Below are 144,179 nucleotides of genomic sequence, written 5' to 3'. Positions count from 1 at the left end.
TCTTGGTAGGTATTGGTGACAGCCTTTCTCAGATTTTATTGGTTGTTATAATAATGAGTTATATTTATTCATATCTTTACAACCAACCACATCTAGATTTTTCATTGGTTGCTGCCTCATTTCCAGTGGTGCTATTGGTTTTTATATACAAGGGGATATGATGATCTCTAATGGATGACAAAATTGCCATGATCAACTACCTTTGAAGATTTTTTTGGAACATAGTATGAATATTTCTAGATTAACAACTATTTGCATGCAGACTTCATGCAATGCTTGATAATGATTACAATCAATTTTATGAGTGATTAGTGACTTACGATTCTTTTACAGGATACTGGAAAGAACATGGTTTGTAATTCACTATACTGATTGGTGGTTTGCATGTGTTTAATGCTCTGATGGGCTTATACATGTAATGGTTAAATTGGATTCTAAGTATGATGTACGAGTTATGATTGGTTCAGATTTAAACATTTTTATTGGACAATTAACTACAATTAGTAATTTATGATTGGTTATGATATTAGGGGGTTTGCCTACTGATAACTTTTTATTTGTTGCAAATTTTTAAACAGTTTGATTAATGGCTCTGAGGATGTATAAGGAAGAAAGCAGTGAGTTGCATTTTTTAAAGTTATAATAAAGTATCTTTGTGGGTTTTGGACATTCTGGCCATTCTTTTACACATTATTTATTTTATGTATATACCAGTTCCATGGTGTCATGTGGTTCATTTTAGATTTACTATCTATGCCCCCAATGCCCAGGATAAAAGGTGGGTGCTGCCACCAGAACACTCCAAAGCCAGCTACTCTAAGGCTCTTACAAGGCTACCCAATTATTCTGAGTAAAATTAATACTAATACAAATAGTAATGTTTGACCAATGCAGCAATGCTTTCAGAAGCAACCACAGTGTCACCAAATAAATATAAGTACTCTCAAAGGTTAAAATATTCTCAAAGACCAGCCACAATGAAAAGTTTAAATATATTTAATAATAAATAATAAAAGAACATGAAAATATTAAATATCTATTTACAGTAAACACCAGAGTTTCAGCCACAGGAAATATTAAAAATAGCACTGATGGAAACATTCACACAGATACAGAAAAACAATACTTAACTAATCGCACTATATTTTCCTGACTGAGCTAAAGAATTACTGTCCCCTGGTTACTCACTAAAGCAAGGCAAGATGAAGTGGGTGAGTGATCTTGTCAGTTCCAGACTACCCTGAGACTTCTGTCTCATCTAGTATCAAATCATCATTTCTGTGCTGGATTACAGAATGACATGACATATATCCAGTAATCTGACTCTGGTTCCCATACTATCTCGTTTGCTAGAAACTGAACCAGAATTTAGCACATATGTGTTACCATACACACAGGGCTTTGCTGAGATATGTTATAGCATCTGGAAGCAATAAACCATTTCAAAACGTCAACCCTTCTAAGGTACCAATTAGTTCATTATGTTAGCTATGCTGGTATATGTTACACATGAACTACCCTACTTCTCTTGGCATAGCTGGTAATACTTCACATCATCTCAGATGCATGTTAGACTGGTGGAAATGGATGCAGACCTTGATTCTACTATTTCTCATCAATGGGGAACTTTTAAAGATTTCCTAATATCCTGTGTAGATACCTCCTGTAGTCAAATAACTACTAAACATTACCCCTGCTATATGTACAAAGGCTGTTGGTGGAAAGGTCTTTTTTCTGGAGACTCTGGAGCTACATCCACCTGGAAAAAGCAGATTTCTACTTTACTAAACCATAAAATATATCTATCCAGAGCTTTCCTATATAAAAATGTTTTAATAACTTCCCAAAGGCCCATATGTTTCTAGCATTACACCTTAGACAATAAGTAAACTATAGGTTGATCACCAAGTTAAGACAGATAAACATATGGGAAATGTTACTACATTTCACTCTGATTTACTGAAGCAGTTTGTGGCATATTTTCCAAACTGTGTGTTCGTAGATCACATGATTTGTCAACTCAACAGAAACCATGAATTTTCTGCCTGTCACTCTGCTACTGTTTCAGTTGTGCAGCATAGTCATTTAATGCAGCAGATAATTCAAACAGAAGTTAAGCAAGAACTTTCTAAGTTGTCCTGTAAGACACCAGGCTCTGATGGCATACCCATGAAAATTTACAAATGAGCTGGACAATTTTTCACTGATTTCATTGTTAGCTAATTCAGTCTTCCTACACAATACTCTTCTTCACCTTACTTGGCATTAAGCTATTGTGTCACTAATACTGAAGCCTCACAAAGAACCACAGTATCCATATTCTTATAGACCAGTCTCTGTATTGAATCATGACTAAACTGTTCTTGTTTATTATGGCTACTAGGCTATGGACTTGTCCACCAGCCTTGATTCACTCAGTCCATACAGGTTTTGTCTCTGATCACACCATATCTGATAATCCTCTTAATAACATGTTACAGAGAAAATAACAATTCCTTTTTTGGTGGCTAGCCTAGATATGGAAAACGATTTTAACCAAGTTAGTTTTTTGTTATTGAAACACATGGCTTTCTCTCCTGCGCATATAGAAATGATTCAAATATATACTCTTTTTCCCAGTTTATACTCAGTAGGGAACTAGGTAGGACTGTCCCTTGTTGCTTTTTCTTTTTATATTTTATCTAGAGTTGTTAGCTATTAGGATCTGACAGGTACATATATCCATGATCACAAAATTTCATTACATGCAGATGACCTTTTTCTGAATTGGTAGTCCCAGGAAGAGACTTGACTAAGTTTTCAGGATACTGGAAGGATATAGCGAGTTTTTGGGCTATAAAATTAACTTTCAGAAAACCAAAGCTTTTAAAATACAGTTTCCTCCCTCATATGAGCTAATATAAGAGTATCCACTTTTGAGAAGAGATTCCCTAGTTAAATATCTGGGATTACTGCTTTCCCCATCTCTATATGGTTTGGTAGAAGGTAATAACCAAGCATTGATTCATAGCATAAAATACTTATTTCAGTTTTTGAAGTTGCCCTGTTTGGATATGCCAGAAGGAATTCAAACAATTAATGGGTTTATCATTCAGTCACAAGGCTTCCCACATTCTATACAGGTTAAATGTTTACATAAGGTTAAATGTCAAATTTTAAATTTTGTGTAGGCAGATTTTATATTTCCCAGCAATGATTGGGGGATTAGTCCTCTCTGATCTTGATAACTATATAGCGGCAGAACATTACCCTGCAATCCTATACATCAGTTTGGAAATCATGAATTCTTAAGTTTCCTAGATGGAACTTCAAATATGTATGAATGTTTAAAGAAGGGCAGCCAGTGGTTGATAAAGTCTCTTTTTAAATTGTTATTATGAGAAGAAGGGATCTCATTCCAATTCCCCATTCTTGTTTTGTTTTCATGTCAACTGGCCTTGCCAAGGTACATATTAATGACAACTTATACAGACATCTTTTACTAAATGGAAATGTTACTTCTTGGCCAGTATTCTCTCAGCACAAAGCCTTGGGTGAGATGGAGAAGGTGATTTAGAATAATTTAATAAGAGAGGCACAAAAACGTTCACCTTCATAACACTTCTCTCAGAAATTATCCACGACTGATCACTTGGAATGTAATAAATATGGATCATGATCACCTGCAATGGGGCAGATCAGTAGGTCATATAAGTTATCAGTGAGCACAACTGGCAGTTCATGGACAAATATAGAATCTAGTGGGTGAGGAAGCTAAACACTATTATTTCTAATGAGACATGGGCCCAAAATTGTATTCCTAAGTCTAGAAAATCTATATTCTTTGGTTGGCAATGTTTGCACAAGTTTTTTATACCCAAGACTGGCTTGCCAAGCTGTTTTCTCACTCTATTGCTTCATGTTGGAGATGCAACAGCCAAGAGGCAGCAGATTGTACTCACATATTTTGAAGTTGCCCTTGGTTGTATTTGCTTAAGAGATGCAAACTAGCCAAGTTGGATGAGATCTGGAAGATTTATACTAGCATTATACCATAATTGTTCCTGCTAGGTATAACTGACATCAAAAGACTTACCAAAGTTGAATTAGCAGCTGTTCATCTAGTGATACTTTTAGCAAAGAAATGGGTTACAAGAGAATGGAAGCAGCAGACCAGTCCCATGTTTCAAGATGTGTTGGTGCTGTTTATAGAGACCAAATGTCTCGAAGTGATGCAGATTAAATCTCTACCTGACTCACTGGCATTTCAGAAATCACAACTGTTTTCCAGGTGGCTAACTTAGTGCCAGATTAGGATTTTTTCTCATTATTTTATTTACCCGATGTCCAGTATAAAGCATAATTGGTCAGGCAGCATGGATTAAAAGAGTGAGCTTATATTTGGTTTCTTTTATTTCTTATGCATTCATACATTAGACTCTTATGTATTTCGTTTTCCTAGTATCACATTGAGCTGTTATTATATCATTTGCTGGGTTCTGCCCCCAATGTTAGTATACTGCAATATCACTTGATTAATAAATATTGATGTTAACAGCCTGCTGTACTCCGGGTGTTCTTGGGTGCATTAGCATTTTCTTCATCCACTTCCTAAATACCTTGTGCTCTCTTCAAAGTTTAAAACACACAGTGCTCAGTAACTTCACTTGCACTGGAAACACAATCAACCGCACCTCTACTGCCTTTAGTCAACTAATTTAAACAACAAAGTATGTGCTTGTTTGCTGTGCTGTAATTTAAACTACAGAAACTATCACCACAGTTTTAGTTTAGGAACTGTACATGTCTAAAGCATTGTAATCTTTGTTGGAGACTGTTCTCACTCATAACTCCAAGAATGACTGCTGCTAAGGCCACTTACCCATATCCAAGCTTTTTTCTGCTTCCTTTTTCCTTCTAACTAGATGTATTTTAGCTGAACGCATTGCATTCTAGTTATTTTGTTTAATTATATACTACATAGCTGTCACTAGCCATACTTCTTATCTGATTGTTTTTTTTTCACTCCACTCGCATGTAAACTCCTTGGCTCAGCCCACAGCCAATCATTTCCCTCCCATGCATTGCTACCCCTCCCTCTATCTTCCATGACCAGTCCCATTGAATCATAGCTTTTAAAAGGGGCTGGTACCATTTTTAGAATTCCTCTTAGCGGACTGCTGTACTCCTGGTATTCTCAGATGCATTAGCATTGTAAGGACATTTTGACTGTATTTTTCACTGATTGTTCTACTGGCTTTATCAGCTTTCTCCCTAATTGAAACTACTGTCTGCATATTACAGCATATTACAGCAGTTACAGTGCACGGTAACTGCAATGCATTATTATTCTCATCAATGGAGTTTTAACTTGCTGTTGAGTAGTGAAAGGGCATAGCTATACTGTACCAATTAGTAGTTTTTCCTTGCTGCTCTTTCCTTATGATTTGATAATACATGGCTACTGAATTTTACTGGCCCATCTATTCTGTCGGATATGCACTTACAGCATCAGATGTACCACTCCTTAGTCTGCTATTTGAAATATGTACCATTTGCGTTATGAAATATATTAACTGCTTGGATTTGTAACCTTACATGTACTAACTACTGAACTTTGTTTATACTGGGTAAATATGCTATATGATATGCTGTAATTTGTATACTGTCTCGGTGTAGATTATTATATTGCTTGACCATAAACTGTATATCTTGCTGCCCCATACTCATCTCTTGTACCTTTTCCCTCCAGATCTTCTTCCGCTTCCTGAATACTTTGTGCTCTCTTCAAAGTATAAAATGCATGGTGGTCAGTAACTTCCCTTGCACTGGATGCTTCACTTGCACTACGTGCTTGTTTGCTCTGCTGTAATTTAAACTAGAGATACTATCACCACAGGAACTGTACATGCCTAAAGCATTGCAATCTTTGTTGCTAAGGCCACTTACCCATATCCAAGCTTTTTTCTGCTTCCTTTTCCCTTACTAGATGTATTTTAGCTGAACGCATTGCATTCTAGTTATTTTTGTTTAATTCTATACTCCATAGCTGTCGCTAGCCATACTTCTTACCTGATTTTTTTTTCACTCCACTCGCATGTAAACTCCTCCTGCTCAGCCTGTTCCATTCGCCCTTCGCTTCGCTTGAGCTCACTCCGCTCCCCTACCCTACTCCCCAATCACATTTATTTTTCTGTAAGCTCTACCCCACTGCCATTAACCAATCACATAACATTCGTACTACCCTACTACAAAGCCCAACCTCTTCTGACATCATGCCCACTCTCCCAGTCTAACTCATCTTGCACTTCCTAATCTGTGTCTTAGCTCCACCTACAGTTTCCTACCTATACTAGACTTAATCACAGTCCAACTATGTCTTTCTATCCCACTATCACAGTATACCTTCCACTCTCACTCTTCCTATCTATTCTATTAAACCTAATGTCACCTCACATCTCTAACTTAAATCCCAAGGTTTCACCAGCCACTGACACACTCCCCTACCCTCAACTCATACTCTGATATATCCTCGAGCCTTTTTAAAATCAATTTACTCCTACTCTCCAAACCAATAATCTACCCTCATAAACATAATACTCTCAACCTAATACCTATTAAAAACCAACTTATTACTATACCGAAGCAATTACCATCAATACTACTCCATTCCAGAAATGTTCTATCCACTTTGTGGAGATATCCACCCCAACTTGGGACCCAGCCCTTCCACTCTTAACCATCCCAACTCTAACAGATCATTACATTTTACCACTATCAACCTCCAAAGTGTCAGAAATAAAATTCCTGAATTTCACACCTGGATATCTCAAGCTAAACCAGATTTACTTGCCACAACTGAAACCTGGCTAAAACCATACATAAGGAATTCAGAATTCCTTCAACCTGGTTACTCCTGCCTAAGGGCAGACAGACCTTGCAAAAAAGGTGGAGTTGCCCTCCTCTACCCTCATAACTTTACTATTTTTTCCTATTTATATTGTATTCCAAAATTCTCCCAACACTGAATTATTAATCGCTTTCCTAAAAATGAATCACTGTAAAAATCTATGTATAATAACCTTGTACCTTCCACCAGGCAATAACATTCCCCTTCTTGAAGAAATCTTGACCTGGATTTCCAAAAATTATAACAATGAAACAATTATACTGGACAATGTCAACATAAACAGGCTTGATTAATCAAACCACACTTCACCTCCCAGCATTAACCTCTACAGTTTTACCCAATTAATCATAGATATAACTAGACCAACTAAAAATAATAATGGTGGCTCAATTATACAATTAGTTTCTGACCCCAGTAATTTTTCTGAAGCAGACACCCTTCCCTATAACATCACCGACCACCAACCCACCTGTGCCATACACAAAACCTCCCCTTTACCCAATCAACATCAATACAAACTAATTTGAAATCTAACTTATGTCAACCTAACTATTTTCAATAAGCACCTAAAGTCTATTAATTGGAATGTACTGAAGACTTTCCCACTAGATGAAGCTGTTGAATTATTTAATTCAACATTCCTAAAAATTGTAAATAACTTGGCCCATCTCTGCCAAAAGAGAGTATAATCCAAACATACCACCTGGCTATCAAGAAACACCAAACAGCTCAAGACCATTAGGGATAAAACCTTGGAAACACGACAAAGAACTAAAACCCTTCTGACCTCCAGCAGTACAAGTAGTTTCATAACCAAGTAAAGTGTTTAGTCATTAATGACAAAAAAAAAATCATTATATTGAACTACAGCAAAACTTCAAACAAAATCCAAAGAGATTTTGCAGCTCTGTTTCTTTTCTGCTAAACCCTGGTACAAAGGCCAACCCCTGTCTACATCCTGATAAAACACCACTAGAAATTTCCATTGTATTTAACTCATACTTCACAGAAACATCATTCTAACCACTGCCCTCCCCACAACCCCCCAGCAAACTCTCCCTCATCAACTTTTTCTTTCTCCCCTATACCTACTTGCATCATAACTAAACTTCTCTTCAAGCTTAAACCAGGTAGCTGCACCCCTGATAACTTATCCCCAAAAATACCTTCAGTTGTTGGCTACAACTATCACCTATCCAATTAGTATACTCTTAAATAGATCAATTCAGGAATCCTATATACCCATCATCTAGAAAAAAGCATATACTCTCGCCTACACAAAGGTGGCACTAGGATAGATATCTTCAACTTTTGTCCTATCGCTATACTTTCCCCTATCTCAAAAATCCTAGAAAAATGTATTCACACCCAGCTTCAACATTACATACTTAATAATCAACTACTATCTCCTGTTCAACGTGGTTTTTGCCCAGCCCACAGTACCACTACTGCTCTCTTATCATTTCTAAATACAGTTAACCAAGCTCGCAACCAAGGCAAGCTAGTTTCCTCCCTTTTCCTTAATCTCTCTAAGTCTTTTGACACTATCTCTAACTCCCTTCTTCTCTCAAAGCTTTCCACATGGGGTATATCCCCTCCAGCTCTGCTCTAGTTTACTAACTATATGTCCAATAGACAACAATCCACTAAATGGCAAAACTCCTTCTCACCATTCCTAGATACTCCTACAGGTGTTCCTCAAGGCTCCATACTAGGGCATCTACTCTTCAGCATTTTTATTAATGACTTCCATTCCTGTGTTAACAACAACTCGATTATTCAGTATGCAGACAACTCAACAATAATTGCATCACCAATATCATACCCAAATTATTAACACTTACCCAGCAGGCCTTCTCATCCACAGAAATATGGATGATTAACAACTATCTTGCCCTCAATCCCAACAAAACTAAACTTCTTCATTTCACCCCTAGGAAAACTACCCCACTAAATAAACCAGACTTAACCATCTATTCACTAAACAAAACTATCCTAGAGGTAGTCCACTACATAAAATTACTAGGTGTTACCATAGATAAAATCTTAACCTTTGACCAACACATTCACAATAATGTCAAAAAGACCTACCAAAAACTTGGCACCCTCTATAGACATAAACACTTCCTAAACCCTTCCACTAAGCAAACTCTCGGATATACCTTCCTACAATGATCTCTATTATGTGGCACCCCACTCCTCACCAATATACAATTCTCTCTAAAAACTAAAATGGAGTCCTGTTATAATAAAATCACCAAATTTGCAAATAATGCTACATATTCCTCCCATCACTGTTCCTCGCTACATATACTGAATTGGCTCAAACTACCACAGTACCTTACCTACCAACAACTAACTACAGCTCACAAAATAATCTATAAACCTTTTGACTGCCCATCACTCTGTTCCATTCTAACACTATGCCATCCAAATAGACCCCCTAGATCTGAAAATCAAACGTTGCTGCTTGTACAAAAACCAAAACTTTCTGCTGGCCAAATGCTTTACTCATTCTGCATAACCAAATTTTGGAACTCTCCCATTACCACTTAGATCCACTAACGATGCTAGTTCCATTAGAAAGGCCCTTCACCTACATCTATCTACTCACTGGCACTTTTCATGCTCCAGATCCCAAACTCACATAACCTGACCATTCTCATACCACCACTTCTCGCCTAAACTATTCTTTCCTCATATAATCACGCTTAAATAACTGTTTACTATCAACCTAAGATTCTCAACTCTGTCAATTATTTCATTTTATTTCATTCTTTTTCTTTTTTATCTAAAATATCTATAGCTCACTGTATATATTTCATTTTGAGTGTATGCTGCAAATTCTTACTGTTTATCTAGTTACTGTATATTGCTATTGTTTCTAACACAAAGTACTTGTCTATATTATTATGTCTGTGAAACCTCCTTAATTATTTTATTTTTTGCCATCTTTATTTCCTGCATTGTCAATTCTATTTGTGTATTTAATTCATTTCTGCAATGTCATGCTTATTGGAGCTTTTCTAAACAGGCCTCCACTGAAAATGGACTCATTCTGGCCCAGTGGACTTTCCAGGTGAATAAATGTAAACAAATAAATAAATAAATAAAAATAGGACTCTGATTAAATGTGCAGGTACTTTCCCTGCCAGAGTTTACCTGTTTTACTTTTATGTCTCTTATCCTTCATGGCAGAACAATTAACATATCCCTGTATATTATTACTTTCCTTCTAAGCTAGGTTGCTTACCAATATTTTCCCTTGAGGTGGTGGTGCTGCGGTAGCGTTGTCACCTCACAGTTAGACGTTGCCCGTTCGATTCTCAGTTAGAGCGTCTTCTGTGTGGCGACATGCGTGAACGGGCGTTCCTTCGTTGAAGGTTGTGCGTTAGGCCCGGCAAGCCAGCATGTCAAAATCTACTGCCAATCATTAGCGGACCGGAGTTCCGCTGTGGCGACCCTTAACCGGGAAAAGCCGAAAGAAACAAACAAACAAATTGGACAGATGCTATACTTCCCTTGAAGACATATACATATAAATTCTAAGCTGTTGTTACTTTTTTGCTTTTTGCTTTATATTGTACAAGTCTATGCCATCTATCACCAGCATCATTAATGCTTGCCAGACTTGCTCTTATTAAATCACTTTCTTACTTCAGTGTGATAAACTGATCCATTTTCAATGAATGAAGCATTTTATCATATTTATTAACTGTAATGCATTTGAACACCACTGGGCATTTGTGTTAACTTAACATTATTTAATCAGTTAAGGCTGTTATGATCCATTGCTGCAGTATGTGTTCCTACACAAGACCGCATGAGCATGAGCTTTGGTACATTTATATCCATTTCACTAAACAAAATGTTCGTTACCAGTCTTATCAGAAAAAGAAAAAAATTCAAGTATTGTTATCAGAAGCTTGCAAAGAAGCCAGACTGGCTTCACAGAGGTTAGCAGTGGAGGTATTTAAGACTTTAACACCACTAAGGAAGTAGACATATCATAGAAACCAAGGTAACCTCTCTATTTTTACACAACTTACTGAATTCTGCCTTGTTTTATATATGAAAATATTCTCATATGTTGTTTTGAACCAGCCTCAAAGTTATGAGTCCTTGTAAGCCTTTTTTGATAACTGACGGGGTTGTTCATTCTACATGCGCTTGATGATGGTGGAAAGAGAGTGTTTAATGAATATATCTTTCCTTTTGGAGTCTCTGAAGGGACCTTCACATATAAGGCCCTGTTTCAATTGTTCTTGCAGTCCAGAGGATATTACCATTGGTTCTAAGTTTATAGGTGGCTTCTTGAAGAAGGTTCTATGCCCTTCTTCAGTCAGATTTTTTTCTTTGTGTAGTAGTGTGCCCCACATGAATGTAAGTAACCATAGAGAATTATATTAGAGAAATCATTACTGACTAACTTACATAGCAAAAAACACTATCATGCCAGATGTAGAGTCAAATTATGCTTTCAGTTGCTGCAAAACTTTGTTTTAAACGTACACCATTATTTCATGTTGCATGCTTTTTCCAAAATGTTTAACATACTACATATGCATCTGTTTCATACAATATGACTGCATTTGGTTAAAAAAGAGATGATGTTTAACCCAGAATCTCTGGTAGTTCTGTTTTATTATACTTCTGAGATGATTTCCAGCTTTTGATTAGTTTATAAGAATATGCATGACATGTAAAAATTGCAGAAGTGACTAAACAGTCAACTGACTGAACTTCAGCAAGTCAGGAAATCTGGAAAATGCAACAGTTCACAACTTCCTATAAATGATTTACCTATGACACACAAAGCCATAAAGACATAAAAAATATTTAGTCACTCCTCCATGATTATACCTGCTCCATGGTAATATTTGTATAATGAACCACAATATATTTTAGGAGCTATGTAATTACACAGCATACAAAATTGTAACCTTCTGTGCAATAAAGTACATGATTATGAGCAATAAGCAGTTATGTCCTGGTTGTACCCTGCAGTTTACTTTCCCTTGTTGCAAAGTACAGTTAGAAGGAAAGTCTGATTACCATAAAATAAATTATTACAACTGAACAATATTATGTTTTATAAAGTATGTTTTATAAAGTATCTTTGGTATTATGTTTTATGTTTCCTGTCTTAAAAAAAAGCAAGTATTGAAGCATGATTTATTTAACAGAGGTAACAAATTTAATCAAGCTAACAAAAGCAAATACTCTAGATTTTTAAATTTAGGATGCAGTTAAATGGAATGGTGAGAACAAACACTTTGCATTTGCTGTCTGGTAAGCATTGTCGAGCGTATTCAGTCTGAAACTATGAATTTGTGATGATCTAGTTCTGAAACAGGTAAATATTAAATACAACTGGAACAGAATGGGGGTGCTGGGGCATGTTGGAGGTGTGATTGGGAGGAAACAAACTATCTGCACATGTTTTGGGGATACCAGGTAACAAAAAAATTTATGAGTAAGTATACACTCTTCTGTTGCCCCATCAGACTATATTCCAATCTGGACACTGAGGTTTGGGTGCTACGTTGTAATAAAGATAAGCGGTAACAATGGAAAGGCTTTGTATCCTGGCTCAAGTTAACTAGGTTTAGTGCATCGCTCTGTGACATTTAGCGCTGGACGAAAATGACTGTTGGGGAAGGACATATCTTGGCTGCGCCAGACTGAAAGAGGTTAAAGGAAACAGATCCTCAATGTGAAAGAATTTCAGGGAGCAATTGCTCTGGAGCATTTTTAGGGGCCACAATTGCTGGTGACACTGAACGTGCTCATTATCATTCCTTGTGATCTGTGTTTGATTAAAAGTTTATTAATATCTGTCTGCTTGTCTGTCCATATTGTTTAGGTTTGTGATTCATGTTTTGCATGTCAATTTATGTTTTGTAATTTTTGATCAATGAAGTGCAAACTTAAAAAAAATCATAATGAAGATATATATATATATATATATATATATATATATATATATATATATATATATATGTGTGTGTGTGTGTGTGTGTGTGTGTCTGTGTCTGTGTGTGTGTGTGTGTGTGTGTGTGTGTGTGTGTGTATAGGGACTTCCACGGTGGTGCAGCTGTAGCGTTGTTGCCTTACAGCAAGAGGTTCTCCCGTTCGATTCTCGGCTGGAGTGCAGGGAGTGCCTTCTGTGTAGAGTCTGCATGTCTCCCCTGTGGTTGGGTGGGCGTTCGAAAGACATGCATAAATGGGCATGCCTTCATTGAAGGTTGAACGTCGAGCTGGCACCTTGCATTCGTGAAAATCTACTGCCAATCATTAGCAGACCGGTGTTCCGCTGTGGCGACCCCTAACTGGGAAAAGCCGAAAGACAACAACATATGTATATGTATATATATATATATATATATATATATATATATACACACACACACACACACACACACACACACACATACATACACACACACTTTATAACAGTTTTCTGTGCACCTGAGAAGCAATCATATGAGACAGTTTATCATTGATTTGTTATTTTATATTGTTGAATTTTATGGTGTAATAAAAGTGCCACCTTTAAAAAAATGCATCCATCCATCCACAACCACTTTTTTCCCATTTTTTGCACATGGAATTGGGGTGTCACATCAGCTGTGACAATCATATAGAGACAATGTTCATACTGCTGGGCAGTTAACTAAGTAATATTCTACAAAAAAAAAAAATAATAAGATAGCTCCCCAACAAATAGGACACACTAAATAAACTCTTTTACAGCCTTCTACACTGATTGTAGGTGGTCATTTGAGCTAAAAGATTGCAAACATGTGAGTCAGTTGTTGTTGTTGTTGTATCTTTCGGCTTTTCCCAGTTAGGGGTCGCCACAGCGGAACTCTGGTCCACTAATGATTGGCAGTAGATTTTTACGTACCGAGTTGCCAGCTCTGACGCACAACCTTCAACGAAGGTACGCCCATTCACGCATGTCTCCACACAGAAGATGCTTTAGCTGAGAATCGAACAGGACAACGTCTTACTGTGAGGCGACAATGCTACCGTAGCACCACCACCGCAGTCAGTAATAATATCTAATGGCTGTACACTGGGACATCATGGGTGTACTGAGTTTGCTCCATGCAGTTTTGACTATGTGACTTAAAAAGATGCAAACGGGTACAATTTTCCTGGGTATTTTAACCTGACTAAATAACGTAATCCTCAAAATGATATGCATTTGTGTCAAATCTATATTCCTTGTGAATACAGAGTATTGTTATGTGATAGTTTGATCTTGTTCAGCCTTGTCTCACATCAGGAGATAGACAAATAGGGACAATGAGCAAACAGAGATATTACATAATGTGAGGCTGGATGAACTGAATTGTATCAGTGATAATAAGTCTGAAGACATGAAGACATACTTGTCCAGAGAAAGATGGACTCTCAAACAATAAGAAATGAGCCAGCGCTGCTATTCATTCTAAAGGGAATATCACTGACAAATTAAAATCTGTTTGGCATTGTTTACTTCAGAACAGTTTTAAATTGAATTTGCCTTACCATGAAGTAGTTGTATATTTATTTATTTATTGATATTTGATTACTGAGAAAGTCCGACTGAGTATAAGCCCATTTTCAGAGGAGGCCCAAACAGAAAAGCTCCACACTTTTTCATTTCATAATTGCTGAGGTGTAAATATAACTAAGGAAGCCAACAGTCAAAATTCTTCTGAAATGATCTCTTACAGTGTGGCTTTTTAAGAAAAGACCAGCACGTACAGTCTACTGATGAAAATCCTATTCTTGAAACATATGACTACAGCTGTGTAAAATGTCTAGACCTTATAAGGAAGTACAAAGTCCTTAAAGCACATAATATGGTAACTACAATATGTATGCAAGAAGAGTCAGGGAAGTTATGTCAATAAACCTTATCTTTGTAACAGGGAATTAGATGATACCATTGATTACCCCATCAGTGTAGCATTATCGCAAAGCAATGCTGTTACATCAGACATCATTGAAAACGAAAAGTAGCCACCATAGCCCAGCTTTTGAGAGTGTATTACATTTATTAACTGGTTAAAACACACTTGGCATACAGTCTTTTTTCAGGGCCAACCTGGGAAAAATTTCTAGTTAAATCTCGTGCTCAGAGTCACACAGTAAGTAAGTAGAGGCTGTAAGAATCAAACACAAGACAGATGGTCCTGTTCAAACCAAATAAAGTCTTAAACCTCTCCACCAAACTGCCAACTGTTAATCAAAGAAGGGACAAGATGCTGTAAATCTTCTTTAAGTTTAATACAAAGTAAACAAAAAACAGAAATGACATAAAGCTGTTAGTGAAGGTATGGCCCTAACTCTAATTCTGTTGAAACTGTAACAACTTCGGACATTTAACGAAGGGTTTCACCTAACATAAACGCTGGCATGAATTCAAGGAAGAAGATTAAGGGGCTGCTCACCAGATACTGATAAGGGCTCTTGGTCATGTGCTTCCCAAAACTAATATAAAACAAGTGATTGACTGCCTCTGGTCCTAAAGACTGCAAAACTGGGGACATTGCGAAAAGATTAGATAAGCTAAAGCTGTCTGTAAAGAAATAGTTTGTGTTTTGCTGATGGCTATTAATGAACTAGCACATAAACCACTTAGTGAGATGTAACAACAAACAGGAGACAAGATTAAACATGCTAAATATCACACATTGTCCTCTGTTTTACAGAAATTCAGTGAACAGCTAGATTCAACAGATGAGGCTACAAAACAGTGCAATTACCAGCAAAGACTCAGACTAACTGAGGCCAGATCTATCAATCTCTTAGCACATGAAATCTGGACAAAGCCAGCAATAGTGGAGAGGCAAAATCCCAAAAATAGGGAGAAATTTTAAACATTGCTCCTGTAAACTTAGAAAGTTGCTTGAATAACAAGTTTTGCATTTTCTGAAGGATATGAAGTCTGAAACTTAAATGTCTATAATTTTTAATGACTTCAATCTTCAGTGAATTGTAAACACAGATTTTATGTGGATCAGACCAAAAATATGAGGCAAAAATATGAACATTTTATGAAAATAAGGACAGCTGAGAGGCATGAATCAAGGATGGGCTGTGTTATACCTTGGAAAATGATGGTACTATGCAGGATTTATTTTTAACCAGCATATCCCGTAGTTCATCCATAGTGCTGACAAATATATTGTCATAAAATGGCCATTTTAGGAAATTCGATTTTGGCCCTAATAACACTACTAATGGCTAGATATTTTGTATGGCATGCAAGTTAGTCAAATCATAACAGGAAACAAAATACTAAATACAAATCTGTACATATGCAGGCATTACTTTCTGTTTAAGATGAAACATAACTTCCAGAATAAGTATCTGATAGAAAATGCCACAGTTTTGGAATGGATAACCTGCTGTAGATATTTTATAAATTTATGTTATTCAAATTGCCAACAATATTAATTCATAACTCTGATGATATCAATGTATTTATCAGCTAATGTAAGTTAGATGAAAGGCTCCATCATGTTTGTGATTTTTATTACAGCATAAATATAAGTGTTTGAGAATCTTGCTTTTCTGCAAGGTAAAAATCATTACTATGTGCTTATGAGTCTTACATTTCCTGAAAACTGACTAGTAAATGTATTATTTTACCAGATCAGTTGAATTTGAGTTCCTTGAACAACTAATGATTACATCTAAGTGCAGGGGTTATACATGGTCAAACTATATTGGTGCTAGTTCATGCTTTTTTACCTCCAGTACTAGTTGTACGTAAAGAGGAATGGTTTTAATGAACTGTACACATGTTTGTCATGCACTGCTTTTTATCTAGGAGATACAGGAAGACAGTTGTGCCTGACCATTTGTGCTCAATAAGGAGGAAGGGACAATAGAAAAGAGATTTTCTTTTTTTGTGTTTTTGGGCAAACTATGGAAGCATATTAATTGTACTAATGTAGAATTGGTGAAAGACAATAAGAAAGGTTATGAACAGTTGACATTGGTCTGGACTTAATTAAACCATTAGTATTAAATTGACTTTAAAGCCTACAAAGTTAAAATGAGGATTTGTATTGTCATTTCAATTATTGATCATTTAATGACTTGGATTGGCCACGCTGTATTGTTTTTTTTTTTTAAGTTTTCCTTATTGTGACTTGAATACACATATTGGGACAGACAGAACAGGATATAAAAACTGCCTGGGTTCACATGGGTGGGGCAAAAAGAATAAAGAAAGAAAGGCCATTCTATTCTTCTGTCTGGCAAATGGATTGATAATAACCAACAAAAAGAAGAAGGAGTACATGAAAAAGTGGGAGATAGAAAAGACGGATGAGGCTAGGAAGGAATACTTGTTGGCTAACAAAGAGGCTTGTTTTTTTATATATTTATATATGTATATATACATTTCTTCATGTTGGAATGTTATGGGTTGTGGTTCTATGAAGGTTGTAGAATCACTTAATTGCTTATTTAATTATTTAATTGTATTAATTAATATGTGAATAAATGGACTGCATGGTGTTTGAAATGTTATTCTTCTGAAGGCATTTAGCTAAGGTACCAGAATGCCATTACATTTTTCTGCAGTATTTGTGGCTCCATTTGTTTGTTATTTTTTCTGTTTTTCTTCAGTGGTTTTGAGATGTCTTTCGGAGGAGCTGCAGCGTTTCCTGAATTGTTGCATACTCAGCTGGACTGTAATGGATATTTGCTAGCCGACTTGGTGAAAGAAAGAGAGGAAAAGTTTGCTAACTTTGACCCATGGTCATCCATTGATAATGATATGTACAATAAGAGATTTGACAAATTAAAAAGACTTATGGTAAAGGAGGAGACCCTATATTATGACATGCGTCTTCTGTAGAAATATGTAAGTCTTTCCATCACTCCAAGGGGGCTGAGGGTTGAGAACTTACCTGCCTTTGACTTTTTGGCGGATGAGGCTGATTTCTTAGAAGAGTGGAAACAGATTGCTTTACAGTGTATGTTGGCTGGCTTAAAGTTCTTATTAAACATAACACCAGAACACATGTTAAAATCCAACAGCAGATTGCTTCGTTATAGGATATTTTATTGAAAGACACATCTTTGAACATTTTGTCATGTAAAATGAAAGACATCAAGAGTGAACTATCTAAGGCTGAAAATGAGGTGATTGAGCGTAAGAAGAAGAAGAAGCTCAATTGTGATGTTAATGATTGTATGATGTTAAAAGCCAAATTTTAGGTAAATTTGGCCTCCCAGGCCAAGGACAACCACAAAGCATTCTTTAGTTATGTCCACAGCCTCAAAAGCCATACACAATTGTGTGCAGAGCTTATTGTAAATGGAGCCACCTACACTCAGCCAGAAGATATAGCAAACCTCCTGGCTGATAAATTCAGCTCCAACTTTACTCCTCTTTTCCTCTCAACCTTCTCCCTGGAAATATCATCAAATATAACTCCCCCTACTATCACTAGGGAACAGGAGCTTAATGCTCTCTTTAAGACCAAGAACATTGCATCAATGGGCCCAGACAGTATCCCAGGATGCCTTCTAAATAGCATGAAACATGACATATCAGGGCCTCTGGAATTACTGTTTAACTGTAGCCTCCAGACAGGCATCGTGCCTCATGAATGGAGAAAGGCAACAGTCATCCCTCTGCACAAAGGTGGGCCATCCACAGACCCTGGAAACTACAGACCCATAAGTTCACTAGTCTTATATGTAAAGCCATGGAAAGAATTATCATGGAGATAATCAATAAAGATATAGTAAACCTCCAGACACTGGACCCAACCCAGTTTGGTTTCATAAAAGGCAGATCATGCCTATGCAATCTGGTGGACTTCTCTGAGAAGGTCACCAAAGCAATGGATGAGGGCAAAATTGTTCACACTGCCTACCTTGACCTGGCCAAGGCATTTGACACAATACCCCACTCAGGCATTGTTGACAAACTCAAGAGGTTAGGTATAAACCCATATGCCACCTGGTGAATAGCCAACTGTCTCACAGATGGGACCCAGGAAGTTTGAACTGGGGAGTCCACTTCTACAATGAGGCCAGTCACAAGTGATGTCCCACAGGAATCACTCCTTGGACCGCTCCTTTTTGGCATTTACATCTCAGAAGTCAAGGCCAATGTCAGTGGTCTCTGACTGACTAAATTTGCAGATGATTGCAAATTAGGAGCTGTCATTGAATCTCACACTTACATAAATGTTCTTCAGGAGGGGCTGACACAGACAAACTGCTGGTGTCAGAGTCATGGACTAAAACAAAATGGCAAGAAATGCATAACAGTATCCTTTAGGAAGTCATCCATCCTGGTAACTATCATATTGACAACACACTCCTTAGAGTTGACCCAGCAGTCATGGACATAGGGACACACACAGATAGTAATCTAGCCTTTGACCATCACGTGTCTACAGTGGTGAGGAAATCATTCTATGTTGCACAACTAATAAACAATGGTATGGCATCTAGGTCCAAGGAAGTCATTGTTCCACTGTATTTGGCATTCATCAGATCTATCATTGTGTACAATCCCCCCTTTTGTATGTACCTAACCAGGCATATCCAACAACTGGAATGTCTACAGAGGTTCCTCACTAAAAGAATACAGGGCATAAGTAATATGTCCCATGCAGACCACCTGAAGGCCCTATCCCTGTATTCTGTCTCCTATAGGCTTTTGAGGGGAGATCTATGCCTGGCATACAGGGCATTGTCAGACCTCACTCTGATGGAACTCCTGCATATCCACAAAACAAACAGCACCAGAATTACCTGTTCTAAAGACTTAAACCTTCCCTGTGATATAAATAGGACCTGCTGGAGATATAGGTATGTATCCCAGAAACTACCGCATCTATGAAACAGGCTCCCCATCTATATGATGCAGAGTTCCTCCCTAACCCAATTCAAGTGCAACTTGGACAATTGGATGGGAAAGCAGAAATTCATCCCTGGTTTGTCAGCTATGTCTCTAATAGACACAGGTAACCTGTAAATGGTTCATCTGCCAGGCCTATGCTTACACTTGTCAAGGGTCTCAAAAATTGTCAGAGGTTTGGGATGCATGACTAGGCTTAAAAAGGCCCTTGTGGTCATTAGCCTAGTAAACACCTATGACCCTATGAGAATAACTGTGTTTTTTCTTGGCAAAGAAAGCCGAGAGGTGGTAGATCCCAGGCTAAGAATATGGAAGTGAGGTCATGAGATGTACATGACTCTTCTGTTTCATCAACTGAAACTGTTGCCAGTAAAAAAGTGTGTCTTTTGAGAGTGTGGAAATGAATGAGGAGCCAGCAAAATGTATGGAAGGTGAGCAACAACTGCAGGGTGATTTGCAACAGAACAGAAGATGTGGTGGAAAACCTAAAGGTCGGAATAGATGGAATTGAATATAGGGTGAATCCAGCTGAACAGACTGTATGTAATGTAGTTCTGTATAAATGGACTGGTAATTTTGCCTCTGATTTAAATATTGTTAATTTACGTATTATAAAGCTTTGTGATTTTAATGTGACATCTCTCATTGAGAATATTTTTTTGCCAGGTATCAAGTTTGTTTCCTGCAAATTTTCCTTCCCTAGCTGATGTACTGTTTGATGTGAGGCAGTTTTGCCGCAAGTTATACCTTCGGGTGTTTTTTCATTTTCAAGAAGAACAGAAATGTACGTTTAGTGAAACTAGTTTAAATGATTCATTACTGGATATGTCTATTTATGATAATGAATTTTGCAATTTTGATGATGTGAATTATCATACGTTTGATTTTGATAATGATATGAATGTAGTAAATGCCAATGTTCATGATGCTTATTAGACTAATAAATGTTTTTATTCTGGGTATGGTAAGTTGGTTCTACCTAACTTGTCACGCTCCAGCAGCTTCATCCCTCCTAAGAAGTCCTCTGTACTTATTCATTTTGAAAATGTTTTGTGTAAAAAAAATGAGCATGAGTATTTTAAATTCATGAGAACAGATAGAATGTATAACTTAGACAAACAGGAATGGTTAACTTTAAAACAACTGAGAAATGAGGGTGGAGATTATATATTTTTACAAGCAAATAAAGGAGGTAATTGGGCTATTATGTTTAAATCACAGTACCACAAAATGGTATATGATTTATCTAATGAGGACGTATATGTAAAATGGACCAATAATCCTGTAACACGGTTTAATGAGATGTTATTGGAGTTATTAGAAAGGGGTGAGAGGTTAGTTTTTTGTCCCTGAAGGATGTCAAGAGGTTATCTATACCATTTCCAAGGGATCCCACCTTCTATGCCCTCCGTAAAATTCATAAACGTTTGGTTGAGCCTCTGGGAAAACCTATTGTTTCAAGCTGTGGTTCTTTTTGGAACATGTTGGGATTTTGTTGGATAGTTATTTGAAAAAATATTTAATGAAAATTCCTTCTCATATAAAAAATACAGATGAGTTTTGTAGAATGGTAAAAGGTATGAAGTGGGAGGACAATTTCTACTGGACCACTGTTGATATTAAGTCTTTGTATACTAATATTAGGACTAGGTGGGGTTTGGAGGCAGTTGGGAGGCTGTTGGGTGAAGGACCACACACTACCTTTCTGGTACAATTACTGGTGTTTGCATTGACACATAATTACTTCACTTTTCAGAATGTGGTTTTCCTGCAGAGGGAAGGTACAGCCATGGCGGCAGATTTTGCCCCCGTAAATGTTATAATTTTTATGTCCCATTTTGGGAATGTTTGCATGTATTTTATAGACTTTTCTGTTAGATGTGCTGTTAAATATCAGCGTTACATTGATGATCTGATTTTTATCTGCAAGTGTAACGTGGGTTTCAAGGGTTTATTCTTTTGCTGAATAAGAATCCTTTTGAGTTGGAATTTACTTTCTGTGTGAATAGACACGTTATCCAATATTTGGATATTGAATTATATGTGGACACTGAAAGCAAGGTTCAATTTAAGCCCTATAGGAAGAATACAGCTACTAATAACGTCTAGCATAGTAGTTCTCATCCCCCACAGTTACTTGAATCCCTGCCCTGTGGAGAATTTAAGCAAATTTTTGGGCATACCTCTGAGAGTCACTTGCTGGAACAGGAATTCATGCAAGTGAAGGTGAGGTTGTTACATAGAGGATATTCGGAAGCCTCTATTGAGAAAGCAAAGAATAGAGTGAAACATAGTCAGAATGGCTTAACTGTTGTGGTTGGGAATGAATTTCATAGGCCATTTTATGATGAAAAGATGAATGATGGGGAAAGATTATTTTTGTTACTAAATTTTCCCCTTTTTCATCTGTTATGAAGAATTTGGTGGATAGTTTATGGCCCATTGTATGTTTTGATGATGAATTAGGAAGTCTAAGAAGGTCATGTTTTCCTATGGAAGATATAATAATTTAAAGGAAATACTTAATATCAAGAACAGAAGGCCAGTGAAGGATCATATGGAGATATATAAATGTGGGGAATGTAAATTATGTGTGAGGGTGAAAAACATTTCTGGTATTAGAATTAATGGTATAAGGTATATGGCTAATGATAAGTTTGATTATCACTCTTGCGGGGTTGTTTATATCGTGGGCTGTGGGTGATCACCCCCCCCAATGGTAAATTGGTCATACCAAGCGAATGGTTAAAGTTCGCATTTTGGGACACTTGAAGGATGTTAGAAATAAGAAGTTAGATAGCCCAATTGCAGATCATTTTCATAAGATACATGGAGGACATGATGAAACTTTATTTTTTAGTGTGTTGGCTAAACCTCAATATGAGAGTGGGAGCAACTTTGTACAAAAGGTATTAGAATTGGAAAGTAGCTTTATTTTAAATTATAGGACACTTGCACCCACCTAGAGGCTTAAATATGGATATTAATTTGAACATTTAATTGTGTGTGTGTGTGTGTGTGTGTGTGTGTGTGTGTGTGTGTGTGTGTATATATATATATATATATATATATATTTATATATATATATATATATATATATATATATATATATATATATATATATATATATATAGGTCTGCTGGTCTGCTGTAAAAGACCGAAAAGCCACTTGTTCGAAAACGAACAGTGGATTCTCTGTTACGCAAAAGTGCACTTAAGGGAAAGTGCACTTGCGCGAAAAATGGTTCAATGAACCATTAAGGAAAACAGGTGCCGAAGGGGGAAAGGGAATTTACGTGTTTCCCCACTGTGGTGCAATCTTGGAGTTGGTATATTTAAGTAGGGGGGTGTGGGGGGCACAGCCCCCCACATGGGGGTGCAGGGGGGCAAAAACAATGTGTCTGTGTTCTTTATCAGTTCGTTGAACCGATGTTCACAGAAGTGCACTTTCGCTTAAGTGCACTTTCATGTAACCGTGGGTCTACTGCTTATTTTCGAAAAAGTGTGTTTTCGATCATATACAGTAGACCCATAAATATATATATATATATATATATATATATATATATATATATATATATATATATATATATATATATATATATATATATATATATATATTTCTTTGTGTTGTATGGTTATGGGTTGTGGTTCTTTAAAGGTTGTGGAATCATTTAATTGTATTAATTAATATGTGTATAAATGGAATGCATGGCATTTGAAATGTTATTCTTCTGAAGGCATTTAGCTGAGGCACCAGAACACCATTACATTTTTCTGCAGTATTTGTAACTCCGTTTCTTTGTTGCTTTGGTTAACAAAGAGGCTAAGAAAAGAACAAGGCATCAGAGGTACTCTACCAGCTTTTGGAAAGTGACTCAATAGAAGGCTCAAAGAGACTATATCAGGTTGCAAGGTAAAGACAGGAAGATAAAGAAGATAGTCAGACACCCTTCATATGGGATGCCAGCAACAACCTGCTCACAAGTCCATAGGGCATCAAAGACAGATGAAAGGGTACTTTCAGCAGAAGAGGTGATGGAGATGAAGTGCCTGAGATGAGTGGTAGGATGCACACTGTGAGACAGACAAAGAAATGAGGGCATAAGAGCAGCAGCCCAATTCACTCCAATTACAGAAAAGGTCAAAGAGAACAGATTGCAGAAGTTCAACAACATGTGTATAAAAGCAGAAAACAATCTGGTGAAGAAAATTTGGGACAGACAGGAAGAAGACAAAATGAAACAAGGGCAACCAGAAATAGGTGAATGGATTGTGTGAGGGTGGCCTAATGGTTAAGGTGTTTGCCTTACAAACACAAGGTACAGGGTTTGAATCTCACAGGGGATAACTGACTTGGCTTAAAATGGCTCACAAGGGCAGTTAGCCTAGTACTAACCTATGAACCTATGACATTCAAGCATGAGTGTTAAAGAAGGCAGGAGAGTGGCATTGAACAGAGAGAGAGAGATAGCAACAGTTGAGATGACACCCTGAACCCCCCCTTGTAGAATATGGGAAAAAGGGGGTTGTTGATGATGATGATGATTTTCATGCAGTGTGCTGAGTTGAAATGGATGTGCTTTTTTTTTTTATAGGTTCATAGGTGTTTACTAGGCTAATGACCACAAGGGCCTTTTTAAGCCTAGCCATGCATCCCAAAACTCAGACAAATTCTGATACCTTTAATAAGTGCAAGCAGGGGCCTGGGAGATGAACTATTTACAGGTTGTCTGTGTCCATTAGAGACATATATGCCAAACCAGGGATGAATTTCCAATTTCCCATCCAATTGCCCAAGTTGCACTTGAATTAGGTTAGGGAGGAACTCTGCTTCACATGGATGGGGAGCTTCTTCCAGAGAAGGGGTAATCTGTAAGATACATACCTGTCTGTCCAGCAGGTCCTATTTATACCACAGGCAAGGTTTAAGTCTTTAGAATGGGTAATTATGGTGCTGTTTGTTTTATGGATATGCAGGAGTTCCATCAGAGTGAGGTCTAACTATGCCCTGTATGCCAGGCATAGATCTTCCCTCAAAAGCCTGTAGGAGAGAGAATACAGGGATAGGGTCTTGAGGCAGTCTGCATAGGACATTTTACTTATGTCTTGTATTCTTTTAGAGAAGAACCTTGGTGGATGTTCCAGTTGTTGGCTGCGTCTAGTTAGGTACATACCAAAGGGACATTATACCCAATGACAGGTCTGATAAATGCAGAAGACAGTGGAACAATGACTTCCTTGGACTTACATGCCATACCTTTGTTTATTTATTTAATTCATTCATTATAACTGAGAACATTAGGGTAAGTAAGCTACTAGATGTAGTCAGGTTCTCTAATAAATTAAGCTATAATTATCACAGTACTTCTCCAGAGCTGGGGATCTCAGATCATCCTTATGTTATTTTTGAAATTATGGATTTTTATTTATGAAGGGTTAAGGAAAGAAAGCAGGTAAAAATTCTATAGATCAAATTTTGCAGCTATTAATACTGAAATCTTAACAGTAGTTCTACAAATATGAAATGAAAGGAAAAGATATATGGGAAAAAACTGGGATATTTTTTGCAGGTATATTGACAGTTTGATTTGCCATTTTATTCAACAGGTATATCTCCAAGAATGAAGAACTTTAGATTTACCTGGTAGAATAGACACTTTATGGCTCATTCAACCATGGCAAACAGGTGTGCTTATAATAAATTCAAGAAATACTTCTTAAATTTAGTTAATGAATATAGCACTGCTTATGAAATAAAGTTGGCTTGTAATATAGTGCATAAGAAAAACACCTTGTTTAAACACTTGTGAGGCTACGGTTAGGTTAATGCCCCCAGTCTGATATTAAATTCTTCTTCTTTCAGCTTTTCCCGGTTAGGGGTCGCCACAATGGATCACCTGTCTGCTCATGATTGGCAGTGGAGTTTTACAGTGTCAAGTTGCCAGCCTGGCACCCAACCTTCCACAGAAGGCACATACATGCACACACTCATGCCGAGGGGCAATTTAGAGTGTTCAATCCAAGTACAGAATGTCTTTGGGAGGAAACTGGAGCACCCGGAGGAAACCCACGTGACCACAGGAAGGACAATCACACTCTGCACAGAAGGCACCCCCAGCCGAGGATCAAACGAGAGAACCTCTTGCTGTGAGGTGGCAATACTAACCGCTTCATCACCGCGGCCACCCTTCAGTTTGATATTAAATGATGGCTGTAAATATATAACTGACTTTAAGATTTTGGTTAACTTGTTTGTTGATGTTTTTTTCAAATAATCATCTTTATTTCCTACCAAATCTAGTTGACAGTTGTCCACCTGTAATGGAAAAACATATAAAATTATCTTTAGATAGTTTAACAAAGAACTCAATGGCTGAGCCAGATGGGATGAATGACTATTTTTGAGAGGTATAAATAACTGGTTCCACTCTAGTTTAGTTTATTTAAAAAAAAAATAATAATTGAAGGCTCAATACTGATAATATGGAAGGAGTCCATTGTTATTCCTGTGCATAAACATCACCCTGATTATACCATCAGTAATTATTCACCAAACAGTTTAATATGCATTATTGGGAAGTCTTTTGCACAGGCATTAAGTCTGTCCATTAAGCATGTTTAACTTTTTGATGGAAATTTACCAACCTGGATTTATACAATGGAAATCTAACCTATCAAATTTGGTTAATTTTTATGAATGTATAGTAAATGCATTGCATGAAAGGCTGAGCTATAGATGTGGCCTGTTTGGGTCTGGCTAATGCCTTTGATTCTGTCCCACATTCTTTTATATTGATATTGTAAGTAGATCCATTATGAATGTGTATTCAATGAGATGGGTTAAAAACTGGTCTGTAGGTCAGAAAAACACAGTTAAAATTAAGAGCAAATACTCAAAATATGTTTCTCCCCGTGGTCGAGTGGCATTCAAAAGACATGCATGAATGGGAGTGCCTTAGTTGAAGGTTGAGCATCGGGCTGGCACCTCAGCACCGTAAAAATCTACTGGCAATCATTGGCAGACCGGAGTTCCGCTGTGGTGACCCCTAACCGGGAAAAGCCGAAAGAAGAACAAGAACTCAAAATATGTTTCTGTTAAGTGCAGTGTTCCCCAAGGTCTGGTATTTGGATCTTTGTGATTTGGTCTACTCATGAGTGATTGTCCATTATCAAGACAGATTTGTTTGAGTAAATTTCCTTACAACAACATAAGGTTAGCATAATGACAACAAACATAACAGACCATCAGCATTTGTGAAACTATTTAGATAAGTTAACTACATGGGTACAGTAAAATGATATAAAACTTTATAATAAATGTTCAGTTATTTATTTTGGTGTTAATATTTATAGTTATCTGTATGCATTGGATAACACTATTAGCCTCTCAGTTAACCAGGTTAAGGAACTGAGTGCAATTGTTAACTCTTCTCTTTCCTGTGACCCTCGTGAATAGTGCTGTTAGGAAATGTTATGGTTTAATAAAGAATATTCTTAGGACTTTCACATCTAGGGATAGAATTGTTATGGTCAAGCTATTTTCTGTTTGCATTTGACCTATGACAGAATATTATGTTTTTTTCTGTGTGTTGAGGATTTCACAGTTGACTATGCTTGAGCAAATTCAAAGAACATTTACCAAACAAAAAAATTGGATGTGATGTTTTACCATTTGTAATGTATCTGAAAAATGTATCATTGCATTCAATAGTTTAAAGATTATTAAGGACTGATCTAATTCTACTGTATGACTACACAAAGGATGAAGTGTTTTCTCTTTTGTTGGGCATTGGTTTATCACCCACAGATTAAAAACTAGAAAACAACTTACTAGTTAATTTACCAAGTGCAATTCTATGTCCTTGTTCTTCCATTTTAGGGCTGGCAGATTATGGAACACGTTACCAACAGATATTATATGTGCAAACAACTTATTAACATTCAAGGCTTTATTAGATCAGTTGTTTAATAATTTGTTATATGCAATGGGGTCTAAATTAAATCAAACCCTTAACTGGCCTTTATACACTCTAGTCTTGAAACACATTTCACTGAATCACTGGATCATTTATAGCATGATGATACTATTATGACATTTGTTTTTTTTTTTTTTCACTTTCATATATGGACACTAATACTGAGGTTGCAAATCACTGAAACAAAATGATCACAAATGCAAACATCACCATTACATTTGTGACCATAAGTAATAGACAGTAATGGCTCTACAGCCCAAACCTTAACAGGTATAGAGTTAGCACATATGAGTAAGAATGTGCAGAAGGGCTTCGAACCCCTCTCTGCACTACCTTAATCATTTGTGCTATACCTAACATTAACCTTGCCGCTGCCCCTAACCCCAAACACACTTTACCTTATGAAAAGCCTTTTCCCCTAACAAACCAGTATACAAGACAATAAGGCGCACTTCCATATACATTAGCACATAGGCACAACAGTATGATTACCCCATATCAAGCCTTGTCTTTACTCTAACATAACCTATAAACACTTGGGCAGACACTCCTACCACTAATAACAAAACTCCTAATACATTACCACACATGCACAACACTAAAACTCTCCCCTTACATATCATTTAATGTACCCCTAACCCACAACCACTTGCACCACATTCTCACCCCTAGTGATGAAACCTTTGGCACTAACACAAACACCCATTTACCATAAAGAAATGGACATACCCTTGCACAAATACTCATATTTCCATTTAATAAAAGTGGCATTTGACAACTCTTCCCTTTTGCTAAAAACAAAGACCATGTAACTCTGGTGAAAAAGTATAAAAGTGGTCATTCTTTTTATCGAGTAGTCCCTTCATCAAAGTGTGAGAAGAGTGAGAAAGCCGGTGCAGCTGATTGAAAATCAACTTGCCAAACCTCACCAGCTTTCTCACTTTGAGATCCCAGTACAGTGGGGACCACGGAATTTGCCTTTTCCCCCCACTGAAGTATGATTTCAGAGTTAGTATATATAATTACCTGGGGACATGCACCCCCCACATTCTGGAGTGTAGAGGGGCTGCAGTGGTTTGCATTAGATGAGGTTTTTTGTGATCCTTTGTGGAATAATGTTTTGCGGTTTGCTGTCAACAATTTACTGTATTGGCAATTAAGTATGTATATATATATGTATATATATATATATATATATATATATATATATATATATATATATATTTATATATATATAGACACATGTTGGGTGCTTCCTGCTGTAATATAGACAAACACCACACATATACACATACATGCATGCAGGTCAAGACATGGAACTGTGTGTGTGTGTGTGTGTGTGTGTGTGTGTGTGTGTGTGTGTGTGTGTGTGTGTGTGTGTGTGTGTGTGTGCGTGCGTGCGTGCATGTGTGTGTGTGTGTGTGTGTGTGTGTGTGTGTGTGTGTGTGTGTGTGTGTGTGTGCGCGCGCGTATGTGCAAAAGCCCCTTGGGTACGTGGATGTTGGGCAGTCTTATAGTACTGTTCCATGGCCACATGGTGTTCCATTGATATTGATGTGAAATATATGTAGTTTCTAGCCACATGCCACATTATAGTTAGGAACTTGGTCAGGGCGTGGGAGGCTTCGTCTGGTATACCCCTGCTTACATGGCACTGGATCATCCCAGTTGTAGACATGTCCAGCGATAGGCTTTTCTTTGTAGTGGGATATGGTTCCTCTTCTCACTGCATGGACTCATATCTGATGCACACAAATCATACACAGACAGCACCAACTATCTGTCCATTCTGTACCTGTTAATAACTTCCTGGTCAGAAATAAGGCCCAACAGGAGCCAATGGCAATGCCCACTAAGGTGCTTCCTTGCTAATACCATCAGCATATTCATCTCCAGGACAATTGCTACAGAAAGGGAAGCCTTTTGCTTAATAACTGTAAGGAGTGAGCCACCACTTTTTGCATCTACATTATATTGGTGCTGAATGTGGTCAGAGCTTCACAGAATCATGAGTAGTCCCCAAAGTATCACAGTATGCTAGCCTCTTTCTTCATTTGCATACTTCATGGTTAGTGGTTCTTTTGTAATCTCCAATATGCAAATCCACAACTTTTCAGTTGCACCTTCCGCCAAGCTGATCCTTGCTCTTTATTCTTTAGTACTTATAGGAAGTGCAGAGGCAACTCCCCACTTTCCAATTAACCACACCTCATTAATAGTTACTTTTCTAAATATGTAACAAAGCATTACAGCTTAGATGACAATTTGTACCTTTTGAGGATCACCCTTTCTGAATTATTTACAAACTTTTCCCCTATGTTTTATTTTTGAATCTTCCCCCCCAAATTAATGATTTTGAATAACTGTGCTGTGTTTTTTTGGGCAACACTTTTTTCAGGTAATATTTGTATTAATGTGCTTATGATACAAACCCAGCATTTAATATGAATTTTTTGTCTCCATATTTATTGTTGGAAAATTGCAATAACATCATTGCGGAAATGATTTGCTACAAAATACGAAGTATACTCCCAATTTTGGCTTCTGAAAGGCTGAGCATCATTACAAGCTGAATAGCTATACAATAGTGTAGAACATCAGTGGGCTAGGGTTGTAAAACATCTGTGTGCTAGGGCTGTAAAACAGTGTAAAACATCTGTGGACTAGGCTTGTAATGTTAAATGATATACTTGGGCTTCAAAATGCGTAGCTGCTAAAACCTCATTCGTGTGTCAGAAGTTCTCATTTGTATTATGCCAGGAATGAAGTACCTGCCAAGTTACTTAAGCAGCAGATGACCTTGTCCTAACGGACTGACCATGTTATTGCTATGATTCACAAAAAGCCATGACTTTTTGCAGGCAAATTGTATTTGTCTAAGCTATTAATGGGCTATAATTTATCTAATCTGAGTGTTTATGCCTCACTCTGGTTCTCCAGAATAAAATGGAAGACCCTTTGCTATGCAGATGGCAGAAAACTAAGCTCATACAATTGACAATCATAGTCGAGATACAAGTAACATTTTGGGATCACAATGACATAGACTGGAAGTATTAGAAGTCACTTGTGAGAAAGATGAGATGTAAATATGAGGTGGGAGTTGAGTTGACAGAAAAAGGATCAGATTAAGCAGATGTTCTTAACAATTTTCAGGCCTGTTTGACAGGTTATTTTTTTCTACTTGCTAGATGTTTGTTTTTCTCATGCAAAAATGTAAATATGTCTCCCTTAGGCAGCAGTCTGGTACAGAATTTGAAACCCTGTTCTGGAATTAATTTTAGGTAAGAGTGTTTTTTTTTAACCGTAGGGACTCACCTCTGCATCACCAGGATTATCACATCTATTCACTGGTTTGAGCATCTTGTGACCTTTAATGTCAGTATTGTGTGGGGGAATGAATCATTATAAACATCAATGTGCTTCCTTAAAGGAAGACTGAGAGGAATCTCTCAGCCTCCCTTTCAGAGACAAATAATCGGGAGGTTCCCTGTATGAATGCACTAAGATTCAAAAATGGCAAATTCTACATTTTGAACTGAAGCTAGAGTACGGCCAGCTCAGATCTTTGCTGACATTTTAGAGAACCGAATGCTATATATCTTCACATGATTTGGGATTGTTTATGGTCTAAATGTTGTAGACAACTGAGGTATCATTTAGAGTGCATCTGCCTCCTCTGACAGATCTGAAATTGTGGATATTTGAAGTAGTCAGCTCAGACCAATACCCTGTCTAAGAAATTTCAATGTTACATAGGCAGGTTTCACTGTTATCAAATTTAAGTACTGGAAGTCGCTTCAGACTAAGATGTCTACAGTTTTCTACGTTAATGAGACAAAATTGTGTTTCATTTCTAAATTTCAGTCCACTCGTGTTAGGTCATCTAATTCTTCTTGGAAGTTTTGTGATAATCCCTCATCATTGAGGTTGTTGTTAAGAGTCTTGACATGGACTATGTTATGAATCTGTATGCGTACTTGCATTCATTAAAAGAAGTAATGCTTGTGTGAAAATGTATGTACCTCTTTCTTATAACACAGTAAATGTCAAGTATTCATAAAAAGGCTGTGACATTTCTTTTTGCTTATATGTTGTCCTCGTTCCCCTATTTAGGCAAACTATAGGAAGCTGTGCCAGTTTCTTATAACCAGTTGTTTTTTTTCCATTTTGATAGCCCATTCAAAAGGGAAAGTAGCAGTCTGAGTCACTGTACACTGAAGCTGCTTTTATGGCATGGTAGGCCTTTTCTGTCATGTTCACGTATTTGTTCACTTGTCTTTGTGTTAGTACTGACTAATCCTATTTAACTGGCAACAACCAGAGGCACAGCTGGAAAAGCTGAGCAGGCAGTTTTCTTCAGGTTTAAGCTCTGAACGTTTTCATGTCAGATTGGCTCAGGCTATTTGAAGTACTCATCAGTAGCAGTATCAATATACTGAGCTGTATGCATAAGGAGTACAACACAGATATAACCTAATACTCTTCCTTCAAAGCTGCACTCTAGATCCTGTCCAGCACTCAACATGCTAGCCATCTTGGCATGTTACAAATCCCAAATCAGCCAGGTTTATACACTGTATACTGCAGCAAACTACAAAAAAAAAAAAAACACAAGACAAGAAGACAACTCAGCATCTCAATGCCCAAAATATCAAACAAGTAGAAAGAGAAGTGAGGGCAAAGGTGGTAGTGGATCTTAAAGCAATAAATAACATCTTCTGCATGACCTGAGTACAAGCAGTGAGAGCACAGGAGTGAGGGGGTGCCCTGGCTGTTGTAGTCCTGTTTGATGGACAGGAAGACTGGATTAAAATATAGTGCCAAATAGCCACAGAGGAAAGGCTAGAGAAAGAAATATACACAGAGACAGTAACTAACGTCTGTGGCAATTCACTTTCCACACTGTAAAAATGTGTTGCTACACATACCTTTGGACAGTACAGTTTCACTGTCAGCTCACTTTTTGAGAGTACTAATTAGTGTTGCGTTGCTATTTTTGCAATATTATCCGATTTACTGCAGCAAGACTAGCATGAGTCCCTTCTTCTCAAATATGTGTCCTTTTTCCTGTGATCCACCAAGGGACTCTGTCTCATGGAATCTACCTGGGGACACTGTGTCATAGGTTCCACATATGTACCTTGTGTCGTGAGATTCATCTAGGGACCCTGTGTCATCAAATCCACCTAAGGACCTTGTGTCATGAGGACTATCTATGGACCCTTTCTCATGGAATTTGCCTAGGGACCGTGTGTCATGGGATCTATTTAAGGACCACATATAATGGTATCCACTTAAGGACCCTGTGTCATGGAATCCACTTAAGCACCTTGTGTCATGGGATCTACCTAGGGATGGTGGGTAATATAGCTGGCCATTTACAACTATATGCCAATGTCACAGCCACTCATCTGTGCCTCTTTTTTTGTTGTTGATTTCTTGATGAAACAGCATTTTATAAACACAGACATTCAAGTCAATTATCTGATTATGTTTTTAAGGTGAAAATATAAAAAAAAACTTGACCAGTATATCTCATATATTTTGAATGACAGGAAAAGGACACTGACAGCTATAGCCTACTATGGAAAGAGGCAACATAAGTTGAATTATAAGGCAAGATGATGTGAGACCCCTGCAATTGTGTTGTAGACATACTTCCATTGTTCTCTTTGTTATACTCCCACTGCAGACAAAAAAGTACATTTCCTAAGAGTACTGAGAAAGACTTTATACTTGTGGTGGAGCTAATATCATTAGTTCTTACCATAATAAGAGATTACTTCATAATTGATAAGTGGAACTGATATGTGTGAGTCTGTAGTAACATCAGAACTATAAATGTTAACTACATGGTGCACAAATGCACTAGCATTACATTGAACCTGATGTTTAATAGTTTATCTAAAATTACAGTTTCTGTACTTGAGATTTTTATCAAGCAATTACTTCCCTCACAGTTTCAATTAAATGTTATAGGATGTAAAGCACAGTTTGTCAGATGCTATAGCACACCACTTAAAATAATGTATCATTTATTTTATTCCAAGAGACTTAAGAATGCAGGACACATTATTTAATACATTTCTGCAATTTATTTCTTGTCGGGATAACCCTTGTGGAATACAACATTTTGAAATGGTTTATATGACACTCATCTATTGTGGTCAGGTTGAATGACTGTAAGTAATAAAAGATTACACACTCACACTGGCTTGTTTGAATAAGTTTTGTTCTCTCTGTAGCATATAGCTGTAAACTTCATTGTGGGCTCAGGATTTCAGTCATTAAGGACACTTACTAAATATATCCCACCTATACCTCTCAACATCTTAGAGCAAGAAATCTGAACGAAGCCTTATCTAAAAGTGGGACAAAGGCCCCAAAATAGGGACAATTTTTAAATATTGCTCTTATAAACTTAGAAGGTTGATCAAATAATAGGTTTTGCATTAGAAGGAATTTTCTGAAGGGTATGAAGTCTAAAACTCAAATCTATGTCATTATTTTTTAACTTCAGTCTTTATTGATTTGCCACTAATTTGCTACAAAATCGCAACTTTATGAAAAATGGACCAAAAATATGAGGCAAAAATCTGGACAGTCTGCGAAAAATGTACAGTTGAGAGGTATGATCCCACCCTGTTATGAATATAATACAGCATTTTCTCTGCAAATTGCACTGCAGTACATTCTGCTTGAAAAATCTAGTTAGACGGTATTCCTGTTTGAAACTCTGCACTTAACATTTTCCTAAAAAATATTTCTGTAGTTCATACTTCCTTTGGCTGTCTTTTAGATCCGTTTGATTCGTACTTTTGATGGTGTTTGTATTTTCATAATGACATATTTTAATTGAGTTTGTATGTGTACCTAAGGATCTAGGATCTATCTGAATGTAAAAAGTGAGACTCAAGGATAAAAACTGGCTGTTAAATAGGATGCTAAAAAGTAGTGATTTTAGTTACAGCTTCTCTGGCTAAGTAACAATGACGTAACTATGTAAACATTACTGAAATGACAACATATCATCTGGCAACGATGCACTTATTTCATGATCACTTTTTGGTATTCCATGTGCAGATTTCACTGAGAGGTGACATTGCTGGATGAAACTTATTTGTACTGCTACATTCAAACATACTTCCAAGTACATTTAAAACAGCATATAATTACTGATTTGTTTTTGAAAAAATGTTAATTTCACATCAGGCAATATTTCTGTGCTTCATAGATGAGATGACACTGAATTCCTGCCCTGTTTGTTTTGATATACAACATCCTCACCTGACTCATGACAAATTGCCAGTAGAATTATGTGTAATCAATATGTGCTTGACATGTCAGTACAAAGTGATTTATCATACATTCCCAGTATAGAAAAGGAGATAATGTATGCTATAGTTCCTCGTGTTCATGTTGCAGTTAAATAGAAGTGGTCTGTAGAGACAATGATTTGCCAATAAACTGTGCCAATTTTCCAATGAAAACAAATTAGTTATTTCATCTGCTAAACACAAGATGAAATGAAACCTAGTGTCAACATTCAATATGCTATTTAATGTAACATCCTACCCTGTTGTTTTGAGGAATAAAAACTACTTAGATTAACCTGCATTTGTAATCTGGCAGAGGTCAAGGTATTTACAAATCCCAGTTGTGTGCTTCTTATACCAGTAAGCCATTAACTAGACTATATTTAAAAATAAATTCTTCTAATGACAGCTTGATTTATTTGGCCATATGACCATATGTAGGGACTTCCCCTTTGGCTGTTTTCTATGTTCTGAAATGAGGCAAAGAGTTTTGTGGGTCTCAAATGACTTATTGTAATAAATGTGTGTTTTTCCTTTCAACAAAGTTTTAAAAAACTTTGCAGAGGATATCAAACTTCCCCGGATTTTAGGATGCCCTGGTTTACTAGTGCCCCCACTGCATCTATGGCAATAGTGCCAGTTAAAACACAGCCATTAATAACCAGTACCATTTGGCTAAGTATTGTTAATTTCTAAAAGCTCTTCAGGACTTTATCTCTCCAGGCATTGTTCTAATTGGTTATTAGTTGTTGAATGTTGTTTTTTGAGTGTGGTGTGTACAGCATGTTGCTAATTTTTATGTCTGCTGCATACAGTCTGTTGGCTTAGTCTTTATAGACTTCAACTGTGTATCGTTAACTTGAGGCAATCCACAGTTCTGACAGTTCTGTGCTGCATATAGTCACAGACTTCAATTTGATGTAAATTACATCTTTATGTTGTATGTCATGCGTGTGTATACATATAGGCATTTTTTATTGTTTGCTGCTATTTTAATTTGTTTGCCAAGTCTTTGGTGCAAATCCATGGATACCCAGTCACAAAAGTAGCTTTTAGACGTCATTAAGTTACCATTTCTTAGAATATCTAAATAATTTATATTATAAAACATACTAAAAAAAAAAAACATCTCACAGGGGGAGATATTAGCCCTGCTTGACTTAACATGGTCATTTCAAATACACCACAAATACATATTTGATGTTATTGGTACTGGGAAAGTCCATTCTCAGGGGCCTATATACCACTGGAGCTGTACTGAAAATGAAAAACAGAAACAAAACGAATACGAGGAAGAAGACAGGAAAAAAGAGAAGGAGACAGCTTGCATAAGCCCTCATCTCATTAAGAACACTCATCTTTTCTGACCAAATTATTTCTTCAAATGCAAACACCACGGTTCTCTGCTGGTCTGTTCATTTGTTGTATATTCAGCTTAAATAAATAATGGTATAACTAGATCAAGCATTCACTGTATCAAAGAAACATTTAAACACCCAGCAACATAATGGGTTGGGTTTACCTTTGGTCCTTTTAGCTTGTTTAAAGAATCAAAGGTACACCCTTATGTGATAAGATTGATTGCAAACTGGCTAAAAGACAGGGCATAATTCAGATGACAATGCCACTTCGAAAGTTAAGAAAGTAAACAGACCTTAATACTGAACCCTTCCTTTTTGGTAAATACTTTTTGGGGTCATCATGCCACAAAATCTGACCTGGTTAACCAGATTTACAATGGCTGTAACCTGGGCGTCACCATCTCTTCTCCCACTGATATAGAACCACATCAGCAAGAACTAGTCCTTACAGAGAAAGAGTCAAATTCTGCACAGTGTACAGAGATAGAACTCAAACTAAGTACAAAAAGTTCAGCATGTCACCTTTGGGAAACACCCTTCATCTACAACTTACAGCATAATCAGTAGCCCCGGACCATACATGCACAGTAGTCGGGGGTCTTGGCACCTGGATAAACAGTTCCCTCACCTTTAACCACCACTTTTCAACAGTGGTTAGGAAATCCTGTTACCTAGCACAACTGACTTCCAAAGGAATCTCCTCTAGGTCAAAGGATGCAGAACTGTAGCTAGGTTGTTTGGTATCCTGTGCAATTTCCCCAGATGGTGCATCCTTAATTCAAAGGTGAAGAGCATTGAAAAAAAAGTTGAGGACCAAAAGCTCTTTTGCAGTCCTGTAAGTGTAACAAGCCACATGCTGCAGTTATTTTCACATGCTGACACAATGAGCACTTCAGCCATGCCTGCAAACAATAGCATCGATATTCATTTATGAAGCCATGATATACTTATGGCTTCATAAACAAATACCAATACTCCTCTCCTGCACCATCAGCACTTACGAGTCATGCCCCTGACAGCCTGTGCCCTGAGCAAATGGCACTTTCACCCCTCCCTACTTACTGCTCTGAAAGGATGCCATCTGTATGTACTCTGCCCTAATTAGACCAATATTTTGTACAATGCCCCTTTTAGTGTATACCTAGACAGACATATCATGCAGCTAGAAAGGCCACAAAGATACCTGATTAAAAGGATTACTGGTCTCAAACTCTTAGCTACCAAGACAGACTAGAAGCCCTATCCCTATAGTCTGTCTCTTATACATCCCTGCATGGAAATCTATGCCTTACACTCTGTGCTGCCAAAGGGGCTGTTTTATAAGCTGCTTTATACCTTCACAGGATTAATGGCTACACAAAAACTCAGACCAAGGATGGAAGCTTCTACCAATATATATACATAAAACACATTAGACGGAACTGATTCATTACCCAGTGGTTGCTGCATCTCTGGAACAAATTGCCTTTGAGTGGTAATCAAAGTGACATCCTTGCATCTTTCAAGCTAAACTTTGACCATTGGATGTATATCCACAAGTTCATCCCCAACCTGAGATGTTTTTCCCTCCTGGAAGGTGGGGTTACATGTTAAATGTATCAATTGGCAAGGCACACATTGTCTTTAGACTTACTTGGCTTGTAGTTCTTATGCTCCAAGAATGTTTTCACAGTATGATCTTATTCATATGAAGATGTAAGGTCATGCCATACAGAGTAGACACCTCTGTTTCCACAGCAAATCACCTCTGTTGATATGAACAGCGATTACAGTGTACTTTCTTGAACAAGAGATTGTCACTTCTTTCAGTTACTTTTAGTGCAACATAGACAGCTATTATAATTAGAAAACAGTAACAGCAAATTATTTAGGTTGGTGAAAAGCAACCTGAACTGCATTGCCTTATTCCTTAGTACATTTATAGCTATGATTGTTTTATAAATTTAGAGATAAATACGAGGCTAGCTGCTCTTATGAGTCATTTTATGTCTAATTTGCTTGGTGAGAGTCAAACCTTGTACATCTTATCTGTGAGATAAGCACCTTAACTATTATGCCACTCTCTAACGTTTTGTTTCAAACATTAGAAATACTCAAGTTCATAGGTAAGTGCTAGGCTAGTTGCCCTTGCAGGACAATTTTAAGCCTTGCCAATTTCCCTTTTAAAGGTGAGGATCAAACCCTGTACCTTGTGTTTGTGAGGTACACAGCTTAACCATTAGGGTTTGAGTAACATTCATCTTTAAACCAGCTGGGTGGTCTTTTACGAAGTCACTTGAACTAGTGCTTGACACATTGGCAGATACTGAAGTAGCACCATGATTCTCCTCTGTAAGTGGTTAACGTCTGTGGTCAACTTTACAAAATGTGAAGCATTCCAAGTTCACCTGCCAGCTGGTTGATAACTGACAGCCCGTTCATTTTTTTTACAAGTTGAATATTATTAGGGACTTTTTATTGTCCTTTATTTACAACAGAAGGAATCCTTAGCCAAACCAAATCACGTGCATCAAAATTTATATATGACATCTACATATATTGTCATCTTATTTTGTTTTGCGTGGACCCTTTCTTTTACATCCATATCTGTAGGGCTAACTTCAAGTATGACCTACACCATTAGATTTGTTTTCATTCTGAACATTAGTTGAAATGAAAGAGTTCCTAATAGCCCTTTAGTTTTGCAATAATTCAAGAATGAATTGTTTCCAATGTATCTCTGTGGTAAGATTTCATTGGTTCCGTCAGCAATTTATTATATCTTTACATTACACAAGTTGTTCTGCTATTAATTAATATGAACATGTCTGACATCTCTGTGACATCTCTCACTCTTTTAATAAATAACTGAATGCAAATGAAAGAAACTGAGGTCAATTCTCACTTGCAGTCTGCTATAGACTCCCCTTCTGGTTGAAGATATGCTTTTGGAAAGTGATAAAATTATTCACTGTCACAGAGGTGTTGAAAGCTATTAAAAACTGGGCGGGGGGGTGGAGAGTGACAGGGGCACTTAGTGATCTAAAAAGGGCAATTTTTTAACACTATTTACTACCACAACATAGGTTCACTTGGAGGACATTTTAAGCCTAGGCAATTTCCATTTTGGTGCTTGAATTAACATTTTCTGATTGGTGTTACCTATCCCATGGCTGATAATTGTATATTAGCCCTAGTGAGAATAAATGTGATCACACTATAGATAATTTGAGGGGACTCATGTAGGACCTGCCTCTATCCATTAGTGCCACGAGGGGCAAGCCTGGAGTACATTTTCTATTACCCATCTTTAGATCTAAGTTGCATTTGAATATGGACAGGGATGAGCTTTGTTTTACTTGAATGGATAGTCTGTTCTGGATTTATATCTATCTCTCCACAACATTCAGTTTAGATACTGGGGATGAGTATTTCTGATGCCATTTGACTTGCTGATGTTCAGTAGGTCCATCTGTATTAGGTCAGAGGATGCATTGTATGCCAGACATGTTACCTCTAAGCACTCTGTAGGATAAATCTTTGAGGTGGTCCATGCAAGACCTATTGTGTAGGATTTGTATCCTTTTAGTAAGGTATCTCTGTGGGTATTCCAATTGTTGCATGGGTCTAGACAGATACATACCAAAGTAGGCATTATACAAAATGATTGACCTAATGAGGGCTTTGTAAAGGGGGACAATAACATCTCTAGATCTAGTCACAATCAATTTGGTTGTAAGCTGTGCAATATAGAAAGACTTTCTTATGACTATGGGCACATGTTGGCCAAAAGTTATGTCACTGTACACACAAGTTCCCAAATGCCAAACAACTGGGTCAGTTCTCAGGAGCATTGTCAATTTGGCAGTTCTCTGGAGTAGATGACTTCCCAAAGGATGTGATAATGTATTTCTTGGAGTTTAGTTTCAATTCATGATTCTGGCACCAGTTATTGTTTGGGACAAAGCTTCTTGCATGATGGTTAAGTAATTTGGGGATTCAATAACTGCTCCTAACTTGCAGTCATCTCAGACTTAGTTGTACAAAGCCCTTTGGTATTTCTTTTTACTTTTGAGATGTATTTGCCAAATAGAAAATTTCTCAGCACTGAACCCTAGGGTACACCACTGGTGACTGGTCTCTTCCCCTGTTTTGATCTCCTGTATCCTGTGAGCAAGCATACGTGTATACATTCTTTGATTCACCTTCCTGATTGTATTAACCTGATTGTATTAAATGATATTGCTTGTATAATACAGCACCACTTGTTAGAATGCTTTTTAAATTTGTAGTTTGGAACAGTCTTCTAGTAAGCTATAAAACAAAATGTATGAACTAGTAATGACAAAACTACCCATTTCAGAAAATTTCATCCATAAATGGCCACTCAAACTTCTGTCATTACAATCCACCAATATCAGTAAATATGCACAATCTCTGCAGAAGTAAAAGTCATCTAAATAATTCCACATTAAAGAGATCTGTAACTAATGAAGAGGTTGCTGCTAGCAAACAACTTTATATTTCATTGTTTCACCTACAAATAAAGTGCCTGTTGCCACTGAAGAATAAATTGCCTATGCTACATTAAAAAATGATAAGCTAGTAATTTTGCAATGGGGAATAGATGGTAAATTGATAACGGGTTCATAGCTACTAGGTAACTCCTCCAAAGGAGGACATTCAGAGGACTGCAGCATCCACTCCCATTAAAGTACAACACAGTACGGTATCAGCGATCGATTTGCATACTGTGAGAGTAGTACCCACAGCCTTCTGCATCAAAAGCAAGTATACTACCTGTTGTGCTACTAACAATGCAAACAATTTAGCATAAGTAGCATTAAACTTTTCTTCCCCTGAAGCTCTCAGCTCCTTATAAAATCCACTTGACGGTCAACTAAACCTCTCAGCTTCACAGCACAAGAAATCTGGAAAAAGCCTAAATTTATTTGGGGGGCAAAGGCCCAAAACCAGGGACATATTTTAAATATTGCTTGTATAATCTTGGAAAGTTGCTAAAATAAAGTGTGTTGGGTTACCATGTGTTCCTGAAAGATAGGAAGACTGAAACTTAAAGAGCTATCATTATTTAGTGGATTCAGTTCTCACTGAATTGCCAGAAAAACACAAATATTAAGAGGAACAGACCAAAAGTATGAGCCAGATAGTCTGTGAAAATCTGGACAGTGGAGAGCTATGGACTCAACTCCCTGAATCACAAGTGGTGGTATGGGCAGACAATTCAGGCTCCTGTTTGAGCCCGAGTAGCACTAACCACAGATATATCTAACTAGGGCATTTTACACACAGACACACACACACACACACACACACACACACACACACACACACACACACACACACACACACACACACACACACACACACGAGCAGCATAATACTTGCAAATAAAAGAACAAAACTCCCTTTTCGGCATGACTCTAGCTCTGGAAGCACAAATGGAACAACAGCAGCATAACTCCTGTAACACAGAGCAATAAGAGAACAAGAACAACTGTTTTAGTTAGTTTAACTTCTGCATGCGAATCCACATTAACGTGAAAACTCCACTTCATTGATTTTTCCTGACAGGTCTTGCAGCTGTAAAAGTGGGGGTCTCCCTCTGGCTCTATGGTTCCGACACCCATGCATTCATTTATAACTGGATTGTTCCTACAGAGATTTATCTAGTTACATGATCCTGACCTTAATAAAAAAATCTGCTAATAATGTGTTTGGATTTAGAAGTATTAGTCATCCCATCTAATATACTGTATACTATTTATAACATTTGAATATTGCTTGAAGGGTGTGATGTAGTGACACAGTTGTGAACATGTTTGTTTTCCATTCCAAATGAGTTATTATTATTCATCATTTGATTGATTGATATTTTCCTGGAATGGGGACCTTTTCAATCAGTAGTAATGTGGTGAACCTCATCATGTTTATCTCATTTAGATTATAAATGCATTTCTTGGTTGTTTTCCTTTTCTTCCTCACCCAACTAAGGAAGTCCACTGCTGTCAAATGTAATACTCATGGGTAACAGCTAACTAGCACAGCCCTCAGAAAATAGAAGAAATATGACAGTTTTGAGACATTGTTGAGTCCATTTATATTTATTGAGCATATGACTAGCTGTTCATTATGCAGAGCATTTCTTCCTTCTGCAATCCAGTATATTCCCTGGATGACTGGACATGTCTTTCCCTCCAAAATGAATGAATGAATGAAGGAATGAATAAATAAATAAATAAATAAATAAATAAATAAATAAATAAATAAATAAATAAGTAACATGCATAGGCACATAATTAAATACATAGCGTACATATAAATATACATAAATAAATCCACTAACATTAAACAATGAAATCCAAATGCTCAAGATCAGGCTAAGTGCAGTAATTTATAATGTGATTTGTGTCTACTTCTATCAGTTTCCTTGTAGAAGAAAACATTTGTTCTGTTCTCCTGATTCTTAATAATAGTCTGGTAAGAACATCTTCACAAACTGTTAATAATAATATGAATATAGCCAGGCCTCTGTACTAGCGTGGTACTACAAACAACTAATCCAAATCACAGTCTCATATCCTTTCGTAAGAGAAATGTATGTAATGGTCTATGGATCTTGCATTTTGTGTGTGTATGTGTGTGAGAAACACACAGACGTAATAGTTTAGTATCTTTGTCTCACAGACATAAGGTCCAGGATTCAATCCTGAGCGCTGGTGATTGTCTATGAAGTTTGCATGTTCTCACTGTGTCTACTGAGAATTCCTCCCTCCTTCCAAAAACATGCTTGATGTCTCTACCTCAAGGATGGGAGGTACTGGGTTCAAACACATTCCTCCCAGTTGACTTGAGAGGTGTGCCATCAGGGGGTACCAAGAAAATGTGCAGAGTCAAATGCAGCAATGCAGACTCCAGGTGGTGCCTAATGGGGGCTAAGCCATGTGGACCAACCATTTGAGGCATCAGTTGCGGTGTATAGCATCCTCTAGATAAGAGAATACAGACCACAGACTGCATGCCATGTCAGGGCTGGCACACTGGTAGTGTAAACACTTGTTGTAGGTGATTTGGTCTTGTTGATTAATGTCACTAAACATAAACACAATGAGTTTTATTTATTTTTTTGAATTTGTTAACCATGGTAGAGCACTGATCACATAAAACACATTTCAGTTTCAGCCTGATGATAAATAAGTTGAAGACTTCATTTACTCTGACCAACGTCAGTGACCCATGCTGAAGGTTGGAGGGGTCTGTGTGCCTCTGTTGACCATTGTGTGCCTGCCATAAAGTCCAGCAGGTCTGGGTCAGAAAGCTACTTGCGAGATGGTGTCCTGTTGCCTTGACTGGGTTACTTAGAATAGCACTGTTGAGTGTAGGCTGCATGTAAGACCCATTGACCTGACAGAAAATTAATTAAAGATTACTACACTGAATACAGGTTCACTGAAGGAATGCAGTTGTGAAGCGGATGAAGTGATAACAAGGAGTATACTAGATACTCTATGTACCCAGAGGGCAAAGCAGTGATGTCTCTTGACCTGGGATTCAAAACCTACAATGCAGAAGGAAGGAAAAACTAGAAATGATGAAAAAATTGGGGTAAATGAGTCTTCTGAAGACAGTGACGGAAATGATCAGAGTTAGTGACAGACTCATGGCAATCAGACTCCCCTGTAAAGATAGGGCAGCCTTCATGATCGCACCCTATGCTCCACAGCAGGGATTCAACAATGAAGAAAATATGGCTTTCAGGTAGCAGTTACAGGATCCCCTTGAAAAAAGTGGAGCAAAACACATTGCCTTGATAATGGGGGACCTGAATATTCATGTCGGGAAAGACAGAACAGGATATGAGGATTGCCTAGGCCCACAGAAATAATAAAGGAGACACTATTCTGGACTTCTGTCTGACAAACATCTTAAGGGTGGCCAACACATGGTTCACCAAGACAATCACAAGATTATCTACAAGTATGGTCAACATGCAATTCAGACAGACTTTCTCCTAGGAAGGAAAGGGCATTGGGGATCAAATCAGAGATTCCAAAGACATCCCTAGCACAACATCTTGTCCCAGGCATAAACCGCTGGTGGCCACAATCAGCTGCAAGCATTGGTCAGAAAAGGCTCTAAAGTTATCAGAAACTAGGATGAAGACTTGAAAGTTGAATGGAGAGAAAGTCCAGGAGTTCAAGAAGACACTTAGACCTCTAGCACTTCAAGAAGAAGAGTAAAGAGGTAGAGTCAAAAAGAATGGCAACATCTCAAAACAGTATGTGAGGAGTATGGAACAGATACACCGCCAAGGTGGGCAGTAAAATGAGGTACATAAGCAAAGCTGATGGTGGAATACAGAAGTCCAGGAAGTTATCAAAAGAAAGAAGCATGCAGGAAAAAGGTGGCATTAGAAAATATGTAGCAAAGAGGGTTTTACTGGCTGTCTAATAAAGTGGCAAAAAGAACAGAAACATCAGAGAAACTCTACCAGCTTCAGGAAAGTGGCTCTGCAGATATCACAAGTAAGCTCTCTCAATATGTAAGGCAATGACAGAAAGATAAATAAGACAGTTAGCAAAGGCTGTTCATAAGGATTACCAGCAGCAATCTACTCAACTCAACAATCTACAGAAGATCAAGGGCAGATAGGAGGAGTACTTCAGGTAACTTCTGATTGAAAAAAAAAACTTAACAGAAAACCCTACTGAAGCTGTACTGCTGCATTCACAGCCTATAATAAAGACAAAAGGAAGCCCAACTTAGAAGTACAAATTGCACTAAAGAAGATGAAGTCAGGGAAAGAGAGGGAAAGAGACAGACTCAGATGAAGTCACTACAGATATGGTCAAGATGTTGGGAGAGAGAGAGAGAGAGAGAGAGAGGTAAAAGATAAAAATACAAAGTTCAAAAACACCCAGAAAAACCTGTCCTAGTTTCTAAGTTAAGTGCCAAGTGATCACCATTAAAAGGTTTCCTTCAGCTACATTTATTAGGATGAGCGCTTTGTCAATTAACAGACTTCATCAGATCAGCAATTAAAACATGTTAACAGAAGCTCTTGTTTGATTAATTTAACAAGAGGGTATAAGAGTACCAGTTGGATTCACTGGGTGTGATTTTAAGGAGGCCAGTTGGATTGCTCCATGAGATTAGCTTAGTGACTGGATGGCATTAAAACCTGTTTTGCATACCAGGGCAATTAGATTGGTCCCTGTGGTTAGCTCAGGGACTGGATAGTATTAGCACCTGTTTTCCATAAAAGACCCTCTTAGATGTAACCCTTTGTAAGCTGATCTCTTCTCCAAGGGTGCCGTCTTGCTCCCCTTGTTTTACAAAATTAGTTCATTTTCATTTATTACACAGTCATGAACATTTGAAACCCCTTTTATTCCCATTTTTACACATGGGGTTGAGGTGTCACTTCAAAAGTGACAATCAACTAGAGCCAAGGTTTACACCATCTGGTGGCTAGCCCTGCCACATCTGGTCTCCTATAGCACACACACTCACATGCACACCTATGGCCATTTGGAGTGTCAAATCCACCTATTGCATGTCTTCGAATGTGGGAGAAAAACAGAGCACTGGGAGGAAACCCATGCAAACACAGAGAGGACATGTAGACTCTGCACAGAAGGCACTCCAGTCAAAACTCAAACAGGGACACCTCTTGCTTTGAAATGGCAATGCTATTCAATATGCATGTATATCTATATGTATCTATATCTATATCTATATATGGATCTACTTTAGATGATTGAACTTTCAAATGTTTGACTTTCATATGGCCGAGACCATATGATCGAATGTTTAAAAGTTCAAACACCTGATAGAAAAAGTAAAACAAAACAAAGAAATTACCTGAACCCTGCACCCAACATGTGGGGGTCTGCACCCCCACACCCCCTGCTTTTTAAATATACCAACTCTGAGATCACACTACAGTGAGGAAAAGGGAAATCTTCCCATTCCACCCTGTATGGAGATCTCAGTTCAGAACATTCAAACTTTTAAAAGTTCGATCATATGGTCTTGGAGGTATGAGAGTCGAACTTTTAAAAGTTTGATCATATGAAGGGGACCCGTATATATATATATATATATATATATATATATATATATATATATATATATATATATATATATATATATATATATGTGTGTGTGTGTGTGTGTGTGTAACCATTATTAGCATTCAGTGCCTCTATTTCTGTTTCAGTCCACCTCATTTAAAGACTTAACAAAACCACACACTTAGCTCTTTCTGATTCCAGGTCCCTGGACCTTACGTCTAGAAAGCATTGACTAATTTGCCTATGAAGGCAGACTAAGAAGAGAAGTAGTATTGCTTCTAAGAAAAAAAGGAATGAAAATTGTATAATCATATGAACTTGTGTTTTTCATTCAACAAAATATACTTTTTTCTGTTAAAATACAAGAGATTCCAGGGGTAACTTGTCAATAAGGTACTTTATGTAGTTCTGAATTAATTATAGCTCATAAAGGGGTATTTTGTAAAAGGAAAATGTCTAATTCAAAGCTTTACCTTTTGATTTGCTTCTGTCATCCCTTGATGACAATCATTTCTCTCTCTCTCTCTTCTCTGCCCAATTAGACTAATCATTACCTTGGGGAGGCAAGAGTCCTGTGGCTTCTTAATTCCACACAGGAGCAAGGGTCAGTGTGACAGGAGTTTGTACAAATGCTATCCTCTTTTTCAGAAATTTTTTTTTTTTTTTTTTTTTTTTTTTGCTTAAACCCTACAAGTTACCCTGTGTACGTGCCCATACTGTCTCAAGGAATAACATGCAATAGGCAACTGTGAGAGATGTTTCTCCAGCTTCTGTGAGAGGTGCCCTCTGGTTACCTTTGAAGATAAAGTACATCTGATAGTCTGCAGATTTCTCCCTATGATTTTAATGCACACTGAACATCTATGGCCTGTTCACCAAGCACCCCCCACCCCCGTGACAGACTAAGTAGGTGCTGTCTCGTTATTCTTATCAACAACTCCGCCAGCACCTGGGTCTGCCAGGAAATATCAGAACTTTAGCTCTACCCTATCAACCAGTCTCCTCTCTCTCTCTCTCTCTCTTTCTCTTTCTCTCTCTCTCTCTCTCCCTCTCTCCCTCTCTCTCTCTCTCTCCCTCTCTCTCTCTCTAATTATTGCCTATACCATGTTACATAAGGCTGCTGGCTACCTGATCTTTTCTATCATTTTGTCAGTTAGTAAGTTAGTAAAATTTCCTTCTCAATGCAGTGCCTTCACAGGAGAAAACTCCTGGAACAACCTCACATCGATCAGGATCTGATGCAGGAATAATTAAAGAGAGATGAGTTTAAACCAAAAAATGAAAGGTTAATATTAGCGGCTCAGGATAGTGGACTACATACACGCCGGATTACCAAGTCCATTGAACATGTGGGAAATACAAACAAATACAGGTTCTGTAAAACAGAACCAGAAACAGTTGCACATCTTGTTGCTGGATGTGATACACTAATGCCAGAGGGCCTGCATACTGAAAGGCATAGTAATGTGACAAGACTGTCAAGAAACTTTATTTCACATGGGATCACCCACATGGGATCACCCATTTCCAACAGTTCAAAACATAGATGATGTGATAAAACCAGATATAGTAGTCCATGAAAAGAATACAAAAGTAGCATTGATCACTGAAATTGCTACATCCATTGATGATAGTATCTTACATAAAATACCAAGATTTTTAGGCAGAAATGAGAGCAATGTGGAAGAAGGATACCCAGACAGTTCCAATAGTAGTAGGAGCAACGGGTTTCATAAAAAAGAATTTACAGACTTATTTAGATATGTTACTGACACATGTAACTCCATATGAATTGCAGCAGGAGTCAGTTCTGGACATGTTGCAGGTTTGGCTAACATCAAAGATTAAAACAATGCTAATTTCACAAACTTTAAGCATAGTTTGACTAAGGAATGGGGGCCATTCCCATCATGGTATTAGAACCCCAAAAGACTTGGAGAAATGAAACAAGAGCACTCTGCAGTGTACTGTGTGGACAGAGAGACAGTAGCCTGAACGTGGGAGCCGTGACAAGTGTTCGAACATTCATAACTGCTGCTGACTACTATTTCTGCACTGCTTCTTTAGGTTCTGTTCTTGTTCTGTCTGCTGCTCATTCTGATAGAGGCACACAGGACATGCAAATTTGTCTGCATAGTACCAGAAGTCTGTAGATGTCACTTGTAGCCTTATTGCCTGATTGGCTACTTTCTCCTCTTAACTGATAAGCTGTTTATTCTCCTTCACAGGTAGGCTGCATAACATCATGGGTGTCTCCTTACCAATTCCTTTCTTGCTTCTCATCTAAGTGCTCTCTATTAGGACTATTTCCTAGGTAAAAGTTTCACCCTAGTCTAGTCTTTGTACTAGCACTAATAAACATTGAGTGGTGATAAGTGCTAGTGACAACAGAGTTCTTGATTTTTCCCTTCCTTAGTGCTCCACTTCCCCTTTGCCTTATATACCACAGCTCCCATTGCCTTGTTTTCTATCTTGTCAGGGTCCTGGGTTCAGTTTTAGTTGTCTTTACTGAATACAAATAAGTCCAGAAACTTTACAAATGGTACATCTATGTATATATCATCCTGAATACTTAAATCAGTAGTACTGGTGGGCTCAATATAACAACTGAACACATTTGAATATAGCATAATACATAACAATGTCATTCAGGTATTAATTTTACCAGGTGCAAAAACATTTGATATCCATTACTATTGCATTTTGCATGGGATGCACCTGTCACCTCCAGGCTTTTGGATATTTGCTAAACCTTTATTCACCCCCTCAGAGCCTTTTTTAGGCAATGCTAAAAAGACAAAACTACTAACATAGTGAAAAAGTCTACAAGCAACATTAAGGTGCTACTCCAATGCTCAGAGACTAAGCAAAGAAACTCCACACCCTTCAAGCCCTCCTCACTCTGAAGAATGTAGACACCTGGTCTGTGACCAAAACTTGGTTTAAAGCTGTAGAAAGTCCTCTGGCAGTACAAGGTTACAGTGCCTTCCAAACATTTAGATCAACAACAGCACAGCCTGGAGCCAATGGTGTAGTTGTCTCCGTTTATGTTAGTGACGAACATATTTCCAGGTTGATTAAACAGGATTATAACATGGAGCTCATTCACGTACAAGTCACCATAGATAAGGTCCCTCACATATCTTGGTTAGGTATAGGTCACATTCTCTACCCCTAGAGTCTCATGACTCTTACCTACACCTACTAGATGTGCTAACCCTCTAACCAAACACCCTACTCATTTGTGACTTTAACTACCCCTCTATAGACTGGGAAACATACACTGCCTCAAATTCACAGGCACAATGCATCCTGGACTTTATTAACACAAACACCCCCAGAGCCAGATCCAGCACTAGGTGACATAGGCAGTCACCTAGGCCGTACTGGCTAGGAAGGGACCCCTGCTGGCAGGGAGGGACCTTGCTGGCCAAGGGACTGTCACATTTACTTTTTTAATTTAAAAAAAAATACATTTTTTTAAGGGTGTTCTTTAAGAAGGCCCTCTACATCCAGTCACACACACCTGTTGCAACTGTGTATGTGACATTGTAGAACCTGTTGTTTAGTTCTTCTTTTCTGCATTCTGCATGCAAAATTTAAATACAAGAAGACATTACAACACAAACATGCTCCCTGGACAGACCTTGATTCAAACAGAGACAGACAAGTAAGGTGCGTATGTAATGCCCAAGTTAAGGATAGCAGGTGGTTAGTTAATTTGCTCAGGCTCAAACTTTGTACCTTAGTTACAAGAAACAAAAACCTGAATCTTTACCCCAACTACCAAGTTTCAGTGAATTGAATTACAGGTGCATTTTTTCAAAGAACTGAGTTTCAGGTGCATTTTCAAGGAAATGAGTTTCATGTGCATTTTTCAAAGAATTTTGAGCTTCAAGGGAAGAGAAGCTTACTGCTGCTCATGCTAATTCTGTTTACAATGTGCGACTGTTTGTTTAGCAAATGGTACCACTACTGTGCTATAGAATTTAAAAAAATTGTTAGCAGCACAATGGGTAGCATACTTTCTTTTGATGCAGAAATATGTGGGTTCTAGTCCCACAGCATGTAGATGGATTACTGATACTGTGTGTACTTTAATGGGAGGGGGGTGCTGCAGTCCTGAGTATGTCCTCCTTTGGATGAGATGCCTAGTAACTATGAACCTGTTAGCAGTTTTCCATCCATTCCCTATTGCAATATTACCAGCCTAACATTTTTAATGTAATATAGGCAGTTTATTCTTCAAGGGCAACAGGCACTGAATTTGTAGATGAAACACTGAACTATAAAGTTGTTTGCTAGCAGCAACCTCTTAATTAGTTGCAAATCTATTGACTGATATTGGTGGATTGCAATAGGTTCATAGGATCATAGGAGGTTATAGGCTAGTGGCCCTAGAGCCCTTAGAAGCCTAGCCATGGTAATCCCAAGTTGCCCCATTTGTCCTTATTAAGTGAACATATTTTGCAGAGCTAGTCTATGACTAATACTGATTCCATCTATCCATAACAGACATGGGTGCCACCACTGGGGTGAATTTTCTGTCTCTCATCCATTTGTCCAGGTTGTGCTTGAATAGGGACAGTGAGGAGCTCTACTTCATGTGAATTGGAAGTTTGTTCCAAAGGAGCAGTAGTTTCTGGGAGAAAAGTTTGTCTCTCCAACATGTTCTGCTAATGTCACAGGCTAGGTTAAGATCGCTAGAGCAAGTGACTCTTGTGCCATTAGATCTGCAGATGTGAAGCATATCCATCAGGGAAGGGTCAGAGACTGTCTTGTAGGCTAGGCAGAATTTTCCTCTCAGCAGCCTATATGATACAGAGTATGACAGGGCTTTTAGTCTATCTACATGCATCATGGTTTGGAGGCCATGTATTTTCTTGGTGAGGAACCTCTGTGGTCTCTCCAGCTGCTGCAGGGCTGTTTAGATATCATCATTAGGGAAAGCCTTTTAGTGCACAGGAGCAAGGGTCAGTGTGACAGGAGTTTGTACAAATACTATCCTCTTTTTCAGAAAATTAGTTTTTTTTTTTTTTTTTGCTTAAACCCTACAAGTTACCCTGTGTACGTGCCCATACTGTCTCAAGGAATAACATGCAATAGGCAACTGTGAGAGATGTTTCTCCAGCTTCTGTGAGAGGTGCCCTCTGGTTACCTTTGATGATAAAGTACATCTGATAGTCTGCAGATTTCTCCCTATGATTTTAATGTACACTGAACATCTATGGCCTGTTCACCAAGCAGCCCCCACCCCCGAGACAGACTAAGTAGGTGCTGTCTCGTTATTCTTATCAACAACTCCGCCAGCACCTGGGTCTGCCAGGAAATATCAGAACTTTAGCTCTACCCTATCAACCAGTCTCCCTCTCTCTCTCTCTCTCTCTCTCTCTCTCTCTCTCTTTCTCTCTCTCTCTCTCTCTCTCTCTCTCTCTCTCTCTCTCTCTCTCTCTAATTATTGCCTATACCATGTTACATAAGGCTGCTGGCTACCTGATCTTTTCTATCATTTTGTCAGTTAGTAAGTTAGTAAAATTTCCTTCTCAATGCAGTGCCTTCACAGGAGAAAACTCCTGGAACAACCTCACATTGATCAGGATCTGATGCAGGAATAATTAAAGAGAGATGAGTTTAAACCAAAAAATGAAAGGTTAATATTAGCGGCTCAGGATAATGGACTACATACACGCCGGATTACCAAGTCCATTGAATATGTGGGAAATACAAACAAATACAGGTTCTGTAAAACAGAACCAGAAACAGTTGCACATCTTGTTGCTGGATGTGATACACTAATGCCAGAGGGCCTGTATACTGAAAGGCATAGTAATGTGACAAGACTGTCAAGAAACTTTATTTCACATGGGATCACCCACATGGGCTCACCCATTTCCAACAGTTCAAAACATAGATGATGTGATAAAACCAGATATAGCAGTCCATGAAAAGAAGACAAAAGTAGCATTGATCACTGAAATTGCTACATCCATTGATTATAGTATCTTACATAAAATACCAAGATTTTTAGGCAGAAATGAGAGCAATGTGGAAGAAGGATACCCAGACAGTTCCAATAGTAGTAGGAGCAACGGGTTTCATAAAAAAGAATTTACAAACTTATTTAGATATGCTACTGATACATGTAACTCCATATGAATTGCAGCAGCAGTCAGTTCTGGACATGTTGCAGGTTTGGCTAACATCAAAGATTAAAACAATGCTAATTTCACAAACTTTAAGCATAGTTTGACTAAGGAATGGGGGCCATTCCCATCATGGTATTAGAACCCCAAAAGACTTGGAGAAATGAAACAAGAGCACTCTGCAGTGTACTGTGTGGACAGAGAGGCATCTGTCTCAGTGAGGCCCTTTTGTAGGCTGTCCACATCATTAGGAGATTTGATTATGGCTCCTAGTTTGCAGTCATCTGCGAACTTTGTTAGTCAAAGACCTTCTGTGTTAGCCTGTACTTCAGAGAAGTAGATACCAAACAGGAGAGGACCTAGGACTGAACCCTGTGGTACTCCACTTGTCACTGGTCTGAAGTTGGATTTAGAGTCTGCTACTTTCACAGTGTGTGTTCAGTCATTGAGCCAGTTGGCACCCCATCTTGTGACATAGGGATTTATACCTGCTTTAGTAAGTTTGTCTATAATTCCAGAGTGGGAGATGGTGTTGAAAGCCTTGGCGAGATCTAGATAGGCTGTGTATACCACCTTACCCTCATCTACAGCTTTTGCGACTGCTTCAAAGAAGTCTATCAGGTTTAGGAGACATGATCTGCCTTTTACAAATCCAAACTGGGTAAGGTCCAGAGTTTGGAGATTACCAATGTCATTGTTTATAAGTTCCATGATGATATGCTCCATAGCCTTGCAGACCAGGCTAATAAGGTTAATCCCCAACTGAGAGAGTTGTTCAATGATACCTGAGTGGGGGGTTGTGTTGAATGCCTTGGCCATGTCAAGATAGGCAGTATGTATTGCCTTTCCTTCATCCAGTGCTTTGGTGGCTTTCTCAAGTCTACTAGTTTTAATAAGAATGATCTACCTTTAACAAAGCCAAATTGGGTTGGATCTAGATTATGAAGGTCACCTATGTCCTTGTTATTAAGGTCCATGACGGTTCTTTCCATAGCCTTGCAGATGATACTGGTTAGACTTATGGGTCTGTAGTTCTCAGGGTCTGTTGATGGCCTCACTTTGTGTAAGGAGATTACAGTTGCTGTTCTCCACTCCTCTGTAACCAAACCAGTTCTCAGGCTATGGTTAAAGGGAACACTAAGTGGGTCTGCTAGGTCCTGTTTTAGATTGCTTAGTAAGTATCCTGGGATGTTATCTGGTCCCTTGAAGCTGCGTTTTTGACTTTGGAGACTGCAGATAAGACCAGCTCTTTAGAGATACTAGGGAGAGGACTGGTGTTGGGTATGCTTTGGAGTACGGCCAGTGGGGCCAGGTGGGTGAAGTTTGCACCAAATCTGTCTGCTAGCTGGTTGGTGATGTTCTCTGGTGCAGTATGAGTGGTATCATCAATTACCAGTTCTGTACAAAGATGGGCATTCCCCTTTAGGTTCTGGACTTAATTAAACAATGTCTTATGATTATCCTTATCTAGGGATTCTATTTTAGCTTCACACTTAGCTTAAGAGGATTTCTGATTTCTTTGTTCAAGCTGAGGAGGGAATTTTTTCTCTGCTGAGTCATTTTCCTGTTATTCTTAGACTATCAGTTTCTTCCTCTTGTTATATAACCTGTTTATACATGAGGTCCACTAGGGTTGCTTGTGTTTTTTCAGGAGGACCTGGTTTTGATCTGGTGAGATACAGCCAAGTCTATACAGTTGCTTAAGTGTTTGTACAGAGCATCTGAGTGCACCTTTGCATAGAAGTCATTGTTGTCTGTGAATGCGGGGGTATAAAACTTTTTATACCATCGCTTAGTAGTTTGAAGTTTGCTTTGAAAAGGTTTTTCAGTGTTTTTGCTTCTGTGGAGATGTCAGGTCCAATAGTTATGTCAAATGAGACAGTTTTATGGTCTAACTTTACCAGGGAAGGCATCACACAGGGGGGGAGCGCAGTGACTCCACATGTTTGTGAGTAATATGATTAGGACATTTGAGCCCCATGTGATCTGCAGACTATTTGTTCCAGAGTATTTGAATTAACAAAGTCTAGGAACCTCTGTCTGAGCATGTTTGTGCTCATATATGTCACCCAGTAGATGGAAGGATAATAGAAATCACCCATGCCTAAGGTGTTAGGCTGTAGGGAGAATGATTCCAGTAAGTCCAGGAAAGTGGTGTGCTTTTCTTGGTTCATGGTAGAGGACCTATAGCTAGCATTGATGTGGTAGGGTATTTTGCCTAGAGTTAATTGGACATGGAGTAGTTTGAGTATATTTGGCTTTAATGAAGATGGATACCCCTCTGGCTTTGGTTCTTTCATGCGTGGAAGGCATTCTAGCCTTGCACGGCTGGGTGATCTCCATGGCCTTGAACCATGCCTCAGTGACTGCACAGATATCAGCATCTTCCAAGGAGAGGAGTGTTTCAGGGAGTGCAGCTTCATGTTTAGTCTCCTAGCATTAAGCAGCCCTTGAGTTTGCCTTGGGTGGCTTTTGTTACTTCGGAAATTTTGTTGTTTTTATATTGCCTAAAAAGGCACCTTTGCCAGTATCTGAAAGGCTAGAGGAGACAGGTGCAGACCATTACTGGCAAAGCAGCATGGCCTGTCGACCATGTCATCCCATGCTGACAGATACTGGATCCCGCTGGACTGACACCAGAGGATAAGTCAATTGTTGAGGTTGATCATTTTTTGTTTATACGCATCATCCTGGGCAAACGTAGGATGCTGCTTAGGGCTAAGGTCATACCTGCCTCAGACACATAGTCTGAGAGTTCAGTCATGTCTCTCTTCATATAGTCCAGAGAGGTGCATCTCAAGTCATTCACCCCATCATGAACTACGACAAGTCATAGCGGTACTTGTTGTTGAATGACTTGAGTGCATGTGTGATCTGATGGATTTTGGCACCTGACAGGCAGCTGACTGTGAACTTTTCCTTGTCCAGTCTGGTGAGGGACCATTTGTATATCTCACTATGGAGTCAACTTACGGGCTTATTTGTTGAGACACATTTGTATATGTTACTGTGTGTAGTGGTTTCTATATGCATAACAGTGTGTGCACTTTGTTTACATTTGGGAGGTGTCTGAACTTTAGATGCTTTAGATGGACTTCTAATGAGTACCCCCATGTGTGTGGGTCTATGTGCCATGTCTTTAGTTTATGTGAGAGGTGAAGAGTGTGCACTCAAAACCTGTTTAGAATCCAGTTTGTTCTTACACGAGAGAAGAAGAAATAGATGCATTTTGGAGAAGTATTTATGAAGATCCTGTGGAACATAACAAAGATGCTAAATGGATAGAAGAAGAAGTTCAAAGATACAGGATATGAAATGGTATGAAGTAACAGCCAGAGAGATTGAAATAAAGTTAAGAAAAGCCTCTAATTGGAAAACTCTAGGCCCAGATGCAGTACCTAACTTTTGGTTAAAAGTATTAACATCTTTGCACAGATTTAGCCATGAGTAATCATTATTTATATGTGCACCCCAAACAAACACCATCCTAGCTAACAACAGGAAAAACAATCCTCCTACCTGAGGGTGAACCTGCAACATAACCTAAAAGTTATCAACAAAAAACTTGCCTTCCGAGGATGTATAAACTATACGCAGGAATTGATGCTGACAGAGTTTATAGTAATTTAGAAGAAAAGTCAATTATGGCAATAGAATAAAAGGGAAATAAAAGAAAGTCATATGGAGCAAAGGATCATTTGTTGTTAAATAAAACCATAGTGGAGAGCTATAAAAAGGGGAATAATCTAAGTATGGCATGGATTGACTACAAAAAAGCATTTGATAGTATCCCACATACATAGATAAAAGAGTCCTTAAAAATGTATAAGATACACCCTTAACTGATTGAATACATTACAGTGACCATGAAAAAGTGGCAGACCCCTTTGCAATTAAGCCATGATAAAGGACAAAATATTATTCCAGGGATAAAAATTCAAAGGGGGATATTCCAGAGTGACTCTTTGTCACCGCTGCTATTCTGCCTTGCCCTTAACCCATTAAGCTGTCTACTTAATAGCCTAGACCATCGCTATAATTTGTTTCCTAGAAAACAACAAAGTGTAAAGACCTCTCATCTTCTCTTTGTTTATGATTTAAAACTGTATAGGTCATCAGATGAGGAAATGAAAGCACAACTGCAAGTTGTCAAAACTTTTTCAGATGGTATAGGAATGTCATTTGGTCTTGATAAGTGTGCAAAAGCCACCTTTAAAGCAGGAAAACTGCAGGACCAAGAAAACATCAGTTTGGGACAAGAATGTGATATAAAAGAACTTGAGCAAGAGGGAGTGTATAAATATTTGGGAACTGATGAAGGATCAACAATAAAACGTGAACAAATGCAAATAAAACTTAGTAAGGAATACTTTAGAAGACAAATTAATCCTGAAAACAGTGTTGACATCTAGGAGCAAATTCAAGCTATAAACCAATTTGCTCTTCCTGTCCTAACCTACAGGTTTGGAGTGATTGACTGGCCCCAAAATGTGTTGGATAGATTAGACAGGAAAATAAGAAGGATGCTTCATGCACACCAAATGATTTATAAAAATCAGTGCATACCAAGCTTATATATTCCCCGTTCCGAAGGAGGAATGGGCTTCCTTGAATTTGATTACATGTAAAGATCTGCAGTTGTGGGACTGCACACATATCTGCTGACCTCACAGGACCCAAACTTAGTGAAAGTTTTGAAACTTGAGGCGAATAAATCTAAGATGACTTCCCTGCTTAGTCTAGCAGAAGCATATCGGTGTCAAGCAGGAACAGAAATCAAACCAGAAGTTGATAAAAATTAGGCAGCAACTGAATGTGGCAAAAGCAAAATAAAGAATATAAGGTGAAGGACCAGATGAGAAGGCAAGAAATGTGGAAAATGCATAAATATAGTTGCAAGTATAGAAAACTTGTGGAAGAACCTCATGTTGATCAGGATCAAATGCAGGAATGGTTAAGGAGAGGCAAATTCAAACCAAGAGATGAAAGGTTAATATTGGCGGCCCAAGATAGTTGGCTAACTACATGTTGGTTTACAAAGTCCATTGAACATGTGGGAGAAACAGACAAATGTTGGTTTTGTAAAACAGAATTGGAAACAGTTGCACACTGCATTGCTGGTTGTGACATACTAATGTTAGAAGGACTGTATACTGAAAGGCATAACAATGTGCACTGGATATGGTGCAAACATTATGGTATTGAAGTGACTGAAAAACACTGGAAACATGATCCACAAAGCATCAAAGAAAATGATGAAGTCTACATCACATGGGGTCACCCATTACCAATAGTTCAAAAGATAGATGCGAGAAAACCAGATATAGTGGTCTGTGAAAAGAAGACAAAAGTAGCATTGGTCATTGAAATCGCCACACCCAGTGACTACAGTGTCTTGCATACAGAGAGACACAAAGCTAGAAAATATCAGGATTTGCAGGCAGAAACAAGAGCAATGTGGAAGAAAGATACCCAGACAGTCCCAATAGTAGTAGGAGCAACGGGTCTTATAAAAAAGAATCTACAATCGTATTTAGATATGTTACCAATACATGTAACCCTGTATGAATTTCAGAAGGAGTCATTACTGGGCACATTGCAGATGTTGCGAAGACTACTTCTGGCTGACATCAAAGATTGAAAGAGTACTAATTTCATGAACATTAATTGTACTTTGACTTAGGAATGTGATCCATTCCCGGCATGGTATTAGAAACACAAACGATTTGGAGAAATTAAAAAAGAGAGAAGTGATTCCAGTTTCATAGTGTACTTACATCTCTCACATAGGGTATTTGTTTGCTGAAGGAGTAAATGGTTGTCAGTATACATGAGGCAATCACTACAGCACCTCAGTACTCCTATGTCAATCTGGCTTCCTGGAGAAATGATGGGAAACTGCCTGTCGATTCTAGCAGATTTTTACTGTATGACCTATTAGGGAAAGGAGAGGGTTAGATTGACCAGTTTTGGGTTAGGACTATCAAGGGTTGTTCAACTGAGGGCTGTGGATGATAGGTGTGCCAACACTGTTAAGTGCACTCCTAAGTTGCCTTTAGTGCAACAAAGAAGTTTGTGAGGGTTCCACTGAGAGTTGTCTAGGGAAAAATTATGTTTCAATGTGTTTGCATCTATACAGGGCACTGCTAATGCCTGTTGCATGATGTGCAGTGATGAGCAAACACAAAGCTTAAATACAGGTGAAATTAAACCATTTTAAGCTAATCCACCAACAGGAAAGGATACAATGAACCTTCTTCCACCAACCCCTCAGCTCAGATAAGGCTGGATTCACACTTTTCTGCCACAAAGGTACAGGGAAGCCTTTCTTAATGTAAGATTGCTGGTTTAGTGCTCAGGTGTAAAAAAAACAGGCTCTATTCAGCAGATCTGAGTCTAGAATATGCTATATAGATTAAAAATACAGTTGATAGAAGTTTGAGTGGCCTTTTATGGTTGAAATATTCTGAATTGGGCAGTTTTGTCATTATTGGTAAATGCATTTTGTTTGATTGCTTACTGGAAAAATATTCAAAACTACAAATTTAAAACAAACTCTAACAAGTGGTGCTGTATTATACAATGAATATAATTTAATATAATCAGGATGGTGAACCAAAGAACACATGCATGTTTGCATGGTCCTAAAAATGTGTGCAAGGTGCCTATGATTTGAAAACAGCCCGAAGGAAACTATCCACTATGACCAGACGCATTTTCTTTGAATCTGAGTTTCAATGCCACTTCAATAAATGTGAGTTTCAAGGGCAGAGAAGTTTTAATGCTAAGTCTGTTTTCATTGTGAGACTGTGTTGCTTTGTTTAGCAAATGTTTATCAGTGTTTGTGCTATAAAATTTGAAATAAAGGGCAGAGAAGTTTTAATGCTAAGTCTGTTTTCATTGTGAGACTGTATTGCTTTGTTTAGCAAATGTTTATCAGTGTTTGTGCTATAAAATTTGAAATAAAAGTTTTAAATTAAATCCAAATATCTGTAATTATTGTAGAAGTAAAAAAGCAGAAAACACTATGCACACTGAGAGGTTTGAACAGTGTTTATGGTAAATGGGGAGAAATAGCCAAGTAATGGGACACTGGAATGTCTGCCAGGTGGAGGCTGTGTATGGGGGGCCAAGGGGCTGTGTATGTGGGGGCCCTGATTACCCTGCCTAGGGCCCCATTTGACCATGATCCAGCTCTGCGCACCCAAACCAGAGGATCAAACATAGCATGTCACCCCCCCATATCATGTACTCACTCGTGTGTTCGCAAAGCTGTCTTATTTGAAGTAAAAATCAACCTGGAACATTCAGCTAAGCCAGTAACTGTTAGGAACTATTCAAGAGCAAGCTACACCCTTTTAAGTGACAGTTTGTAAAACTTCAAAGCTCTCCTTACCTTGAGACCACAGCTACCTATGCAGAATTATTCAAACAGCCCCTATGGCTGCATAGAGGCTGCTGTACCTAACAGAAATTAATCTAAAACAAACACACTAAAAACAACCCCTGCTGGTGAAATCCTCACTTGAACAGGGTATATAATAAAAGAAGAAAACACATGGCCAAAATCAGAAAGAGCAACTCCCTTAAAGACAAGTGCACTCTTATACAACTAAATAACAAACTAAGAGGTCTAATTAAGTCCAATAAGGCCATCTATGAGGTCAAGATAACCTTGCAGGGTAAGGTCAATCACAATGCCTTCTTCAGCTATGTCCAAACCTTAAAGGTGACATGCAACAGTGTGCTGAATCTACTGGCTGATAAATTCATCTCAGACTTCATCCCCTCTTCCCCTAGCTCCACCACAAGAAATTCCCTCCAGCATACTTCCCCCAGCTATCATCAGGGACCAAATACTGGCAGCACTTGCCAACACTAAGAATACCTCCTCTATGGATCCCGGCAACACCACCAGTTGCCTTCTAAACAGTCTAAAAGATGACCTATCATGACTACTTAAGGCACTTTTCAACTAGAACCTTGAAGAATACTACATTCCAAGTGAATAGAGGACCACAACAGTCATTTCCCTCCACAAGGGTGAACCATCAACCATCCTAGAGAACTACAGGCCCATCAGTCTAACGAGCCTAATATGCAAAACCATAGAATGAATTAATAAACAAGGACATTGGTAACTTGCAGACGCTAGACCCATCCCAATTTATCTTTGTTAGGGCAAGGTCATGCATACTTAACCTGGCAAACCTCTTTGAGAGGGTCATCAAAGCAATGGATGAGAGTAAAACAGTGCATACCCCCACTCAAGCATTGTTAACAATCTCTTTGAGCTAGGTGTAAATCCTTACATAACTCACTGGATTGCTGTCTGACTCACAGACAGGATCCAAGAAGTCAGGATCAGTGAGACCACCTCCACCAAGAGACCAGTCACTAGCTAACAGGGCTCCATTCTGGGCCTGCTCCTGTTTGGCATCTACTTCTCAGAAGTCAAGGCTGATGTTCAAGGTCGCTGGCTCACCAAGTTCACAAATGACTGTAAATTGGGAGCTATTATTGATTCCTCCAAGACATCAACATCTTCCAAGTGGGTTTAACAGAAACAGATGACTAGTGCCAAAGCCATTCCCTAAAACACAATGCCAAAAAATGCATTACTATGCCCTTTGAGAACTGTTAACCCAAGTTAATTACTCCATCAATAAAATGTGCCTAAGAGTCAACCCAGTAGTAAGGGATCTGGGAAGATATATAGACAGCAATCTGGCCTTTGACCAATATGTAGGTAAAATAAGAAGAAAATCATTCTATGTCACCCATTTATCTATAAGTGTATGGCATCTGGGTCCAAGGAATTTATAGTACCACACTACTCTGCCCTTATGAGACCTATTATTGAACACAATGCTCCCTTTGACAAGTATCTAATGAGACACTTGCAACAGCAGGAACATCGACAAAGGTCTCTCACCGGGAAAATTCAAGACATGAATACCGTGACATACACTGATCACCTAAAAGCTCTGTCTTTGTATTCAGTCTCCTACGAACTGCTGAGAGGGGATCTTTGCTTGAGGTACAAGGGCTCCTCTGACCCAGTACTGAAGCATTTGTTGCACATGCACAAAACAAAACAGCACCAGGAACATTAGATCCAGGGATATGAACTTCACTTATGACATAAACAGAATGTGTTGGAGAGACAGATATGTGCCCCAAAGGATCCCGGTTCTATACAATATGCTCCCCATCTATGTTAAACAGAGTTCATTCTTGACCCTATTCAAATGATACCTTGACAATTGGATGTGAAATCATAAATGTATCCCTTGTCTGATCTTCATATCCCTTATGGACAGAGGCCATCAATAAGGAAAGTACAAGAATGAACTCTGTTTTACATGGATGGGAAGTTTATTCCATAGAGCAGGAATCCTTAATGAACTCCCTAGTATAATGCCCCCCATAGATGCCCTTGATACTCAAGGACTCAAATGGTTTGGGGCATGTGTCTTGGCTTGTAAGGGCTCTAGTGGTCATTAGCCTAGCAAAAACCTATGAACCTGTTCAATTTAAATCAGCTTTAAACAGTTTAAGAAAAACTGGAGGCATAATGTTCTGATCATTTCTAGCTCCTTCCACCACTCTCCTTTTTCCTGGGTGTTACGTTCTCCTATTAACTGCCAGGCATGTTATTCTTTTCATTATTCTCTCGTTTTTCTTTTTATTAGTATCCTTACTACTTTTTTCTCTTTTTTTTCCTGTAACCAGCAGTACATGTAGAATATAAAGCTCTATGCATTATAATGAACAACGACCAGGTCTCCGACTCTAACTCTCCAGTATGCTTTCTCAATATGGATACCAAGATTCACTTCTAGAACTTCGCTCTTGAGGTGAGTTACTTGTTATCTATGTCTCGAATACATAATAATGTGGTTAAGATCAGAGACCTGATCACAATTCTCTATATTATTAACAGATAAAATATTCACCAAAGAAAAATAGGAAAAAGTCAATTTTGCATACTGAAAATGTACATTATATACCTTATATTTTATGTGCACCTTTTTCTACATATAGCATTGACAGTCATGTGGAAACTTATCCATTTATTAGTTTTAGGCATGCTAGGTGGCTTGCATGGTAGAAAGTGGTTAAATAAAATTAATGCTGAATATTGATTGAATAAATTATATATATATATTCTTAAATTAAATCCTTAGAGATGGTATTATGACACCACATTTAAAGAAAAAGAGTTCATGTTCCAACAGATGAAGATGTAGATTTTTCAGTTCCTTACACTATGCAAAATAAGGTAGAAGAAGAAAAACATGTTATGAAAGGAGAACATTATTACTTCTGTAAAATATTTAGAAATGGTTGATCCTGTGGTACAGAAACTCAATGGAACTATTAGACTATGGAGAACGTGTAAATTTACTGTTAATTAAGTAGTATCTTTGAAAAAAATAACCAATCCTTCAAAGGAGAAACCTGTCTGCATTGGTGCCCCCATACTTTTTTTTTAATTAAATGTGGCTCACGTTTATCAACATATGGTTTTAGTTAACAGATAAAACAGATACTCTGCTTATGTACCATAGTGGTCTACAAGTTATATACACTGATTTACCTTCTGAGTGATATATGTACCTGATATATTTCAGATGACTATAGAAAGCTTATTGCAAGCTTACCATTTATTCAGATGACATCCTAGCTATCGGGACCACTCTACAGAACCAGTTATAGAATTTATATAAAGTGCTGACATATATTGCTTTTGTTTGCCAAGAAAGTCTGACTGGTTACAAGATCATTTTTTAGTGGGGGCACCAGGAAGGAAAGCTTCACATAAAGGTTACACAAAATGGAGTACAAATATAATCAAGGAACAGTAAGAGTATACATAGTATGATGCAATGAAATAAAAATACATCTGATGATTAATATACAGTGTTTAAAATAATAAGTAAAGTAATTGTAGGAGCTAAGAAGTTGAGTTTAGAGTATTCTGGAAAATATGGAAGACTTTTGTGCAATGGAATAAGTAACGTGCTGAAACACTAATATGTGAGTACGAATGAGAAGAGGTAGGGAAAAGATTAGTACAGCAATGGATCCAAATAGTTGGAGGGATGTTTAGCACAGCAAGGAAAGGACAATGAGTGGGGAGAGGGAAGGTGAAGAAAAAGGGTCTGGAGGAGCAAAGTAAAAGAGAGTGAGAAAGAGGAAAGCTGGGGAAGAAGAAGAGACAGGAAACAGAAGTAGTGGTTTGAGAAAGGTAGAGGTCATGGAAGTTTTCACTTGGAAGAAAATGTAAGACCAGCAAGAAAAGCAAATGTAATCAGCACCAGTTATTTAAGACACATAACCAAGGAAAAAGTACAGGCCGAGTCAGATGTTAATTAGATAAGACTTTAGCTGTGTTTTAATGAACTTAAGCTAGTAGTCTTATTTAATGGACAGTGGAATAGTGTTCCAGATTTTGAATGCATAGTTGGAATAGATGGAGTAACTCTCAGGATTATTACCCTTAGTTATTAATAGCAAGAATTTATCTGTGGAGCATAAGGATCTCAAAGTTTTGTAGAGGTGGATGATATTAGTAAGGGTTGGGCAGTTGTGGGGTTTATTGATGAGACTGTGGATGATTGTCATTTGAGAGTAAGTAAGGTAATGTGATAATTTGAGCCACTGCAGCTGTTTGACTGCCAGGCAGTGATGGCTATGTGAAGGAGATTTGCAGCAAATTTGGCTACCTTGTTGTAGCACTGTTGTAGCTTATATAGCAGGGTGGTATGTAAGTTGGTGAGCATGTGTGCAGAGTATGGTAGTGTGGCATGGGTGCAGGGTATGGTAGCATGGCATGGGTGGAGATTATGGTAGCATGGCATAGGTGCACAGAATGGTAGTGTGGCATGGGTGCAGAGTCTGGCAGTGTGGCATGGGTGCATAGAATGGTAGTGTGGCATGGGTGCATAGAATGGTAGTGTGGCATGGGTGCAGAGTATGGTAGTGTGGCATGGGTGCAGAGTATGGTAGCATGGCATGGGTGTAGAGTATGGTAGTGTGGCATGGGTGCAGAGTTTGGTAGTATGGCATGGGTGCAGAGTATAGCTTTGTGGCATGGGTGCAGAGTATGATAGTGTAGCATGGGTGCAGAGTATGGTAGCATGACATGGATGCGTAAAATGGTAGTGTGGCATGGATGCAGAGTATGGTAGTGTGGCATGGGTGCAGAGTATAGTTTTGTGGCATGGGTGCAGAGTATGGTAGTGTGGCATGGGTGCAGAGTATGGTAGTATGACATGGGTGCATAGAATGGTAGTGTGGCATGGGTGCAGAGTATGGTAGTTTGGCATGGGTGCAGAGTATAGTTTTGTGGCATGGGTTTTCATGCAGAATCAATCACATAAGCTTTGAGTCTATATAAGGATCCTAGTTTTTTGTGTGTTTTTTGACCATGTGTTGAATATGGTAGATGAATTTCAAATTTCTATGTGGACTCCTCAGAGTTTCTTTGAGATGAACCTAATCAATTGTGGTGAGGTTAGAGAAACTTATAGAGAAAATTGTTTTATGGGTTTCTAGTTGTTTAGGGGTGAAAAGAATTAATTTAGATTTATTAGAATTGGGACACAGTTGTATGTGAGACAGCCATGTTTGTACTGAAGTGGAAGATTTTTATGGTATGTTCTACAGAGTTTCACGGTTTTGAGCAGACCTAATGAGTGTGTAGCTGTATACTGTATAGTAGAGTTGGTTTTACTGACTGTAGAAAGGTCATTGATGAAGATGTTAAAGAGTATAAGGCCAAGAGTGGATCCTTGGGGGTAACCAATTGATATACAAAAGAGAGAGAGCTCTCATACGGCCATTTAAAAGATGGGTGTAGAATATGGTAGTGTGGCATGGGTGCAGAGTATGTTTTGTGGCATGGGTGCAGAGTATGGTAGTGTGGCATGGGTGCAGGGTATAGTTTTGTGGCATGGGTGCAGAGTACAGTAGTATGGCATGGGTGTAGAGTATGGTAGTGTAGCATGGGTGCAGAGTATGGTAGTATGCCATGGGTGCAGAGTAGTGTAGTGTGGTATGGGTGCAGAGTATGGTAGTGTAGTATGGGTGCAGAGTATGGTAGTGTGGGTAGAAGGAGGCTAGAAGCAGTGTGTTTTCATGCAGAATCAGTCACATAGGCTTTGAGTCTATATAAGGATCCTAGTTTTTTTATGTGTTTTTGGCAAGAAAATTTTTGTCTGTGTGGTCTCCTCAGAGTTTTTTGAGATGAACCTAATGGTGTGGTTAGAGAAACCTACAGAAAAAGTTGTTTTATGGGTTTCTAGTTGCTTAGGGGTGAAAAGAATTAATTTAGATTTATTAGAATTGGGACACAGTTGTATGTGAGACAGCCATGTTTCTACCGAAGTGGAAGATTTTTATGGTATGTTCTACAGAGTTTCATGGTTTTGAGCAGACCTAATGAGTATGCAGCTGTATACTGTATAGTAGAGTCGGTTTTACTGACTGTAGAAAGGTCATTGATTAAGATGTTAAAGAGTGTAAGGCCAAGAGTGGGTCCTTGGGGGTAACCAATTGATACACAGAAGAGAGAGAGAGCTCTCATACACCCTTTTAAAAGATTGAGATCTATCGGACAAATAGCTGTGAAACCAGGCCAGGGATAGGTTTGAGAGATCTAGTTTGGCACATTCTTGTAGGGGAAAGTGAAAAGAGACAGCATTAAAGGCTTTTGAGAGGTATAGAAAAAGGAAAATATATTTTCCACATTTCTATTTAAGATAACTGCATTTATGACATTGAGAAGGGCAGTGGTGGTACTGTGATGTGGGCAAAAGACATGTTGAAATGGTAACAGAAGAGTACTTTGAGTTATTTAGGGGAGAAGTTGGGTCTGTATACATTTTTCAAGCAATTTGGATAAAAGGGATAGGATTGTTATGGGACAGTTAGTAAGTTCAGTTGAGGTGGCACCTTATGGAAGGGAAGATTGTAGGATTTTTTTCCAGTAGTGGAACATGGGATTCAATGATGGATTGATTACTTATAATAGGAACTGGGTAGGCTATTGCCTATGATGCTAGTTTAATGCATTCAGCAGGTATGTTGTCAAGAGCTAAAGTGGTAGTTTTATGTTTAAGTGTCTTTTTGTGGTTGACGTAGAGACTTAAAAAGAAATTGGGTGGTTGCTGAGCTAGCCTGGGAGACAGAGTTGTGTAGAGCAGGGGCTTTGATTTTTGATATTTTTGATTTAATAAAATGAGAGTTGAAGAGGCAGGCAATGTTTTGAGTGATATTAGGACTGGATATAGTTGCCAACGTTTGGGTGGAATGGTCAGGGTGTAATAGTTGGTTTATTGTGGACCAGAAACATTTTGAATTATTTTGGTTTTATTCTTAGATGTATGGATAGTGTTTTTTGTCTACGTAAAAGTGGAATTCTGTATGGCTCCTGACTTGTTTGTAATGTTGGAGGTTTGTGTGGATTTTGTTAGTGGACCATTTCTTCCAGGAGTTATTAGCTTTTAAGCTATTTTATGGTTCTAGATAGCCAGTGGGCTAAACTGTGTTTGTTTCTCTTTGGTTTGAGTGAGAGCAGTTCATTTAAGAAGTTTAGGAAGGTTTTGCTAAATTCACATATTTCTTCATGTAGATGAAGATGTTTTAGGTTAGACCAGATAATTTGTTTAGGCTGAGGCTGAGGACGCATGTGGCATTGCTGTAGTTTGAGAGATTGCAAGCTACACTGAGGTGGTAATGTGTTTGGATGTTAGTTTGCTTTCTAATGAAAAAAAAACAGGAAGTTGATCACTTATAGAGTCATCTTGGGTTCCGGAAGAAGGGATTTTGTTTGGAGACTAGGAGAATATGTTTTGTTTTTGTTTTTTTTTTTTTTGTTTGTTTTTTTTTTTTTTGAGGCAAGTGGGGGAGAGGAGTAGTTGTGAGATACTACCCAAATTTATGGCATTTATAGAGTTGTCAGAGACAATACTGAGCCAGATGATGTTAAAATCATCCATTATTATTATTATTATTATTATTATTATTATTATTATTATTATTATTAATATTACTGTGTGATAGTGGATGAGTCCCAAGAGAAGAGGATCTCATCATAAATGATATTGCTACCTGGTGGAAAGTAATGCAGGGAGCAGCTGAAACTGAGGTGAGAAATATAGACTTCCAGAAGGAAATGACTGAAGGATGCAGAGCTGCATATTTAAAAAGTGTACATTTTTTTTGCAAAAGAAGTATGATGGGATGCCTGGCAGATGCATTTAATTAATTTGCTCAAGAAACTAAAGTAAAAACTATTTTGGATGCTATATCTCTGCAAATGCTACTGAAGTTAAAATATTATTGGGTTTAGTAGATTATTAGAATGGACGTATCGAAAGGAAGGTGCTAGCTGAACAATAATTGAAAGTTTCAGTCTAGCCAAAAGCGAAGGCACAACTGAAAGCACATTGTTGATAGTCCACCACGCACACACACTTCTTCAACACAATATAATATTATCTGAAGAAGGTGTGACTTAAACGTTGGATGTGATTTTACACTGCGTGTGGTGGTGGTGTGTTCAGCCCATTAAACCTTTCATTTTGAGCCTTTTCGTTTTGGAACTGGTGCTTTGTTTTGGTTATTATTAGAATGGACTATTACCAAATGTTGAAACATGTTTAAAGAATTTATACAATCTGTTGTTTAAGGATGTGTGCTGGACATGGAAAATGAACAGTAATTAGAATATGGAGGCTAAACCTTTACAGCAGCCAGCTGAAGTAGTTATTATTCAGCTGATATACAAATTATCCCTTCCTCTGATATTTCATACCATGACATTGAAGCCTTTGTTTTCTAAGACACTGGTACATGTATACTATAATATCTAAATGAAAGACTTAGCCACATCTTACATGTAGTGGCCCAACATGGATCAGGATGTGAAAAAGAAACTAAAACTATGTGATGAATGTCAATTAAACAATAAATCAGCCCTGAAAGTAAATTTATACCATTGAGAATAGGATGAAAAACCAAAATCTAGATTCTATATTGACTACGCTGGTCCATTTGTTCAAAAGACAGTTTTTGACAGATGCCTATTCAAAGAACATGGATGGATACACCATGAATTCTGCAATATCAGATAGACACACACACAAAAACTGAGGCAAAGTTTAAGCTTATGTTGTACTCCACAAGTGTTATTATTTCATTACTGGAAAATTTGCAAATGTAATGAACAGAAAAAAATTTTACATAATTACAAGATCATTTCCAACTTCATCTCATGGCCAGACAGACAAGATTATAAAAAGTTTGAAGAATGGGATGAAGAAAATGGAATGTGAGGTTGTGGGAACAAAACTGACATGGTTCTTGTTCAGTTGCAGAGTTACTCCTCAGATAATGAAGATTTATCTCTGGCAGGAAAAGCTTAGGTCATGCAGGCTGATATTCAAATGAGGTTTGCTTCCTATTTTTGGACCTTTACCCCTCCATTATTTCAGTCTTTGTCCAGATTTCTTATACTGAGAGGTATGGTGGCCGTTGATCATTTTTTGTCTGCATTCAGACATATTGATCAAACCAAGGAAAAACTCAAAGAGGACCTGAAAAAGAAGAAAGCTTTCTTTAGCAGAGCAGAAGTTCTCATATTTGCTACCAATGACTTCTGATGTATGTGTGGAAAATGCAGTTGAGGAGCTACATCACTGCCTTTAATGACCGAAGACTATGAGAACCCTTACACATATACTTGAGACAAAAGAAAGCTTTCAAAATCTGCACATTTGCTTTTTTCACCCCACCTATATCCTCCATATGTGAAATCAGTATCTCTTCTTACCTAAAAGGTATGTTAGATAGTGCTGAAAAAGCTAGAATACACTCTGGTTTCATGGAAGACCAAGTAATTTACTCAATTCTGTATAAAAATTATGGAGTAACCTTGAAATGCTCAACTAGTGTCCGATTGCTTCTGTATGCTCTGCAGTGAAAAAGTATTTAAAATGTATGCTACTACATCATATATTTGTATTTTCTGTGGCAATAATAATAGGTCTTACAGTATGTGATGTCCGTACTCTGGGACAGTAAATCAAGAGGCTTGAATCCTCACCACTGACACTGGAGAGGGACGTTCACTTAGAACAAAAATGGATACACACAGTATTTCCAGATGCAGCTCTCTGCATCAAGCACAATTTCCCTTAAGAGCACACAAGAAACACACTCAGTCTGAGGTCTGGGTTTCCAGTATCTGTCTTCCTTCAGGTCCCCAGTAAGACTCCTCCACTTCCACAGCTATAGAGTTGAGACCTCAGGTGAGTGTCCAAGCCAGGTTCTCCACCACTATCTCTGTGAAACCAGTGCTTCATGCCCCTGCTCCAAGCAGCTCACACACACACACACACACACACACACACACACACACACACACACACACACACACACACACACACACACTTTTTGAGATTTGATTTGCACACACACACACACACACACACACACACACACACACACACACACACACACACACACCTGGGAAAGGCTGGAACAGACTAACTATGCCACCTTCTGCCCAGACTATAAAGTAGTTACACCGCCACCAGACACTCCAAAGCCAGCTACTCCAAGGCTCTTACAAGGGTACCCAATTATACTGAGTGAACTTAGTATTACAATAGAGAGTCGATTATGTAATCGTCAATTATCTAAAATGTCGATTATCAGAACACAGCCTTTCAAAGTTTTCAGGTAGGAAAAATCAGAGTCTGAATATGTAAACTTTATACATATTCACTTGTGCGTGTTTTTTGAGCTTGTAGCCCATTCGTGAGTGAAAACTATTCTTTATTGTCCACTAGAATTGCTGACTGATTGAAAAGAGTATTCCCTACATGCAAAAAAACATGATTTTAGAAGTTTTTTATCCAGTCCAATTATATGTTTGATTATCCGAACAGTTTGAATATCCAAACTACCCTAGGTCCCAATTAGTTTCGATAATCACCTCTCTACTGTAATACAAATGGTAGTTTGACAACAGCAAGGCTTTCAGGAGTGGCCATTGCTGTCATCAAATTATCTAAGTACTCACAGAGATTACAATATTCTCTAAAAGACCAGCCACAGTGAAAAGTTTAATGTATTTAATAATACATAATAAAAGAACACTGAAATGCTAAATATCTAATTGTAGTAAACACCAGAGTTTCAATCACAGGAAATATTAAAGATAACACAGGTGGACAGGTTCACACAGTCACAGAAAAACAATGCTTAACGAATCTCACTATATTTTCCTGTCTGATCTAAAGAATTATTATTCCCTGGTTACTTACTAGACCAAGGCAAGATGAAGTAGGTGAGGGATCCTTCCTTGTCAGGTTACAAAAATAGAGTGTAATGTCTCACCTAGTATTAAAATATTTTTAGTGGATTACAAAATGAGATCACATACATCTGGTCACCTGACTTCTGGTTCCCATGCAACACCCCTTGGTTATAAGCTGTCAGAATTTAGAATGTATGTGTCAATTATACACACACACACACACACACACACACACACACACACACACACACACACACACACACACACACACACACACACACAGCTTTGATAAGATGTGATGCAGCTTCTGGAAGTCATAAAACAATTTCAAATCTCCACCCTTGCACAGTAGCAATTAGTTCACACCGAAGACAATACAGGAAGTTTCCTAGTACAGACTTTTTGTCTCTGGCCGTATTGAGAACTGCAAGATACAAATTTTATGGCCTAAGCAAAGTCATTTAATTTCAAACTATTTTCAAAGTTTGAGATTAATTTCTTCTCTTCCAGTATTCTATGTTAAAACATATACATTTAAGCAGTTACAATAATGCATGTGCATTTCTTTTTATGACCAGCAGGGCATACTCTTGGTACATTTTTAACACAAGAAGCTTTATAAATACATTTTTCAACACAAGCATCTGTACAAATCAGTTTGATATATGAATGACATATAATTCTTTTCAAAATTCCAGTTAGCTGTGCTGGCATATGTTATACATCCACTGCACTACTTCTTCTGGCATAGCTGGCAATACCTCATATTGTCACACAGTTAATAACAAGCACTGTGATAATATGTCAAGTATGAACACTTAAACCTACTTGCTAACTGTTGTTAAGAGTAAACATTCCATTGTGTTGTTATTTCTCAGCCTAAGCTGCTTCTGAACCCCTCCCTTCATCATTACAACAATTACTGTGTCTGTCCAGCATACCCAGAAAGTTCCAAGCCACTAAGTCATGGACTGTATTTTGCTACTACTGTTGCTCTCTTGATGTCTGAAATTCGTATTAAAGCTGTTAAAATCAATTAAGGTATTTGAGCTTTTTATCCTCAATATATATGGGTTTATGTCAGATGATCAAGTTTTTGGAAACCCAAACTGGTTGAGACCATATGTTTGAATTTCCAAAAACTCAAAATATTTGTATGGAGATTGTGGTACAGTGAGGATCATGGAATTTACCCTTTTCCTCACTGTAGTGTGATCTCAGAGTTGGTATATATAGTTTGCAGGGGTTATGGAAGGCACAGACTCCCACATAGGAGATGTAGGGGGTTCCTATTACTTGATCGAATGCTTAGGTTAGTGAATACCTAAACGTTGATCTGGTAATAGCAAAAGCAAAAAACCACGAACAGCCAATTTAGTGCAGGGAAAGAATTCCCTTGGCCATTATGTGTATTTTGCCCCTTTCCCCACTGTACATTGATCTCAGAGTTAGTATATTTAGTTAGGGGTAGTGTGGGGGTGAAGCCCCCCACTTTATTTTGGTTAAATAAATTTTTTGTGACCGAGGGAATTCATTCCCTACATTATCGGCCATTCACTGTTTTAATTTTTCGATATTACCAGGTTGACATTTAGGTATTCTCTAAGTTAAACTTTCGATCGGGTAATATAGACGCGGTGTAGGGAGGCTTGCCCCTCTGCAAGAATGTAAATTTTTCTTGTTTTGTTTCATTCAGGTTTTCGGGAACTTGAACATAGGGTCACGACCATATGAAGTTCGAGTTTCCGAAAACTTGATATTCTAGATAAAGCACTAAGAAGCAGGACATTTGAGTGAGGTTGCTAGAGAAAATGGAACAATGCACTGATTAGCAGTGTTGCTATAATTTTCAAGTTTACTAGACTTCCAAAGATTCCATAGGAATATTTTCTGTTGGAGAGTACAGTGCATGCTTTACCTTATACACTTCTACCTTACCTGGAACCAGGTAAGTCTGTCACTGGCTCACTTTCATACACTATGATAATCAGGTCAATGCAGAATTGTTAAAAATAACTAATAAGCAGATATGAATAGTCTGTTGTAATGGTAATATAAATACTTAGTTTGACACAGTACAGAAGACAAAAACATCTGCGCAATACATTTGACAGCCTAAGAAAGGTTAACATATATTGCACAGGAATACACATTACAGCAGCTAAAAATTCAAATGTTCATGAGAACAGTGATGAAAACGATTTGGAGCTATGGGGAACAGAGAAAAAAGATGGCAGTCTTATACATGGATAAACTAAAGGTTACAGTTTGTCAAGGCCACTGTAAGCAAAGCAAGGCACAAGTGTTAACAGCAAATATTTGTTTATGCACTGTTTACCAAGAGTCCATTGTAAGAAATTCTTGTAAATTAGGTGACATTATTTGACAGATTTTATATGAGTATGTGAGAAAACAAGAACCTGTTGCTTCTGCTACGTAATGATGGCTGAATAGTCATACACTGTTTAGACTGCTGGCAGTTATCAGAAATAACAGAGATGATGGGACGCGGGGTTGAATAAATAATAGCAAGCACTGGCACTGACCTGCACAGGAAAAGTTTACACGTGAGAAATAGTACATCACATTGACTTAGTATAAGAGTGGTGACGTATACCACAACCTGCGGATACAAACATCATGTTATAAGCACTGACACCTTAAAGGCACAGAGACTGAACGAGAAGAGGGAAAGTTCATCTAATCTGCCATCTGCCATTTAATGGCATTTAAAATTTGTTTTCTTCCTGACCCCTACTCAACCTGTCTGATATTATCTGTAAGACATCCCCCCACCAGTAGTTCAACCCATAAGCCACAACCTTCTTCATAAAGTACTTTTGATGATCCAGGAATTAACTGTTCCCTACAATCTGATGCCTGTGTCTTCTCTACCTTCCTCTTTTCTCTCTGTTCGTGACACCTCTCCCTATCTCCCTGACATGAGCTTGTGCACCCGTGTAATGTCCTCCATATCTTCTGATTTCTAGTGAGAACATCTCGAGGACTTGTAGTGTCTGATCATATCCTTTACTCTCCATCCCTCACACTCTTCTGGAGACTTTTCCCTGGCTTCATTCCATTGGAATGACATCCCTTTCCTTGTCTCCTTATATGGCCTCAGGAAGTGTATTTAATACTCAAAGTGTGGCTTGATCAAGACCCAGTATAGTAGGAGCATTACTTCATTATTACTTCATTGTTTCTGGACTCCATCACACCAGAGTATACACCATGGCTTTTTATTTTCTGCTGCCATAGCCCACTCACAGTGTTCCTGGAGGTCCATTTTGGGTGGGGTCAATACCCCAGATCCATTTCCTGCTCTGTTGCAGTCCAGTCTACTCTGCCTAGATGGGCATAGACAAGGCAGGAAGGTTGTAGTATGATCCATGGAAAATGACAATGATGATGATAAAGGAATAAAGATGCTCGTAATGTAGTGCCAGTGGTAAGATATTACCCATGATTCATCAGCCTCACTGCAGAGCATGGTGCAGTCTAATTACCTCTGGGTGGGGGCAGCAAAAAAACTCTAGCTGCTGTAAAATCCACAGAAGTAGGAAGACTAAATGTTTGTGGGCTTATTCATCTTTATAGAATCCTTTTAAAATGGGTACTAGATCTAAGGAAGTGAATAGTCATATCCAGACTGAGTAAATAAATGTCATAATGCAATGACCTTATACAACGTAGCCTGAGCACCTTGAGCAGGGTGGAGCATGGATCACACACTATCAAAATGAAAACTGAAATGAAAATTAATTGCCAATGCAGTAAATACATAACAGCTACATGAAATACAGTCCATCTGACATAAACCACCTAACCCTAGCAAAGGGAGCCATAGCTCATGCAGGCACTGTTTCACATAAGTCAGTATAGCAAGCATGGCTCAGGCACCACTTATGCAGCTAGTAATATTATATAACAGCCATAAATACAGAAAAGTGAGAACTGAACCATATGAGAAGTCAACACATGTCTGCAAGGATGCCCCATCAGATAATCAACATCATTATGGCCTAAAATAAACCATATCTGTCTGTGCCTATAAGGTGTCAGACTGGACACAGCATAAACTGAGTCATAGGTTTATAGATCAGTACTAGACTAACTATACTTACTGCGGTGGTGGTGCTGCGGTAGTGTTGTCACCTCACAGTAAGACGTTGTCTTGTTCGATTCTCAGCTAGAGCGTCCTCTGTGTGGAGACATGCATGAATGGGTGTACCTTTGTTGAAGGTTGTGCGCCAGGGCCGGCAACTTGGCACGTAAAAATCTACTGCCAATCATTAGCGGACCGGAGTTCCCATGTGGTGACCCCTAACTGGGAAAAGCCGAAAGACACAACAACTAGACTAACTATACTTGTGGGTCTTTTTAGGTCTAGCCAATTACCCCAGGTGAGAATCAAACCATGCATCTTGTGTCTACAAGATAAACACCTTAACCATTATGTCAACCTCCCACCCACAGTGACAAAGCTCATAGGTCTGACATGTTGTATAGACAGGTCACAACAGGGCTCAACAACTTTTAGTAGGCTGCTGTAGTGCTGTCTGTGCATATCTTCTCATTTTAAATTCCTACAAAAAAGGCTATAAAGGAATCCACAAGATGATGAAGCTAGTAAGAAAAGTTTACTATAATGCCAATGGAAACAAAACCGCTACATAAAATCTCTATAATAATGCATTACATGGAGACAAGACCATTCTTGACAAGATGAGTGTTAAGATGCCACACTATGGCTGCCCTATGTAAGTGGACTGGCACATAAACATCTGTCTCTGCACATTCCAGATGATAGGCCCTGTACATTGTTATCACTGCCATTCTAAGATCAATGTAATATAAACTAGCCATGAAATGTGTACTTAGGTATCAGGCAGAGTTAAAGTAAAAGCATAGTAAGTTATATCTAGTGTGGGCACATAGGATGTTATGACTGTGTGTGATGTCCACATATTGTACAATCTTCTTGAAACACATGTACACAGACAACAGCATGCCAAGCTGATAATATATGCCCATATTGATCCTATCATAACTATTTACAAAGTTTATAAAGCATGTTGTCTCCAAACCAAAGTTAACACCCAACACAAAGATTATATGTGTGAGATGTACATGGTGTGAGATGGGCTAGACCATGAACCATTCCAAAGAATTCCAACACCAGACAGAGAAATGGAAAAGTACAGGGAAGCATGATATGAGCAGGGGCAAAATAACTAAGCTATAGTGATTAGAAGGTATGTGGAGACAGGGTATGTGCAGATAGGGGATACCTTTTGTGGTTTAGACTTTATTTTACCTTAAAGACGTAAGTAAATCCATTTAATGTGCTTGGTTAGAAGCATTATGGACAAATAAATTAGGGATGGGAATCTGGAAAAGATAGCTTGGACTCACATTTAAGTGGCTATGCTTTTGGCCAACAGGAAAGGTAGTAACACAGGAATGGGCATTTTATATGATAGACACTCAAGAGTGTACAATCACTAATGAGGAGGACTGGACCAGACACAGGTTACAGGTGACAACACAGGAGAGCACAAAGTCACCTTGTTAGGGATAACAGTGGATGTTGGTTGTTCCTATTCAACAGCTCTCATTCAAGGAATCATCTCCAGCTGAAATAGCATGAGACTCTCAGGGAGATGTTCCTGTATCTGTTGGATGAACCAAGACACCTTATAATGATGGGGCAAATATCTGAATTACAACTTCTTCAGTGATCCCCTCAACAGCCTTGTTGTTTTGAGTTTCAGGTGAAGCTGAAAGACCCTCTCCTTCTTGCTCCACTGAAGGGTTTGGGGTCCATGAGATAAGGAGTGCTATAACAGTAATAGTAAGTAAGTGAGGGTTGTTTGCGCAATACTGCACATGATCCCTCAGAAATAAGATGGTTAGCCCAAGGACATCCCTGTTATGTACTCAGCCCTGTACAGCACAGGAGATGACTTTGAGGCAGAACATGACAATACATACCCACGCAGCAAGGGCCTCCCCTGCATAACAGCAGGTGCAGTATACAGTTACTCTGGCAAAGGCACAACATCTTAATGAAACCTATGTGCCCTGATAATTGTAAAGTGACTGTATCAAACAGAATACATGTGATGCATCAGGGTATGTTGGTCAGTGTATTGTCTGCAGGATGTGCCTTAGAATCACCTCAATACAACATAAGATGGATGGGGTAGTGGTTCACAGTCATCAATGTTTGCACAAGTGACAGGGGACACAGTAAAACAATACTGAGTAGGACACGATAGGCACTCACGTGCATGCACGCACACACACACACACACACACACACACACACGCACGCACGCACACACACACACACACACACACACACACACACACACACACACACACACACACACACACACACACACACAAGCTCACACATACCTCAGCATGGATTGAAAGGGAGCAGACTGTACTATGATGACATTCCAAGACATCAGGCAGTTTATCTCAAGTTTTGCCTGCAGTTCAGGTCCCACATGTAAGATGTTACGCTTTCACGTACCAGTTTTTGTCAGTGTTGAGTGGGAATCTGGCAGCTGGAACAGAGGCTTAAGGCTGTGAGCTGTAGTTTCTGTTAACAGGGTTTGCTTCTCTCTGCTTTCATTTGTCTACTGTGTGACTCTGAGTAGGTCACTTAACCAGACATTGCTCCTTGGTCACCTCTGAAAAGGGGCTGTGTGTCCAGTGGGACTACCAGGTTAACAAATAGTATATCTACATTAGAAGTAGTTTGTGCTTGTGAAAGTATGTGGGTCTCATCTATATGCATGCCATCACCCACTAGGAGTGCTGTATGTCCTTCCTCTTCATCTCTAGGATCTTCTGTAGTGCCTTATCTCAAAGCTATGTGGAGGAGACATCACCACCTAAGACTGATATAGACAATAGCATTGTGTCACAGGACTGTGTGTCATCACCGTTTCTTTTGGCATCATTGATGGATGCCTATATGGTGCCAACTTCAGCCATGCAATGAGCTTCCAGGCCCTGAGAAGCAGTACATTTAGAAGTACTGAATGTGGATGCAGAACTTACATGACACCACACTGAACCCATTTACATATGCTCCTGTGGTATTCCTGTGGAATGCAAGGTAGGGTGTTCAAATAGAGAGGTTTATCCACACTCACTTTCAGTTCCTGCATGATTTTGCATCCCTGAGGTGCCTATGAGGATAAATATTCATTTTGCAAGTGGAATACCCTATACTCAGTATGGCAATGAGCACTATAACAAAGATATGGGTGCTAGTACTAACCTGCTGCATTCCATAGAGAAACATGGAAGGGGGGCAGACCAATGCTGCATGACACCCAGACATTTTTAGAGAATCAGACAGGGTGCATCTACTCCTGTATATTGTTTGTGTGGGCACCAAGTACTGTTCCAATTCTGTCAACTGGGCTGACACTGGAGGGACAAATTATTTGTTCCCTTCACTGTATCTCACATGCCTTATGCTTTGCCCAAATGATCACGTTGATGAGGCACCATTGCTACTGTACAGTGGATTATTTTTGCTCCTGCAAGTTTTTTTTTTTTACCATGTAGCATGACCTGACAATCACAGCCCCTCAACTATTAGTCTAGGACCCCTTTACCTAATAGACATAGGCCATGCTGTCTTTCGACTTGGAGCGGGACCTGATTTTCGGCAGAGTAGATATCCTCCAGCCTTTGATGTCTTCCTCTGGGCATGCAACTACCTGTATTAACATAAGCAATATAAAATACATCTGCACTGTGACTGCAAAGAGCATGAGTACAGACAGTGTGAACATACTTGCATCAAATGAGCACAAATGCACAGTAATCAAGCCCTAGCTGATCTCATATGCTACTTTGTCCTGACACAGTGACCACTGAGGAAGGTGATTTATGTCCTGTACAACTTGGCATGTCTGAGACACCACCAAAAAACACTATTGTGAAGATATGTGAAGGCTGCCAGCCTAGCTAGATAGGATTTTGTAGATAATTCTGTAATTTGTAAATATTAATGTAAGCCACATGCTTGTTCTCTTTGTTAAATGTTGAACTTCAAAAATGTAACCACATTGCACTCTGCTGGAGGAAAGCTGATAAGTCAAGCATTGTATAATTCTTTGATCTCAAACTCGGAGCGGAGATGTCTGGATGAAGGAATTCTTGCTATTGTTTTGAGACCAGAGTTAATTGCTAGAATTTGCATGTATAATGTCTTTTATTGTTGTAGCTTCCTGACCAGGTGCAAGATCAAAAGGGCTGCTAAACTGAGTTTCTGTTAGCCTGGGAACCAGAGAAAAAAATGATGTAATCTGAAATGAGTCAGTGGTACTGTGTTATCAATTTAAGGACAGAGAAACTCAGAGCATTTTGCATTTGTCTTCAGAACATCCAACAGCACCAGTACTGTCTTGTTCTATATGTAAGTTTATTTTAGAACTGTGTTTTCTCTTAGATATAGCTAGGAAATAGGAAGATTAGACTAGTTGTTTTTTTCTGTCTTGTTGTCAGAACTATTCTACTGTATTATTTTAAGCATTTCTCTGTGATCTCTGAACTCTTGACTAGCACTGTGTAGTAAGAAGTATTGTCTTGTGTTATTATTTATTATTAAATAATTTTAAACCTTTCAACTGTGGCTGTTTTATGTAGAGATAATTTAAGCTCTAGAGAGTACATTGCATGTATATAGTGATACTGTCAAAGCCACCCCAAATAAGCCTTGCTGTTCAGTCACACTTATCAGTTGGATAATAATATTGCACAGTAATAAAGGGCCTTATTAGTAGCTGATATTAGTGGTTGGTGGCGGTGATTATTATCTTATAGCCTGGACAAAAGGGGCATAGCTGGAGAACCTGTTCCAGCCTTCCCCGGGAGTGTCTGTGTGTTTGTATAGAACTCATATCCCAAAGTGTGTGTGTGTCATTTACTTGGGCAGGGACACAAAGCACTTTTTTGGACAGAGAGGGTACTGGAAGTTTTAGCTTGACCACTAGACTGAGATCTGGACCTTATAGCTGTGACCGTGGGGAGTCTTATTGGGGATCTGGAGAGAAAGGGAGAGACCAGCCCCAGACTGACTGTGATCTCTGTGTGCTCTTAAGGGGAAATTGTACTTTACTGTTTGTGTATTTTTTATCCTTCCCAATGTGGACACCCCTCACTGGTGTTAGTGGTGAGGATTGAGGCTCCTTGATTGCTGGGCCAGGGCACGGGCATCACAACTATCAATTTCTCCAGAATCATATTTAGGGTGGAGCGAAGAGGCAGCTACCCCGGGTGCAAGGTGTTACTGGCTATGATCAGCAGTTGCTGATGGGGCAGTATAGTTCTACCAGTAAATGCCAATTGTAGTTTTGCAGTATGGCCTAAAGTGCTGACTCATTTCATTTCATGTGAAGTATTATAACTGTAGCAAGCTGCTTGTTTCATGTAGCTCATTCAAGCCTATAGCATTTTTTTGCATTCTTCTAGTTCACACCCATAGTTCCTTATATCATAAAGACATTTTTTGGGTCTGGCTTGTTAAATTAAGTAACCTACCAGCTAATAATAAGCAGTATTAGAAAACAAAGGAGTTATTAACAGATTGACACTAAGACTGTTAATCTAGGATATCCTGCTGTAGAGAAATCAATCACTGTTTTCACTTGATATTCACATTTTCATTTTTATGTTCATAGATTTATACCTGACAGCCCTATATTTTATTGAAAGATATGATGTGATATATATATATATCATAGTGGAGACAAAAAAATTCATTGTCAATATCCATTTATATCACACCATAGCTGAGATATTGCTAGTTGTTTGTTAGTGATTATGAACATAAACAATATTTCCATATGTACTTACTACTTCGCATGACATCAGGTAAAGCCTCAGATGTTGTTGAAGAAAACTGTCTTTGATATTTGCAGTGTTAAGCTGCACATCTTGAGAGATATTCAGTGTTATTTATAATACTAATCAAATAATTCAGTATATGTTTTCATATTTTTGTAAATATCTCAGTAAACATGCCCTCATAGAGGAATTTTTTTTGTCTCATGAAAGATATCTAGTTAATAAAAATGTTCTGACTATATATGCCTAGGATGTATAGTTTACAAGATATGATCATTTGTTTGTGAACGTTTAGTGAAAAATATAATGTTGGGCTTCTGTGCATTATAATATATTATAGCAGTTATGGAAAGACTGTGAATGAATGAACTATTATCCCTATACAGAATAACATTGCTAATCGTGCAGTGTGATATTTTTTATTGTTCACAAAATATTTTCATTTGTTTATCTTATTCTTTTTAAGTTGATTTTTCAGAAAATGCTCTAGAATGCAAGATGTGTATAGGCTGCTAAAGGTGTAACATTTGACACTGTATAGGTGACAGTAAGTTATAGAAAGCAGTTTGCCATAGTTTCAACTTTGAGTTGAGGGGCGTCAGATCAGGGAATTACACCAGGCACTACATCAGCTAGCTATGGGTCTGAGCTCCTTTCTTGCACATGTAACAATATGCAATCTTAATACGCAACACCTATTTTATGAGTAAACTTATAGAGTGTCCACATATGGCAGATACAGCAGAGACAGATAAGGGATAAAAAGTATGCATAATCCAGGTTTGCAGCCTACATGGAGCAGCTTATATTACCTTGGAAAACATGCACACATTAATACTACCTTTCATATTTTCTGCTTGTTGCAACTACTGCAAAGATATTATATAATATGCTTGTTCTGGCAAGCTTCCCTTGAATACTAATGGCTCGGCCACTGAGAACCTCCTGGTGATGATTGCAGATCTGCTCATTCAGCAGGCCCCAAGAATTGAGTCAGCAGAAGATGACCATGCCATCTGCTTGCTTGGTCCATTACCTGGCAGTGACTCTGTGTTGCTTGCCTTTGTGCTGGACTGGTAGCTCCCATAGCATCCCACTATACCCCCTTCCATGGATCACCACCTTTCTACTGTGTCATGCTGCCTATCTTATACATGCTTCAAATGTCCTCATCAACATTTGTTCACTCTTGCTGCATGCATATGCCCATCCCTTGTTACATCTGCCTCATGTGCATGCACCCACTCTTATTGCTTGTACTGTTTAATGTTTCTATATCCCTCTGGCACACTCTTCTCCACTCTTTCCATATTTCTTTTATTGCTTTGCCTGCCTGCCTCCCATGCCCATTCTCTGATTGTATAAAAAGGGGTTCCGTGCTAAAAACTAGCTTGTCTTCCTGCCCATAACTTGCCATCTTCCTGTATGATATGTTCATGTTATATGTTGCATCTGGATACTGTATCTCCTTTCCTTTGTCCTATATCTCCCTTTTCCTCTTCTTCATGTGCTGATCCGGGTGGCCACATGTATTCTATCCTTCCTAAAAATGAGCATCACACTTTTAGAAGATGTTTACTATAATGCTCAGTTCAAACTAACAAAAAAAAAAATACTAAACTAATCTCAGTCAGACTCCAAGGTAAAGTCAACACTGCATTGTTACAAGTTTATGCCCAGAATACAGATGCTAAATACAAAGAAATTGACAAGTTTTATGAGGATTTGCTGCATCTTTTGGAAATAACACCAAAAAAGGAAGATATTATATTTATAACAGGAGATTGGAATGCAAAGTACACCTGAAATAAGGGGAAAGTTTAGCCTCAAACTATGACATGAAGCGAGATGTAAACCTAGTAAAACTCTGCCAAGATAATTTACTGGTCTTATCAAGCACTCTTTTTCAGTAGCCTAAGAAATGGCTTTCATGGATACCACCAGTCTGAAAATATTAAAATGAGGTTGGCTATATACTTTATAGTCAGAAATGGAAGAGTTCTATGCAAGTAGCAAAATAGGACCCAGATCTGAGTGTGGCATGGACCATCAACTTCTTATCACAAACTTTATCATTCAATTAAATAAAAGCAAGAAAAGCCTGTAAGCCAACTAGATGCAAGCTCAACAATATTTCAAGTGAAAATTTTGTGGAGTTAAAGAACAGATGCAAGAAATATAATGGGTGGGTACAGCACCTGAAGAACTATGGGCAGAAGTCTGTCATACTGCCCAGGAGGTGGCAATAAAAATATTCTCACTAGAAAGACAATTAAAAAGCCAAAATGGCTGTCTCTGGGGGCTTTTGAAGTAGCCAAGGAAAGAAGGTGGGGAAGTTTATGAAACTGAATGCAGAGCATAATGGAATAGAAAAACAGAAAAGAAGATATATTTAAATGAGAAATGCAAATAAATGGCATTATTAAGAGAACTTCTAGCTAAAAATGGGCATGATGAAAGATAATGTTTGAGGGACCTAACAAAACCAGAAGACATAAAGAAGAGGTGGCAGGAACATACAGTAGCACTATATAAGAAGGGCTACAACATCATTCATACATGCAATGGTGTTTACTCTGACCTACAGACAGACATCCTAAAGAGTGAAGTTAAATGGACCATATAAAATCTTGCTATTAAAAAGGTGATAGAATTCTGGCTAAATTGCTTAAAATCCTGCAGAGTGATACTCTTAACAGTGTTGCTGGGATTTTGCCAGTAAATTTGGAACCTAGGAAATGGTTGTGGTACTGCAGTGCAGCAGATATACACATGCAAGCAAACAGGTCACACACTTCATACCCACCATGACAAGCAGAGTTAGCACAAACATGTTTGAACAGCACATTATATGCTGGCAGTGACAGGCTTCAGCACCATGCCTGTCTTGCTAACCGGTGCTTCTGACCATAATATAAAGTGAAGGTGCCAGTTTGTTCAAAGCTAAATCTGACAGCGCAATCTTGAATCAAAGGTATTTCAATAAGTCTCTGTAGACATAGAGCTTTGAAAAGTTAAGGAAGGAGCTCTGGCTGGTAAAGTGCTTCAGCAACAGCAGAAAAGCCAGTAGTGGATGTTATGAAGAGTGAGGCAGATGTCATGCTTTATGTGTAACTGGGAACCATTGAGACTAGCATGGCACTGTGCTGTCTGCGTACGGCAGGGGGGAGTTTCCAACCATGGACATTGGAAATCATGGGAAGGATATGCTGCAATGGATGCAGTACATAAATGGGGGGGGGGGGGGTTAGATTGTGCATAGCACCAACTACAGCTGAAAACCACGAGTGAAGGGGGTTGGTTGTGACCTCAGGTATGTGACTCATACAGTATACTGTACAAACCCTCTGAATGACATGTTTTGTCCATAGGTGTACATGTGCTGACATGGATACCAGAGGGTGATATGTTGAAACGTTCACTAGACAGGAGAATGAATTGCTGCTACAGACACGCTGCACACACAGCGTACATTTCTGAGGCAAAGGTGCCACAGGCAGGTATTATCAGTACCAGGTATGGCAGGTAATGTGCAAGTAAGTGAAGGATATGAATACTGTGGATGGCCATAATAGATTTCTACAACAGTTATGATGAAGGGTTACCAATATGATAGTCCATGCTAAAGATAAGGAATGGAACATTGGGACATTATGACAAAGATGTTCCACCACAGGAGGTAGACCACAAACACTGTAGCAGCTTTCTGAAGTTGAGGAGATTTTGTTCACTTAATGGCCAGAAGAAGAAACCCTCACACCTGGGGTTAGTTTGAGTGTGGAAGCTGGGCTGGCACAAAACACCTGTGCAACTGTAAGGGACAGTCCAGGTAGGTAATGTCCATCCCTGAATAGTGTAGAACATCCCGATACATGTTTTAAAAGAAGGATTGTCCAGGGACTGCCTGCATGTCTATACTTCCAGGCATGTCTAGTTTGCTACTGCAGCAATCTGCATAACAAGGTATGTCTTATAAAGTAAACCACAAAACAATGTACTATGTAAACTTAAAAATAATAAAAAAATGCCACACCAATAGTCACAGCCAAACATTTATTCACCAGGGTTTTAGAGCTTTCATTCAAAACACAGGAACTTCAACAGAATCTAAAAAAAGTAACTTGCAGGATAGGAGGGAAAGACAGGCCAGCAATGTCTCCAATTCTGGTGCAAGTCATTACAACCAGGATTTTTGGAGGATCACTTATTGAAACATACAGTATCGGAAGTAATTTATTCAAAGCCGTCAACTGATGGAAACCAAGGTACCAATTTTATTTTCAGTTTTGGAGATTGTAAGATATACAGTTTTTTACCCTCACTGTTACTAACACCTTTGGTACATAATTTCAAAGAGGATTTAAATATGTGCCCTCTAGGCAGCCTGATATGGTAGGCCTTATAAGTGAACTTAAATTGTTTACTAGGAAGCTGAATTTAAACTGTAATTTGGCACCCAGGGAAGGCAGTGCACTTAATTCTTGCCTAAGGAGAACTAGCACATTCAGTCCTCCACTACTACTCAGTATAAACTTATTTGAGCAATTGTGTGAAGGAAGTATGAGGGAATGGTGCAACAAAAATAGAAAACCTAAGTTTTATAACCTCACTAATGAGGAGAGAGAGTTGCTGCATGTATTGGCCTGTGTCATGAATTTACATATTATGAAATCAGGTAAGGGCGGGGGAGTGGTCATAATGGACAGACACCTTTATTCCTCCAAGATTTTAGACTATTTGCATAATGGAACATTTTTCATTGAATTATCTCACAATGAAATTAACATTGCATGCCATGCCATTGAGTTATTACTGGAGGATATTTTTGTGAATTTGACCTGCCTTTGACCCTGAGGGAGTTTCTAGTGGTCAACAAACCAAGAATCCCAGGGATATTTGGGATTCTGAATATCCATAAATCGGTCACTGACCCTCCCCTAAGACCCACTATTGTACCCACTGAGTGCAAAACAGAACCTCTGGCCAAATTTGTAACTACAAACTCAAATCATTCCCTATGGACAAACAATACTTACTTAAGGACTCCTGCCATTTTGTCGTGACATCTCTGGAATTACATTTTCTAAAGAGCTTTATTTGTTACCGTTGACACCAAAGATTAATTTTTCTGTAATCCCTCATGAGGAGGGGTTGGATTGGTTGCACAAAGCAATGGTTAGAGGTACCAACCTCAGCATGACAGAAACTAAACTGATACTACAATATATGGAATTAGTGCTGACAAATAATTACGCTTACTATGAGGGTGAATATTGAAAACAACACAGACGTGTGGCTTTGGGGCAGGTTCAGACCAATTTTTGCTAATATGGTTTTAAGGTTTTGGGAATTCACCCTTTTCTTCTAAGTTGGAAGTCTATTTGATGTACCTGGACAATATTTTATTTTGTGGAAAGGTGACTTAGATGAGTTAAAATCATTTATGGATTATCTACATCACGCTACTGACTTCTTAGAATTTACCCATTAATATGATCAACAGCTCATAATCTTTCTTGATATCAAGTTATATTAGAACTTTGAGATAACAGGTATGAATCCAACATATTTAGAAAGAACACTTTTTCAAATGCATATATGCATTTTGACAGTCAAAACCCTATCTGACAAAAACAGAACTTAGTGAGATAACAATTAATTCGACTCAGCAGAATGGTTTTTGATGACACACAATTTCAAATAGAGGTCAACATATTCAGTGATACGTTCAGAAACAGGGGTTATCTCCAGAATATGTTGGACAATATCGGTCGATTTGTTTTGAAACATCAGAATTCTCGCTATGGTCCCATTATTAGACAGTCTAAACATACAATGTTTTCAAAATATATCAATGAGCAAAACGTCAGTTTGAGTCCTGATGACACCTCACAGGCACTAGTTTTACCATACAGTAGAGACATTCACTCTTTAAAGAATGTTATAAGTAGTCATTGGTGCACTATCTTTGGAAGTCTTGGGCTAACCAATAGATGGGGGGCGCAGCCCAGATTTGTTTGTAAGAATAACAAAAATCTCTAAACATCATTTGAATCCAGCGGAAGCCGTATAAGTACATTCTAGAAGGCAGTGGTTTCCCAGAACATGGTTTTCCAAGATTGATTACAGTCAAAGGCAGATTTGTTCGTAACACAAAAGGGGTAGTGTATATTGTCTCCTGCTCATCTTGCCCAGCATTTTATGTCTGGAAAACTGTTGGATCTTTAAAGAGAAGAATTTACCAGCATGTATATACAATCAGTAAAGCACATCAATTCAATGCCCTTTATAAACATTTGCTGCAGTGTGGTGATTCCAAAAAGTTTTCTTTCACTATTTTTGTGAAAGTAGAACACCCCAAAAGAGGTGTTGACTGTGAAACATTTGTTGAAAAGAAAGAACTGGCAAATTTTACTGAATGCTTTCACCCCACCCCACCCCCGGCATCAATGATTTAGTATCTTTTAAGCCTATTTTGAAAATGAAATCTTATTGCCTGTCATAATATTGGAAGATCAATGATATTTGTAATTTTTAATACCTTTACATGAATTTTATGACAGAATACTTTTTATGACCTTTTACCAACTCCTCCACTACACCATCCTACACTACCTCACCACTATACAATATAATCCATAAACCGATTACCTGTGCATACTCTATACAATACTGTTAAACCTGAATCTCACTCTGCCTTATACTGATCTATGTCACTCTCATACCTGATATGTTAACTTGAACCAAAACATGTATAATATGTTACTTGTCTATACTAAAGACTGCTACTTTCTATGAATTTAACACCTGTGTTTTCCTTGTAATGATGTGTGAATGTTACTGAGGAGTTTTTCTCCTTGTAATGATTGTCTGAATTTTACTGTGGAGCTTTTCTTCCCGGGCTTCCGCTGAAAATGGGCATGCATCCAGTCAGATATTCCCGTTCAACAAATGTAAAATAAATAAATGACATCCACCAACTTTTTTTACTTATTTTAATGAAAGCTTTTAAACAACTTTTTACAGTTAAATTATTTGAAGAAATATTTATTGACATATATTTACTTTATGCAACATATTTCATGCAAGTATATTCTACAAAAGTATTTTCAAGTGTGTATTTTTAGTGTTACCTTTAAGTGTGTATTTGCAAGTATGTGTTCCTCTCAATTTATTTTTATTTATTGAAACTTGTTAACTGGGTTAGTCCAGCTGAGCCAGGGGGCCCATTTTCAGTGGAGACGCGATGAAAAAATCTCCAGAAGTATTGCATATTTTTACATTGCAATCAAATCAAAATAAAACCACCATAAAACATAATAAGAAAATCAACAATTAGAGAATATTACATAGAGTAGGTTAAATAACAATTGACAGGTCTAGAGAATATCGCACATGAAGTACATTCAAAGAGATAAAGCATTAAATCAAGGACCATCTATGCAAAAATGTTTTTTTTTTTTTTTTACAAAATGATATATATGAGGGGAAACGGAAGCATAAAGGTCAATATGACAAGTACAAGGAGGTAAAGAGTGAAATAGGGAAAAGTAGTTAATTTGGGAAGAGGCTAAATGCTGTTGATCTAGGCATGGTGCCTCTTTCTGAGGTTTTAAAAAGGAAGGAAGTTACTTTTTTACAGTTTCTGATAAAGTTCCTGTGTTTTGGAATGAAAGTGTTAAAACTGTTGTGAATAAACATTTGGCTGGGATTATTGGTGAAGCATTTTTATTATTTTAAGGTATGTGTTATGCTATAGCTCTGCTTTCATGTGTAGCAGTATGCATGTCTCAGGAGATTATAGAGGCATATGGGCAGGGTGCTAATACATCATGGGTGCTGATAATTTTACAGGTCCCATTGGTACAGGGTCTAGTGCAAAAAGACAGCATACAGATAACATTAGCATGGAAGCATGCTTCAATTTTATGTTGTGGCTGTTGTAATTGTCATTTGCTGTTTAAAATTAGCATGGAATCTGTGGCTAACAATGAAGGCAACATGCAAATGGTACAGTCCAATGACATTCCTGCTCTGTCTGCAAGACTATAGGGGGAGAGTTCATCCACATCTTCCATTACAGAGGCCTCTGTAAAGGTGGAAACTGAGAATGCAGCCTTGCTAGTGCATAACAGACATACTGCAAATGCAAGTTCTTCCCAGGCAACATCAGCAACCATAGTCCACAAAGCATCAGAAATGCACACTGTGTGTGTGGTCTGCATACCTACCATAGGTGATCGAATGAGATGGATGCAGTGCTACCATGACCGCAGGATTGAATCAGGTGGATAGAGTGCCACCATGACTACAGGATCAATTCAGATGACAGCAGTACCACCATGACTACAGGATAAAATCAGGTGGATGCATTGCCACCATGACTAAGGACTGAATCGGATAAATGCAGTGTCATCATGACTACAGGACCAATTTGGATAAATGCAGTTACACCATGACTATAGAATCAAATCAGGTGGAAACAGTGCCACCATGACTACAGGATCATGTCTGATATCACTGGAATATTTGGCATTAGCCAGCAGATGTGCAAATCAATGAACCAGTCCAAGATGGCTGCTGGTGTCCACAGCTTTGTGGAGAAGATGAATGGGTTCCAGTGGGTTGCAGGATAACTTGTAATGGCTGCACAGTGAGATGGTGTATGGACTCAGGAAGTTCAAAATGGTGATAAGATGACTTGTGCAAATGTTCCTCCATTAGGGATCTTCATGATATACATTTCAACTGCCATCCAATTTGCTTCTGCAGGCCATGCATTCCATAAACATAGGAGGTTCTGTATTAGAGGTGATTAGCCACAGACCATTCAAAATCAGATTACGCAGATTGTTGTTGCCATTGAGACAGCATCACTGTCACCTGTGGGCCTAGAGCCTCATATCCCCAGTTATGGGAGTCATCGAGGTCATGCTGAGCAATTGCATTCCTCCAGCTCAACATCCAAGATGACATCAGGTTACAGGCACATGCAGACACACACACACACACACACACACACACACACACACACACACACACACACATGCATGCGTGCGCACACATGCACACTTACACATACATATACACACACACACCCACACCCACACACACACACTCCCATAATTTTACCTCTTCCTTGTCACCTATGGGTACACATACTGCCATATCTAATTCTGAATGTCATCCAGGTCATAGGCAATGGCAACCATCTGCATCAACAGAATGGATAACCAATAAGGGTGCACATGACTGATCCACTAGTTTTACTCCTTTTATGACACTGATCATACCAAGCCCTGACACCAGAAGCCAATGCAGTGGCCAACAGTCACACTGTGGCATTTTTACCCCACCACTGGAGAATGCTACCCTGACTAATATACTGTTACCATGTTCACATCCCATGACTTCACTCCATATTATGCTGTTGCATACTCCCTAACCAATGTGGTTATGGTGATGTCGGATGTACAGTGTGGCCAGACCTTGCACTGCCCTTTATAGCCTTGGTGTGATAAAAAATGCATTATTTTATAGTGTGCTGTCTGTGTTCTGGCCCACAGCTGTGTACCAGGCACTGCCTCTTTGCCAGTGCTGCAATGTATGTATTACATCTGCCTTTGCCTTGGCTGTGATTCTGCTGCCACATGCTTCTCACGGCTCCCTCCACCCTTTCCTTCTGCTTCTGCTGCTGCTATGACTGATTTGGATGTCCCAACCATAATGCTCACTTGTTGCTACACTTTTATGCACAATGTTGTTTTGTGTGGATTGACACACACAAACACACACACACACACACACACACACACACACACACACACACACACACACACACACACACACACACAAACAAGATATGGCTGGATATTTTGGGCTGCAGTGCAGTGTCTCTCCTGAAATATCTTGACACTGGAAGCATCTCTTCAGATGTCTAAATACATGTTCCATTATATTTTATGCTTCTGTAAAGGTTGTGTTAAACACCTTTTTCTACATGGCTTGAGGATATTATATGGGGGGTCATCAGCCAAGTCTCTAGTGCATATCTAGCACTGCCTGTGAAAATGACATATGGTCTTCTCCATTCTTCCATGGTATCTGTAAGCACAGACCTGTCTATCTAACAAATGTGTGTATGTAGCAATCATGTGACTGGTTGGATATCCCATCTCAAGTACCATAATGGCCTGGACATGTGGGAAATGTGTGAATTGTGCATTGCCAGGACTGCACATGGCCACATTTCAACTAATGTCTTGGGCATTGCAGATCATCTGGTGGTTCAGGAATACATCCTCTTCCTGATGATATATTACAGATTCTCTGGACAAGGTATGGCCCTGATAGCAACATGTGTGCAATCTATTGCTCCCAGGAGCACAGGGGAAATGAGCTATGTTATAAAATTCTGCATATTTGTTCTCTCTTCTGTTGTTGTCTTGGGGGTGGGGGCTAGTTATGCTTCTTCACATATTATAGCATTATATCAAGGAGCTGGTTTAAGATTCATGAGTCTGTCACATGCAATATCACTAAAAGTTTCTCAATAGATTACTGAAAGTTCCCTGTAGCTAATATAGTTAAGGCTACATATACATTTGTATTGACAGGAATACCACAAATCCCTCTTGATTCCAATTGTGGGTGACAGTTTGACACGACTCTTATAGTATCCTCCTGCACTCAGAAATGCTCCAAAATATGCTAGCCCATGAGTATGTGGTACATCAGCTGCTGCCTGTACCTCCTCCAGTGACATGGAAGGCCTCGGCATGCAACACTGCATGCACTTTTTCTGACAGTAGTTCCAAGCACATACTGGTTAGGGTTACCACCTGTCCCACTTTGCGAGGGACAGTCCCTCTTTGGGCAGTTGTGTCCTGACAAAAAATATTAAAAATGGCAAATGTCCCGAGAATGTAGGACATAATTATGTCCTATGTTTTATGTAATAGTTGCATAAAATAGTTCTTCTGTATCTAAAATACCTAAATGTTATAAGAAACAGAATAAGCAACTAAAATGCTACAAGAATAAGCTATTATTTAGGCAAAAAAAGTTAAGTTCTATCCTTTGTACTGACCGTGGGTATGTGTCGGCCTGTAAAATCTGATGTTTGTCCCAAAAATGTCCCACTTTGGCCATTTGAAAAGGTGGCAACCCTAATACTGCTGTGCTACTGTTACTAGCAGCCTTCTCAGTGTAACACCATGAATCACAGCACTGAAAGTTGGCATGCACTGCCAGGCAATGGCACTGTTTTATGTTTCTGAATCTCTACCATTTTGGATTACTTGATCTTCATTATCCATGCAGATCATTTGCATAATATTCCTCATTTCCATGTTATTATGGACACATTAGCATATGCCATATAGCTTCCTATTTTGGTCTTTGCACAACCACACTATCCTTGTCTCCGAATTGACAGTGGCTGCCACCCACCTAAATTTCTGTTTTGCAGTGCACTATCCATCTAGTTATCCTGGCTTTTATCTAAAGAATGTTTCATCTAAACACAACTTACTGAAAACACTTCACTGAATACCCACTTCAGCAACCTTGCCTTGCACTTCATGAAGCCATAGGCAACACTAAAAACAAGAAACACTTACTTACAACGTTACTAACCTGTTAGCTGCCTGTACCATGGCACACATAATGTGGAAGTAACAAAGCAAATTAACTCACTGCCGGCTACAGTTAATATGAAAACTGCAGCTGATGAATCTATATCTATAACTATATTTGCACTTGTAATGTAGGTTTACACAAAATTTGATGCAGAGCTATTATTGTGTGTTTCCAAGTAGTCCATAACTTTGAATGTTTAGACTATATGGGATTGTCCAAATCAATCAAGTAAACTGAAACAAACTATGTTACTGACTGACTTAAAGATTCAGGATTCACAGTTTTCCTGTGGTCCTTTTGCTTTTGTGAAATGAACATCAAAAGATATGTGAGATAATTACAGTTGGCATATTTACAACATTAAATGGTTTCCCCTCTCCTTTTGAACAAAGTCCATTTCATCATGACAAAAAATGATTTGTTGCCTCTAATACTTGAGGTATTCCCTTTGGAAATGATAACACATTTTTTCAACTCATTTTACTAAAGTGACAGTTATTATTTTTCATATGAATTTTCAACAAATGACTGCAATATAATAACTTGTTTACATTTTGGGTATTGATTTTTACTGTGGCATTTATGGATTCTCATTCCAAGAAATGTAGCATCATCACTATGTAATTTTGCCTGTAGATGTGATTTTGTGCAAAAGCTGTAAAATCCTATATTAGAATGGACTTTTAAGTGCCATTGCAGTATTCTATTATAGGATCCCTTAGATAAGTATTTGGAAACTTTGGTCCAGAATTAATCACAACAGCTAATGTTATGTGTCTGCTTGTAACCTGGTAGACATGTTCTTGTAGATTAATTCAATTTCAATATTTTACAACATTTTCAAGAGAATGCCCCTAGACTGCTAGCTAATAAATACATCATTGCATGATTCCTGAGCTAGCTGAGTTTTCCACAGTGACTGTATCTTCATTCTTTAGGATGAGTTGTTTAATAACATTACTATAGTTCAGCAGCTGGTGTCAAAAGATGCGTATTTTGAAAAGTTTATAAAATGTACCCATAATTGCCAATGCTTCAGAAATATCTTCTAGTCTATGAATGGAGACCTGCAGTTTCTGAAGTTTCTAATAATTTGGCATAAAGCTCATGAAATACCAATTTCTTTGGATAATATCATAAATGCAGTAACACCATAGTGCAAAATGTAACCAAACGTGTCTTAGTAACTCAGACCAATTGCTCTGACTCAAAAAAAAGTCATCCTTAGCACTGAAGGAGATTGCTAACAGCATATGTGTTGTGGCTTAATGATCCTTAATGGTAATCTGTCTTGAGTTCAACAATTAATTCTGCAATTCCAAATCAAAAAGCCAGTTAAGACTGCAATTCTGGCTCATTGTTATGCCAAAAGCACACATCCAAAAATGCATGTATTGTCATGTTTCTGCTCTCTGCAGCTAGATGTTAATGTTGCATTTAAGGTGTGTACATTGTTAATTTTATATACATGTCATAGATTGTTCAATAGGCTTGACATAGAGACACAGCCTTGTCTTATTGCAGTGCAGTGTCAGCTTGTTGGGAGCAACCATGGTCATTAAGAGGGGAACACCTTTACTGAACCATCTTGCAACATATCTAACTGCCTTTGTAATTATTCATGAGGGACTTGTTCATGACCCTCTTACTGCATCACTAAGGGACTTGTTCATGACCCTCTTACTGCATCACTAAGGGACTTGTTCATGACCCTCTTATTGTAGCACTAAGGGACTTATTCATGACTCTTACTGCATCACTATGGGACTTGTTCATGACTCTCTTACTGCATCACTATGGGACTTGTTCATGAGCCTCTTACTGCATCACTAAGGGACTTGTTCATGACCCTCTTACTGCATCACTAAGGGACTTGTTCATGACCCTCTTACTGCATCACTAAGCACTGTCCAGCTCAGGCAGACAAGTTTGCCACTGGTGACTGTTAAGGTCTTTTGTCAAGTTTAAGAATTTGGTCCTATTTTTCAACTCTGAAACAATGCTAATTCCAAATCAAGATATAAAGTTAGGGATGCATAACTCTGGCCAAGCTACTCTTTTCCAAAGTCAAAATACATGAAAGTTGCAGATGTTTGTTCTATAAAATCACCAAGACATTTGGAAATGTGGATTATATAGCTTTTATCATAGACTTAGCTTTTTAAAAGGCACTTATCCATCCAGCTCATATTTAAGACAGCCTCTTGCTCCTACAGTAAAATTTAATGTATACACATTACTATATGCTTATTAATTTATTACAGCAATATATTTTCACAGTGAATTTTTTGTTAACTTTCCTTTAGGGCAAACTTGAAAAGAGAGAAATATTTGCTAATTGTCCCTTTTCCTAACCCTGATAATTCAAAATAAATGAATGAACAAATAAATGAATACATAAATCATGAATGAATGGATGGATAAATAAATAAATAAATACAGTCTGACTTCTCCCTAATCATGACAGATGTATGGAAAGTTAAAAAAGTGGTAAGTTCATTATTAATCTGTTAGCAGCAGGGCTGGGCAACAATTGCTTTTTAATTTTTTGTGATATATTTATTGTATCTTTAGAACAAAAATTATTAAGAAAATGGTTACAAGTAATTGGTCTTCCCTGATTTTTAATTCATAGAATTGCTTTAATATAGTTGCCATGTTCTGCCAACTCCAATAACACATCTCCTTCAGTGCTATCGTTTTTGGGGAATACATTAGAGAACACCAGTGTTTCTTTGCCCAGTTATGTTTTCACACAGATGTTATTTTATTTCATCCTGCAAGTGTATAATTCATACAGGGTCTAAGAAATATTTCTGTCTGTATTAAATGCATGATTTTGTATATCAGCTTTTGAAACAATTTCTGTTTCCCAGGAAGCATGTCCACTGCATTCCCTTTGTATTTGTTCGTACTGCTATTTAAATCCCTCCTATTCAGGTTTCTTTGTATTCAAACTTTGGTCTACCTGATCACTCCGTAAGTGCCTCATCCATTAAAGGTTACTACCTCTCCCAGTGAGCATCTCACCTTTAGTGACATCTACTTGTCTTCCTTAATTTTACTGCATACTCATCAGTTTGTTAAATATAATAACACTTAGGCGATACAAAGTATTAGATATATCTTCTAATGTTTACCCACTGCAAATATATTTCTGCATTAAAAAAAAAACTTTCCATTATAATTACTTTCTGACCATAATATTTGATCTAGTAGACCAAGTCAGCTTCTTACCAAATTCTACAGAGAACAGATTTGCTTCCTGCAGCAAATATCAGAAAGTGACTTTTGAGACAGTTTACAGTTCTACAAAATCACAAATGGAACTCACTAGACACAATTAGACTGAGTTTTGCTAGCAATATACTTCTGGGACTTTCCAGATGTTATTATAAGCTATATATATATATATATATATATATATATATTTTTTTTTTTTTTGTGAGATGTTTCTTTTTTAGTAAAGTATCATCTGTACATGCTGTGAGTTCTTAAATGCCTGCCCATGCTGTTTGTACATGCTGTGAATATATAAACACAATACTGTGGGCTTGTAAAAGTCTCTTTGTGTTAGCTGTACGTGGCAAGAGTTCAAAAACATATGCGCATACTGCTTGTACAGGCTGTGTGCTTAAACATCTGTTTATTAAATTGTAGTCTGATTTTGACAGGAATGTTAGGAGGTCACAAACAAGGCGTGGATTTTTGTTCAGAAAAAGAATCAGAGACTTGTTAGGAATTATTCATGATTCATGAAGCTATATCTAGTAATTATTTTTTTTTTCAGTTTGAAGTTAAAGGCTGATTTATTTATTTTTTTATTTTATTTTACATTTGTTGTAAATGTAAAATAAATAAAATAAAGGTTGATGCTCATTAATCATTTTGCAGAATGTACATCTATATCAGTCTGGGGTCACTATCCATTCTACCCAATGCTACACTCATGGGATATTTCAACTGCCTTTCAATAAAATGGGAAACACACATGGTTTCAAATATGCACTCCCAAAGATTCCTGGACTTTGTTAACATTAATACCCTACAGCAGCTAGTCCGTACACCCACTAGGAGCACAAACATCCTTGACTTGGTCTTGAAAAGCATGGGTGAATGTTGTACCATCCCAACCAAGTGTAATGTCCTCACTCATCAGGCTGGACCACAAAGCTGTCTACTTTGAAATAAAAATAAAGCTTTGAACACCACCAAATAGGAATTCTTTCAAGGCAAACTTCCTCCTTTTAAGTGGCACCATTGCAAAATTTCAAAATCCTGCAATCCAAAGAAAACTGCTGCATATGTGGAGTCATTTACAAAGTCCCTGTGCAACCATGTATACACCTGCATAAAGGCAGTGGTACATAACTCGAAATAAGCACAAGACAAGCTAAAAAAACAAGCTGCCACGGTGGAATCTCAGCATAAATAGGTTATATAACAAACAAAAGAAAGTCATGTCCAAAAATTGGAAGTGCAATGCCCAGCAAGGCAAAAACTCCCTCTTCAAACTTAATAAGCAACTCAAGGGATTAATTAAGTCTGTCAAAGCCAAATTTGAGGTAAAAGTAGCCTCCCAGGCTAAGAACAATTACAAGGCAATGTTCAGCTATGCCCACAATCTCAAAGGGAAAACACGGCAATGTGCCAACTCAGCCAAAGCCAAATTTTAGGTAAAAGTAGTCTCCCAGGCTACAGACAATTACAAGGCATCCTTCAGCTATGCCCACAGTCTCAAAGGCAAAACATGACAATGTGCCAAACTAATTGTAAATGGAATCACCTATACTGAGCTGGAGAATATAGCTATTCTTCTGGCTGATATATTCGGTTCCAATTTTATCCCCCTTTCACCACCAATCACCTAGCAAGAAATACCCTCACCCATAACTCCCCCAGCTATCACTAGGGAAAAGCTCCAAAAAGCACTCTCCAAGGCCAAAACACTGCATCTATTGGAACTGATAATATCACAGGTTGCCTCCTTAATAGCATGAAACATGATGTGTTGGATCTATTGGACACTAGAATCACTATTCAACCTGAGCCTCTAAACAAGCGTCATGCTTGATTCTGTTATCCCTCAGCACATGGATTGGACTATATACCCATAAGCCTGACTAAAGAATAATCATGGATATGATAAATGACATAGGTAACACTGGATCCCACTCATTCTGGATTCATTAAGGGTAGGTCATACCTACTCAGCCTGGTGGACTTCTTTGAGAAAGTCACCAAAGCACTGGATGATAGGGAAAATGGTGCATACTGCCTACCTTGACCTGGCAAGACATTTGACATTGTAGGTAAGCTCATCAAATTAGGAATAAAATACTTATGTCTCCTGGTGGATAGCCAGCTGACTCAGAGGTAGGGCCTAAGATGTCTACTCTCACTAAATGTAATGTCACTAGCAGGGTCCATCAGGGCTCAGTGCTGGGGCTCTTCCACTTCAGCATCTACTTCTCTGAAGTCAAGGCTGATGCTAAGTGCCTCTGGCTAACTAAGTTCACAGACGATTGTGAAATATATACAGTCATAGAATCCCTCAGTGGCTCCATTATCCTCCAATAAGGCCTGACACAGACTAACAACTGTCAGAGTCATGATCTGAAAGTCAATGCCAAGACGTGCATAATAGTCTCTTTTGAATAAATGGCCACCCCTGCAACTTACTACATTAATAATATGGCTCTAAGGGTAGACCCAGTGGTCAGGGATTTGAAAACAGATGCAGGCACTGACTTGGTCTTTGATCACCATGTGTCTTATGTAGTAAGGAAATTATTCTATGTTCCACAACTTATAAGACAGGGAAAATACAGATACCACTGCTGTGAAGTAAGACCCAAACAGGAAGGAAAGCAGTTAAGTAAACAGCAGCTCCAAACAGTTTTAAAATGTAGATTTTATTAATAATCCAACTAATTCTTTAAAATGTGCATAACTCTGTAAAAAATAAATAAGCTTTCATCTTGGTTAGCCCCAAGATCTCATCAGATAATTAAAAAACAGTGCATACCATCTTAAATAACTTCTCTAAATCATATGGCCTGCCTCAAAGTCTAAAGAGCCCACATGAAATACACCCAACCAGATAAACTATAAAAAGCCTCATACTGTTAAGAGCCAAACCTTGCTAAATAATAAATGCAATCAAATGCAACAAACTCTGTATTAAAAGTACCCTATCTGGACTACAAAAAATGCAGTACATTGATATGAAACCTGTGAAAAAAACCTGAAAAAGAATCTGGGTAGTAGCCCAAATAAATACATGAAATTCCTTTTCATTTTTAGGTAAACTAGTATTCCCAGGCAGTTTCCCATCCCAGTACTAATCAGGCCTGCCCCTGCTTAGCTTCTATCAGGCACGTACATGGTGGTATAGCCATAGATAATATCATGTAACACCATGATCGATTATATAAAACTGTAACAAACAAATGTATCTAATAAATAACATAAAACTGGGTTTAGCCATCATTACCCTTCTTAGTTAAAATAATATTTGAATTAAACCATAATCTGCCCATTTGTGTGCGCTGTTTTTTAATTATCTGATGAAGTCTTGGGAGTAACCAAGACGAAAGCCTTAATAGACTTGATGCAGTTTCGCAAAACAAATAGCATCCAGAATACTCAAACTTACCCAAGTTATATATACCCTACACACAGCCATTTGGATAGCATGGCTAGGCTTAAAAAGGCCCTTCATGATCATTAGCCTAGTAATCACTAGGCTCCAATGATTCTATGATATCTATATTATGTATGTAATTGTGACTTAAATATACCAACTCCAAGATGCAGTACAGCAGGGGAAAGGAGAAACTTTCCTAACCCCACTGTTAACTGACCTTGCAAATAGTACTTTTGCCACATGGAAAAACAGTACTTGGCCAAACAAGCTGACAGTTCCCATTTCAACAAAACCTGCACTTCAACAAAACCATCTAGATCTATATTTTTGCACAAACACACATACATGCGCACACACACACACACACACACATATATATATATATATATATATATATATGTATGTATATATATATATATATATATATATAGATATATATGTATATATATACATATATATATATGTTTATATACATAGAGATATGTATAGATATATATATATGGATCCCTATCACAGTTCATTTGGCCTAGTAATCACCCCCACCCCCCTAACTATATATATATATATATCAACTCCAGGGTTGCACAACATTGGGGAGGGGGACAAATCTGCCTGTCGACCAAATGAATTGTCGACCAAATGAAAGTCGATCAAATGGCTTGTCGACCATCTCAGGTAGACCCACACACACACACACACACACACATATATATATATATATATATATATATATATATATATATATATCTAACAACTAAAATTAACCGCACTCAAAAAAAAAAATTGAATGAAGAGAAGAAATTTTAACTAAGAAATGAACTTCGTGACAGTAACAGCATTCAAAAAATAGTAAATCACACCAACAACTCTTATAGTACTTTAGCGCGTTCGTCTTATTTATTATCAAGACTTCTTCAGAAAGACATGTTTCATAAGTATGAGCAACCATTTTCACTTCCTTTATATACATTAGTTCTAGCAGGCCATTTAAATTAACAACCGTTCCTTTCCAATAGTAAAGTGTGAACAAGCAGGGTGCTGTGTGCATTTTCATTAACATTATAATCGCAGTTACATAAGGTAAATTAGTCAGACAGTAATAGCCTTGTGGTGCCGTGTGCATACTAAAAGGGATTGTGTGCAAAAAGGGATTGTTTGCAAAAGAAAAAAAAAAAAATTTATTAAAAATATGGGGGAAACGGGAAGGATGAGAGTCATGCTGTGATGTTATAGTTGTAGTATAGATGTGATAGTTATGAAACATGTCTTTCTGAAGAAGTCTTGATAATAAATAAGACAAAAGCACTAAAGTACTACAAGAGTTGTTGGTGTGATTTACTATTTTTTGAATGCTGTTACTGTCACGAAGTTCATTTCTTAGTGTATATATATATATATATATATATATATATATATATATATATATATATATACATATGTGCACATGTGGTTCCCTATCAGAAGGACAAAAGCTCACAAGAGTAAATGTCAAAAGACTGAACCAGGATCGTAGAAATCAGGAAGGTCAAACATCGAAGTCCCTGGTTGTGACGGGTCACAGTAGAATGGGGACTGGGGTTTTGCCCCTTTCCCCACTGCAGTGATATCTCTTTGTATATATAATTAGAGGAGACCTGGTGCCCCTCCCCAGCAAATACACTGATGTAAATTTTTTTTTTGATCTTCTGGGTTTTGGATGTTCCCGATTCAGCCATTTGACATTCGCTCTTGTGAACTTTCATCCTTCTGACAGGAATCCAGGCATATGTATACAAATAGTGTATATGACAGTAAATCAAAAGAACACTTACCAAATGGCTACTAATTCAACTAAAAAGATCAAAACCTTACCTTTCACAGCTCTCAGATGGACTTTAACATGAGTACGACAAGGTGCAGTTTTAACAATTCCACAATCATCAAGCTACCCACAACTCTGGGATGAGTTTTAACACAGGTCCAGATGTGAAGTGCATCCAGTACAGTGTATTCAGTCAGTCATGCTTAACCACTTAGTGTTTGATCACAAGTGTTTCAATCACTTCGCAGTCAATGATTTGCCTATAACCCATATACAGAGAAAGAGACAGACACACACATGCACACACTATACACACACACACACACACACACACACACACACACACACACACACACACACACACACACATATGTGTGTGTGTGTGTGTGTGTGTGTGTGTGTGGGTGTGTGCAGGACTGTCATTTTTGTAAATGACTGAAAAGCAATTTGTCATGTTTTTACATCAAATTTCTTTTCATCGAGTGACATGTGACTGCTTTTGCCCTGTTTTTTTTCTGAGATTGTCATACAGTGGGAAAAAACGTTTGTCCTTGCAGTCATGGAACTGGTATATATAAGTAGCAGGAGGCATGAGGAATGCATGGGAGATTGTCTCCTGTGGTTGAATTAACCTATCCCATTTGGTGTTACACTGACCTTACTCATTCCTTGGTCGATAATTATATATTGCAAACAACTGGGATCATACCTCACATAATTTAAGGGGACCCATGCATGGGTAAAGGATTTAGGAATTGCTTCTGTAAATTAGTAGTACAGGGGCAGTCCTGCATTTTTTTTCTGTTTCTTATCTATCGATCCAAGTTGTGCTTGAATATGAACAGGGATGCGAGGTACAGCTGTCCCTCCAAACTGTTCTGTTGATGCTGCAGAAGAGGTTTAGATCCCTAGACCGAGTATTTCTGATGCTATTTGACTTGCTGATGTGCAGTAAATCCATCAGTAATAGGTCAGAGGATGCCTTGTATGCCAGACACAGGTCACCTCTTAGAACTGCGTAGGATACCAAGTATAGTGACATCTTTTGTAACTCAGAACTCATGGTCAACACCACCCCCCCCAATAAAAAAATTCTATTCCTCCTCATATCCTCTCTGTCTTAATAGATACACTCACTGAAGTCACTTCTCATAGTAAATTATTGGGGATGATAGTGGATGATAAACTTACATTTGACATGCATATATAAAATTGCATTAAAAAAATCACCAAAAACTAGAGATGCTTTACAGAGACAAAAATGTTCTCTGCTAAGCAACTAAAATTAGACTTGCCAATACCAGAGGCAGATTTAGGCTTTTGCTTATGGGTGTGCACCCCCCCCCCCAACTTCAGCTACCATGACCATAGACAAACCTGGTACAAAAAAATGTTTCTGTCATCAGTAAATTGTGAAATTTAGAAAACACCAAAGCAGTACACAGTTAACAGATTAATCATTTTGCTTTACCTCATTTGATAGTATTGGTCTTGACTTCAATGCACGACACAGAAGCTTTTTTTTTTTTTTTTAGCACGTACAGAATAGTGACAAGTCTTGATGAGAGCTGCAACTGGAGGAGCCATTCAGAACTTAAGTTTGGTCAGGTCACCTGATCACACTAAAATCTTTTTTTTTTTCAAAACAGGTTTATTGTTTTAACATATAAGAGAAATATAATAACAATTTTATACAAGTAATTAAAAATAGATATTATTATAATATTCAACAAAACAACTAAAGTATTTACAAATACATCCACTACAATCAGATCAATTAATTAAACTAAAATACCATGCTATTGAAATTAGAATTTTTTTAACAAATTTTGTAAATTATCCCATACAATATAATAAGATGTTTTTCTAGTTGTTCTTGACCTAATTGTGTTTATTTCCATATGGCACACTATATTCATAACATTTTTAAATTCATTGAACGAAGGAGGTGTATCTGAAATCCAATTTCTGGTTATTATTTTCCTAGCCACTGCTAGAATAGACCATAACAAGGGAAGCTTAACCTTTTTAACACTTTGGGGTACAGGTGTGTTGAATAATATAAGAGATTTAGAAATAATGAAATTATCTGTAAAAAGAGCCTGCAAAAATTCATTAATTGACTTCCAGTATTCTTTCAATTTTATACAGTCATAAAACATATGAGCCCAGTCAGCATTAATTTCTACATTACATCTCTTACATAGATTATCTTTATTATTTATTTTATTCATCATCAAAGGTGTATAAAAAGATCTATGTAAAAAATTCCATGTATAAAGTCTCCAGACAATGGAAGATGTAGTTCTATAGGCTGATTCCAATATATATTGTTTATCTTGTTGATTTGGTGGGTCCCCATTAATAGAAGTGAAATAATTCCAGTATGTATCTACACTGTAAAAAGTTTCTTGTCTGATAATTTTATGTATGTATGAAAGTTTACCTTTATCAGAAACTTTATGTTGTAAATTTAATATCAAGTAATCAATCAGTATTGGAATAGATTCTTTAACTGTTATAGACATTAGATCTATTCTGTCAATGAGATGTTGTCTAAAGGTCTGAACCTCTAACCAGCAAGTTTCTCTTAGATCAAATTCTTGTTTTAAGAAATCTAGATTTTTAACTTTATTATCAGATATCAACTGATACCAGTATTTTAGATCATTATCTATAGCTAAATGAGTTCCTTCAGAAGTAGATGACAAAAGCATACCCTGAGTATACATTATAGGGAATATAATAAAATTCCATTCCCTATACTTAGGGTGCATGAATATAAAGTTACGATAGCTAATAATAATGTTTAATGGGTAACAAGCCATATGTTTAGGTGTAATAGGTGAAGTACAAAATTCCTTTAGTAACCATAACATGGAGTTATTTACAATCATATTTTTATGTGTTAAGGAGATTTTCATGAAGTGCATACTAATTAGCTCCCAATAATCTTTCCATTTTGCGACATATGACTGATCTATTAATAAAGTAATAACTTTTACAATAGAAGAGATAGTATATAAATTAAAGTCTGGGAAAGAAATACCCCCTTGAGACCAGCTATTAGTATGTTGCTTTAATGCAATCCTAGGTCTATTAGGTGCCCATAGGAAATTTAACATTAGTGTATTCAGTTTCTTGATAATTATTTTTGTAGGTGGGAGTATTATTGATTGTATTAAGTATAAAATCTTGGGGAATATTATCATTTTAATAATTGTAAGTCTCTTCTCCATAGTAAAAAACATATTATTCCAGGTATTAAAAAGATTTTGAATATTAAGAAAACAGGTATTATAATTATTATATATAATAGATTTAATATCTTTAGATAGTATTATACCTAAATAAGTTATCTGACCTGAATTGGGTACATATTTAGTAAAATCACTAATGAGAATATTTTTTCGTGTATATATAGGTAGTGTTTTAGTTTTTTCTTCATTGAATATTAAACCAGAAATACTTTTAAAATTCATCATTTTATCAAATAGAGACTGCATAGAAGAATTAGATCCTACTGATGTAATTAGAACATCATCTGCAAAAAGTTGAATTTTGGATGTTGTATTTTCATCTATTTCAAAACCCTCTATGTCAGTACTGTTTCTGATCAAATTAGCCCAAGACTCCATTACTAAAGTGAATAATAGTGGAGAAAGTGGACATCCTTGTTTTGTACCTTTAAAAATGGGTATTTTTGTGAAACATATGTTCCTACCTTAATATAAGCCAATGTTCCTTTGTATAAATGCTCAATTAGATTTACAAATGCATCTGAGAAGTTTGTGCACTTCAGTAAGGTAAACAGATAGTCCCAACTTACTGAATCAAATGCTGAACTTATATCAAGACTAATAAGTGTTAAATCTTTCTTTTCCTATTTGCAAAATCAATTAATGTTAAAGTTATTCTTATATTATCAAAAGTATTTCTATTTACAATGAAGCCTGTCTGATCTATATCTATAATGCCGGGGATGATTGTCTTCAATCTATCAGCAAAAATACTCATAAACATTTTATAATCAACATTAAGTAATGAGATGGGCCGATATGAAGTACATCTAGTTGGATCTTTATTAGGTTTTAAAATTGGCGAAATAAATGTATATTGCCAAGATGGGGGGGTTATTAACTCAGTTTGGGCCAAAATAAAAACCTTATGTATTAATGAATACGTACTTTTAGAAAGGATTTTATATATCTCTGGTATAATACCATCATTACCCGGTGCTTTGTTTGATTTAAGCTTATTTATTTGTGTAATAACCTCTGTATATGAAATACTTTTGTCCAATAGTTTAATCTGTTGTTTATTAAGCTTTTTATTCATGTTTGTGGTTATAAACTCCTTTATTTTATCTTTAGGTTCCATGTTAATGTTATTATGGTTAATTTTGTGAAAGTGATTTCTAAATTCATCTAGTATTTCTGGTATACTAGAAACATTCTTCTTTTTCCTTAGAGAAAAGATTTCTTTGATATGGTTTTGTTTATTCAACCTTTTTGTTTTATTTTTAAGTCTATGTAAGTATTTGGGGCTTATTGAATAAGACAAAAACTTGTATTTGTGTGCGAAGTGGGTGCTACGCTTAGCATCGATTCTGCATTCAGATTAAATCCAAGTTCACCAAACAGATAATAGGGCTCCAAGTTCACCAAACATACGATAGGACTCCAAAGTATATAATTCAACCAATTTATATTTATTTTCACGGAGACAGACAGAAATAAAAGCAAAAAAACAGATGAGCGCTTTCACTATTAGGTTAGCTTCTTCAGATCGTTACAAACATAATGGAATGCCATCTCTTATATAGTAGTATAATCAGTGCTTAATTAGATTGACGTACATAATTAGATAATTGTATGAGAGTTAGTTTTAAAAGATATATACATCTTAAAAAATATACTTTTTCAAGGGTGACTTGTTAAAATCATTTTCAGAATGAATTTGTCGTTTGTATGCTTTAACTATAATGCATACTTGTATCTGACAGTATATATAAAAGGCGCATAAATTGTACAAATAGTAAAAAGATTTCTTATATAAATATGTAAAGAAGACATAATCTTTTGGTTAGATAAATACAATGTGTCATATGAACTAAAACATCTTACACAAATTAAAAACAAATAAACTGTATCCAAAGTGTATTTTAAAATTATATATATTTTTAATTTTGCCTTTGTCTCATTATTATAATAAATCCATGAGGCATAGATCAAACTTATGTTTCAAACGTAATATATATGTAAAAAATATATATAATGTAAAAAATATATAATTGAAACATATGGCAGTATATATGTATCTGTTGATAAAAATATATCAGATTTATAATTAATAAATATATAATGAATTAATAAATGAATAAATATATGACATCTTTCATTGTGATTCATTGTAAATATGAGTCTTTTAGATAAGAAATGAGTATGAAAAAATGTATGTACATGTATTGAGATAAATAATAAATATAATATAAGCATAAATATATAATATGTTATATCAGTATAAATAAATAATGTAATGTATGTGTGTATGAATTAATTAAATATATAGTTGAAAAATGAAACATGAAATAGTCAATTGTAGATATAAATAAATAAAGTTATGTATTAAAATGTGATATCAATATTTTAAAATGTATGTATGATCAAAATTGATAAATATGAATTAAATATATAAATATATGTGTGAATATGTATATGAGTATATCTATAAATACATATATATGTGCATATGGATAATAAATGTAAACATAAATAAAGTATCAAAGAGTGCTTACATGATGTATATGTGAGTGTATATATGGAATGATAATGTATATATATATATATATATATATATATATGAGTAAATCGATGGGATGAATTAAATAGTATGTGGATGTCGAATGAATTATTAAATGTAGTGGGTTGTTATATCAGGCAAAAAAGGGGGACTCTCCTCAATCAGCTTATTTAATGTGTCTCCGTTGTCGTAAGTGTGGTTTTATTGATGCTCTTTCGTTTAACCCATGCCCTTTATCAGCCCTTAGTAAGATTATCCAGCTGCTTTCCTTGTCTTCTGTATAGCATTTTATATTACCTCCCCTCGGGTTTGGTGTTATAACTTCAAGAACCCTGAATTTAAATGTATGTTCCTGTCCCTTCTCTAAAACATGCTTTGCCAAAGCATTATTGACATTTTCTTTTCTAATGCTATAACAATGCTCCCTAATTCTATCCCGTAGGCATCTATTAGTTTTGCCTACGTAGAATGATGAGCATACTGTGCAGACTGCTAAGTATACAACATGATATGTCATGCAATTAGCATTGGCATTAGTAATAATTTCCTGTTTAGAATCCGGGTGTGTGAAGGTAGGTTCAGTGCTAATTAAAGTACAAAAATTGCAATGGCCACATGGTTTTGTAGGACCATCTGTCTTAACATTTTCCTTGTGTCCTTTATGGCATAAGATTCTCTTCAGATTCTTTTTGTTTCTATATAGAAACATTGGTTTCTCACCCACCAATCTTTTTATATCATCGTCTATCGTTAAAACATCCCAGTATTTACCAATAATAGATTTAATGTCTTTGTTGTCTCTTGTATAATATGTAGAGAATTTGACATTAGTAGAATTGATGTTAGTACCTATGATTTGGTTATTCTCGGGTCCAAAATATGGTGCCCCTTTTAAACTTCTCACATCAGGGGTAATCAATAAATTTTCCTCAATTTCATCCATTTTATATCCCCTAGTCAATAATTGATTTCTCAATTCATGTAAGTCATTCTCTAAACCAGTTTCATTGGAATTCATCCTTGACATCCTTAATGCTTGCCCTTTCATAATATTTTTGAAAACGTATGTTGGGTGCATACTGGACCTGAACAATAACATATTTCGGTGGCAACTCTTTCTGTAAATTCCTGTGTTTATCAAGCCACATGGTAGCTTTTCAATAAACAAATCCAAAAATACAATTCTCTTCATATCATATTGTACTGTAAATTTAAGACAATCTGTTAGATGATTGATGACCAATATAAACTCTTGTAAGTCTTCTATGTTTCCATTCCACAGAATGAATAAATCATCGACAAAGCGTCTATAAAATATTACATTTGATTTGAAAAGATGATTTTGGAATAATATTAATTCTTCCCAATTGGCCAGAAACATGTTGGCGTAGCTATTGGCACATGGTGTGCCCATAGCTACGCCCTCACATTGTCTGTACATGTTGTCACCAAAAATAAAGGCATTGTTTTCGAGAATTAACTCAAGAAAATGTGTGATCAAATCAATGAAAACATCAGAATATTCACTATGTTTTTTCAAATAGCATGATACATAGTTTAAACCCAGCTCATTCGGAATTATGGTGAATAATGATTGTACATCCAATGTGACTAGTATTAGTTCATCCGTGTCTGTATAATCCTTCATTCTATCATATAAATCTATTAAGAAATGCTTAGAGTCACGTAATACATAATGATTCTTGTTCAAAATACATCTTAAGTGTTTCTCGATGAATACGGAGATATGTTCAGTCACCCAGCCTCTGCCTGAGACTATTGGTCTCATTGGTGGGTCATCATAGCTTTTATGAATCTTTGGCAGACCCTGTATGATTGGGATGGTGGGTGTATGTATGTATAGGTACTCGTACAAATCTTTATCTATTAAACCACTTTTAAAAATATCTGTTAGTACATCATGCACATAGATACACATATTATTAATAGATGTCATGTTTTCCTTAACATAAAATTTATCTTGCAACATCATAGTCATTTTGTTTATGTAGTTTTCAGTATCTAATACCACAATGCCTGACCCTTTGTCTGCAGGTCTGATGGTGATGTTGTGATCATTTTTTAACTTATTTAAACTAACTCTCTCATTGTAAGTTAAGTTATAAAATCTTCTTGTACTCCTATAGTTGTTCCTTTCATTAGTATAGTATTTATGAAATTCTTCCTCTGTTAATTTAAAGTAAGTTTCAACCAAGGGATGGTTATTCGGTATAAAATCGCTTAAATTCTTGAATTTAAAATTCTTGCTGTCATTTGTAGATGAGATAGAAGCTATTGGCTCATCAGTGGAGCTAAATAAATATTTTAACATTAAATTGCGGCAAAAGATTCTCAGATCTTTTATAGTATCTGTGACATCACTTTTCGTGTGGGGTATGAAATTCAGTCCCTTATTAGGAGATTGATTTCATCACTGGTTACATCTATACTAGATAAGTTAAAGATTAATCCCTGTGGTTGTTGTTCCACATTTTCTTTATAGTTGTATTGTGTAGAATTTCCCCAGACATTTTTCTCTTCTGCCTCCCTCTGCTCATGGATCTGGATCTCCCCTGACCCTTGTCCTGGCGTATGGCTAAAGGGAAAGTTAAGTTAATATTTGACTCTCTATTGTTAACATTGTCTCTTATTTTGGGTTTCACAACTGGTGTAGGTGTAGTTATATCTTTCATGTTAGTCCTATTAATGCTTATATTAGGATAGAGGTTATGGTTCTTAGCAGGGCCCTCATGTGTTATGTGTATGACATCAGCAGAGTCATTACAAGCTGGTTCAGTATCTTTTTCAGATGTTATATTGTTATCACAAATGACTGATAAGTGGCTATTAACGGTATGAGAATTCAATGTATCCTTATCCTGTGCCACAATATCTGTGGTGACAGGTATTACAGATTCGTTTGATGTTAATTCATCTTGAATTACTGTTGGTTCTTGGATAACTTTCTCTGTGTGTAAATAGTTCTGATTAATGGGTGTTCCATTAACATCTCTAGGGTAATGGTGTCTAGGATTGTTGACATCATTTCTACCATTACTACCATTAACAACCTCTCTCCCATTCTCGTGGGGGTTTGATGTAATATTCCTAGTGGGACCTATATCAAAATTAGTATTCCTAGGCCAAGTAAATACATTTCCTGATCTAAAATCTCTAAAATCTCTAGAGACCTTGTTCTTTTTTTGTTGGAATAATTTGTGTTCAAAAGCTGATATACAGTCTAATATATTGTCAAACAGAGGGCTGACAACCCCTTCCGGAAAGTCTTTAAACAGTTCACGTTGTTTTTCATTTATACTGTCTATCAAAATTTTTTCTTCGGGTATAAAGAAGTCAATTAAAAGTCTTAAATACTTACAGCTAGTTTCAATGTTTATTCTTTGCCACATGGCTAGTAATTCAGGATAATCCTTTCCTTGGCTAGGCATGGAGAAGACTCTTAGTCCTCTCGGTATAATATTATGCTGTAAGCAAAACTCAAAGTGTACCCTCTGGGTTTGCAAATGCTTTAGTTTGTAGAAATCTCTTTCAATATTTCCAAGTAGTTTATGTAAATTATCCATGTCCACAACCACATTCTCATTGTTGATAGTTGTATAATTTTCTTCAAAAAACCAAATGGGTATGGAAGCTCCGTTTAAATATCTTGTAAATCGGGAAGTGATTTCCTCTCTGCCCCGGTATTCACCTCTGAGTCTCTGCGATTTCGCCTCCTTGTCTTTGCCTTGGTGTTCACCTCCTGGCCTATACGGTAGCTCGACATCCGCCATGTTGCTAAGATTTACGTAATGTTGTTGCTGCGTAAATAGCGTGTGGTTATAGAGTGGAAGAATATTCGCATAAGCTGTGTTGTCAGCCTTTGAATTATCAGACTTCAATCATTCATAAATTAAACATTATGCCCGAGTATTCTTAATGTTTTTAAACGCCAGTATATGATTTGCGTATGCTAGCAGTGTATCTTCGCTTATAATTCTCAGCCGTTAATCAGTTGCGTGCTTTGTACTGCTTCCAAACTTTTCGTAACAATAAAGTTGAAGTTTAGAAAGTATTATACCACTCACGTGCTTATCTGTATCGGGTATCAAACAATTGCGTATTAAGATATGTCCAAGAAATTTCTGGTCAGTACGCGGTCAGCAAGCAGTCCCACTTTCCGAGAGATTAGTTAAGAAATAATGTTCCTTATATAAAAAGTAACTTCCCGTCGGATAAGCACACTGTTACCACAAGTAACAATTAATTCAAAAGACAAAGTGGTTACTTGTGTGCGAAGTGGGTGCTACGCTTAGCATCGATTCTGCATTCAGATTAAATCCAAGTTCACCAAACAGATAATAGGGCTCCAAGTTCACCAAACATACGATAGGACTCCAAAGTATATAATTCAACCAATTTATATTTATTTTCACGGAGACAGACAGAAATAAAAGCAAAAAAACAGATGAGCGCTTTCACTATTAGGTTAGCTTCTTCAGATCGTTACAAACATAATGGAATGCCATCTCTTATATAGTAGTATAATCAGTGCTTAATTAGATTGACGTACATAATTAGATAATTGTATGAGAGTTAGTTTTAAAAGATATATACATCTTAAAAAATATACTTTTTCAAGGGTGACTTGTTAAAATCATTTTCAGAATGAATTCGTCATTTGTATGCTTTAACTATAATGCATACTTGTATCTGACAGTATATATAAAAGGCGCATAAATTGTACAAATAGTAAAAAGATTTCTTATATAAATATGTAAAGAAGACATAATCTTTATTATTTATCTCAATACATGTACATACATTTTTTCATACTCATTTCTTATCTAAAAGACTCATATTTACAATGAATCACAATGAAAGATGTCATATATTTATTCATTTATTAATTCATTATATATTTATTAATTATAAATCTGATATATTTTTATCAACAGATACATATATACTGCCATATGTTTCAATTATATATTTTTTACATTATATATATTTTTTACATATATATTACGTTTGAAACATAAGTTTGATCTATGCCTCATGGATTTATTATAATAATGAGACAAAGGCAAAATTAAAAATATATATAATTTTAAAATACACTTTGGATACAGTTTATTTGTTTTTAATTTGTGTAAGATGTTTTAGTTCATATGACACATTGTATTTATCTAACCAAAAGATTATGTCTTCTTTACATATTTATATAAGAAATCTTTTTACTATTTGTACAATTTATGCGCCTTTTATATATACTGTCAGATACAAGTATGCATTATAGTTAAAGCATACAAACGACGAATTCATTCTGAAAATGATTTTAACAAGTCACCCTTGAAAAAGTATATTTTTTAAGATGTATATATCTTTTAAAACTAACTCTCATACAATTATCTAATTATGTACGTCAATCTAATTAAGCACTGATTATACTACTATATAAGAGATGGCATTCCATTATGTTTGTAACGATCTGAAGAAGCTAACCTAATAGTGAAAGCGCTCATCTGTTTTTTTGCTTTTATTTCTGTCTGTCTCCGTGAAAATAAATATAAATTGGTTGAATTATATACTTTGGAGTCCTATCGTATGTTTGGTGAACTTGGAGCCCTATTATCTGTTTGGTGAACTTGGATTTAATCTGAATGCAGAATCGATGCTAAGCGTAGCACCCACTTCGCACACAAGTAACCACTTTGTCTTTTGAATTAATTGTTACTTGTGGTAACAGTGTGCTTATCCGATGGGAAGTTACTTTTTATATAAAAAACTTGTATTTCTCCAAAGTTATTTTAACTTTATGAGTTAAAATTTATTTGTATTTCTCATTTAGTTTGTTTATTTCTTCAATAACTTTCTTGTCCATAATATTTTCTTTATTATTATGTTTATAAGAGTCTAATTTACTTTGAATATCTAACAATTCCTTATCCCAAGATTTCCTTTTATTATTATACCATCTGATACTTTGTCCATATAGATATGATTTTAAGGCATCCCAAACATAGACAATGGAGACTTCAGGAGTATTATTTATGTCTAAAAATGTTTTACTTCTGTAAGTATATATTCTTTATAGTCTTTTAGTTGAGTTAAGTATGCTGGTATCCTTTTGATCTGAACATTATGAGTATTTTTTATCATGAATTCAAAAACAATTGAATTATGATCAGATATAGGACATGAAATGATTTTGGAATTAATTAAATCTGTTACCATCTGGTTAGAAATAAAGACCCTATCTATTTTTGAATAAGTTTTGTATCTGTTAGAAAAAAAGGTGTATGGTAATGATTTCGAATCTATCTGATTATTAATATCATTCAAATGATAAGAATTAGCAAAATCATTTAAATGTTTTGCATTAGATGTAATTCTTCTTTTTCCTATAGTGGTAGTATCACTTTCATGTAGTATACAATTAAAGTCACCAGCTAAAATAATATCTCCTATAGAGAATGATATGATCTTATCAAGATGATGTTTTACTGTATTAATACCAATTCCAGGTATCCAATATACATTAATTAAAGTGTAAGTCTTCCCATTAATTTGTATTGTAACCATACAAAACATTCCTTTGTCATCCTGATAAGACTTAACGGTTTTAGGAATGGGCATACTTTTATTCCATAAAATAGCCACTCCTCTTTTTTACTGAGTGTGCTCTGAACTAACCAATACTGTATATTTGTTTGTGGCTAGTTTATCAATATCTTTTTTCAAGAGATGGGTTTCTTGCAGGAAGACTAAGTTGACCTTATGTAAATTAATGTATCTTATTAGGCTTGCCCTTTTACATGGATTATTCAATCCATTAATGTTTAAAGAAATTCCTTTTAAAGATGTCATTTGGCATTTTTAAAACTTAAGAATCTTATGATCAAAATAACAAATAACAACATAAGTAATGTTACATCTCCTCCTTTAGGTGTACCTTTAAATATAGCTGTATTTATTGAATCTCTTATGGGATTTTGTATAGGATTCAATTTTGTTTGTAGTGACAATGAGTGTACAAAATATATTGTGGATGTCAAAACTATATACATATAACAATGAACAAGTGAAAATAATGTAAGGATTAAACCTTGCATCCAGCCTGGAGTTATAAACTCCAACTTAGAGTAGTATTTACCACTCAAGTTAACCCCCTACCCTAAGCAGCAGTACCTCAGCCTACCACCTTATCAATTTAATACTAGTTATATTTAACTGAGGTTAACAGTTTTCAATTCAATTATCTAGCAAGACAAGACTTACACATTTGGTAAAACAGCATCATATAAACTAAAATAAACTTTTTTTTAAAAAACTGTTCATACTACTATATACATCTATGTAATATAAAACACTTGTATTCAAATAGCATTCAAATAATCTTGATGTTAGAAATCAAGAGGAGAGAAAAATAAGTTCTAACATTCATTTAAATCAAAAACTTTGGCTAATATGATTCAGACATTACATATATTAAGATGCATCTATTTTCTGTCATGTAAATGCAGTCAACAGCTTCCAAAAACCTTGAATTGCTTGTATATGAGCATTTTACTTATACTCATTATTGTCAATAGAATAAAATATTGTATTTATAGAAATTGTTATAAATCATACTGCATAGTTATGCAGATTCTCAGAAACACTTGCATTATTGTAAAAAAAGAAGCCATCACACACACACATATATACATATATATATATATATATATATATATATATATATATATATATATATACACACACACACACACACACACACACACACACACACACATATATATATATATATATATATATATATATATATACACACACACACACACACACACACACACACACACACACATATATATATATATATATATATATATATATATATATATATACACACACACACACACACACACACACACATACATATATATATATATATATATATATATATATATATATATACACACACACACACACACACACACACACACACATATATATATATCTGATCTCACTGAGTTGTGTCCTTACTAAGCACTATCCTACTTGCTGTCCCTACAATAAATCTGTCTGCTTCATACAAAATAATGCACAGCAAACACAGTTTAGTAACCAGATTTTACAACCATGCTATACTACTGCTTTAAAATATATCACATGACAATTTCTTCCAGAATAGAGTTATAAAATTATTTATGCTTGTCAATCAGATGAATTAAATGAGTTATAGTAATGTATATGTTTGGAACATAAGTTTTTAACACAGATTATTATGCTGCTGTTAAGTAGATTTTCAAAAACACTTGAATAACTGTTTCATTTTCTATGCCTTCTAAAATAAGACATTTACTTACTACAAGAAACTGCATCATTTAAACTCATTATAACTGACATATTTTATGAATTATAACATATATATTTAAGTAATTATATAAAATAACTCATATTTAGATGTTAAAGAGTTCATTTTCCTTCACATAGTCGCATTTGCATCAGTTCTACTTCTTGGTAGAGTGTTCTTCCTGAATCTGTGATGTGTCAGTGTGATATCTAGGTCAAAGGTTAGACTGACTGCTTTCAGCTTCTCTGTGAGAATTCTGAGAGTTGAAGCTTTTGAAGTAGCTCATGGACACTGTGCATGAGACAGCCCACATCCTAGATTGTCTCCCTTAACATTTTGGTGGGAAACTTATTAAAAACTAGTGACAAACATTCATTTAGCAGTGTAAATGCATCTAAACATGACCAAACCTTCACAATGTATTTTACAGGTTATTACAGCCTCTATGTAAGTGAAATTAAGCCCAAAGTTATTAATAAGTAATAAAACTCAATATTTTTGTCCCAACTCAATTTTTATGCAAATCTTATTATTTACTGTGTCTATATGATCAAAAGCATTTCTATATATTCATAAAGAAAAGAAAAAGAGAGTAGAAAATAAAAGAGTGTAAGGCAGAAATAAAAAAAATGTAAGAGAAAGCTATAAGAAGTATATACAATGGAATATTACTTACTGTTTATATTAATAGAGTTAAAAATAAAACATATTATTTACTATTATTTAGTTCTAATTATTATTAGTTAAAGCATGACAGATTATTTACAAACAAGCATAAGCAGTATAATCAAGAAAGTATAATTAGGAATAGCATTTGAAGAACATATAAACTTTTTACAAGGAATAAATATGTTATTATTCTATTAATCATATTTTCATTACTTTTCTCTCCCTGCCCTCCCCCACCGTTTACCCACTACATAATCTAAATAGAATGTCATTGTTTAAACAAAGAAAAGAAGAAAAGGAGAAGGAAAAAAAAAGAGAAAGAAAAAAATGTATCAAATTACTGACCTTACTTCTCTTTTTCAGAAAGAGAAACAAATTGAATCATAGCTTGTTATTAGTTCTTCAGATATTTTGACTGGTTATGAAACAAAACATTTCTTTGCACACAGAGAATAACTTTGATTAAATCTTTTTCAGAATATTTGTGGCTTTCTGGAAATGCAGGAACTATATTAAAAAGATTAATAATGAAATAAAATGATGAGAGAAAAAAACATAGAACAAATCATTTGTTTTTTAGTCTCTTCTTCTTCTCTGAAGTCTTCCACGAAGTTTCAATTGCCAGTCTCTTTAATGAAGGACTAGCCCATTCCATTTCCTCTATTTTATCTAAAATCTTATTTTTTGATAAACAGTAAAGCAGAGTCTAAGTCATCAAAAATTTAGGACCATCAGGAAGGAAGATTTTAAGCTTGGCAGGAAACAGAAGGTATGTTTTAAACTGTGCTTTTTAAGCTCCCTTATTAGTGGCAGAAAAACTTTTCTTTTAGCTATTACCATGGAAGAATAGTCATTGTCAAAAAGCACAGTTGTCTCATTAATCTTAACAGGAGCTTTAGCCCAAGCAGATTTAAGAACCATCTCTTTATCAAAAGATGATAGAAATCTAACTATAACTGATCTAGGATAGTTTTTGTTAGAGTTAGTATTAGCTATAGATCTATGTGCTCTTTCAATACCAAAAGAGAATGCTTCTGGTAAGTCTAAAGTTTTAGGGAGCCATGTTGTTAAAAAAGAAGTAATATTGTTACCTTCAATATTTTCTGGCAGTCCAAAAATCCTAATGTTATTGCGCCTAGATCTATTTTCCAGGTCATCAAGCTTTGTTTGTAAATGTGTATTTTGTTTCAGCAGAAACTCAATACTGATTTCCTCTTCTTGGATTCTATTTTCCATGTCATTCACAGCTTCTTCTATGCCTGTCATCCGGATCTTCTGTTGTTGCAGGTCTATATGTAACAAGTCTATTTGTTTTGTAGTTTTTTTCTATGAAGGTATCTCTTTTAGTATCCATTTTATCCATCTTAGCAGTAAGTTGCTGGATTATAGTTATCAGAGACTGAAGTTCTTTCTTGATGCTGGAGTCTTGAGAATTTGTCTTACTGGAACTCATTTCAGACTGATAAACTGACAGGAAAATTTCCAAAGTGATTTCTGACAGGAATATTGTTAAAATTTCCTTTCTTTTTTAGATATAGTTCAAGAACTATATAAAACAAACATATTTAGAAAGAAAATTACTTCAAAAATTATTTTTTTTAAGTAATTAATTCCTGTCAGTGTAATGAAATTGGTGGAGCTAAAGAAATCTGCTGCTATCCTGTGTTCATCCTTGGCCACACCCCGATCACACTAAAATCTGATCCCACCATGACTTAGAAAGCATTCGTGAGGGATATTGAGAGTGTCAGTACAGAAAAAAAATCATTACAATAGCACAGACTTTAATGCAAGCAATTCTGACCTAGCCTGCCTGTCCGACTGACTCGCCAACCAAGACAGGCATTGAATGGGACTAGCAGTAGCCAACCCAGTGAGCTCATAAGGTAACTTTGTATTCAGTCCTAGCAAGCAAAAGAGAACATTACAAGGCAAACGTGTTATCAGTGTCCCAGATATCATCTCTGAGTTTTGGAGTGCTCTTCATAAAATGTGTGTTTTTCTGATAAATCATTAAAAAGGGCATGCAGTAAATTGGTTTAAAAGTGGAGTGCAGCGCCTGACTGAAAAAGTGCATTTCTTTTTCATCTTTGTCAAATGGCAGAACACTTAGGAAAGCTATTGACGCTTCAGGCTAGCTGTTTTCAGTCACACTTATAATAGCGCCATTGTGATATTTCTTCTACTCGCCCCTACAGCAACACACTTGTAACAACAGCTTCACTCTCACGCCCACAACACCTGTCTGCACTCTCAAATATAAATTTAACTACTTATGTCTGATGAGTAGTTCAAGATGCACAGTCATGATTGCTAATTTCTGCAACTGTACATCTTTTACTGCATAAAAGTAGTTCCCATTTTTTAAAAAAAGTGTATGAATGACTTTTTTTTATATCTTGTAACTTCAATATTAGTTTGAATGCAAGCTGCAAGTAGGAGCATGTGGTGACAGAAATTGAAGTGCGGTTTGCTAGTATTTGTGTCCTTCACCAGTTTCAAATAATATATATAATACATATAAAGTTATATAAACACACACATATATACATTTTTTTTTTGTCATTTTTCAGAAGTCTTATTCTTTCTGATTCCATATTGTGGTCTGCCAGTGGTTTCTGTTTGTTTCCTTTGAAACTGCACAGCATTGATTAGAACTGTCTGGTATTGTTCATTCCTATTCAGTTCCTGTACAACTATCCAGTCCAGGAAATAAACAAGTTTAATGTGTTCTAGTGCCTCGGCATACACTGCCTTCAATGGAATAAAAAACACATACAAATTACTCCATTTTATACAACTTTGATTTGGTATTTGAAACTTCAGCCTGCAGTCAACAGGTAGTTTTAGACTTAAATGTTAAAAGAATAGATGGTGGAATGATTTCCATCTGTATACATAGGAAACTTGAAGATACAAATAATTTTCTCCATGGTTCTAGTTTCCATCCCCCACATTTGTTAAAGTCATTACCCTATGGGGACTTTATGAGAATAAAACGCTTGTGTAATACTGATAAAGATTTGGAAATAGAGTATAATAGGACCCTAACAATGTTTATAAATAGAGGTTATGAGAAACAGATTGTAAGGGAAGCACTTGAAAGGGTTAAAGTGACAAGTAAGACATATAATAATGGAAGTGCTAACACAAGAAATAAACAAACCCATAGGGAACAGCAAATGTATGTGGTTTTAACATATGATTTGTTGAGTGACAGGGTAGTCTCAATTATTAAGCAGTATTGAGGGTATCTTTTGAAATTTAAAGAATTTACTGATCTATGTACTAAACCTATATTCTCCTTTAAAAAGGGAAGTAGTATAAAAGACTGGTTATTGCATTGTAGATTTCAGATCCCAAGTGTTAGTATACCTTATGGTGTACATGTTTTGGGTACCATTCCTTGCGGAAAATGTATTTCTTGTCAGTATGTTACATTGAATTTTCAGTATATTAATGGACGAAAATTTAAAGTTTTATCAAATTTTTGTAGTACTACTGAATATGTTATATATGTGTTAAAGTGCTCATGTAATAAGTTTTATATAGGAGAAAGTAAAAGGGCTTTCAAGTCCCGTTTACAAGAACATGTTAGAGACATAAAAAATTGTAGATATGAAAGTCCAGTTGTACAATATTTTTTAAAATATAATAATGGAAATCCTGAAGGTTTACAGGGCACTATTTTAGAGTATATAGAAAAAAATTGTTATTATGATGTTAAAAGTAAACTTCTATATAAGGAAGCTTTACTTATTTTAAAGTTTGGCACTTTAAATCTAGATGGTATGAATATTTCTTGTAATTGGAAAGTTTAAATTTAATTAAATAATTAATTGTTTAATTGGATAAGTAAGTTGTATAAAATGGAGTGATTCGTATGTGTTTTTTATTCCACTGAAGGCAGTGTATGCCGAGGCGCTAGAACGCATTAGACTCGTTCATTTCCTGGATTGGATTGTTGCGTTTGACTACTTCATGCTTGCAGTTTTTGTAGTTTAATATGTTTACTACAGCACTCTAGGCATTCAGGGATACCACTCTAAAAATGTAATTATTTATTTGACATTTGATTACTGGGAAAATCTGACAGGGTCAGGGGGAACCCATTTTCAGCAGAGGCCCAGGGAGAAAAGCTCCAAAAAGTGAGAAACATTATATGAATACATGTAAAAAGAAATATTAAAACAGAAGACAAGGCAATAAAAGTACACAATAAAAATGGGAAGAACAAAATGAAAATATTAAGTTACAGGTGGAAACTATTACAACAAATATAATACATTGTTACATGGGAAAATTAGACTATAAGGCAATAGATATATGTTTAGGGTATTGACAATCAGCGAAACACAAGTGAAGAAAAACAGAGTAAAGGATGAGAGAGGGGTTAACGAGATCAGGGATGAGGGAAATATAAGAATATAAAGGAAGGAGCTGGAGTGAGATGCAGAAAATAGTTGGGGTGTGAAAGTAGTGTGGTACAGAGATAGCAGACAGAAATGTAGACCTATTACAAATAGTAGGTGGAGAAATAAAAGGTGGAAAGGCGTAGAAGAAGGGAGTAAGGGAAGGAGACTTGGATATTATGTACAGTGATAATTGAAAAGGTGGTTTGAGAAGTATATAGTACAGAGTAAGGTTAGAGCAGGAACATGCTTTGCTTAAGTATTTTTGAGTGTTTTTAAATGAGAAGAAGTTGAGGTTTGATGTAATGTTTGTGGAAAGTTTGTTCCACGCTTCGGCAGTGGTATATGAATATAGGTATTTTCCAGCACTTTAGTTGGGCTTGTGTACAGAAAGAAGTTGTTTATCATTGGATCTTAAGATCTATTAGGGAGATAGGTAGAGAGGATAGATGCTAGCGCAGGACAGGCAGTAGGCTTATAGATAATATTGTGGGCTAAGAGTTGTAAGAAGGTGGGTCATTGTGGGAGCTCCAACCATTTTAGTGATTGAAATGCAATGCAGTGATGAGTGGAATATGAAGAGTTTGTGACAAATTTTGCAGTTTTATTATGGCAGGTTTCATGTTTTGATAAGAGTGACATCTGAAGATTAGTAAAGATATTGGCACCATATAAGAGAGAAAGTAATAAGTAGGTATTAGCAAGAGTGATTCTAGTAGACTGGTTAAGAAAAGGTGAATGTCTGTAAAGCATACCTAGTTTCTGGTAAGTTTTTTATGCTGTTTTTGTATATGGAGGTCGAATTTTAAGCTATCATCAATATTTACACCTAGCAGCTTTGTGTATGGGACAGTTTCACTCTGTATATTATTTAGGTAATGAATTTTAAAAGTTGTTTTATATTCGTGTAGGTTTTTAGGGACAAATAGTAGGAGTTTAGTTTTGTTAGGACTGAGAAGCAGTTGAGAGTTGTTTAGACAGAGTTCAATATATGAGAAAGTTTCTTGAATAATTTTTTGAAGGCCATCTAAGTTATTAGTAATGCAGATAATAGTTGATTCATCAGCATATTGGATTAAAGAGGCTTGGCAGGTGGATAAATGTAGGTAGGGTTGCCACCTTTTAAAATGCCCAAAGTGGGACATTTTTGGTACAAATGTCAGATTTTGCAGGGTGAAACATACCCACGGCCAGTACAAAGGACAGAACTTCACTTTTTTGCCTAAATAAAAGCTTATACTTGTAGTATTTTAGTTGCTTATTCTGTTTCTTATAATATTTAGGTGTTTCAGATACATAATAACTGTTTTATGCAACTATTACATAAAATATAGGAAATCATTTTGTCTTAAAATCTCAGGACATTTGTCATTTTTACAATTTTTTTGCAGGACACAACTGCACAAAGAGGGACTGTCCCTTGCAAAGTGGGACAGGTGGTAACCCTAAATGTAGGTTGTTTATGAAGATGTTAAACAAAAGAGATCCAAGAAAGGAGCCCAGATGTACTCCTGTAATAACTGGCAGGAAGGGGGAAAGTGAGCCACACCATTTTACTGACTGCTGTCTGTCTGAGAGGCAACTTCTGAACCATGCAAGGAAGATGAGTATGAGACCAAGTGAAGAAAGTTGGTGTAATAATGTGTTATGTGAAACAGTATTGAATGCTTTTGAGAAGTCTAAAAATACTGTGGATGCAAGTTGGCCAGAATCTCTAGCATGATTTATGGTATTCATGAAGGATATTGGGCAGTTGCAGTGCTGTGATTAGGTCTGAAACCATTTTGGGTGGAGGAAAGGAAGTTGTTATGCAGAGGTTATTTAATGAGTTGTGTATGGATACATTTTTCCACTATTTTAGTTAAAGACTATACAATAGCAATAAGGCGGTAGTTAGATAAATCAGTGCAGTTACTTCCTTTGTGTAGTGGGATAATATAGGACTTTTTACAGACACCTGGGCAAGAGACTCAGTAACTGATCTATTGATAAGAATACTGACTGGGTAGGCTATGGATTCAGTGGCAAACTTAAAGGACAACAATGGGATTCTATTATTAAATGCCCAACCTTTCTGTCCCTTTTCTCCCTATTTACTGTCCCTGCAACAAATAAATAACATTAAATCATTTAAAACATTTTAAATCTACTATTTCTCTCAACTAGAACAGTGCCTTACTGTACTGTGGTGGTTTTACTTTCAAAAAACGTTTATCCTGCTCTGGAAAACTTGCTGCAGTCCCCAATTTACTGGTGTCATCAAGGACCCATGAATACAGGCAGTTTTCTGGCCAATTCCCTCCCCAAGCTGACATCACCACGACTGTCCTAAAAACCCACCCATGCTGTGATGTCACAGCTCCCTGGTCCTTCCCCTACCCATACAGAAAGTAAAGGCTAGAACAAGGAAACAGTACATGAGTCAAGTCTTCTGCTGTGAGCTGTCAATCACAAGACACAGCTCAAATTACAGCATAATTTACCCTTAGCACTTTGACAGCTAGGGAAGTTAGGAGTCAAGGAGGATGGGAGATGAGACAAAGTACTGCAATTCAGGCTTCAAAAAGACTGCAATTTAGCCATTCTAAAAAGAAAGCAGTAAAAAGTACTTTGAAAGTCTGTTCTGTGGCATTTGCACTGTTTGTTTCTTAGCAGTTACTGAAGGGCATGAAATGTTATTTAAAACTAACTGACTGAAAGACAGCAATGTATGCATGTAAAATCAATGCAATGACAGGAGCTTTAGGAAGAAAGAGGCCTGCATGATGTATTTTTTTACAGACAAGCACTGCATTGTAGGATACGTAGAGGCAGCCTAAACAATCAGAATTACTTCAGAAATTATGTATAAAAATATTTAAAAACCTGTAAATAGGCCCAGAGTGGTGTTAAAATATAGGAAACATCAAACCATGATGAAATAAACATGTGTTCTGAGCTTAGGGTTTCTCCTTTAATGTACTTGGCTGGGAGACTATCAGGTGAATTAGTACAAGGTTTGAGTTTTTGTAGACATTTTCTTATATGGTTGGTAGGTATTGGGGGAAGTGTGAAGGTAAGAGTAGTAGTGGAAGATTATTGTATGATGTCAGTAGCAGCATTATTTAGTGAAGATGTATTCTTAGCAGAGGATTGCTTTTGTGAAGATAAGGAGTATGTATTCTTTAACACTAGGTTAGATATACTTTCAGTTAAGCAAAAGTTAAAGAGGATGGCAATTTGTACAGGAGGTTTATCTGGGAAGGGGCTAGGATTCTGTTTTCTGCCTGGTTTAAAAAGTGAGTTGATTGTTGACAAGAGCACAAGAATGTTTTGGGGGGTTTGAGAGTAGTTAGATTGTTGGTAGATATAGAATTGCTTTCTATCTGTTATAATAAGCTTTTAATAACTTAACTTTAATAAGGAAGTTGTCAGCAATGTAATAAGTAGTCTTGGATTTTATTTTTTTGCCATTCATGCCATGCTTTATTTCTAAGGGACATTTGCTGCTTGGTAGAAAGTGATAGCCAGGGGGCATGATTAATTTTGATTTGTTTAGCCTGAGTTGAAGCTAAGCTATAAATATGTCTAAGAATGTGGTATTGAAGTAAATTACAGCTTCATCTAAAGGAAGAGTTTGTAGGGTAGGCCTGTTAACAGATTTATATATATATATATATAAAAGATTCTAGATTAAATTAAGATAAATTAAGAATTCTCTTGTAGAAGTGTTCGTTGGGGTGTGTTTAGATATTCTAATGGTGTAAGAGGATAAGTGGTGACCTAGTATGTTGGGGAGGGTACAAGTTTGTGTAAATTTACAAAGGCCAGATACTAGGATCCTGTTGAGAATTGATTTTTGGTTGTAGTTTTTTGTCATATCTCATAGGGACTGTATAATTTGTGCAAAATTATAGAGGTTAATAGAGTAAGTGAGAGAGGCTAATGTAAGATTTAACCAGTTTACATTAATGTCACCGGGAATTATAGTTTCTTAGGAAATGCTACATGTGATCCAATTTAAGATATTTTCAAGTGCGGGGATGTTTGGGGAATGTAGATGACTACAATAAATAGTTTTCTGGAAGTGTTCATTTTTAGAGTGGCAATGAGAAACTCTGCATTAACAAATTTGGGGATTGGACCTGAATATTTGGTTATTGTGAAGTGACTAGAGTAGACTAATATGATACCACCAACTGTCTTGTGTAATCTATCTAGTCTAATCGTTATATCTTGGGAGTAACAATTACGTGTCTTTTATTTCAGGCTTTAGCCAGGTTTTTTGTGGCAGGTAAGAAGCTGGGAGTATGCAGTGCTATCCAGGCTTGGAAGTCTGAGATTTTATTGCAGATGCTGTGAAAACTGAGGGTAAAGAATTTTAGATTCTTGTTTAGGGATAAGCTTAATAGGATATGGTATGGAGTTGGGGTAATGGAGGAGCCTTGGTTAGGGTGAACACCACCAGCAAGGGAGATGAAAAGTGGGAAGTACTTTGTGTATGAGAGGGGATTTAATTAAGTAAAATTGAGATTTAGTAAATTTTGAGTGATAGGGTAGGAGTTTGATTTTTGGAGAGGCTAGTGTGGATGTAACAAATAGACTTGGTGATATGTTTGAGTAAATTTTTGTGTTTTTTGAGACAGGAGTAATTGATGTTACAAAAAAAAATTTGAGGGTTGACAGCAGATGTACGATATGATGTTAGTCGAAGAAGGATAAGAAAGGGTAGAACGTGGGGAAAAGATGAATAGGAATGTATCTGGTGTTGAGGAGATAGTGCTATTTATATGTAACCTGGGTAGAGGCTTGTTAAACTTAGTTATGAATGGAGATGGAAGTGATGTCAGATATCTGAAAGAAAAAGTATGGTATATGTAATGGAAGAGATGTAGTGAATATATATGAGCAAGTTGAATGATGCTGTGTAGTCTACTGAGTATTTGATGGGTTAGAAGGTTAGCAGGAGGAGATTAGGATGAATAGAGATGTAGTGTATATATGAGTAAGCCAGGTGATGCTCTATAGTGTAAGGCTTGTTTAATTGGCTAAAATGTTAGTGGAAGAAGTTTTGGGAGGCATAAGAGTAGGTGTAGTGTGGATGGGTCGGAATTGGTAGTAGGGTAGGGGAGCAGAGTGAGATGGAGTAGGTTGGACCTGGTCTCAGTTGCTCAACTTACTGCAACAAACAATCAGTAAGGACAGCAATTTCAGTGATGTTTTATGTTTTTATTAAAAAGTAAAGGCTAAATGTAGTGAGATGAGATGAAGAAAAGAGGTGCATGCTGAGTGAGTGCATGTGAATGTGTGTAGCAAAATGTTGGATTGTAAAGTGAACTGAGTAGAGTGTAAGTAATAAAAATAAAGAATGTTTTTTTAGACTGTTGGAGAAAAAGGAAATCAAGGTGTGGTAAAATAAAGTAATCAGGAGAGAGGTGCCAATTAGTAAGTCATAAAACTTGAATAATAGAGCAAATTACAGTACAGCTTAAATAAGTGGTGGAGAAAGAGAAAAGAAGGGGAGATGTACAGAATACAAGTCTGACTTGGTGATGTGCAGGGCATCCAAATATGGGCAGTGCAGTTTAAACAGCTAAATGGTAAACATACATCAGCAGGTTATGGGCAGTAATGGAACAATCAGAGTCCGCTGATAAAATGGAAGCCTCTCAGCCTCTTAGGCTGGTGATGAACTTGAAGTTGGTTGGTGAAAAATACAGGACTGTTACCTAGGAATGAAGAAGGAGAGAAAGAAAGGTAAGTCAGGTGGTAAAAGAGCAGAGTAAACCTGTAAAAAGTATGTAGTTGGAGAATAAGAAAGGAAATAAAGAGAGGAGCTTGAGAAAGTATAATTATGAAAGTGATAATTTGCAAGTATATTAGCAACCTACGACCAGAATAGAAGAAGAAAGGAAGCTAGGAGTCAGGAATTAAGGTATACAGTAGATAGAGGTGGACTAAAAACTAGATATTGCAATAATGGCTGCACAGTATAAAGATTGATTAAATATTCTATACAATATTACGAGAGCCGTTTCATACAGTCAAGTTAATAGCATGTCATAAGCACAGTTTAAACCATATAATGAATATTGGATATATGACCAGAATCAAAACATCAATATCTAAAGAAAACCATTCCAAATGTTGCGCACCCACAGGTGTAGCTGAATAGTGTATGGGTTCCTTCCTACCTAACTCTGGTGACACCCCTATTTACACCCAACACACCAAGGTTGCAAATAATAGCATATTTTATTCGAGATGGCAACTCTAGTCTTAACAGGCAACAGCACAGTAGCAAACAAATGATTGCAGTAGCACAAAGTTTAGCAATAGTGCAATATGAGGTATACATACAGTGAAATGAAACCTCCCAGAACTCAATAAGATGTCTTGTCATTCAAATATGAGCAAAAATGCAATGTCATTAAGCAGTAAAGTTTCTATAATGTAACAACACTAACAGCAGCTATAACCTTGATCAATTCTAATCACACCAAACTGTGAAAACACTCTGTTATACCCTGTTCATTGGCCAGTGACTACTTACATTCTTAATGCCGACATGATGGGACCAAAGTTGGAGCTCATATGAGATAAAGCTAAACAGTTCCAGTTCAGAAAAGGAAAAAGGGAAAAGCCTAGCCCCACAGTCCCAGTCAAAGTTATAGCACAATCTTATGAAAGTGTAAAATGGCAGCCTAAGCCTCTCACCACTCTGTCAATAATATTCGGGATGTCAGGCACCGCAGTTCCACTGATGAGAAGTGTAGAGATCACCCAACAGCCATCTGGTAATCAAAACTGGCTACTTTATAATAGGCCCAACGGCATTTCTGTCCTTGCTAATCAGATACAGGCGAGGGACTACTGGTTCCAGACTTCTCTCCTGATTCCACAGATCATGATTGGTCAGGTTTTCCAAGGAGGGAAAAAACACGCTCTGCAACCTCACTTATCTCTCCCAGACACTAGACACATCCAGTTTTAATGCAAGGCTCCTTATTCCTTCACCCTGTGTTTCAGTCTGATCTCTTTCACTTTTGTTTCTCTCTTTTATATCAAATGAAAAGGAGCTCCACCTTGTGGTGTATCAAAAAACTGCAGTCTAATAACCATACAGTGAAATACAGTGTGAGCTACACTCTCCCCCCTGCTTGAAAACTTGGGATACCCCAAGTCAAAGATAGATTAGCAGCAATATATATATATACAAACACTAATGCACCATCAACTGACCAGTATATTTGCATTCAAAAGTTACATCCCACCAAGGGTGATCAATGTTATGCTTAATTTGGGATGGGGTGTCACCAATTGAGCAGGAGGCATCGGGATCATGGGCATAAACTCTCTGATGAGCAGTGGTTGATGAGCACCATTATCTGAAGTTTGTATGCCAGGACCTCCATCAGCATCCAGTTTTGCAAGAGGCACAGAAACATCACTCAAGCTATTGTTGGTGCTGGACTGTTCAAAGTGACAAGGGACAAATTCTGTTGCATTTACACTGAGATTGTGGTCCATGTGGTGTTGAACGTTATCATAGAAAAGTCCACTGAAACTGCAGTCATCATCACTGTCCTCCTCTCCTTTAGCAGGAGGAATTATAGGCCCATGAACATTTGGGAGGATATCTCCTCTCCTCCTTAGTCTTTTGGATCGCTTTGAGTTAGGATTTCGCTGCGCCATTTTACGTTCTGGATTCATAAGTCTCACTGATTCTGCCAAAGGTATTAAGTTGTTGCGGTGCCAGGTTTTGATAAGTCCTTATTTACCCTCAGGGCAGACTTGGTAGACAGGGATGTTAGGTAGCTGAGAACAAATTATGTAGATCTCAGATCCCCAACGGTCAGCTAGTTTATGCTTGTCTTGCAGGCCCAAGTATCTCAAGAGAACTCTGTCTCCTGGTTGCAAGTCATGTATACTCACCTTCTTGTGATAGTGAGCCTTGTTTTTCTGATGTCTTTGTTCTGTTGATTGTTCGGCTAGCTCACAGGACTGTTTAAGGTGCTTCTTGAGTCTCTCCACATAACTGCCATGAGATCACAGTGGTGTATCATCAGCTGTGACTTCAAAGGTTAAATCAACAAGAAGATGAGCTTCTCTTCCAAACATTAAGAAGTATTCTTGAGTCTCTCCACATAACTGCCATGAGATCACACTGGCCTATCATCAGCTGTGACTCCAAAGGTTAAATCAACAGGAAGACGAGCTTCTCTTCCAAATATTAAGAAGTAAGGCAAGAATCCTGTAGCATCATTTTTAGTACTGTTGCATGCATGCACCGCTGTGGCTACATGTCCATTCCATTGACTCTTCTTCTCAGCAGACAGTGTTCCCAACATATCTAGTAAAGTTCTGTTGAAAAGCTCAGGCTGAGGATCCCCTTGAGGATGATAGGGAGTGGTACGACTTTTCTGAATTCCCAAAAGAGTGAGTAGTTCATGGATAAGCTTGCTCTCAAAGTGACACCCTTGATCAGAGTGCATCCTTTTTGGCAGGGCATAGTGTACAAAGAACTTCTCAACAAGTAGTTTTGCCACCGTAATAGCTTTCTGATTGCGAGTTGGTAATACTTGAGCATATCTGGTATAGTGGTCTCTCACCACCAGCACATTACTGATCCCACCTTCGTCAGGTTCAATGCAAAGGAAATCTATACAGACCAGTTCCATGGGCCCTCTACTCTCCATTTGACCCATTGAGGCAGCCCTGGTGGGCAAAGTCTTTCTCTGAGCGCAGCGAAGACATGTACAACAATAATCTTCAACATCTTGTTTCGTGCATGGCCAGTAGAATCTGTCTCATACAAGTCCCAGAGTTCTGTCATAACCAAGATGACCATGTTCATCATGCAATGACTGAAGTACTACTTCTTGATACTTTTGAGGAAGCAACAATTGCCATTTTCTACTGCCAAGTGCACTAGGAGATCTCCTATATACTAGTCCATTTCATATCTAGAGTCTGTCCCATTCTTTAGTCAAAAGTCTTACCAGTGGATGAATATCTGTAAAAGCATATCAACTAATTTCTTCTCTAAAGCCGCTACCACCAGGTGACCTAAGGGGTCTTCTCTTTGATCTCTCCTGAGGTCACTGTTAATTAAAGCTAGTAGCAATGACGCCTGCAAACTGATGAGATTACAGTAAGCTTGGGGTATGCTTTTCGTGGCCAGCCCCAACTTCTGGGCCTAACATTCAGTTTGTTGGTAGCAGGTTGCAATCTGGCACATAGCTCATAATCCTGGTGCTGGAATTTCCACCCATTCATCGTCGGGGTGTAAATCCGCATAAGGTCTTCTGGACAGATCATCAGTATGTCCATTTTCATGTCATTGGTGATATTTTAAACAGAAGTTGTAGTTGGATAAAGCTGCCATCCATCTGTGGCCAGTAGCATCTAGCTTTGCAGTGGTCTGGATGTATGTCAGAGGGTTGCTGTCAGTCTGAACTTTGAATTCAGCTCCATAGAGGTAATCATGCAGCTTGTCTACTACAGCCCACTTTAAAGCAAGGAATTCAAACTTATGTGCAGGATAGTTCCTTTCTATTGGAGATAAACTTTGACTGATAAAAGCCACAGGTCTCAGCTTCTTGTCATGCTCCTGGTAAAGGACTTCTCCTAAACCATCTCTGCTAGCATCCACATGTAAGGTGTATGGCTTTGTTGAGTGAGCATATGCCAGCACTGGGGCATGTGTGAGACAATACTTAAGCTGTTCAAATGCCTCTTCACACTCAGGAGTCCAACGACTCTCGAATTCTTTAGACCCTCTTGGTCACTTTGGCTTCTTCAGAAGAATGTCTTCATCTGTTTCATCTGCTTCCTCATCATTTTGGAGCAATTGATTGAGTGGTCTTGCTATCTTTGAAAATCCTTCCACAAACCTTCTATAGTAACTGCAGAACCCAAGGAAAGATCACAGCTCTGTGGTGGTTCTGGGTCTGATCCAAGATGTCACAGTTTCAGCATTGTTGGGGTCTGTGGATATTCCATTTGCAGACACTACATGTCCCAAATAGGTCACTGAAGGTTGGAAAAATTTGCATTTGTCCAGTGACAACTTCAGTCCTCCTTTCTCAATTCTGTCCAATATTTTCGTCACTCTTTCTTCGTGCTTCTCTAGGGTCCTCCCAAAGACAACAATGTCATCAAGGTAGACTAAGACTTCCGGGAGATGCATGTCTTCAACTGCTCTTTCCATGATTCTCTGGAAAGTTGCTGGTGCAGTTGATAAACCTTGAAGTAAGGGATCAAACTCAAAAAAATCCCAGAGGAGTGATGAAGGCAGTCTTCTCTTTATCTTCTGGGTGCATAAGGATTTGATAGTATCCACTGCTTATGTCTAGCACACTGAACCACTTACTGCCCACCTGGCAATTTAGAGCATCATCAATCCAGGGTGTTGTGTATTGGTCTGGAATGGTTCGCTGATTCAGGGTATGATAGTCAACACGCATGCGAATTAACCCATTCTTCTTCCTGACAACAACAATGGGAGAGGCATATGGACTTCTTGACTCTCGAATTATCCCTGCGACTTTAAGTTCTTCCAGATGTTTTCTCAAGTCCTCCAGATCTCCTGGGGCTACCCTTCTGGAACGTTTTCTGAAAGGCTGGTCTTCTTTTAATCTTATTTGGTGTTTTACACTTTTCGTACAACCCACATCCAGCTCACTTGTAGAAAAACATTTTTTCTACTTCATCAACAGCTCTTTAGCTCTGGTTACCCTCTCAAGGGACAGAAGATCACCTCCTAGATCAATATCTTCCAGTTTCAGCTCATTGATACTGCTCTTGTTTCTTGTCAAAACAGAAGCAGGTAAGGGAGTGGCAGCATAAACATTTCCCAAATGCACTTGTGAACGCAGGACAATGGGGTACTTCCTTTATTCTTCAACTCCACAGGTAAAGTATCATAAGGATGCTTCAGCTTGTCAGCAGGTCAAACTTCAGGGACTAATTCCAGCCCTGGTGGCAAGTCTATTTCTGGATCCATTTCCATCATGAGATGAGAGGAAGCTGTTTGTCCACACATCCTCACCTTGGCCCTCAAGCAGGTGACCTGATCAGGATGAATTATATGTTCTTTCCCAGGAAGGGTCCATACATGACCAATTTCATCTTTCCTACTATCCTTCTCCTTCTGAAGGGCACAAAAGGCTGGTCTCAGGAGTGGATGTAATGTTGGGTATTCCTGGGTCAACTGAGGTGTCAGCATTCTTATGATGAGGTCAGTATTTGTTCCCACTAAAACAGATGCTGAATCCTTTCCTTTTGGCCTGGGGCACACAACAGTGAGAGTTTCAAAAACTTCTGTTGACCCAACAACTGACGTGGAAAAGACTAACTTGAGTGAGATATAACCATCATAAGGGAACTTCGTGTCACTTAGCCCCTAGATCTCCAAGTCTTCTAACTTTCCAAGTGGCAAATACTTTAAGTATTTCTGGTAGAAGTCTCTGAACAGAATGGTGATTTGTGCACCAGTATCCAACAATGCTTTACTGTACACACCCTCTATCTTCACTGCCATGATAGGGGCCGGTCTCACTAGACCATTGGGTACTTTCTGTTTCCGGTGTTGTTCAGCCGCACGGCAGTCAGCATGTTGTTGAGGTACAGTTGGTTGGCTTTGCCATTTTAAAGGATGGAACTCTTTCTTAGTAATCCTTTGTGGTTTCGGATGCTGAGAGTTTTGCTGAGAGGGCTTTCCAATTTGGTTGCTCACCTCAGATGAGCTAGATGTGTGTACAGTGGGTGGACTCTGCTGTTTGATATGCCCTACATCTCCACAGCAAAAACGAAATCCAGTAGGAACTGTGAACATCGGCTTGTTTGTTTCTTCCGTGAGTCTCTTTGTGGAAGTTCTAGCAGATGTATTCCTCCCTTCAGCTAAAGTTACCACTTCTTTCTGTAATTCTGCAACTGTCTTGGTAACTTGAGCTATGACGTCAGTTAGGGAAGACACCTGCGCCTGCAACTGTGACACCTCTACATTGTGGACACTCTGGACCATGACTTCTATTTGAGTAGTAAGCACTGCTGCACAGTCCTGCTTGTGTTCCCTCACTGCTTTAGTTGATGTTGAACACTGAGATTTGGCTTCCAACAGAGGTTCCTCTTCCCTCACTTCTTTAAACAATTGAGAATAGGTTAGAGTCTCTTTCCTATCTCTCATCCTCAGTTTCCACATAATGGGATCCATAGCTTGAGCTTGTTGTAAAATTTGACCGATTCGTACTTGGTCAGCTACTTTCGGATCCACCCCCTTCTTTAGGATGATCTGGTGGAGCATTTTATCTAATTGCTTAATGTAGTCAGTTTTTCACCAACTTCTTGGTATGTATGTTCAAACTGAAACAATAGGTCAACAGCCCTCTCTGTTCTTCCAAATTCTGCAGTACTCCTAAATAGTCCTTTGGCTGTGCAATCTTGCTTACTCATCCTTAGGTTGCGTATGGCATCCACAGCTAATCCCTTTAAACTTTCAGCTATCTGCTACTTCTTCTAAGTTTCTGGGATATCCCACTCCTCTAGGGCTTGTGAAGCCTGATCCATCCAAAATTCAAAATATTCCTCTCCCTGAGATGTGGGTTGTTTGCCAGAGAAGAAACATAATTTGCAGTACCCAAACCCAGTGAATGGCTGTGTAGACCTTAATCATTTTTCTGCAAGACTTCCCAAAGCATTCAAAACTTCAGGCCCTATAGTATTTGTGAGCAGTGAAGCTTCAGTTTCTAGTGTAGGGTTCTGACCTGCTTGGGTAGCTTCCACAGGTATTTGTTCTGTTGCTGGGGTAGTACACTTCTTAGGGATTACCACACAGACTGCATTCACATCTGAAACTGATACACTCGAAGGTATATGCTCATATACTAGAGGATTTTTCCATTCTAATAGGGCCAATGTGCTCTGTTCTATAGTGTCCATGGTGCTGTCTAATAAAAATCCACGGCCTACAACTGGGAAGGATCCTGTGATTTGATGTATTTGCATGTCAGACCATGTGACACCTGTCAACACTAGAACTAAGCAGTGCTCTGACTGAGCATTGTGCTGTTTGCACCACTTAGCGGCTACCTCTGGGTTCATCTTGCTGCTGGTGTTGCTTTACACACGTTCAGGGGAATAGGGCAAAGTTCTAGGCAGTACAGGCAATCCCAGACAAGTCCCCAAATGTAGCACACCCCCAGGTGTAGCTGAATAGTGTACGGTTTCCTTCCTACCTGACTCTGGTGACACCCCTACTTACACCCAACACACCAAGGTTGCAAATAATAAATGATTTTATTCTATATAGCAACTCTAGTCTTAACAGGCAACAGCACAGTAGCAAACAAATTATGGCAGTAGCACAACGTATAGCAATAAGTCAATATGGGGTATACGTATAGTGAAATCACACCTTCCAAAACTCAATAAGAGAGGTCTTGTCATTCAAATATGAGCAAAAATGCAATGTCATTAAGCAGTAAAGATTATATAATGCAACAATACTAACAGCAGCTATAATGTTGATCAGTTCTAATCAGACCAAACTGTGAAAACACTCTGTTATACCCTATCAACTAGCCAGTGACTACTTACAGTCTTAATGCCGGAATGATGGGGCCCGAAGTTGGAGCTTATATGAAACCCGGGTATTTGTAATCCACAAAGCATTTAAGGGGAAATCCACACTGAGGGGTGAGTAACATGAGATCTACAAAACAGCAGCCAGTACTATTTCGAGATAAAGCTAAACAGTTCCAGTTCAGAAAAGGAAAAAGGGAAAAGCCTATCCCCACAGTCCCAGTCGAAGCTATAGCACAATCTTATGAAAGTATAAAATGGCGGCCGTAGCCTCTCACCACTCTGTCGATAATATTTGGGATGTCAGACACTGCAGTTCCACTGATGAGAAGTGTAGAGATCACCCAACAGCCTTCTGGTAATTGAAACTGGCTTCTTTATAACAGACCCAACAGTATTCCTGTCCTTGCTGATCAGATGCAGGCGAGGGACTACTGGTTCCAGACTACTCTCCTGATAGCACAGACCATGATTGACCAGGTTTTCCAAGGAGGGAAAAATAAGATCTGCAACCTCACTTCCCTCTCCCAGACACTAGACACATCCGGTTTTAATGCAAGGCTCCTTATTCCTTCACCCTGTGTTTCAGTCTAATCTCTTTCACTTTCGTTTCTCTCTTTTATATCAAATGAAAAGGAGCTCCACCTTGTGGTGAATCGGAAAACTGCAGTCTGATAACCATACAGTGAAATAGAGTGGGAGCTACACAAAAATGTATGAATCACTTAAAGTCTATTGCATGTGGATTGCAGCGCAAAAGAAAAAAAAATATTGAGACTGCGTGAGCAAACAGTAAGTATACAGACTAGAAATATCTCATAGAAAAACAATACAAAGTGCATAAAAAGCTGAAAAAATGAACCTTATTCAGCACTCATACATCACCAGGGAAGGCGGTCCCAGCTTAAGCTGAAAGTAAAAGATGACACAGGACAACAAAAAGGAGTTTTTCAATGATGCAAAGCATCATGGGAGCCAAGATAGTGAAAGTAACCCACGTGTACCATTTAGGAGCCTTCTGTAATTAACTAAAATAAGGCATTTGGTTGTACCCAGTCACAGCTGCTCACCTTACTGCAAAAAACAATGAAAGGACTGGCAGTTTCAATGACATTTTATGTTTTTATTAAAAAGTGAAGTCTAAATGCAATGAGATGAGATAAAGAAAAGGGAAGAATGCTGAGTGAGTGCATGTGAATTTGTGTAGCATAATGATGGACTGTAAAGTAAACTGAGCAGAGTGCAAGTAGGAAAAATAAATAATGTTTTTTTTAGACTGTTTGAAAAAAGAAAATGTATGGTAAAAATAAAGTAGTCAGGAGAGTGTTGCCAATTACTAAGACACAGAACTTGAATAATAGAGCAAATTACAGTACAGTGTAAATATTCATTAGTGGTAAGAGATGTTATAAATAAAATATGCAAGCATCAAAAATGGTTTAAATTCTAAAGTATGCAAATGCTTATTTCAAATAATCGATATTGGAATGCTTTCGCTTGAACAGGTATGTCAATATCATATGTGGATGCATAATTAATCTCAAAAATTTAATAATTTTAAATATAATATTTAAATAATATTTTTTAATTTAATTAATTTTGTTAATTTTTAACAAATGTTTCAGCATCAGCATGCATTTACTTATCAATAAAAAATATGAAACCCTAAAGTCTGATATTACTGACAGACGTATAATCCTCAATGATTTACCAGCCAATCAAACATTTTATGAAGGACAGGGCAAAATATGAGGCAAAATCAGAGGCATGCAGCAACATTCTGCAGAGTTGAAAGGTGTGTGTGGATTTGCACAAACAGTTCCATGTACTATCAGTAGTAAGCCCTGGGAGAGAGAGAATGAGCGCAGTATTTGGAGTTTGCCTTCAGAAGCTTAACAAACCTTGGGGAATGAACAAATGAATGGTTCCCTTGTATTAGCAGTTTCTGTGTTCCAGTTATTGTGTGTGTCTAAGGAGCCTAACTGATAGAAGACTGCTTCAAATGAATTCACCCACACATTCTACCTATGTGCGTGTGTGTGTGTGGGGGGGCTTCTGCAACTATATTTAGTACAGTAAAATATCTTATGTTAATTCTGTTAATGAAGTAGTTCACACTGACTGTTGATTGGAATTAAATGCCATCTTGAAAGATAAGAGCTACATGGTCGTACTCATGTCTGGACATTGCAGTTAAAGACATAGTAGTAGGTGACAGAAAATTTGCCAGTTAGTAGTGCAGCTGAAAGGTGTTAGTTTGAATGAATTCTGTTTGCTGAAAATTTAAATGAGCTGCAGGACCTCAAACATGGAGAGAAATATGAACCTTATTTTTTCAAACAGAGCTGTGGGATGTATTCTGGTTGCAGGGTTTGATTTGAAGGAAGTGTACAGAATACAGTTATGGGGGCACATCAGTATAAGAACATATATTTTGTAAGTGAATGTGATGTCACTTTTCAGTTTGAGTATAATTTTTGTTTCACTTCACTGTGGTGTTATATGCTATATGGTAACAACTACATTACTAGCTTTAATAAGAACACAGTCGTATGGCACTCCATGGTATCAAAAGAAAGCATATACAATGCCTTAAAATCTCTGTACTGATAGTTGTTGTTGAGCTAGCACTGAATTCCAGAGATTTACATTTATTTGTTGATTAAATATGCAAAGATGGATACAAATCATAATTATGTAAATATCTTTAGAATGGAGTGGCAGTTCTTGATAGTCTTATCAATCAACAATATTTTTCTAATTCTCAAAAAGCGGGAAGTTTGCTAAAAGTTGCTTTCTGATAGACTTCAATATGCAAGGTTGGATTCTATTGGCAGGGAATTACTGAAAACACTGATTTTTGCCCCTTTTCCCTCACCATCATTTTAAACTTTGTCTCTAACTATTGTGCTAAGCAGAAGAGAGCTGCGATTTGAACATATTATTCTGCTGCACTTATATTTTATTTTTTATTTTATAGGGATTGGACATCTGAGATGTACATAGATACATTCTGCATAACTATTGAGGTTGTCCTGGAGGAAAATGACTAACTACAGTTGTTTGCTCATTATTCTGACTTTGCAGGGTTAAAGTTATTTGTTTGAAACAACTTGGAATACTTTACTGTGTGGCTAATGTTTTAATGGAAGAAAGCTGAAGTACATTACATTGCCACAATTTTACTATCACAGAAGTGGCTATAGCTGTTGGTTGGGGTTGGGAGCTTTCTGTGGATGAAAGGCTCAGGCTCCCATTAGAAATTAGGTTCCTCAAACAACATAAACAATTCAAACCAGCTACTAAAGAATACTTATTAAGTCACTGGTCTTGCCACTGTACTCGCCCTCCATAAGCCTCTTTACTATGGCAATGACAGTCCGCTACCTGCCTATTACTTTTTTACCTCTATTTCTCTCTTCTTATCTGTTTGTTCTTGCCTACTTTACTTGTCTATTATTTGGCATTTTTATCCATAAATGGCAATCTCCTTAGACTTTTATTCAATTTATTTATCTCTCATTTCTATCTTAATCATGATGTATGTTAGACGGAATTGTTACTATGTATTTTATTTTTTCTTCCACTATTGCTAAAATTGCTTTCTGATATTGTGTTTTTGCTCCCTTTTAACCATTTTCTGTAACTTTTTTTTGCTTGTCTGCTTACTGCTTTTGTATATTTGTATTATATAATTAGTGGAGCTTTTCTTCCCGGGCCTCTGCTGAAAAAGGCTCAGCTCAGTTGGACATACCCTGTCAACAAATGTAAAATAAAATAAATTAATTAACTAACCCTCTTTTGTTCAGTTTAAGTATGACTTTGCAGGATGTCTGCATTTGAATGATTTAAGATGCAATTCTTCACTGTATTTGCTATGTAATTGTATGATGCAAACTTGGAATACATTACTGTGACAATTATTTGTTTCACTACATTTCGACATCTGACAAGTACACAGTCAGTAAAAGTGTTGTAATTAATAGTTATAGTGGTTGTCTGGGGATAAAAGTGACATACTGCTGTTTGATGATTGTTAAACAAAAATCATTGATCTGACATGGCAGGAGTAGTGGCACACAGGGTAAATATAGTATTAATATGGCTTATGTTTGAATATGTGTGGGGGGTCTGCATTGTACTGTATTTGTTGCAATCACTGTAAAACTAATACTAGCTATAGCTTATGTGTGTGTGTGTGTGTGTGTGTGTGTGCGGTGTGCGTGTAGGGGGACTTGTAATCTATTTAAGAGTAGCAAGTTGGCCATCACAGACACGCATCATTGTTATACATAAGTGGCTGTCTTTGATGGCCTGGTAAGATCCAGATCTGTATAAATGCAACTGATCATTGGCACAGTAGAACAGTGCATTGCATTGCCATATCACTTTGTTTGGCTTTGTTTTTTTCTGTGTGGAGTCTGCATGTCCTCTCTGACTCTATACGGGTTTATCTATGTGCTCTGGTTTCCTGCAGCTCCCCAAAGACGTAATAGGTAAAATTGTGCTCTTCCAGTTTGGCTGTAGCTAAGCCTTCATCATGCATGTTTTGTGCATCTTGCAATAGACTTGGCTTGTCAGAAGCAGTGCCAGTCATCTGTGTGCATATTTGAAAAAAATCAGTGAAGCTCATAATACTCCGGGCTTGTCAGTGCCAGTCATAATGTGTGTGAATGTTTGTAAAAGCAGTGCATCTTGTGATAGATCTGGCTTGTCAGGGGCAGTGTGTCTGTGTATGTAAAATGTTTCACTGATTTTAAACAATATTTCCAGGCACATGTGCAACTCTTTTGGCAGCAGCAATAATCAGTAGATTTTCAAAATAAGGTATAGAACATATCACAGAACAGCCAAACCCTCAGATTTTCTGGGGACCTTGTCTCCCTCACACCTCAGGTTGTGTGGATTTAGACACAGGCTCTGTAGTGGCCTGTGCTCTGCATCTTAACTGCTCTATTTCCAGAGCTGCTCAGAAATGTGCACAAAAGATTGATATAACGTGTGTGCGCGTGCGTGTGCGTATGTATGTGTGTGTGTGTGTGTGTGTGTGTGTGTGTGTGTGTGTGTGTGTGTGTGTGTGTGTTGGGATGGGATAATCATTACTTCCTTAATTTTCCTCACAATTATATCTCAGAAGTATGAACAGAAGTTTGCTACAGCTTGCGTGGTAGCTGTGAATAATGTGGTAATTTTTCTAACTTTCCTCACAGACCTCTGATGTGTGTCCAGAAGGTCACTACAGCTTGTCTAGGTGCAGTGTATTGTTTAGTAACAAGCTGGAATACATAACTGTGATTATGTGATTATATTTTTTCAATTTCCTCACAATCAAACATTAGATGTATATACACATATATATATATTTGGGGAAGGGGTAAGGCATTCTATTTATGAGTGTCAACAGATTGAAATATGTTACTGTGTTCTGTTTTTTTTTTTTTTTTCAGATTTGACACATTATAACAACAGAGTGGTACACAGAAGGTGGCTGTCTTTTCAGGGTAGGGATGAGGATTTATACTGTATATATGTTTGACAACAGACATTTGGACTATATTACTGGGCATTTGTGCCTTGACTTTCATCCCAATCTAACACTAATACACAGAAGGTGGCTATCCTTTTTTGGGAGGCAGGCGCTACTCTCAGATATGATTTATGTATCTTCACAATCATTTATCTTTTTAGTTTAGTATGAACTCCTATTCTGGCATACACAACTTACTTGTCCTTGAAAGAAAAAAAATAATTTCTTTCCTTACTCATGTTTTTTGGTCAAGACATCATTGGATCAAAATACTTAACAAAAGCTCTAAAATGTACCTCAGAGTATCTATAACCCCATGCCTTCTGGAGGTCACTAGGCTCTCAGACCCCTGGTTTAATTCAATTATTTTATTTCACAGTTATCAAAGCAAACTCTTGGTCATTTTGGATATGTTGAAAGGATGCAGATAAAAGAAACTTGTAGAATAAGACTGAATTTCTTTCCTTAGTTAAGATGTTCATTCAGGCCATCACTAGGTGAAAAAAAAATAAAAATCTCGAAAATGTACCTAGAACCCCATGGCATCTGGGGGCCTACAGCTTAACACAGTTATGTCTACACCAGTTATTACACCGCATTCTTGGCTAGTTAGAATATGTTGCAACGAATGCGGGAAAAAAACTGAAGATTAAGACAAAACATAAGGAAAAAAAATAGAAAAGAAACAGAATTTTGAATGATATGGAGAGGCCAGGACTGGGTAAAGGGGGATATGTGTAGAGGAGAGCAGTGAGCAGGTTGCACCATAGAGCCCATTGCCTAGGGCACCACTTCACCTAAGGCCAGCCCTGCTTATCATCCTCCCACACTTGTAATTCTACTTTTCAGACTGTGTCCCCCCTCTGCAAATTCCTGGATCCACCACTGACTGTTTACTTCATCCTCTGACTACTTTATGGCACTCCCATCCTCAGTATCCTCCAAGCATGACAAAAATCAAACCTTGACCAATGCTATAACAAAGTGGCTACATTTGCAGCTAATACCACTTTTATAACTCACCACTGCATAACAATGAAAAGTCTAAACTGATTAGAACTAACCCATCAAATAACACAAACACAGCTTCTCATCACCTATAAAATTATCCATTGTTCATCTGCTTGTTCAGCACTAAATACCATTCTACACAACTGTATTACCAATCTGTCATTACAATCCAGTGACTAAAACTTCCTCTCTTTCCTCAGTCCTATCAAATCTGCTGAGAATGGTCTGTACTCATACTGTGTTGGTAAGGCCTGGAACTCCTTACCTGTCTGTATCCATCAAGTCAATACTCTTCCACCCATCATTTAAAGTCATTCTGAAAACTTCCTAGCCAAAATGTACCTCTGTTCTTTATCAACCCCAGGATAAACTATGTTTCTAAATATGAACAAGTACCTATTTATACCTTACACCTCCTTATTCTCCCTTCTTCACTCACTTCCTTACTTCAATCAATTTCTCAACTCTGAATCTCGTTCTAAATACGCCATAACCCTGTTTTTTTTCTCTCACTTCATATGGCAATACTTGTTTGTATTATACTAACATACCTTTCTATAAACTGGCTGAAATTATTCTAAATATTTAATCATTGTCATATAAGTTGTACATATTATTGACCAACGTTTTCACATTATGTCTAATTTGGTATAATTATATAAACTGTAGATGTTTTGTATTATTTTTGAAGATTGGAAAATTACTGTTCTTAGAATATTTTTGTAATACTTTGGAGCTGTTCTCCCTGCTGAAAATAGGCCTCTACCCAGTCGACTTTCCTGGTAATCAAATGTCAGTAAATCAATAAATAAATCAATAACTTGTATCCTTTTTAGTAAGGTATCTCCATGGGTGCTCTAGTTGTTTCATGATTCTGGGCAAATACATGCTAAAGGGGGCATTAACCTCAATGACTGGCCTGATGAGGACAGATTTAAGTAAGACAATGGCATCCCTTGCTCTGGACAAAATCCCTTTGTTTATAAGCTGTGCAATATAGGACTTTCTTACAACAATGGACACATGTTGGTTAAAAGCTATGTCACTGAACACATAATTTCCCAAATCATGAACAACTGGGTCAACTCTTAGGGAAGTATTGTCAGTTTGGTAGTTCCCTGTGGTAGATGACTTCCCAAAGGATACAATAACGCCTTTTTTGCATTTAGATTTAATTCATATTTTTGGCATCAATTATTCATTTGGAGCAAACCTACCTGCAAGATGGCAAAGTCATTTGGAAATTCAATGGCTGCACCTAGCTTGCAGTCATTTGTATACATTGTCAGCCAGAGCACTTTGGTATTGACTTTTACTTCAGAAATGCAATTGCTAAACAGGGATGTCCTAGCACAAAACTCGGGAAATTCACTGGTGACTGGTCTCTGTGGAAGTAACTTCTCCTGTTTTGACTTCCTGTATCTTATCTGTGAGCCAGTTATCCAGTGGGTGACATAGGGGTTTATTTGCAGTTTATTTAGCTTTTCTATTATGCCTGAGTGGATAATTGTTTCAAAAGCTTTGGCCAAAGCAAGATATGCTGTGTGTATCATTTTGCCTTCATCCATTGCTTTGGTGACCTTCTCAAAAAAGTCCACCAGGTTGCATAAGCATGACTTGCCCTTGATGAATCTTGACAAATCCAAACTGAGATGGTTCCAGTGTTTGGAGGTTCCCCATGTCCTGCTCGATCAGGTCCATGCTAAGTCAGTCTTTCCATGGCTTAGCATATGAGGCTGGTCAGACTTGTGGGTCTGTATTTGCATGGCTCTGTGGAAGGCTCTCCCTTCTGCAGAGGAATGACTGTAGCTGTCCTCCATTCTCTGGCTACAAAACCTGCAATAAATCATGTGTCATGCTATTTAAGATGCATCCATGGATATTGCCAGGACCCATCGAGTGTGGTATTTTTAGCTTTTGATAGTTTTAGGACTCGGTCTTGTGTATTAGCTGAAAGTTAGCCATTTTCAGATATGTCTTGAGGGACAGATGGAATTCACTGAAGATGATGAGACATTGCTGTACTAACGTACTAATATAAATGTAATTTGTAACGCACCGTCCTTAAACCAGATTTCCGCTCTTTAGCTACTTTACTGCAAGTCTACAATGATGATCAAATATATATAGAGGTTTACTGTTATAATGTTGAAGGCAAAATAATTTTTAATGAAAAGACAGAAATAAAATCTCGAAAACAAAAACGTTTACCCTAAATGCTGAATGTCAGAAACACGACAATCGACATTCAACATACCATACTTCCGGTTTCGAAAGTCTGTATGTCCTTTTACATTTTTGCAGGGGGCAAGCCCCCTGCACCCCCCCACGACACCTGCAAATTACATATACCAACTCTAAGATCGCATTACAGTGAGGGAAAAGGGTAAATTCCCAGATCCTCTCTGTACTGCGATCTCCATTCACAATGTGGAACTCATAATAATGAATCACGCTTTATTTTGGTTATTATGAGTTCGTAGTATTCCAGTTCAGCATTGTGCAACTTTGAAACTGTACTTTCATTTAACTGACATTCAAGAAAATGCATTTCCAGCTTATGATAGCAAACCATATATATATATATATATATATATATATATATATATATATATATATATATATATATCAAGATAGACACACACTCGAACATTACATTTTGTTTTCTTTAGACTTGAACAGATTCACAGAGAATGTTCAATGATATGGAACAGGAGTGGCTAACACTGGGGTCACAAAAGGAAATATTGTCACCCTAGCTATGTGGAATTTTGTAAATAATTATATGTCATTTGAACATTAATATGATTTATATAGAAGTATGACAGAAGGAGATACTGCCAGCCCAGCTATCTATAATTTTGTAAGTGGATGTGTGTCATTTGTGAATATCAGTATGATGTAACTGCTTGTGTTACTCCTGTATTAGAACTGTATGTCATATAGTACAGACGTGTGCGGAAGAGATATTTTGTAAAACACTGAGCAGAAATGTATATACACTATTGTAACTGTTTAGCTGTATATGTATTTTATCAATTGGTACTTACTTTCTTCACTTATCTAGAGGAAAATAGTTTTTTATTCAGGCATGTCCAGGGGTCAGCTCTCAGTGTTCTCTCCTGTCTATCTGATGAATCTGGGCATAGTGAGGTAATGTAGAAATTGCCTCATGTACACAGACAACCCTCTCCTCCTACCACCCAACACTACAACCTGTGAGAGATGCACTTATCTAGCCAAACTGGAGGTAAAGCTCTCTCCAACCAAGACTGAACTTGACAGTCATGAGGAGAAACTAAACATTTGCACCACACCACACTCATCACATAGTCTCACTAAATCTACACCACCAAAATCCACACATAATAACACAGAAACATTTGCGGAGGCTCTCAATAATAATCTGTCTAAGCAACAGAGACCTCCAAAGCAGAAGCACAAGCAACCTCCATCCCCCAACACAACCCAAATGACACACAGCCCACAGACTCAGTGTGCCAACACAATCCAAACGACACATAGCCCACAGACTCAGTGTGCCACTTAACCACAGCCAATGAGGCAAAACAGCATACCCAACACACTAGTCAAAGGTGATTCTATAGTCAGGCACACTGATGCCCCACTCACCAGGCTAAACAAGGAGAAGGTTACTGTCAGCTGCCTGTCGGGTGCCAGGATCCATCACATAACCCATGCACTCTGGTCACTCCACAACAAGTACAAATATGACTCTGTCATTGTCTATGTTGGTGTGAATGACCTGAGACGTACCTCCCTGGACTACATGAAGAGACATGGAAGAGCTCTCCGATCTTGTAGCCCAGGCAGGTATGACCCTAGCCCTGAGTAGCATTCTGCCATCACCCAGAAT

This window comes from Protopterus annectens, chromosome 3.part0 (assembly GCF_019279795.1).
Source record: "Protopterus annectens isolate FY-2018-M chromosome 3.part0, PAN1.0, whole genome shotgun sequence".
Classification (NCBI taxonomy): domain Eukaryota; kingdom Metazoa; phylum Chordata; order Ceratodontiformes; family Protopteridae; genus Protopterus; species Protopterus annectens.
Note: the sequence above shows the minus strand (reverse complement) of the source record.